At 44.3% G+C, this 144,179-nt stretch overlaps 1 protein-coding gene across 4 annotated transcripts; it reads right to left on the minus strand.

Moving 5' to 3' along the window:
• Positions 1-11,638: 11,638 nt before the first annotated feature.
• SEL1L3 (SEL1L family member 3) lies at positions 11,639-108,746 on the minus strand. 4 transcript variants are annotated; one of them, XM_030832220.3, is made up of 24 exons: positions 108,473-108,742; positions 96,050-96,620; positions 85,675-85,801; positions 83,915-84,036; positions 83,446-83,561; positions 80,253-80,311; positions 73,177-73,309; positions 71,137-71,269; positions 69,495-69,635; positions 59,242-59,453; positions 57,384-57,563; positions 49,187-49,306; positions 47,014-47,154; positions 43,279-43,341; positions 39,818-39,994; positions 37,316-37,443; positions 35,674-35,757; positions 27,935-28,025; positions 27,718-27,802; positions 26,494-26,603; positions 21,896-22,023; positions 20,956-21,058; positions 20,801-20,873; positions 11,639-12,632 (listed from the first exon to the last, which is right to left on the minus strand). In XM_030832220.3, the coding sequence occupies exons 1-24, from the start codon at positions 108,638-108,640 to the stop codon at positions 12,493-12,495; spliced, it is 3,405 nt and encodes a 1,134-aa protein (XP_030688080.1). In that variant the 5' UTR covers positions 108,641-108,742; the 3' UTR covers positions 11,639-12,492. The 4 variants fall into 4 exon arrangements, 1 of the variants encoding a protein (XP_030688080.1); XR_009563981.2 differs by lacking the exons at positions 11,639-12,632; positions 20,801-20,873; positions 20,956-21,058 and having other exon boundaries at positions 22,001-22,023; positions 27,273-27,802; positions 108,473-108,746; XR_009563983.2 differs by lacking the exons at positions 11,639-12,632; positions 20,801-20,873; positions 20,956-21,058; positions 27,935-28,025 and having other exon boundaries at positions 21,984-22,023; positions 108,473-108,746.
• Positions 108,747-144,179: the final 35,433 nt, after the last annotated feature.

Genomic DNA, 144,179 nt, shown 5'->3' on the forward strand with positions numbered 1-144,179 from the left:
CCACATGCCGCGGAGCGGCTGGGCCCGTGAGCCATGGCCGCTGAGCCTGCACATCCAGAGCCTGTGCTCCGCAATGGGAGTGGCCACAACAGTGAGAGGCCCACGTACCGCAAAAAAAAAAAAAAAAAAAAAAAAAGATAACTCATGATAACCTACGGTATAGCTCAGGGAAGTCTACTGAATGCTCTGTGGTGACCTTAATGGGAAGGAAATCCAAAAAAGAGGGGATATATGTATATGTATAGCTGATTCATCTTGCTGTACAGTAGAAACTAACACAACATTGTAAATCAAGTATATTCCAAAAAAAATTAATTAAAAAAAAAAAAGAAAAGAAAATACTCTCTCCCTCACTTAGTGTAAGTCCATTATTGACTCCACAGCCTGCTAGGGCCCCAGAGAGTCAGAACTGAAACAGCTCTTTCAAATGGGAAATATTTCCAGAATGGCAGAGTTGAGAAGAGATTATTTGTAAACCCAATCTAGTTCTCCCCAGTAGCCCTGAGGGCCTGTTGCTCAGTCTGGGTCCCTAGGGTCAATTTCCTCCCTGGCTTCTATAAGGACTTTCCAAGCCATGGCCCTCAATTCTGTTAGGCATGTCTGAGCCCCAGGCATGAACCGCAAATCAAGACATGATCCCAGAAGACATTCTAGGCTCCATGCAAATCTGAGTTTGCAAATGGTTTCTTGAGAGAGTGGGTATCCTTTGACTACTCCCAGTGGATAGATGGGATCCTACTTGGACCCCTGCTTATAGAAATAATGTCTGGAAAGTACTAGGTGAATGGTAGGTAGACAAGAAGTGTTGGTTCTCTTCTACTTCCTGGAAGAGAGGAAATGCGAGCTGGATTATGGAGCAGCTGGAATGAAAAAGAGAGGGGCCAGATCTCCAGGCCCACTGTGAGGAAAAAAGCCCAATCATTGTACATCAGACCCCGAAGATAGCTCAGAGATGACAGCTAGACCAGTAAAGTGGGCCCAATGGCCTGCTGTTTGCTCAGGGCTACATAGCAAGTAGTTCAGGCCAGGTGTCCCTGCTCTGGGCGATTGCAGACCCGTGGACCCAGAAGACATCCTTTTGGGAATGAAACTATTTTAAGGTCTCCCAGAATCCCCAAATTTCCTAAAGTCCTAATGAGTACTATTTTTCTTACATTTGTGACTCTTCTTCAAATGTTAACATTATTCATTTAAAACTATTACTGATCTCTGTTAGCTTTAAAAAAATTATTGAGACTATTTTTTTAGATCAGTTTCAGGTTCACAGCAAAATTGTAGGGAAGATACAGAGATTTCCCATAACTCCCAGCACCCCACACATGCACAGCTTTTCCTATCATCCACATCCCGCACCAGAGTGGTACATTTGTTATAATTGACGAACCTACGTTGACACATCATAATCACCCAAAGTCCGGAGTTTACATTACAGTTTAATCCTAGTGTTGTACATTTGACGAGTTTGGGCAAATGTATAATGACATGTGTCCATCATTATGGTATCATACAGAGGATTTTCACTGCCCTAAAAGCCTCTGTGCTCCCCCTAGTCATCCCTCCCCGCCCCTCTCTCATCTTTTTTACTATCTTCATAGTTTTGCCTTCTCCAGAATGCCATATAGTTGGAATCATACAATACAATCATACAATACGTAGCCTTTTCAGATTGGCTTCTTTCACTTAGTAATATCCACATCTGTTTATGGCTTTCAAGCTTGTTTGTTTTTAGCTCTGAATAATATTCCATTATCTGGATGGACCACAGTTTATACATTCACCTGCTGAGGGGCATCTTGGTTGTTTCCCAGTTTGGGCAGTTATGAAAAAAGTTGCTATAAATATCTGTATGCAAGTTTTTGTATGGACCAAAGTTTTCAGTTCATTTGGGTGAATACCAAGGAGTGGCATTGCTGGATTATAGGTTAAGAGCATGTTCAATTTTGTAAGAAACCACCACACTGTCTTCCAAAGTGGTGAACCCTTTTGCATTCCCACCAGCAATGAATGAGAGTGCCTGCTTCTCCCGTAGAACCGACACCCTTTCCTGTTCTGTGACCTCTCAGCAAGGAGTTCTGCCTGGCTGAGTGGCTCGGCCACAGGAGGTGGCAAGAAGGGTGAGCCAGACCAGTTAGCACAGATTGACCCAGTACATTTTCTTCCTGGAGTGAATAGAAACTAGAAAATAAGAGCTCTCCTTACGGTGTACCAGCTAGCCTTTGTTCCGAGTCCCCTGTTTCTTTAAGATGACCTACTAGGAGAACGACCCTTGGTGTTTCTAGTGCCTTAGACATACCCTCTAAAAAATCATCTCAGTCTGTCTCAGTGACATGTCAAAGTGTTTGCTACCCTGCAGCTTCTTGGCCTATTGAGGGACCAGCTAACATTCTCTGGCTTTCTTTTTGAAAAGTCTGTAGAAGGCATGTCCAGGTCCGTTCAGAGCCTGCCTTTTCTGAGCTTACTCATTGCTGAATTCCCAGGTTGCGCTCACCAACAGGGGCACCACAGCCCAGCAGGAGCTCTCTGTTCCATGTGCCCACCCTCACTTCCAGGCCCTTGCTCACAAGGTTCTCCTCATCTGACATGTCCCCTTCTATCTGCTTGGCCCCAATTCTGCCCATCCCACAAGAGTCAACCCCACCTCTGAGACTACCTGGCATTTACTGGTTACCACTATTGCCCTTGAGCATTGAATGCCTTGAAACATCCCTTGTCTTATCTTGGTAATGGTTTACAAATTTATTACACTCATGTGTGTTGGAAATATGTTTTTTTATTTTGTCTATAATCTAGCCTTCCTTCTGAGTGTGTGTCCTCTGGGTATTGGTGGGTGGCGGGGTAGAGGAGTAGAATCAGGAAACTGTTTATTCCAATGTAATAAACTAATGTTGTGCCATCAGGTAGTTTAGTTTCTTTAGGTAAAACGCCTGCTCTCTCAGAATCCCCCTCCCCCTACACATAGACACACTATTCCTCTGTAAGATGGTATCAATGTTGGAATTTGTGGTGTCAAAAAAATAACTCAGGAGACTGCAAATAAGAAGAGTTTATTTAGGGTCTTAAGAATTACATTTCAGGAGGCACAGATTTGGGTAACCTGAAACAGTGTTTTGAGGAAGAGAAAGAAGCACTTATAAAAACAAAAAGCCACAAAGTTTTTAAAAGTTGCCTGGTAAGAATCGTGACTGACTCTGACCCTGAATCAGAAAATATTTGTCCTTAAGGAATCACAAAATTGTTTTAGGGTAGAGGTATGAAACATATATAGACTGTCACGAGTTATTTTAGGGTAAAGATTCAATAAGCATCTTGAGTTTCTGGCAGTTTTTCTGGGTCACTTCATCAGGTCAAAAGGTCAGATTCCATCCAGGCTGATATGCGTAAGTCACACTTCCTTAATGACCTCCCAGCTCCATTTTAGAGAGCTCCTTAGCAATACCGACTCCGTTTTGATTTTCCTTTCACAGTGGGATGCTTGTGGTGATGTGTACAATGTCTTCATACTGTCTAGTCATTGCGCCAGCCTCTGAAGCTAATACCTGCTTCAGGAAACTTGTGGTCGCTTCCCTCATCTTGGGCATTGCTTCCAGACATCCTCTCCAGCTTCCTCTTACTGATGGGCTCCACTTCTGGCTCTCACTGGTATTTAAAGATTCCCATAGCTGCAGTCCCTGCTAGAGTTCTGACAGCCAGCACCCTCAGCGACTTTCCACATCTTCCCTCTGGGGCACGTAAAACTTTCTGGACACTTTTTTTTTTTTTTAATGTTACCTTTTATTTGACAATGCTTCCTGTGTAATATAATATACCAAATATGCATCATTAAGTGTCTCTCTTTGAGATGCTTCAGGACAATATCGCTTCATTTTCCCTTAATAAAATCCATTTCCTTTCTTCATAACTTTGTTTAGTAGAAACACAAATCTTAGTTTTCTTCTATACTGAAATGTTTCCCTTATTATTTCTAGTAGTTTAATTACATCCACATAATAATTTTTAACCCTTAGAAACCTTAATCTCTAGCAAAAGCCAAGAAGGAAGTAACGGTGAACTGTTTGTCATATTAGCATTTCCTGATTGGCAAGCTTATAAACATATTCCACAACCTCTACAAATGCACATTTTCTCATTGCATAATTTCTTTTCTCAATGTGGTATAAGGTGTTTGTCTGGACACCTTCTAACCACTCAGAAAGCTGGCAAGACTCAGGGAAGCCAAACTCAGGCTCTTCCCCTTGGCTACAGCAAACAGAGGCACTGGTTGAGCCCCAGGTATGGTCAGGGGTCATGGCGCCTTCCAATGGAAGCAGGACAGATCTCTCTATGCTCCAGGATTCCCCTGTGTTTAAGTTTGAGGGTCAGTCCTCCTGGGGACTTGAGAGGATATAAAAAAGGAGAACTATGGCATCTGTCTTCCTCCTCTAGACTCTGTTTTTCTCTTCTTTCTTTTCCCCACCACCCTTCAGGCTGGAAGGAGTGGATCTTTCTCTTACTTCCTTTATTATATTCTTTTAACCATAGTATCTACTTGTCACAAATGGAAGGGATACTGTCTCTACACTACTGATAGAAAAATCTATGAACTAGTCCTCCAAACCTATCCCTTGATATACTAAAGATTGTAGGAAACTGATCTCTAGCAGGCTTAGTTTGCTAGTCAATTATCCTGTTCATCTGAAATCAAACAACTGCTTTCTTCTACCCTCTGGTTGTAAGCTTCAGGGCTCTCTCTCAGGGAGAAGGCTGCAAAGGAACATGAGTTATAGGGGAAATTAAATATACTGGTTCAATATTTGCAAATATTAACTCAAATTTCATCTTGTTTAACACTTGTGCTTTTATTTAACTTTTTATGTTTGTTGGTCTTGTCTCTACAAGTAAGTAAAATGCTTGTTTTATTCACCAGAGTTTCACACACTGTTATATACAAAGTAAAAGAAAATTAGAAATAAAATTTTACAGCTTCGTTGAGATATAGTTGACATATAATATACTGCACACACTTAAAGAATACAACTTGATGAGTTTTGAAATATATATACACAAGTGAAACCATCAACACAATCAAGATAAGGAATATATCTATCACTCTGAGAAGTTCAAAAAGCATCCTTCCGCCTACTTTCATTCCAATCCTTACATGCCCTAGGCAGTCAGTGATCAGCTTTCCGTCACTATAGATTAGTTGGCGTTGTCTACAATTTTATTTAAATGGATAATTTTTAAATAATTTGATATGTACTCTTTTTTTTTTTTTTGGTCTGGCTTCTTTCACTAAGCATAATTACTATGATATTCATCCATGTTTTTCGTGTACCAATAGTTCATTCCTTTCTATTACTGGGTAGTAATCCATTTTATGGATATACCATAATTTGTTTACCTATTCTTTTGCTCATGGACATTTGGGTTGTTTCCAGTTTAGGGCTATTACAAAGAAAGCTATTATGAATGTTTGTGTACAAGTGGACATGTATTTTCATTTTATCTTGGGTAAATAACTAGGAATGGAATGGCTGGGTTGTATGGGAAGTGGAGTTGCCAGATTTAGTAAACAAAAATACACAACACCCAAATAAAATTGAATTTTAGATAAACAACAAGTGGGCTTCCCTGGTGATGCAGTGATTAAGAATCCACCTGCCAGTTCAGGGGACATGGGTTTGAGCCCTGCTCCAGGAAGATCCCACAAGCCGTGGAGCAACTAAGCCCATGTGTCACAACTACTGAGCTTGCGCACCACAACTACTGGAGCCCAAGTGCGTAGAGCCCATGCTCTGCAACAAGAGAAGCCACTGCAATGAGAAGCCCACACACTGCAAAGAAGAGTAGCCCCCACTCGCCTCAACTAGAGAAAGCCTGTGTGCAGCAATAAAGACCTAATACTGTCAAAAATAAAATAAAAAGTAAAAAAAAATTTTAAAGCCATATAAGTATATACTTAAAAAAAGATGAACAACAAGTAATTTTTTTAGTATACATATGTCCCATGTGATATTTAGGACATACCTATATTAAAATTTTTTCACCGTTTACGTGAAATTCAAATTTAACTTGGTGTCTTTTATTTTATCTGGCAACACTAAATTAGGAAATGTACTACTACTTTTTAAGGAACTCCCAAACTTTGTTTCTGAAGTGATTGTATCATTTTACATTCCCATGAGCAGTAAATGAGAGTTTCATTTGCTTCATGTCCTTGACAACACTTAGGATAATCAGTCTTTTGAATTTTAGCCATTCTAGTGAATATGCAGTCATATTACAATGTGGTTTTAATTTGCCTTTCTATAATGACTAATGATGTTGAGTATATTTTCAGTGTGCTTATTTACCATCCCTATAGCCAGCTTGATGAGGAGGTTATTTTGTTCAGTTTGTTTCCCCTTTTTTTGTATTGCGTTTCTGGTCTTCTCTTATTGAGTTACAAGAGTTCATTACATATGCTATATTCAAGTCCTCTGTCATTACATTTTTTGCAGATATAGTCTCCCAGTTTGTGGCTTGCCTTTTCATTTTTGTAACAGTGTCTTTTGAAGAGCAAGAGTTTCTCATTTTGATCAAGTCCAATTTACTGATATTTTTATTTATAATTCATGTTTTTTGTGTCCTACATAAAAAAATCTTTGCCAAATTCAAGGATATTGGTATTTTCTTCTACAAGTCTTATAATTTTAGTCTGTACATTTGGATCTAGGACCCATTTTGAGCTAATTTTTATATATGGTGTGAGGGAAGGATTAGGTTAATTTTTTATTTTTTTGCTTTTGGCTATCAAGTTGTTTTATGAAAAGATCTTTTTTTCTGTAAGGCAGATACATTTTTTGGCAAATTTGTTGAAAATCAATTGACCGTATATATGTGGGAATTTCTGGAATCTCTATTCTTTCCCATTTATTTGTCTATTTTTATGGCAATACCACACTCACTGTCTTAATAACTGTAGCTTTATAATAAGCCTAAAATCAAGTAGTGTAATTCCTCCAGTTTTGTTCCTTTTTTTAAAACACTGCTTTAGCTATTCTAGGTCCTTTGCATTTCCATATAAATTTTAGAATCAGCTTGACAATTTCTACCAAAACATCCTGCTGAGATTTTGATTGTTATTGCATTAAATCTGTAAGTCAATTTGAAGAGGATCAACATTTTGAAAATATTGTCTTTTGATCCATGAACATAGTATATATCTCCATTTTATTTAGGCTTTGCTTAATTTTTCTCAGTAATGCTCTTAGTTTTCAGAATACAGATCTCATAAATTTTTTGTTAAATTCACCCCTGGGTATTTTATATTATCTGAGACTGTGTGTTGTTTTTCACTCCATCCATCCACCATATCCATTCTCCAACTGATGGACATTCAGGCTGCTCCATCTCCTTGCTCTCTCAAATAATGCTGTGAGAAATATCCTCCCTCATATTGGACCTGTGCAGTTTGTGGAGCCCATACTCAGGAGGGCTTGCTGAGTCATAGATACTTAATTTCACCATTACTGCCATATTACTCACCAGTTCGCCCTGCCAGTGGCTAGTCATGGGAGTAACTATTTCCCCATATCCTCAGGGTATTACGTGTCTTTCTCATTTTTGCAAAAATGATGGATATGAAGTTATAACTTTTGATTTTAATTCATATTTCTTTGACTTCAAGCCAGGTTGAGCAGCTCTTTATCTATTTGTAAGTCATTAAATTTTCTCCATTCATGAATTACCTGATCACAGGTTTCGAATATTTTTACTACTGGGTTTTCTGTTTGTTGTCATGGTTGATTAGCATGCATTCCTAGTACATTTTGGATATTGATCCTTTGTGGTGTTGGATGTTGCAAATGCCTTCTTCCAGTCTGTCACCAATCCACCAAATTTGACTGTGGTAGATTTTTTTGAATAAAAATCCTTCATTTTTGAAGAGGGGAAATCTATATATTGTTTTAAAAAACCTTTTCTCATTCAAAATGTGTAAAATATTCTCCTACTATTTCCCCTACCAGCCTTGCAGTTCTACTTTTCACAGTTAAATCTTTAATTTCTTTGGGATTTTAAAAATAAAAGACATGAGGTACAGTTTCAGTCTTATTTTTCTGCATATGATTGGCCAATTTCCTAATTCTACTTATTTTTTTTTAATTTACGTATTTATTTTTGGCTGCATTGGGTCTTTGTTGCTGCACACGGGCTTTCTCTAGTTGAGGAGAATGGGGGCTAGTCCCCGTTGCAGTGCATGGGCTTCTCATTGTGGTGGCTTCTCTGGTTGTGGAGCGTGGGCTCTAAGTGCACGGGCTTCAGTAGTTGTGGCACGCAGGCTCAGTAGTTGTGGCTCACGGGCTCTAAAGTGCAGGCTCAGTAGTTGTGGCACATGGGCTTAGTTGCTCCGTGACATGTGGAATCTGCCAAGACCAGGGTTCGAACCCGTGTCCCCTGCATTGGCAGGCGGATTTTTAACCATTGCGCCACCAGGGAAGTCCTCTACATACTTCAAATTAAAAAATTTTCTTGGTAAAATCAAGTGAATTCATTGTTAGGTTAATTACTAGACTTTTTATAACTGTATTACTATTGTAAATGAAATAATTTAATTTACAAGATTTACTATTTTATTAAATATTTGTTTTTAACAAATATACTTCTTTAATATTTTATCTTTTAGTTACTTGTTGGTGTAGGAAAATACTATTTTTTTCCCTTTTTTTTTTGGCTGTGCCACGTGGCTTGCAGGATCCTAGTTCCCTGAACAGGGATCAATCCCGCGCCCTTGGCAGTGAAAGCACAGAGTCCTAACCGCTAAACCACCAGGGAATTCCTGAAAATACTATTTTTTAATTGACATTTTATCCTGCAACATTTTTGGGCACTTTATTGGGACTTCAAATGACTCACAACTTGGCATTTTCCTCTATCAGAGAGTGGAAAGAAAGACTACCATTTCCCCAGTTCCCGGGGGCTTTGCAGTGACTAAGCAGTAGATGAATTTGGGGGTCTCTCTCAAGCTTGCCAAAATAAAGTCATTATGAATGAAGAGAAGCAAGTCCAAAGCATGGATACTAAATTCAAATACCTACGTGGGCTAAGTTTAAACAGCAGGGAATAGTGGAGACTGGGGCAAAGCAGAAAGCACAAGTTCCGTCTAAAAGGAGCCGACCTACTCAGCTTCAGCTAATTCTTACCATGCAGCAATGAAAGCCCAGTTTTTTCACATCTGTAGATTTTTCTAGGAAAAGCCGCAAATCATTGATTTTAAGATAACAACTTAATCAAATTTTTAAAAATCTTGGCTGGACCAAAGAGATCACATCTGTGTCCTAGCTCGTTTCACATCTACAGGGCTGCACCCTCTGGTCTAAGAATGTCCCAAGGGGAGGGGACAATAGGGAAGTAACTGAATATCATCTCTGGACCCCATCCTCCCATTACTTTTTCCCTCCCCCACCCCTACCCCATTGTCTTCACTGTGCAGGGTTCTATTCCAGCTAGCTTGGACATCAGCCTTGTGGGAACTGAGTTTAGAACTTGAGGAGAGAAGATGGAGGTTGAGGCTGGGCCCACATCATACTGCCTGAGAACTCCCAAGAGAACGGGAGCCTAAGCTGGGACAGGACTCGATAGGTGACCTACCGGCTTCACCTGAAGTGGTTTGGCACTGGAACCACACAGCTCTTTCCAGCATCAGCTGGGGTGAGCTTGTTTGGGCAATTGTCTCAGATCAAAATGGCTCCCACAAGTCCACATTCTGGACCTGAACCAACCTTCCCTGGTGTTTTAGGTTGGTATTATGGGCTGAATTGTGTCCTCCCAAAATGCATATACTTAAGTCCTAACCCCCAGTACCACAGAAGGCAGAATGTGACTGTATTTGGAGGCAGGGCCTTTAAAGAGATCATTAAGGTAAAATGAGGTCACTAGGATGGGCCCTGATCCAACAGGACTGGTGTCATAAGAGGAGGAGATTAGGACCCAGACACACACACAAGGAAAGACTGTATAAAGATACTGAAAGAAGACAGCCATCTACAAGCCAAGGGAGAGGCCTCAGAAGAAACCAGCCTGCTGACACCTTGATCTTGGACTTCCATTCTCCATACTGCAGGAAATGAATTCTGTTGTTTAAGCCACCCGGTCTGTGCTATTTTGATATGGCAGCTCTAGGAGACTAATATAGTTGTGTTCTTGTAGACAGATTCTGAGGGCAGGGCTGTGTGTGAAGGTTTACAGGAGCAATGTCAGGAAATCCCGTGTGAGAACAAGGAAGGCGGAACTGGGCAGAGGGAGAAATTGAGCTATAATGAATGTGCCACCAAGGTGGTGCTCTGGAGCTGGGACGGCCCTTCAAGGACGGTTCCAAATCGAGGAAAGGGGCCTTTGTTCTCCTACATCAGTCATTGTCAAGGTGAAGGAGGGGTGGGTATTTTGCCCCCCAAAGAACATTGGGTAATGTCTGGAGACAGTTTTGGCTATCACACCAGGGGACTGGGTGTGTGCATGGACACTGGGGGAGCGGGTGCATGCACTACTGGCATCTAGTGGGTAGAGACCAGTGATGTTGCTGCCATACAGCCTAATGCCCAAGACAGCGCCCACCCCCCACCCCCCGTCACCCCGCAACAAAGAGCCACCTGGCCCTAAATGTCAATAGTGCTGAGATTGAAAAAGCCTCCTGACGTCAGCAAGTGCTGAGCTGCTCTGGCCAGGAGTTAACCTTGGGCAGACCCCTGCTGCTGACGGCAGTTCCCAGTGAGGGGTGCAGCTGTGAACTTTCAGCAGCCTCTGCTCCCAGCAGCTGGGGAATGGGTGTGTTTGCCATGAAGAGGATCTAGGCAGACCAAAGGGCACTTGATCTGGCCCCTCAGACTTCTCTCTCTAATAACGGTAACACCCAACCACGTTCAGGGCACTGTCCTGTGAGTTTTACCTATGTTATCCTCTTAAGCCTCACGAAAAGCCCAAGAGGTGGATCTTATGGCCCCTGTTTTGTAAAACAGTAATCCAAGACTCAGAGAGGTTAATCACTCACCCAAGATTACTGAGCTGGTAAGCTACCGAACCAGAATTTGAATCCAGGGCTGTCCGACTCCAAAGTCTGGCTCTTTCGCAAACAGGAAGGACAACCTTTCCTAAAACAAGAGCAGTACACATAGCATACAGAGGAGAGAGAGGATGGAGAGAAAGAGACTTAACCCAGAACTGATAGAAATCCAGCCTCACAACAGCCAGAACCCTGAAACAATGGCTGATACTGTGCAAACATTTCAGGGGCCAGACCCTGAGCTCGGGCTTCTGGGAGAGAGGCCTCCTGCCACCTCTCTATCCGGAAACGTTAATGGTTACCAGAATTAATCCCTCTGATGAGGGGACATTTTTTGCCTCCTTGAAGAAAATGCATGGACCTTAGGACTTTGTGTGATGACAACAGTAACGATGAAAAAGGAAACAGTAATTATGAAAAAGGAAATAAAGACACTTCCCAGGAGACAATGGTATAAAAATAATTTTTATTTGCTACTGTAACTAAAGTAGTGCAAAGAGTAGTTTGGACCCACAGTATTGCAATTTATTTACTACCTTAGCAGCATACAGCGTAGACAGTCTGCTCTTCCCCTTCCTCCCTCTCTATCCGTCCCCCCCAACCCACCCACCCACCCACCCACACACACACACACACACACACACACACACACATACACACACACGCCCCTATGCAGACGCAGGCAGGCATAAAGGGCAGGGAATGAGACTATGAGCTAAAGGCTTGTTTCCTGCGTATTCCACTGCTGCCAGTCTATTCTAATGGGCAATTCATGGAAAAGACTAGACCTAAATACTAAGAATTTTCTAAATGTTATTTCATGGATTGCAATTGAAAGGTAAACGATATCCAACAGTGTCATTAAATGATTCGGAAGCACTACAGCCCTAGAAAAATTCAAGAAGAAAAATGTAAACCCAATTTACAAAGCCATCGCCTTCCCTGTATTTCCAGCCTTAACCCATTATTTCAAGGTGCCTTAGAATTGCTGGGTCTTGGATGTCACATGGAAATCTGTCCATGGGACTGCGAGGGGTAGGGCAGTGGCAAACACACACACCAAATATTATCTAACTGGTAGAGAAGTCACAATCTTCTGTTTTTTAATAATAGGGAATGAACAAGGGGCTAAGATTCTTAAAATCCATCTCAGTGTATAAGGATTCGGATACGCCACAAGGCACACTCTGACTCCCCCATACACACAGTCATTAGAAATGGACATCCGCAGTGACCCGCTTAACCTCCCCGACATGTCCCTGTGATCAGGATGCTCCTTGTATTTGTTTGATAACCTTTGGTATAACCACTGTCTGCTCTGGGTATTTCTTTGATTTAAAAAAAAAAAGACACCAAGTGCAAAATTCACATCCAGTTGACAAGACATTTAAGGTGTATAATGCCCCAGCCCCAGCTATCCAATACCAGCTGTTGAAAGGATTCTCTCTCATCTGGAGAGACATGGAGTGCACAGTTCACCCACGTGGCTCCGGGTTGCTGGTGACAGTGGGCTGGTCCTGAGCAGAGGCGCCTGCAGCTGGAGTCACAGCTGGACTTGCAGCAGGGGCAGTAGGGTCTCGGGGAGCCCGGGCTGGTGTCGGATGGGAACCACTGGCTGCAGAGACACATGCACAAGTGCTGAATATTCAAAACAGTACGTGCAGGACACACAGCCACACCTAGACCCTTGCAAGCCAGGAGAGACGCTTCTAGACTAGTGGTCCTGGCACTAACTGGATGAGCAACTTTGGACCCATTATCTAGGTTCTTTGGACTTTGGTGTCCCCTCCTATAAAATGGTAGGTTGAAACAGATGTGCAAAGATTTCTGGGATTCTAAGTCCTGAATTTATTCTGTGACTTTACAGGGGTGTGTAAATATTAAGAAAGAGAGAGAGAAAAAGAAAGAAAGAAAGAAAGAAAGGAAGGAAGGAAGGAAGGAAGGAAGGAAGGAAGGAAGAAAGAAAAGAAAGGCGGGGAGAGGAAGGGAGGGAGGGAGGGAGGGAGGGAGGAAGGAAGGAAAGAAGGAACTCCTTGGTCTATGTTTCCTATGGTCATATCTCTTTTTTTCACTTAGTATTGATGCAATGCAAGCTCTGGATTACACCAATCAATCAGAAAGAGTGTTGGTTTTATTCACATTCTGATTCCATTTGGATGATATGCCAAATTTGATTTAAATTGAATTCTTTAAGTAAATGTGTATACATTTTGGAAAACATAATTACTAGGTTTAATTGTTTTTCAACCTACCTTCAGTAAGGAGGCTGAACCACAATAAAGGTTAGGGAAGCTTACAAAGTTTTATACTTTATGGCAATAGCTTTCAAGTGGGGGTAATTTCGACTCCCGGGGACAGTTGGCAATGTCGGTGGACATTTTTGTTGTCACAGCTGGAGGATGGGGTGCTACTGGCATTTAGTGGGTAGAAGCCAGGGGTGTTGCTAAGCGTCCTAAAATGCCTGGGCCAGCCCCCCTCCTGAACGAAGAATGACCCAGCTCCAAATATCACTAGTGCTGAGGCCCACACACCTGCTTTATGTACTAAGGCTGTGAAGTATCCTGTCCATAAGACTGTGGGCTCTGGGACCCGGCTGCTCTGCCCTTTATCAGTTATGTGACCTTGGACAAGTTACCTACTCTCCTTCTGCCTCTAACAAATGGAGAAAATAAGAATATCTGTACCTTATTTTGCTCTTATAAGGATTAGATTAGTTAACGTATATAGGGTTTTTAGAACAGTGTCTGGCTTGCCTAGGTACTCAACAGATGTTAGCTCTTACTACTAGTGACCTGGTTTACCATGGAAATGTGCTGATTTATCAATTTCTGGGGCCTCGCTTGCAGGACTGATGAAAAAGTTGGGGTGTTTGTTTCTGGGATGCTTTATAGTCCAGTTTTAGACCCCAGTAGCCTATGAAAATAGCCAAAACGTTGAAGCCAGAAAGCCCAGAGTCACATGGTCCTTACAGTTACCAGCTGAGTGATATTGAGCAAGTTACTTAACCTCTCTGAGCTTCAGTTTCTCTATCTGCAAAGCGGCGGTACCAGCCTGCAGGGGTGTGTGACATACAGCTAGCACAGTGGCCATGGTTTGTGCGAACAATTGCCTTTAAGCAGTGCTCTTAAGCTCAGCAGTCCTTGAGTCTCATACCATTTTCAGTAGGTGGGACTATTCTTAAAGGTTCCCAAATGTCCATCCTGAAATGTATCGACCTATAGAAGATGCCATCACTTGTTGACCATCTGACTTCTAGATAAGCTCTTCAAGATTTCCACCTGCAAGAGGCTATACTAGGAAATTCCGGAACGGGCTCCAAAGCCTCTGACCTTTTTGAATATGTAAAGGAATTCTCCAAGGAACCCCTTCCAATAGCTACAGAAAACCTCGTGAATCCAGAGACTGTTCTGAAAGAACAGGATAGTGGTGGCGGTGCGGAGGGGGCCCATGTGTTGCATAATGATGTGACGCTTCTAGGTCAAAGCCATCACTCTGGCAGGTGATCTAACCGCGGCAGGGACCATGAGACCCAGTGATGCGGCACAAAGACCATTTGCTGGAGTCAGGAGACCCGTTCTGGGCAAGTTTCATTTATCTATCACTAATAGGTGACTTAGGGGTAGATACAGAATGGCAGACATTTCAGTCCTAAAATGCTTGAATCTCACAGGCTTTGGTTTCCTCATCTGTGAATTGAGGGGCTTGGATTAAATGGTGTCCAAGACTTCTTGGGTCCTAACAGTTATCTTTCTGATGATTCTCTGAGGAAGTTAATGAAGTACTAAGGCACGTATTTTTCCTTTTCAAGCTCAGGGAAATGTTTAAATCACCATGGTAACAAGATAAATCAGCAATCAGTTTTCTGATTAAAACAAAAAAAGTGCCACTGTGTAAATGTAGAAGGAATGCATAATTAGCATCTCCACCACTGAAATCTTCTTGTCAGAGCATAACAAAAATGCTCGATGTTTCGGCAGTAAGTTTGTTATTATCCACGTGAGAACTCTCCCATTTCCAGCAGCAGTTTGCAATCACTGGACAAACCCCCCAACAGCCCGTCATAATTTTAAAGTGGCCTCTTTGTCTCTGATCACCTGGAATCTGTCCTAATGTGATTACCGGATTAGAATCAAGGTAATGAGGAAAATCTGTGTGCTGCTTCAAAAATTACAGTCTATTCCTGAGTCAAAAGCGATTTTTGGATTATTTGCTGCTTGAGGGACCATTTTCTGTACATTAGTGAGAATGATAAAGAGCCGGCCCTGAGCTGGCAGACTGCAGCCCATGGGCCTCAGGTGGCTCGCTGCCTGTTTCTGTATGGCTTGCAATCTAAGCATGGTTTTTGCATTTTGAAATGGTTGAATAAAAATCAAGAGAAGAGTACTATTTTGTGACATGTGAGAAACATGTGAGATTCAAATCTTCATGTCCACGATAACGTTTTATTGGAGACCAGCCATATCATTTGTTTTCCTGTATTGTCAATGGCTGCTTTTGCACTCTAATGAAAGTTGAGTAGTTGTGACAGAGATGGCCCTCAAAGCCCCAAATGTCTATTATCTGGCCCTTTACAGAAAAAAATTGGCCAACCTCTGTTGTGGACCACTGCAGGGGAAATATCTGCTTGCCAGTTGACCAGATGGGAGCATAAAAGAAAGACGAATAGGAGAGAATATATTGGGTGAATCCAGAGATAATAGACTATTTACAAAGATGAAGCGGTGGTGGGGGGGTAAGGAGGTGAGGGAGGGAAGCTCTGGAAATCATATACTATGAATAAGATCTAATCTACTTCATTTGGGCCTCTGGATCCAGCAGGGACCAGTCCACGTATAAGATCCATGTCATTTAAACATTTCTTGTGAGTAAAGATACTGGGAGGGCAGCAAGGGTAATGAGATAGGAGAAAAGAAACATCTCACCATTAAATCACTCTGACTTTAAGGCTGCTGCTTTTTGCATGAGTACCACTTTGTGACATTTTACTGTAATTTTAGTACCTCATTAACTGGAAATGTAGAGGACAGGAAAAGAGTAGGAAAAGGTTTAATTGATCTTGTTCATATCATCTTACTCTTTTTAAAAGACCACTTGGCTAACCACTTAGGCAAAAAGGATGAGTTGGCTTAAATTATGAATGTTTTGAATAGGCTGACATTGGTTTAAAAGGTGAGCACGTCATGCCCAGAGCTGGTAGTTCTGCAGATCTTGCTCTATACTGTGTATTCTATTTAGACACAAAGTTTACAATAACACGAGGAAGGCAGGACTCTCTCTGAAGCAGTCTTTTACATTTTCTCCCTCTATTCTTCCCTTTACCTTCCGCCAGGCAGCCAGCCACGCTCCATGTCTTTTCAGTCTCAGGGGAGATATGGTTCTAGACGTACTTTACTTTGGGATTTTTTGTTTTTCCCAAAGCCTGGGTCAATTAAAGCAATTATGCTTGGCATCCTTGACAGGGAGGGGGAGAGGGAAAGTGCTTAAGAGATGAAATGAGGCAGGGAAAGGAGGTTTCTGGAGTGTGGGAAAGTGGCTAAGTCTGGCTGTGGGTGTACCCCAGCAGAGCCCTCACCTTGCCCTTCAGCGACCTGAGAAAGGAAGACCTGGCAGAAAAAAAAAGGCTAAGGTGCTCAGCTTTGGCAAAGACAATGGGACTTGTAGGTGACCCAGAAGCTGCGAAGCCGACGGACCTGGAAGGATGGCGTAGGCCCAGGGCAATGTGTATTCTGCTATCAGACTGGTGACCATCTGAGTAGTTAGTGCTACCAAAAACCCAGGGACCTTTGCACGTCCCTGGGAGGCATCAGCTTCAAGAAAGACTGAGCTGCCTGGTAGTATGCAAGCTAGGAATCAAAATCAAGTTCCCTCAAAGGAAATAAAAGAGATTTTTTTGCATACGTAATACTTTTTGTGGACTTGTTTTGGTACGCTAGCTAGACTAGTCAGTATTTTTGTTTAGCTGTTTTTTAAAAAAGAGCTTTATGTTTTAGAAAGAGTCTAATAGCATAGAAAAGCATGCTAGTCTCTGGTAGTGGTGTCTGCTACTTACTGAGGTAAACCAAGCTCTTTAAGTGTAGGCGCTACCTGGTGTCAGCGTACTTTAATTGCAAGTAAAATGCCCTAGAGGGCATTACTCCTTAGGAGCTACTGGGCTAACATTTCTTGAGTTTTAAATACTTTACTCAGTGTTCCCTCATTGGGTTCTCTCAACTACAATACGACACAGGTGTACTACTAATTCTGCTGTTTTAGAGAACAGGAAACTAAGGCACAGAGAAGGTCCCTCCCTTGCCCAAGGTCACACAGCTAGTGACAGGCCAGCATCTTAGCGCTCTGTGCTGTTAGCTACTGTCCCACACCGCTAGCGTTCCGAACACAGGACAGTTTACTGTGGCAAGTGTGGTGACGTGTTGATTATATATCACAAAGCGTATAAACTCAGGAGGAAAATGAAGGTAGTTGGAGCTGAACGCAAAATGGATGGACAGCCCAATTTAAAGGTTTGGCCATAAATCATTAGTTTTTAGAAACAACTGACTGGAAAAAGTGCAAATCACAAAATGACAGAGATCCCTAACTTAGAGCCCACTCCTCCTACCCAGCACCTTAAGGGAGGCTCTTAACTCTCAAATCCTGTCCCTCTCCGCTCTGGCAGTCTCCGCTCTAGGCTGCATTCCTGTGCCGGCTTAACCACGGCCAGGGTTACCACCAACATCTACTACATCCGTCACCTTCCCACGGGGTGGCTCATGGACCTCGGGCACCAGCTCCTCGGAGAGACGCCCGCGATAGAAATTCTGCCCGCTGAGAGACCCCTGCAGTGCTTCTCTGCTGCTTTTCTATGCTTCCATCCCCCTTGCCCCATTGTCCAGTCACTGATGGAGTACCCTCTTACTTCAAAGTAATTGACAAATTTGCACTTATATGGAGGACTTTAAAAATAGGAAAATAATTTACTACATATTTTAATTCAACACTAGTCCTAACAGGGCTGGTATGTACCACTGTAGGGGCACATTTTGGAAATATGTGGAGACTCCTTTTTTTTTTTTAACTTCTATGCCCTTATGACTCTAAGTGTGTGGAACAGCATCGTGAATGTAACCTGAAACCTTGTGAGAAATGCAGGATCTCAGAGGCCACCCACAGACCGACTGACTTAGAATCTGCATTTAACCAGATCCCTGTGTGATTCCTGTGCACACTGAAATTAAGAAGTGCGGGGCTAGAATTTACATATTGAAATACATATCATTTTATTATAATTACTTTCTTTTTATTTCTCCTTTATATTGCTGTTTAGGGCATTATTTTTAAAACTAAGTGTGTAGGCAGATTACTTGTCATTCATTTCAAGGTACCAAAAAATGTGTTAAAAAATACATCTTATGTAAGGGGACAGTGGGTCAGAGGCAGATGGTAGCCACTGTTTTAGAGTATTATAAGTGTGAAAAAGTTCAGAAGTCTGCTGCCCTACATCCTTTCATGGACTCTATTTTGTGATTTTGGGCAGACCACGGCATTCCTTTAGCCCCATTTCTTCATCTGTAAGATGAAGGGCATAGAATTAAATTATTTTTAAGATCCTATCCAGACTTCTCCAATGCTCACCGAAGGGAAGAGGTATGTACAGGAAGAAGCAAGTGAAAGAGTTTGAAAAAAATGAAAAACAAATGAGTGAAAGAGCAAAGGATACACAGGAAGGGGAGAGTATATCAAAAGGCAGGAGGGACAGGGAGATGGGAATGTGGAAGGACTGATAAGCTATGGAAAAAGGAAAAAACGACGACTTCTGATAAAAGCCATTCCACCAGCCCATGAATTTTCATGGCTACCAGCTGGCATAAAATGAGAAAGACAATTTTCAGCTCCTCTAACGGAATTGCATTTGTAATAATCATAACAATATTTCTACAGAGTAAAAAAGACAAAGATAATTTGAAATGGAAAACACTGACAAGATGCAAAATAAATGCGCTATACCTGGGAACAAATTTAGGGATGGGACAGAATTTGCATCAGGAAAACTTACCAGCTGGCGTGCTACAGGGCATCAAACCTGGAAGGGCTTTTTAAATCTTATTTATTTATTTTGCAGTACGCGGGCCTCTCACTGTTGTGGCCTCTCCCATTGCGGAGCACAGGCTCCGGATGCGCAGGCTCAGTGGCCATGGCTTACGGGCCCAGCCGCTCCGCGGCATGTAGGATCTTCCCGGACCGGGGCACGAACCCGTGTCCCCTGCATCGGCAGGTGGACTCTCAACCACTGCGCCACCAGGGAAGCCCTGGAAGGGCTTTTGGTGGTTCCTTGTTAACCTCCTCAGATAAATGGGGGAAAATGACTCCGTATTAGCCTCTCCGAACAGTGGCTTCTGTCTCACCATCAAATCTGTGCTGAAACGCACTTCTTTTGCTTTTCATTATCTGCTACACAAATAATGGCTGTGCCGATGCTCAAATGCCATGTCCAGCCCTAATGTATCCATTTGTAAATGTCCCTGTTGGTCTTTGTGAGTGATTCTGTCCTTCTGTAGCTTCCAAGATGGTTGGGAATTGGAATTCTCCCCTGAGAGATGTTTGCAAATTTCAGTACCTACTAAGTGTGAGATCATAAATGATGGGACCAAGGCCTTCCTCTGACTCAGCTTATGATCTCATAGGGAAGATAAACATGACAGTTAACATTATTGAGAGGGTTTTATATGCCAAATAAATACAACCGCTAACATTTTGGTGTCATGTGTATTTTTTTCACTGAACTCTCCTAACAACCCTGAGAAGTAGCTACTATTATAACTTCATTTTATTGATGAGAAATTGGGGGATCAGGAGAGTGAAATAACTGGCCATAAGTCACACAGCTAATGAAGAGCTCAGCCTGGACTCTAAACCTAGCTAGAAAGGACTGGGGTGCCTATCTCCTTAACTACTGCCCTACACTAGCTCAGAAAAGAAATAGTGACTAGTAGAATCCACACTAGACTAACTGCTGGCTCTACTGTCCCCCTCGGCCCCTCCCTCTGAATCTCAGTGGCTGGGTATTTTTACTCATCACAAGTGCTTGTTTATTATCTTACACATTTGATTCCTCGACTGGGATAAACAGGAAGACTTCGTGCTAGAGGGGGCCTCAGAACTGGGTTTTAAGACACACAAGGTATCGTTTTGATAGCAGGTGTACTTTGAATTGGAGAAGACATTTTTGTTCAATTTCTTAAGCACCTTATTTTAAAAAATCCTTGCTTACTTTGAAAAATGTAACAACAATTGGAGCCTTCCATCAGCCAGAGATTACGAGACAGCCCTAGGGGTAACCACATGTGAACGATCCTCCTAACGAAAGGAAGCAGAATGGCTAAGGAGGGAGAGTGTCATTTTTCTAGTAAGGAAAAAGAATTCCTATATATTTTTTTTTAAGATTTTTTAGAATTAGTTAATTAATTTATTTAGTTTTGGCTGCATTGGGTGTTCGTTGCTGCGTGCGGGCTTTCTGTAGTTATGAAGAGCAGGGGCTACTCTTTTTTGCGGTGTGTGGGCTTCTCATTGTGGTGGCTTCTCTTGCTACAGAGCACGGGCTCTAGGCGCATGGGCTTCAGCAGTTGCAGCATGCGGGCTCAGTAGTTGTGGTGCACAGGCTTAGTTGCTCCGCAGCACGTAGGATCTTCCCGGACCAGGGCTCGAACCCGTATCCCCTGCATTGGCAGGAGGATTCTTAACCACTACGTCACCAGGGAAGTCCCTCCTACATTTTTTATATTGCCCTGGCTTTTTATAAATCTTTACCTGAGACAGACTGGCAATACTGCACGGTCCAGGCGATCAATGCAGACAGCAGGAAGGTTCCCAGAAAGTAGATCTGCAAACATCCAAAGCACATGTCAGATGACTGACCAAGGGTGGGGACCATGAGGACAGGGCTGAGGGGAGACAGTTCCTACCAGGGCAGAGTGCAGGGTGGCACCCCAGATAAGCCGGAGGTTAAGGTAAAGCCAGGCCAGGGAGCAGGGGCTGAAGGACTCCTCGCTGCTGTGGCTCCAGCACCTGCAGACAAAAAGCACAGTGTTGCCAAACGTTGGTAGCGTTACTTACGACCGATATTTGCAGATCCTCAAACCCACATCCTTCTGCTTTGGGTCAAATGAGCACATGTAAAATGAGAGAAAAAAGAAATAAAACCAGTTCTGAGGGGTGTGAGCCTGTGCTGAAATTCTAGGATCCTGGCAAACATCTCAGAAAAAGGCCAGTCTTGTCCTTCATAAAAAGACAGGTCCAGGAGGCCCTTGTAGCACAGGAGCTGCCAAGGAACACTTTTATGTGAGTGTCTGTGTCCAAAGTCCAGACACTGGGATGCCTCCCTATCTTGCAGAAAAGCATCATCTTATTGGACACTTTATTTTTTCCACTCTCGTGGAAAAACTTAGTCAGCATTTTAACTTCAAATCAAGCACATTCTATATCTTAATCCTCAGATACTAGAAAAGGGAATTAAGTTTGGGTCCAGCTGAGTGTTCTCTAATCAGAACAAATCCTGAGCCCTTTATAACCACTGACATTAGAAAATAAGACCAAGGAGCTTCCCTGGTGGCGCAGTGGTTGAGAGTCCGCCTGCCGATGCAGGGGACACGGGCTCGTGCCCCGGTCCGGGAGGATCCCACGTGCCGCGGAGCGGCTGGGCCTGTAAGCCATGGCCGCTGAGCCTGCGCGTCCGGAGCCTGTGCTCCGCAACGGGAGAGGCCACAACAGTGAGAGGCCCGCGTATCGGGGAAAAATAAGAAGAAGAAGAAGAAAATAAGACCAAGGCTAACTTTAACCAAGAAGCAAACACCACCCACTTGTGTTCCTCCAGCTGCTACAGTATTAAAGAGGCTCTGAACTCACCTTTCGTACAGTTCTTGGAGGATGGAGATGTTATTAGAATGGATAGTCGGGTCAATTTCCAAGAAATCCAAAATATGATGTGGGATTATAGCACCTTCCTCAATTAGCAGGGCCAGGTTAAAAAATCCCTGAAAAGAAGCCACAAACCAAACTCATTCACTCCTTATAATAAAGCCTAGACGGACACTTCATCAGAATGTAAACTTTTACAACCTCTAGATTTTTTTTTTTTCAGTCCCTAGAGCCAGATGGTTTTGTCATCTTCACTGATGAATTGTTTCCATAAATATATGCATCTGAGGAACTTATTTGCAGAAGAACCAGGAGGCTTTCAGAGGACGCTGTGTCCCATCTGCTCAGAAGCCAGCCACCGGGGGAATCTGTCCTTTCCTGTTCATTCTCTCGAAACAGAACTCGCTGGAAAACGTGCCCTTGTATCATCAACAAACCCAGAATATCGACTCAAAGGCGGTGTCCGTCACTCACAGACTATACCCTGGGTCACCATCGGTATGTCAGAATTCTAACAAATGTGGCTGTGTGTGTCCTCGGGGCTGACATTCTAAGAGGAGAGGACCTCTGATGCGCACAGTAACGTGCAAGTGTTTGTCCGATCTTTCCTAGGGCAGCGAGGAAAACCTCCTCACCTGATTCCTCTTGGTACAGACCCTCCACTCTGGTACGCTTCCCCACCTCCCTCTCATTATATATCTTGTTCTTGACCCACAGAGGTAGGACCTGCCTTACGGGGCTGTGCAGGTCCAGTAAAATAACACAGTTAAGAGCCTGATGGTTGAAGTGCTTCATAGAGGATGGACACTATTATAGGACCTGGAGGAGATGCACTGTCCATCATGAGCTGAGCACGTGGCCAGACCAAGAAATAAACAAAACATGATGTGTCACTTATTATTACGGCTTTACAAATTCCACTGAATTGTTGCCCTTCAAAGAATGCATAGTCACGCTTTAATGACTTATATCCTCCCCTTCCTTTCATTTAGTTGATTCTAAATAAAAATCACCATCCCCCAGGTTGTAAAACTGCAGGAGTCTCACAAGCAGGCTATGTGATGATCATGATAAAAATAACAGCAGCTGGCATTTTCTGAGTGATGCTATATATGAGGGTTTGTTCTGTTTTATATATATATTCACTTAATCCTCACAACAACGAATTGAGATAGATTCTGTTATCCTCTATACTATTATTACTAGGAAGCTGAGGCACAGAGAAGTTAAGGAATTTGCCCTAGGTCATACAGATGGAAAGGGGATTCAAATGTAAGCAGACGGGATTCAGAGCCTCAAATCTTAAGTTCCACCTTGCTGCTAAATAACCTCTAAATAGATACAAGTATTAGGTGTCTTAAAATTTCACACACACACAAGCAGAAAATAGACTGTTTCTCCACTTTTTGAAAGAAAGGCTCTCTTAAAACTCGAGGTATTAGAAGAAAAGAAGAAAATGACTTTATAAAATTTTAAAGTCTCTGAACAATGGAAAAATAACAAGATTAAAATAAATTGGAAAATGGACTGGGGGATATTTGTATGCATTGTAATAGCTTAAGGTTCATTATCTACTGGGCAAATGTATAAAGAACTAATTATAATTTAAATTAAAAATATCAAAACTCCAATAGATAAGCAGACAAAGAGTAAGAATAGAGAATTCACGTAAGAAAATATAAAGGGTAAATTATCATAGATGAGTATATGTAAAAGTGTCCATCCCCAGTAGTAGTCAAATACATACAATTTGAAACAATAAGCAAGGAGCAACTTATAATCATTCAATTACCAAATTAAGTCACGAAAACATCCAGTGCTGACAAGATTTCAGTGATCCTTTTATACTAAGCACTGCTTGGTGATACATTAACTGGGAAACAGTTTCAGAAAGTAAATCGGCAATATACTATTATTATGTAACCATGAAACCATTTAGACTGTTTGACTTAGCAACGCCATCCCTCAGATTATAAAGAGATTATTCAAACGGAGGTAAAAGATGGAAACATGAGAATGTTCATGGTAGCACTTGCTATAATTGCAACACAATAGGAAATGACCTTCACGTCTTCCTTAACGGACTATAAATCCCATGAAGGCAAAAATATTGTCTATCTTTTAATCTTGCGTCCCCACCACTAAGCGGTGTCTAAGACAGGGCAGGACTACATAAACATGTGTCAAATCCATCAATAAATTAGCAAACAAGACAATAAATGTCCATTAAAAGATAAAACAATAAATGACAGTCTATCCGCTCAGCAGGATATGGGGCAGCAGTTAAGAGTAATAATTACAGAGACCATGCAATAGAATGCACCCATTCCTACAATACGTGAGAAGAAGCAGATTTTTCAAGTGGCCCGTGTGCTCTAGTTACCATTAAAGAGACCCACTAGCCTGTGGCTGGGACTAGAAAGGGACATGAAGACTGAAGGAATTAAAAAAAAAGAAAGAAAATCCAAAGGAAGAAAGCCCCTGACATGGAACTGTGGGTGCATTCTTTGATTTGTTTTCTCTTTAAAAATTATTCTTGGGCTTCCCTGGTGGCGCAGTGGTTAAGAATCCGCCTGCCAATGCAGGGGACATGGGTTCGAGCCCTGGTCCGGGAGGATCCCACATGCCGCAGAGCAACTAAGCCTGTGCGTCACAACTACTGAGCCTGTGCTCTAGAGCCCGCGAGCCACAGCTACTGAGCCCGCGTGCTGCAACTATTGAAGCCTGCGTGCCTAGAGCCCGTGCTCCGCAACAAGAGAAGCCACCACAATGAGAAGCCCACACACCACAACGAAGAGTAGCCCCCGCTCGCCTCAGTTAGAGAAAGCTCGTGCACAGCAACAAAGACCCAACACAGTCAAAAATAAATAAATAAAATAAATAAGTTTATTTAAAAAAAACTATTCTTTAACGTTTTTATAACATCATCTTGTGAAAAAATTAAAAATCAGAACTGAAAAAAAAAAATTAGGTCCAGGCCTAATTTTGAGTAACAACATAAATCATCTAGCAGAGTTTGGCTCACCAGCAAATCCTTTTAGTACCAACTCCTATTTCATTCCAGAAGAAATAATAAAAGGATAGATCATATCCACTAAGCATACTCAGTGCTGGGCTTGGTGCTTTACGTCCAACATCTCATTTAATCCTTGTAACCTATGAGGTGGATGTTATTATTATCCCCAGTTCACACATGAGAAAACAAAGAGTCAGTGATTGAGTGGCTTGCCATATACAAATAGCTGTGAAGGCACAAAGATGTGGGGTAAAAGCAAAAGTAGTACCTCCTTTAAAAAAAAAGACTAAGATAAGGATGAGTTTCCAACTTTTGCTTTGTGATCAGATCACAAATCACACAGGAGGTCTGTGGCATAAGAGGGTAACAGCTATTCCAGCTTCCATCACGAAACAGCCCTGAGATCCTCACAAGAGAAGTCCAATTAGCAAATGTAGAAGGAAGGAGAGAAACAGAAAACCATCATTGGCACACTACAGTTAGTTGTTGCAGGCAAGATTTACTGAAGGATACTGAAATCAGTGGGCAGAAGTTGGAGGAGAAATCAAATATTTGCATCATTGCAAATTATCTCCCCAAGATATCTACAAATTAGAAAGAGAAAAATATTAACTTTACATGGGAGAAACCTAGTAGAAACCACCTTCACCAAGTGATTGAGATCAGCCTCACCAATAAAAAGACATAGTGACACTATGTACACCACATATGATACGCTGAGAAGGACATATAACATCTGGGCTATCCTTGCCCCAAATGCATAATCTCAGTCTATTCACGAGAAAACAGAAGACAGGGCCAAACCGAGGGCCATTCTACAAAATATCTGACCAGTATTCTTCAAAGGTATCAACGTCATGAAAGACAAGCAAAGACAGAAACCGTCCCAGATTGAAGAGGACTCAAGAAATATGACAACTAAATGCAATGTGGGATCCTGGAACAGAAAAATAATGTTAGTGGAAAAACTAGTGAAATACAAATAAAGTCTGAAATGTAGTTGATGGTACTGAACCAACACTGATTTCTCAGTTTGATAATGATACTGTGGCTATGCAACTTTTCTATAACTCTACAAATATTCCAAAATAAGAAGTCTCCCCCACCCAAAAAAAAAAGGTCACTGAGAGCAAAGTCCTATCACTAAACTATTGGCTCAGCTATGCAAGCAAACTACTTCCCATTTTGACCACTTCCAATTGCTTGAGTTCCTTCCTACCTGGTGAGCTAGTTTGATGGAATCTGGTAGAAAGACTCCTGGGTTTGGAGCCAGGAGACCTGGGTTTAGGCTCTGACTGCTTCACCTACTACCTGCTTGTCTGGCCTTGAGCAACTTATCACCTTGTCACAATCTTGATGTTCTTTACTATAAAATAGGTCTAATTATCCCCACTCCCACGAGGTTGCTGTGAGAATGGCAGGGGAAACATAGTAAGTGCTCAATAAAGGTTCGCCATTCTGGCTAGTGTTCTCAGAGAGGTTTTGTGAGGGGCTCGTGAACACGGATGAGAAGTGACTTTGCAACCTCACAAAGAAGCATCACCAGGGGCTCATTTCTGTTGCCGTTTACCTGTGAGTCTCCATCCAGCGCTGCTTGGGCATACATCTGCACAGACAACTCAAGGTCTTGTGATTGGTTTTGGTGACCATAGTAGTAAAGGTCTCCCATTTTCAAATACGCTGCAGGACAAAAAGGACAAGTGGTTTTATTTCAGACCGACCTTTTAAATGATTGGTCCATTTGCATGACTGCGAGTTTTTCCCACCCGAATCTGGATACAGGTACATCTTTAGGCTTCCTTGACGTGGGGAGGGAAAAAAAGATTATTGCACTGAGCACTCCCATTTCTAGACACATTTTCTTGCTTCGCTGGGTAGCTCTCCTAAATGGGTCTGTTTGTGAGAATCATAGTCTGCAACATCACAGCCCCAACAGCCAAGGTTGTTTGGGGCACCGAGATTTTGCTGCCTGGGTTTGATGACTGATGTGTATTTCTTTACTCTGTTTAAGCCATATATGTTATCTTTCCTCTGAGGAAAAAGTTTTGTTTGAGTGTATGTATCACTCAACGTCCAATCAGAATAGAATCTTCTTCAGGTAGTTCAAAAAAGGGATTTTAACACTGGGAACTGGTTACCAGGGTGTTGGAAGAGTTGAAAGGGCAAATGCGGAACAGTAGGCAACCCAGAGATTAGCAATGCAGGAAGCCACTACCTTCCTAGGCCTGGGGGCCAGCTGAGACCACAGAGGATGGACGGCCAGGCAGGAGTTGGAACCATGGAAATGCAGCCATTGCCAGAGACACAGCCCAAAGCAGAGAGAAGGGGAGAAATACTTGGGCTTCTCACCTCCTCCTACCCTGCAATCTCCTGCCAGCGCCTCCCATTGGCTGAAAATAATCAGATGTCACTGGGCAAAGGAGTCTGGGAACTGTAGTTACTGAAGGTCAGCCCTCTATCACACAGGGCAGAGCCAGGAAGACAGGGAATCCATCTGAGGGCAAAAAGGCAAAAGGCTGGCGCAGAGAATCTCTCCCGAATAGCTTTTTCTTTTGAATTCTCGCTGATTCCTTAGAAATGATGGGTCCAAGCATTCGATAGACAATGGATGAAGAGAAATGTATTGCTTGAGATTGAGAGCAGAGTTTAGGGAAGATCTTAATAGCCGAGATTTTTCACTCTGTTTCTTAATTGTTTAGAAATATTACACCACACAAAGCTGTTAGATGTTCCCTGTTACTAAAGATTAAAAGCCTCCAATTCTTCAAGTTAGCACCCATTTCTCTATACATACCAAATGAAGGAGCATCGATTTGAAAAACAGAGAAATTATAGTATCTCCAAACACAATTAACATCCAAGTACCTCTTGGCCAGGTCCTAAGGGGATGAAGGGGGAGAAAAAGTTAACTCATTAATATTTCTGCCAAGTGATTAATTTTGCCTCCATAAAACCCAATTCATTATCCTTAACCTTAGAGCTTCTAGTCTGAGGAGAATACATTTACTTACTGGCCTCTCCTCACAGATGTGAGCTAAATTTGTCTGTGACACTTCAATTCCAGTTTCTGCTGCTAAAACATAATACAGCAAAGCTTCGTGCCTAAAAATAGATGATTAATAATAAATTTCATAGAGTGGCTCTTACTAATACTCACAGAGAGCTTTATATTCACACGTAAGAGGGCACAAAATAAGCAGTTTTTTTAAAACCACAAAATCATGAGGTTTTTTTTTTTTTTTTTTAAATAAATACTGTTGTTAAAAATACTGCATGCACTGATTTATTTTCTCTCTTAAAAGGCTGAACTCACAGATAAGGTTGGGGAGCTAGTTGATACAACAGCTACCTCTACTGGCCGAATGGTACGTCGCGTGCTGGCTGGGGAGCTGTCTATTAGCTTTGGGTCCTTGAAATCCTTCCATCTTCCATCCTCGCTTAGAGGAGATAAGTGGTATTAAGAAATAGCTCTGCACTTTTGGGTCCTGTTTTGCGAAGGGCTTTATGGGGCTTACGACTCTGAACAAGCTTAATTAAAGCTGAGCTTCTGTGGTACATCAGAAGTTTGGCAAAGGAGAGGCAGTTTGCAAGGGGCTTGATACCAATGGCCAAAAACACATCTGAAAAAAGTAAATATTCGACACCACTGGTAATTGAATAATTGCGAGACAATGAGACCACTTTTCATTTGTTGAGACTGGCACCTGATTCATAATACAGATGACGGCAAGAGCTTGGGGGAAGATGGACCTATTCCTACAACCACTGTTAGTGGGAAGCCAATTAATGGGATAGTTAGAGGTGAGGACTCTTACGAATGTACATACCACCTGGCCCAACAGTTCTGCCTCATGAGGGTTTATTCTAAGAAAGAATCAGAAACATGTGCAAAGATTCTGGGGCAACAGAGGTCATGGCAGAGCTGTTTCTATGAATTGGGGGAAAAAAAGAAACAAATATCTGAAAATCAGTGACTAGTTCAATTAACCCATGGCTCAGCCACTTTCAGACGAGGCCCTTAAAAATGATGTTGAAGAAGAGTATTCAAAGATGTAGAAAAATGTCTATGCCAAAGTTTCCGCTGTGTAAAAAAACACAAAAAAACAAAAAAAAGGATAAAACACAGTGCAATTTCATTTTTGTAAAACAAAAATAAAACTGAATCCACACATGTACACACACACGCGAATACATATATGCAGGAAAAAAAAAATCTACCAAAATGCTAACGGTACTTATCTCTAGGTGGTGAGAAGGCAAGTGGTTTTTATTTTCTTTTTAATTCTCTGATTTCCTCCATTTTAACCATAAATTGTTGTTTCTAAAGCTTATTTTCATTTTCCGTAGCTAATATTAAGCGCTATTTCTTAATTTTAGCTCCATCTAGGAGACGGTTTAAGAAAGGGTGGGGGGAGGTTGGGTTGGGGGAATAAGTAAGCAGATCCAAACGTCATCTTTTCTACAAGGCTAAAGCATCTCCTGGCAGGCCATCCCGTGGGGACAGAGGGAGGTGACTGGGGGGTCAAATCAGGACAGGCAGACCTTCAATCAGACATACTGCAGGTCACGGCCATGTGGCTGCTGAGTGCGCTGTTTCCTGGCCTCCGAGATACCCAAGGCAGCCGACCAATTAGGCATGACTCATGCTAAAGAGACAAGGCTGGCTAAGCAGCTTCCCCTGCGAGGACAAGTCACATCAGAGAACCACAACTGCAAAGGCAACAACACAAAAGACCCCCAGACATTTTCTTACATAGCTTGCAAGTATCGTGTTTGGTGACAAGAAACCTCGGAGCAGACCCCAAATGGGGGAACTAAATTTGAGGGAAGTTCGGCAGAAAGACTCCATCCTTCTACAATTAGGTCCCGTTCCAAAGGTCTTATAATCTCAAACACTCAGGTTTGCCCCAGTGCCTCAGTTTCCCCCACTGGATGGATGAGGGAAGGAGATGGTGTAGACTTGCCGGCCCAAGGTCAGATATCAGGTCGGCTCTCTCTGCTGCCATAACTGGATGAAATGGGGTTCCTATAACTGCAATGTAATAAAATGAGGTTTTCTTAGATAGCAGTTGGGCAGACTGTTAGCATTTTGGAGTGGAGGACACAAGGTTGACACTTCCTGTAAGAACAGTCACTAGGATAAATTTTATAAAGACAATACCTTGCCTCTAAAGTTACTTGGAAGATGGGGGAGAGAAGGGAGGAACACATTTTATAGGAAGACTTCAATTGACCAATTATTGTATAAGCCGGGAGGAAATCTCACAGAATTCTCAAGTATTTCCTTTGAGGAAGCACTGAAATCACCAAAGAGATGTCTAAAAATATTGATGTCAATAGAAACACTGAACAGAAATCCACCTCTGCCTTCCGTCTTGCAGAAGCCGTCAGCAGAGGCCGTAGACTCCAAAACCACCACCATCTGTTTTCATATATTGAAGTGTGAACTCTAGGCAAGGGTCAGAACACTGAAGAACAGACTTTCTCACCTTAAGACTTCGGAGACATGACACTTCTGCAGAAACCCTATCTGCACTTAGCCTCCTAGCACTTTGCTCTTACTTGTGTCTCAACTGAGTCTGCCTGAAAATATTAATTACAGATATTTCTATCCTTATATTCATGGAATAAACATTTGCTCAGTATGGGCTCTGTGCAGGAGGACCAAAGCCACAAAACTGTACTGTTCTTCTGAGAATTTCCTCAAGGTTTAGGAAGCTACCAGAGGTCAGCTTTATTTCCGATGCACTGAAGTGAAATAGTCCCCAGTCAGTCATTCTGATGGGGGGTGGAGGGCTGGGCAGGGATGCAGAGAGGAGGGGATTTAGAGTAAAGGATGTGTGTAGGGGCACACTTGCTACCCTCCCACTTCAGACTCGGCACATCCATTTATAGAACTTTTATAACGATACTTCTTAATAATCAATCCTTTGGCTGCTTTCTGTGAATTGTGAATTTGAGTAACTCTGAGCAGTTTCTCAAACAATTCTATTGTTTTCTCTGGGTTCTTTTCTGCCAATGTCTAAAGCAGCCCAAACTGGAAGGATAAAAAAAGAATCCTGGGGTCTCAGTGGAATTTAGGACCCTGCTCTAAGGCAAAAAGATGAATCTCTTTCAAGTGGAATCTTGCATGCCTGCTTGTCTTGCCTCAAGCTTACTAGAATCTGGCTAACCTCCTGGGTTAATTAAGTATTTGGGGTATATTTAAGACCAAGGACAGTAAAACACTTAGCTCACAGATGAAACACAAAGAGGGGTAAGACAGAGAGAAATGAAACACGACAGGCGACCTCTCCTTATCGGACTTCTCCTGGTGTCCGAGGATAGCCTCGGGCATGATAACATTATCTTCAGTATTTTGCCTAAACAGCAAAATGCCCTTTTTTTTTCATTCACGCTCCTCTTTCAAACTATCCCACATAAATTTTGGAACAACACAGAAAAACACAAGCTCATCAAACTGACACATGTAATTTGAAAATAACGTCCAGAATAAATTCACTCACAGAAAATGAAAAAAGGGGATGGACTTGGGACATTGATGGATGACTTAGTTCTATTATAACAAAATAGATGGGACCCAAAAAATTCCACGTTGCGGTGTGAGGAAGCCAACGCTCATATATTTCCAATTTAACCCCTGAGGCATCTGGAGGCCCCGAGAGAAGGAAGAGAGAAAAGCACTTTTTCTCAAATATATTTTGACAAAGATAGTCCCACTATAATGGATACTAAGTGTTTCTTCCTGTTGATAGAAAATGGTCTCAAGTCCAGATTAAGACATATCTTTAACAATACTTAGCATCAGCATCAAAATTGGCAAGGATATGAAAAAACAGATATTTATATGCGGTTGATAGGACCATACATTGGTCAAATATTTTGGAAAACAGTTGGCATTATCTTGTAAAGTTGAACATATGGTTAGCCTGTGACCCCACTCCTAAGTTCATATTTTAGAGAAACTTTTCCTATTTGTGGCAGGATATGCATAAAAAATGTTCACGGCCACACTGTTCTTAAAAAAAGATGGGAAACAACCCAAATGCAAGTTATTATGAGAATTGGTAAATAAATTGTGGTATATGACAGCAGTGAAAAGGAATGACCTACAGGTACATGTATCAAAAGATATGAATCTCAGAAACATCAGGTGAAGTAAACAATAACAAAGAAAAGCAGTGAAGAATTATATGTAATAGGATTCTAATGATATGAAGCTCAGAAACAAGTCCAATCTATTGCTTAGATTTGCTATATCCATATATAGCAAAACTATAAAGAAAGCAAGGGGCGGAGCAACCATAAGATTCAGGACAATGGTTAGTTCTGGATATTGGCGCCACAGGTGGGTTTAATATGGGAGGAACATGCAGGGGGCTTCGACGGTTCATTTTCTTAAATAGGGTGGTAGGGCTATAGGTGTTCATTTTATTGTTCGTTTATGCTCTGGAACTTACATACATATCACCTACTATTTGGTATGTATCAATTACCGTGTGATAAAAGAAGGGAAAACAACTTACCTGGCTCAGGTCACAGCTCCAGCTCAAAAGCTCAGCTCCTTTAACCTGGATTCTGAACTAGCTCCCCCTTTCATGTTCTCCCTTCTCTTCACCATCATTCACAGAGGTTTGGTTAGGAATCTCGGAACCCAGCTCTGTCATGTCACTACCCTCTCCCAAAGCCATCAAGGGCTCCCCACTGCTCCAGAAGCTGAGTAAAAAGTATATGACCTGCTATTTAAAGTCCCATAATGCAGCACCTCTTTGGTCTTGTCATATCGCACTCCCTTTTACAAATTTTACCCTCAAGGTAAACTGGTGGCTTAAAAATTTCTAGACATACCCTGAATTTTCCTATTTCTTTGTTTTTGTTCCTGTGATTCCCTTCACTAGAAGTGTTGTTCTCTGCATGACTAAGTGGAAATTCCACCCATCCCCCAAGGCCATATCATCTGTTACCTCCGTTATAAAGGCTGACCTAAGTCCCCCAAACCAGGTAGCATCTTTCCTTCCTCCAAATCCCCGATGCTCTTTATATACTGCTCATGGCTCTGGAGTTACAGTTGTTCTGTCTATTTGCCTTAATTCATTCTCTCAGTAGTTTTTGAGTACTTTCCAGTTGCCATTAAGTGCTGGGCACTGGGATACACATCACAGGGCAATCAACAAGGAAACAGCCATCATGACCCATCCAAGGACAGAAGGGAGTAAGGAGTTAAGCAGGATTTCTGGGCAGAGGGAACAGCAAGTGCAAAGGCCCAGAGGTCAGAGAGAATATGAGGCATCTGAGAAACTGCAGGTAGTTTAGTACCAGGAAGAGATGAGGCAGCAGGCTTCCCCAGCCCTACTTGTGGCATCCCCTGCAGCTACGGCAAGGCACCCTGCCTTTAAATGTACCCACTAAAATCTGCTGAACTCAACCCAAACTCACCAACAGTGTAGACCACGTATAATCCTTAGCTCCCCCTCCCTCCAAATCAATCATGTGATGTGGCTGAATGTTCTAAGAAAGACAGCAGGCCATGAAATCTTAATTCCTCTTGACTTTCACAGCAAATTTTTAAATGCACTCCCTGAAGTGCTTTGTGATTTTAAATTCAAAAGTCGGCAAGAAGGATAAGCTATTAGCAGATACTCTCTTTGTGGGAAAGTGTCAGACATCTTGGGGTGTGTGTGTGTGTGTGTGTGTGTGTGTGTGTGTGTGTTGGGGGGTGTTTACAGATATGCTCTCCCTTTGGGAAAACCCCACATATAAACATTTTGATATCTGAATGCTTAGTTTCCCCTAAGAAGTTGTGGGGAGTAAAGGGTGGGAAATTTGGAGGATGAGAAGTAGAAACGGGCAAAAGTCAAATTTGGGAAAAGTTCAAATTTCATGAACTGAAGCTTACTTGGGAAACAAATAAAACAGCCCACAAACTGTAAGGTGTATCAATTGGAAAATGATCATTTCATTAAAAAATAGACCTACCATATGACCCAGCAATCCCACTACTGGGCATATACCCTGAGAAAACCAAAATTCAAAAAGAGTCATGTACCAAAATGTTCATTGCAGCTCTATTTACAATAGCACGGAGATGGAAACAACCTAAGTGCCCATCATCGGATGAATGGATAAAGAAGATGTGGCACATATATACAATGGAATATTACTCAGCCATAAAAAGAAACGAAATTGAGCTATTTGTAATGAGGTGGATAGACCTAGAGTCTGTCATACAGAGTGAAGTAAGTCAGAAAGAAAAAGACAAATACTGTATGCTAACACATATATATGGAATTTAAGAAGAAAAAAAAATGTCATGAAGAACCTAGGGGTAAGACAGGAATAAAGACACAGACCTACTGGAGAACGGACTTGAGGATATGGGGAGGGGGAAGGGTGAGCTGTGACAGGGCGAGAGAGAGTCATGGACATATACACACTAACAAACGTAAGGTAGATAGCTAGTGGGAAGCAGCCGCATAGCACAGGGAGATCAGCTCGGTGCTTTGTGACCGCCTGGAGGGGTGGGATAGGGAGGGTGGGAGGGAGGGAGACGCAAGCGGGAAGAGATATGGGAATATATGTATATATATAAGTGATTCATTTTGTTGTGAAGCTGAAACTAACATACCATTGTAAAGCAATTATACTCCAATAAAGATGTTAAAAAAAAAATTTCTTTCTGATTATGCAAAGTAAGGCCACAGATGATAAACTTTTAAAAGATGATAATAATAAACATTGTTATTCAGTGCTGTTTTCCCTGGGCTCATTTTCCCTGAATTTCCTAATTTGAGATTCTCATTCACTGAGGTGCTATCTGCTAATTACGTGGGCACCCATGGACCAGAGAAGAAAATGGCACTCTCTTGGACTTATATTTTAATTTTTGATTGAGGTTCGGATCCGAGTAGGATCAGTGATAGGTGTGCTCTAATGTCTTTGAAGCAGTGGACCGATGGGATATGTGCTGATTTGCATATCCTTTTTAGTTATTATGGAAATACCCAGATCATTTAGGCAATAAACGAGCCAAGAAAATATGGCCCAAGGAAAAGTAAGACAGAATTCGAGGGCTTACAGAAGAAAACAGAAAGACGGACTCAGGTAGAGCTTGGAGAAGTGTGCGCTTATTTGTAAAATCAAGTAACTGCAAATAGGGGGTATTTACAAGTCCTCATGTGCAGGGTCTCATCCCATTCAGCACAGGATGAAATTTGCTAACTCCATCAGAAGAAGCTTAGAAAGAGTGAGTCTGTTTGGCTGTGACACTGGAGGTCTGGTGAGTGACTTCCAGAAATCCTAGGGAAGATGCGATAAAATATCTACCGGAAGATGTAGCCTGAGCCCTAAACACACTGCTTTCGCTCCTTCCCACAAACAAGGTGGAAATCCTGGACTTTCTGTGGCCTGCCAGTGAGAGGCAGAGGGTCAGCTAGGATCCCCTGTGCTGTCTCCAGACTCTGAAAGCAAGAAGAGCAAGCTTGAAGGGAAGAGAAGTCAACGTATCCATGTGTCTCTCAATTTGATGAATACGGATGCTCCCTCTAGAGGACTAATTTTTGTGTATAATTAAACATGGAAATGCTGTGTTTTCTAATCAACAGCCAATCAGTCGGTGATACTCTGAATATCATTACCGGGAGGCTGTGATTTCCCTGCAAATTGCTTTTTCGGTTTCATTTTAAGACTCCATCTCATAAGACTACACTGACAGATTGAAAGGTAAGGACTGAGAAAGTTCAATCTAACTTACCACGAGCCCTCCAGGTAGGCGTTGAGGCCTTTGCGAATGACGTGGCCCAAGTAGCCATTTTTCTCGGCTACATGCTTTGTCCATCTGCAAAGGAAACAGAAGAGAACATATCCAAACTATGGCAAATTAAATAATTGCTTTTGACTTCGTATGATTTCAATAAATCCCACTTGGGGAATATTTTGCTTCTTAGAATTTTTATGGAGCAACAAACCAGAACTGAATGTTAAGAAGATAAAGAAAGATACATTTTGAGAGCCTTGCATTCAGTGCCGTTTCTAATGAATGCTTAGGAGTTATCATTTTGGGGAAAAAAAGATGTGAAAAGCACCTAATGAAAAATGTCTACTAACATGGAAAAACATAATCTTTATTAAGAGTTCTAAAAAAAAAAAAAAAAAGAGTTCTAGCAAGTTGATTTCAGAAGGACAGCTCTTCCTAAACAAAGACTCCAAAGAGAGACATTGCCAAAAAGATTAAATCAATAGAGTACCTGATGGGTGTAGACATACCGAGAGGAGATTTAGACATGGAAGGAGAATGTGGAGATCGAGTACATAGAAATGATAAATACACAGAGAGAGCTAAGCAGATAAATAACAATAAAAAATAATTATTATTCCATAGAAAACAAAAAGTTATGCAAGAAAGAAAGAGTAGTCATAGTATACTACATGGCTCAGCTATGAATAGTGTTAAATTGTCATAATAATGTAAACACCGATACCAATCCAACCAAACCAGTGATATATTTATGGGGAAGATGGGAGAGGGCAGGAAGCATGAGCATGCAGGGTAGCAATAGGTGGCAGAGTGAAAAAACTATATCTCTTTATCTTTCCCAGTGAGACATCATTAGACAAGGCCTATAAAGGGTATAACAAGAAATAGTGGTTTAAGCATGTTATTTAGACATAGAGGCAAATAAAAAAGAAATAATTAAAAGATGAAAAGTGATTTATTCCAGGGAGCAGGAAATGGAGTGTGTGGAAGGGAGGCAGAGATTTCCTGTTTTTTCTTGTCAAATTATTACCTTTTTTAATTAAATTTTTGTTTTTAATTTTTGTCTTTTCAAACGACTTGGCTTTTTATGCGCATGTGTAACTGATAAAAATAAAGATGAATTTTTTAAAATGCAAGAAAGGGCTTCCCTGGTGGCGCAGTGGTTAAGAATCCGCCTGCCAATGCAGGGGACACAGGTTCGAGAGCTGGTCAAGGAAGATCCCACATGCCGCGGAGCAACTAAGCCCGTGTGCCACAACTGCTGAGCCCACGTGCCACAACTACTGAAGCTCACCCGCTCTAGGGCCTGCATGCTGCAACTACTGAGCCCGCATGCCACAACTACGGAGCCCACGTGCCACAACTACTAAAGCCCGCACACCTAGAGCCCGTGCTCTGCAACAAGAGAAGCCACCGCAATGAGAAGCCCGCGCACCGCAACGAAGAGTAGCCCCCGCTTGCCGCAAATAGAGAAAGCCCGTGCGCAGCAATGAAAACACAGCGCAGCCTAAAATTAAAAAAAAAAAAATTTTTAATGTGGAAAAAAAGAATAAAAGAAAACTCTATTTTCTCAGGCATGGTGAATATAGTATTGAATATATGGCTTTCCCTTCATACGCAATATCTGGCAGGTTCTTACACAACAGCCTTCTCGGGATCTCGAGGGAATGTCTCCAGGTTGCCTGTGATATAGTAGAGAGAACACCACAAGGTTCCTTCTATGTGTCCGCCTTGTGCAGCCTTATGGAAATATTCACCAGCTAATGTCTGTAAAGAGATGAGCAAACGTCAGTCTCGTTAGTGAGAAGTCCTCCTGGGCTGGTTTCATCAGAACTAAGGTCCTGAGGCACTTAATGCCTGATATCATCACAGGTTTATAACTTCTAACATCTTTAAGAAAACCAAGTCAAGTTCCAGGAAGACAGCCAATCACAGAAGCTGGCCTCTCTACATGATAACCTTGACTGTAGCTATTCTGTTAAGTTTACCCAATAAATAAGATAACAAGACACTACGAATATCATTATCACCTTATCAGATCCTCACATAACCCCTGCCAGCCAGACAGAAGACAGCATCAAAAGTCGCACCAGGTGAAACTTCAGGCATTTGCTTCCCTAACCTTGCTTAATACCTTTTTTCAAACTCAGACACAAAAACTTCATTTCCAGTAGGAAGGTGAGAATTAGAATATGACAATAAAAAACCCATTCTGGCAGATGTGTGGGAGAACTAAAAGACATTTGCAATGCATAAAATACACAGCTTCCTAGGAGTCAGACAGAGGCGGAGGGAGAAACGAAAACGAACACTTAGACGGGTATACATTCCACTGATTACTATTATTATTCCCAGGCAGTTAACTGCCATTTTTAAGTATGGGCTTTGGAGTCAGACAGACCTGGGTTCAAATCCCAGCTCTGCTCCTTACTAGCTGCGTGACCTTGGGCATGTTAGTTAATCTCTCCAACTAAGAGAATAACTCAATTTCTGCAACTGAAAAATGTGGCTTCTGACAGTAGCTAGCATGAAAGTATGGTGTGAGGATTAAATGAGATAACGTGTGTTCGAGGCTTGGCATGGCGCGTCACAAAAAATAATTTTTTTCTGATGCCCGACCCCCAACTCTGATGCTGATGCTTGCCCATCCCATTAAATGCTACCTTTTCTTCCAATCTCAATAAATGCCAAACACTCAGGGGTCATCCTGACTCCTCTCCCTGCCTCACATCTCACGTCCAATCATCGTCAAGTCCTAATGCCTTGACCTTCAAAATATACCCAGAATCTAGTCACATCTCAGTGCCTCTTCTGATACTGCCCATCCTTTCTCACTTGGATTCAATGCATTAACCCCCTTGCTCTTGCTCTTGTCTCCTCCAAGCCCAGTCTCCACCAGGATCCAGGAGGAACCTGTTAAAACACAGCGTCTCCCCGCCCTGTTCAGAGCTGTCCCATCTTGCTCAGCGTAGCTGCCTCCTTGACGTGATTTTCCACCTCCTCGCACCTTCCTTGCTCTCTGGTCCTGCCAGTTCAGCCTCCCTGCTATTCGTCAAGCACACCAAACCTGCTTTCTTCTCTGGGCTTTTGCCCTGGCTGTTCCCTCTTTCTGGGATGTTCTCCCAGACATTCACAAGACTCCTTTAGGAGTTTGTACACTGTCACATTATCAGAGAGACCTTCTCTGATCTCCCTTATAAAATAGCATCCCCCAATCTCTAGCCTCTCGGTCCTCCTTATCCTACTTTATTTCTCCCTGTAACACTCACTTATCCCACCTGCCCTCATACTATATGTTTGTTTATTATCTTTCTGCTCCACTGCAATGTAAACTTCCCCAAAGCAGGGACTGTTTTGTCTGCTGCTGTATCCCCACTGCCTGGAAGAGTGCCTGGCATAGGGTGGGCATTCAATTAATTTGTTGAATGTACTGGTACTCAGATTATTATTACCATCATCAATATTATTATTAATAACAAGGGGTTTCCATTTCACATGGGGACCAGGTCTTGACGCCACTTAAGTGTATGACTCTAAGTTATGAAACCTTTCAGAGCCTCGGTTGCTAACTCTGTTAAATGGATGTAATAACAGTAACTATCCCAGAGGGTAGTTAGGATGACATGGGATGGCACACAGAAAGTGTCTGTGAGTGTCTGACCTAGAGGAAGTGTTCGGCAAACATTTAAGATTGTTACTGTTATTTACATTATTATTAAATCTGGTCTCATACCAGGCAACCCTATTTGGACCCAGCTTTCTTTGCTTCCAGTAAGATCAGTCATCAATCTCCGCACCATCTCTCTCTCATTGTCACCTTGCATCATCTCCCTCTCCTCTCCCCAGCTTAGGCTTCCTCCTCCATGAAGCCTTCCTGACTGCTTTGGCCTTCACTATTTCCCCTTTCCAGAACAGTTTGGGTCACAGCAATTAGCACACACTTGGCGTTGGGCTAATGCCAGCCTTTGCTCTTCACCATCTTGTCTTCCTAACTGGGCACTTGAGTTCCTCAAGATCACGGTCTGCGTCTTGGGTGGTGTCTGCACCACCCATGGGGCCTTGTCTGGGCTGGGCATACAGTACACCTGCTTCATGACTAAGTGACTGACCAGCTGCACAGCTGGTCTCAAGTCTTACTCACTTGATTCCTTCCAGGAACTCCTGGGAAAATGCCATCCAAGTACAGGACTCCAAGATTGTATGATGCATCTGGGTTCCCCATTTCTTCTGCTTTTAACCAGTACTTAGCCGCTTTGGCATAATTTTTCTTGAATTTGTGGTAATACCATCCCAGGCCATTGACTGCCTGATGCAATCCCTGGATTTTAGAACAACAAGAAAGGAATTCCTTTTTTTTTAAAACAAAAACAAAAAAACCCCAAACCCAGAGAGAATCAACTGTTATGAAAGCATTCTGCCTGAGTCTGAGAAAAACCTTTCCTGCCTCTTTTCTGGGGGCAGATGGCATTAAAGAAAAGCTAAGTGTTGGAAAACATGAGGCTGCCTCAGCGTCTTCCCAGGAGGATTTCACCCGGCTGCTGCTGGGATTTCTGCCTTCCAGCTCAGCAGTGATGCTGGCCCCCAAATCATCTCGCAGCCCCTATGGGCTCTTACGCAATGCCCTCGTCTACAGAAGGCCTCTTACTGTCCTGCAGTATCAACAACGCCCTTGAAATTCATGACCACTCAACTGTGACAGGAGGCCAGAAACCCGCCCTGGCTGGGATGATTTCTAGGTGACCTGCCTGCCTATCTTTTGATTACTCTGCCCTGAACACCAACAAACCCTCTGTGGGAAGCAGCCGCAATGGCCTACTTGTAAAGCACAGGTGCTGTGGGACTGCTTGGCATCCCAGCTCCGACAGGTAGGGTCTGGTTGTGGCTGAGGCAGAGGGGAGGGGGGTGGTCTCAGAACTGTGTCTAAATTGGGACGGTGCCACAGAAGGCCTGGTTCATGTGAGTCTAGTCTTAGGCCTCCTTGTTCTTGCTTATTCATGCTCTCAGGGGCCTGCCTCTGCTCTTCCCAGATGCTCCCACCTGCTCCAGCCTGGTTGTTAAAGGCTCAGGAGCCCTGCAGGGGTGTAAGTGTGCAAACCTGGGCATTCGGTGCTCCCATTCCTCCTTTCCTACCAGATCCACAAGACCATGGACAAGCAGGGGAGAAAAGGACTGGAGAAGCAAACAGTGAGTGCCCTTGCATCTGTGAGACAGGTTAAGTTAGGGTCCAAGTGTGGAACCAAATCTCTTTTGCCTGCCCTTTCAGAAGTGAAGGACAGGTATCCCTCAGTAATGGATGCCAAGATACCAGCCTGCAGCCTTTTCAGTCTGCAACGACTCCTGAAATGCTCTACCTCCTACTTTTCACGTTGGACTCCAGGTGCCAGGAAGACCAGAAGAAAGAAACTGACAAGGCCCATTAGAACAGATGCTCCATGAGGGCAGGGATCTTTGTTTTGTGTTCCAAGCACCTATGTTAGTACTTGGCGTAGAGTAAGTGCTCAATAAATACTTGACAAACGAATGAAAGCCATCCTTTGAACGCTGATGACACACAAAACAGAATCCAAATCCTACACCCTGAGGATCAAGAGTAGGGTTCAGGGCTTCCCTGGTGGCGCAGTGGTTGGGAGTCCGCCTGCCGATGCAGGGGATGCGGGTTCATGCCCCGGTCCCGGAGGATCCCACGTGCCGTGGAGCGGCTGGGCCCGTGAGCCATGGCCGCTGGGCCTGCGCGTCCGGAGCCTGTGCTCTGCAGCGGGAGAGGCCACAACAGTGAGAGGCCCGCGTACCGCAAAAAAAAAAAAAAAAAGAGTAGGGTTCAGATTCGTAGACCCTCAAGACAGTCAACACTTGGGATGGTGTCAGTGCCAAGGATCAGTTATAGAGGCATTCTTCTTGAGCTTTGCACGGTACCCGATGCAAGGCAGCCTCCTGAGAATTTGCAGGATGAGTGCATTTCCATGAAGTAATAGACCACGTCATGTATAGTGGCAAGAACCAGCTTTGGGATAAGCTTATGGAATACATATCAAAATGGCTTGTGCAATGCTCACCTCCAGACACACAGGTTTATTCAAAGGTACCTGTCATCACTCAAAACATTCCCAGAATGTCCTTTAGACATTGTATTTGGACCCAGATCAGGAGTCCTACAAGACATCTTGTTTTATTTCTTAATGCTCACACCTTATTCCGGACATTTCCAGCTGTATCCAAGTGACTTTTAGCTAATTCCAAAAATCAAACTCTGTGCTTCACCACAGTGCCTGACAAAGAGGAAGGGCTTAGTAACTCCCTGCAGAATGAATGGGTGAGAATCATGTAACACTTTTAAGAATGCGAGTACTCCAGACCGTAAAACTGCATTTCCTCCAATATTCATCTCAGCTCTGCCAAAACTACATTCAGAATGCAGCACCTTAGACAACAATTCACCAAGAGCATGCTAAAGAGATGCAAATTTCACACCTGCCAGGAAGCCCCATTACTTCCCCATTTTAGGATGCTCTGGGACCATGCCCTCAATGACCACCATTAAGCTGCTTTTCTATTTCTGCCCTATAGTCTGTGTCAGGGTCAGGAGCTGGCGTGCGCTTCAATGGTTCCCTTCTCCTGGGTCATGTGTCCTCTAGAAACCACACAGGTGGAGAAAAAGCCTCTTGGCATTCTTAACTCCATGCTCCAACTTCCTGTTCTACAGGAAGACACTACAAAAAAGACACTCTGAGCTCCCTAAAGAAAGGGAATTGAGGAAGAAACATCGGCATGGTTACTTCAGGAGTCTTTGTTGATAGGGCAAATATTATCAGCCTCGGGGAGGGAGGCACATTCAGGAACCTGAAGGGCTATAAAGGGCCCTGTCAAGGTTGTAAAATTACAAGGTTGTAAAATTACAACGGTTTCTACCAATCCGTTTATCTGCAAATCTGTATGCAAGCACATGTGAGTGTGCACGTGTGGATGTGCATGCATTGGGGGATTGCACGCAGGGATACGTATGCATGCATGCCTGTGTGCATGCGTGTGCGTGCGTGTGTATGTGTGTCCCCCTCACAGGTGATATCATAACCTCCACTCTGTAGTGCAATATTTAAACTAGTTGGCTTGAGGATAACTTTGAAGAGTAAATAGTGACAAAAGGAAAATAATTCCTAAACTCGGCAATAAACTTGGTAAACAGCCCCTTTGTTAAAGCACGGAGAAGCCAATGAGCATTGGACACAACAGGGTTAACCTTAGAGGATTCAGGCTTTAGGTTTTCCTAATTCAATGGCATTTATACCCATTCAATTTCAAAGAGCCCCCCTGCTGCTGCCTATTATTAGGGCAGCCCTTGATTATAATTTTAGCCTTCAAACAAAATCAGTCTGAATTCTATGACTGGAAAGTGAGTTCAGCTTTCGAATTTTGCCGTCCTCATTGTGCAGGTTTCTGTATATGTTGTAGCTCAAAAATGACTAATCACTGCAAGGTCAGCGACCCCTCCTTCCCCACTGCATTTCTACCTTCTTCAGAAGGCTGGCCATTCACTCTCCTCGACTTGTAAGAGCATGGGTGTGTGTGGCGGAAATGTTTCCCTCTGACAATAGGCACAAGTGTTACCTTGGAAGCTGCTTTCTTCATCAGCTCTAAGGCAAGCCGTCTGTTCTTTTTTACTCCTTGACCCTAAACAATGATAAACAGCAATGATCACGAAGAAAATAAACGCAGAGTTGCATGCAAAGCCATCACACCAATCTGTCAGTGTTCAATAGAAGATACTAAAGCCCAAGCCTTCTCAGTTAAAAGTCTAATCTTGAAGATTTCTATATACAGAGCTGTTACATCATCATCATCATCATTATTTTGCATATATGTGTAGAAGAGAGGCAATAAACCTCACCCTCCCAGCTTAGCATCCATAAAAATTCCCCACTGATGGTCCAGCGAATCACTTTCCCGTCAATCCGCAGGTGCTGTTGGGAGAAGCCATGAATAAGGTTAAATGAGTCTGGTCATCCTGGTTGTGTTTCTCTGGGGATTGCCTAATATGCGAGCAGACAGAGCACTTTATCTATGTCGGACAGTCAAGAGTTATTAGGCTGTCATTTGCAACCTTCCAGCGTCCTCGTGGGAGTCCCCAAGGTGAAGCACTGTGGCTTCAGAAACAGCTCGAGAGCCAGTGGTGAGGGAGACAGGACCCCTTAGAATCTGTTCCCTCAGACGCTGCCAAACTGACAAGCTTCCTCCAGCAAAATCAAGTTTTTCCAGCAGAGGTGGTTTGTGCATCACAGAGAGAGAGAGATGGGGCTTTGGAGTCCTTGTTACAAGAGCAGAACTCCGTGGGACCATGCTGGGGTGTGTCTGCAGGACCACGTGGGAAAATGGTGGGTCTGAGGGTGGAGCGGGGGCGGGGGGTGGGTCCCTGAGGGCTCTCTCAACATAGCCCTGACCATGCACATGGCAGGTGAGAGGAGCCGGATGAAAACCCTGATGCTTCCAAGCTCACTTAGAGTCTGTTATTGACCTACACAGCCCATGGAGTCCTCCTGGTCTCAGACTCAGCGCTTGACAGGGTCACATGTGATATAATGTTAGAGGGCTTTGCAATGAATACAGCTATTAACTCTATTTAAATTCTTAGCTCTACAGTAAATGAAGAGAGCGCTAGCAAATGTTCCTGTGTTAATTAACGTGGGCCAAGAACTCTCCTGCCATATCAAATCCTCCCAACCCCAGCCGGGGTGCTGCTATCATTCTCACCAGAGAAACTTGCCCAGAATCACACAGTGAGCAAGGAGTAGAGGCAGGATTTGAATCCAGGCTCCAGAGTCCAAGTTTATAACTGCCATGCTGTATTTTCTCCTATATATTTTAATTCCCATGCTGAGAAAGTATAATGATCCGTAACCTCCTTACAGGATACAGAAAACATGCTGCAGAATCTGTCTTTGTAGTTTTCCAGGACCCAAAATAAAACTGTGAACCCAAATAAAGGTTAAATTACATACAATGAGTTTCTACTCGATTTTAACGTACCTATTTCATAAAACCGATGAGCTGAAGCAAAGTGGAAGATGAAAATATTTTTCAGAAGTGCACCATTACTTCGTTTAATTAGAGAGGGAGAGGAAAGACAAAAGGACATGAAGGCTGTTTGTAGTAACTGGATGGAAGCAATGAGACAAGCTTTTTGAATCTCGGGGAAAGCAACAGAACGACCAGGATGACGAAATGTCCGAACCTGGTTGCACTCAAAGTTTTTCTCCAACTTCTTTGTTTTCAAGGAGTAAAACTGGGGCCCAGAGGGGTTGACTTACCCCAAACCTCACAGTTAGATCTGCAACCAGAACTCAGATACTCTGAGTTCTAGGCCAGGGATTTTCCAGTGTAATTATATGATGAGAAGTGGGGTGAGTTCTTGCACAAAGACTATATACTATGCACAAGTCTGAGTAGTACTGGAAGTTGTAAAGTGAGAGAAGTGTAAAGTCGTGATGCACAGCAAGTGCTCGATAACTTCATCCACTGAATGAATCCATGGAGGACAGATGCTGCAGTGAAAGCCCAAGCTCCATCCTCATGTGGGTGTGAAATGGGATGTAACTGACCGTCTTGGACAAGCTATAGCTGTCATCGTGGCGCCATCTTTGAATACAATGAGCCGGATGTCCACACGAGACAACAAGCCGAGAGCACAGTGCTGTTCTTCATGTTTGGAAAGTTCATTTTTTTGTATGGGTTTTTTTTACATTGAAAGTACTTAAAGACACCTTTGGCCAGAGGTAAAAATCTGCCTTGAGATGTAGATAAAGGGCTTCCTTCCTCCCACTCAGAGATAACTTAGAATGCAGGAAAACCAAAAAAGCTTTAAGGTTTGGGAAATCAGACCCTGAAGAAACATCCCGTCACCTCCCGTATCATTTATTTATGTCTTTCGCTTTCCCTCTAGATTTCAAGCTCCTGATGGGCAGAAGTAATGTCTGAGTCGTGCCTTTTCTTGTCTGTACTTTGGGCAGTGGCCAGCCCCAATTATGGTGGACTGGTGCCTCTCCTCTGTGCCTGTCTCAGTCTTCTGTCTTGCCCACGAGTATCTGAGACCCCTGAGGTCAGGGATGAGGTTCATGCAACCATATGTCCCTCCATCTAGCACAGAGTCTGGTATTTTGTCAGCCCAGAGTGGGTGTTTATTATATAAATATACGAATGCATTGGCATATAGCTAAGAGTCAAACCATTTCTATGTTGATTTAACGACTACAAAGAAAAAGTCTGGGCTCTAAACTTGGAAACCGTAACAACCAATAGGTTTTAAGACTTGCAGGGCCAGAAAGGTAGCAAGAGTCATGGTTGTGAATCGGCGAGCGGCCACAGCTGTGGTTCTGGAGATGAGCCCAGCCACGTGCATCCACGTCCTTGTTTGAAGACACTCGCTCTTTGTGGGCAGCTGCCTCCTTTGGGTCTGGACATAGGGACCAAGGGTTTCCTTACTAGAGTCAACAGCTCTTCCAAGATGGGTGAATTGATGTCTCTGCATTCAGGGGTGAAGAGCATCCCAGTCCCAGGTCTGAAACACACCAGTTGTTCAACCTTGGGCAAGTTACAAACCCTTTCTGAGCCTCTGTCACCACACATATAAACAGCTATCATAATACACCGTGATACCTACCTCGCAAAGTTGTCTCGAGGATTGAATGTGTTAATACATGTACATCAGGTAATAAGCACTGCATCAATCAATGTGAAATATTATTATTCCGTAAAGCATTTTACAGTTCTTGGAGCCCCTTCCTTAGGTTATTTCACTCCATCTGTGGTCATTACCAGTGTCTCATGAGATCGGATAAGTCCAAGGAGGCAGCTAATCGTTGCAGAGGAGAGATTTGAACTCCATCCTCTATCTCCTGGGCTAATGCTCTTCCCATCCGTCCCACTGCTCTCCTGTTGGCTTAAAACCAAGATCTTTGTATCGATCAACGGGACTGTTGGGATCCAGCCCAAACACGCACTTGGTCTTAGCTATAATTCAATGATAACTCTGCCTGATAGAGAACTTGCAGCACCTTTGGGGCTGCTGGCCGTGTACCAATCTGTAAAATATGGGTGCCTCCTCCAGAATGCCAGTTCTTGCAAAAGCAGAGAGAATCCAGGCGTCAAACCTGAGACAAATGATTAAAAACGAGACCAGGGAACTGCGTGTGACTTTGCCTTTTCAGCAAATACCCCTTTCCATCCAGACGGACAGAAGCATGTCCTAAGGTTCTTCAGTTACAGGCTCCCTGATTGCATGCCTACAGGAAACCACTTGGGAAGTCTATAGAAATTGTGCAATTGCAGCACAAATTGAGTGATTCTTACCTTAAATAACACGATGGCATAGTCGTATATTAACGCGGGGTCCTCAGTCTCCAGGGCGCCCTTGGCGTACCACTCAACAGCCGCTTCCGGGTTCTTGGCCACGCCTTGCTGGCCCCAGAACAGCATCTGGGCCAACCGTTGCTTCAAGACAATAGCAATTTAGAATAATGACTTTCCTGTGTTATGCTTAACAAACAAGACTTTAAAAGGGGGGGAAGGCAAACCTAGTTTAAAAGGTTTTTATATTGAGAAACAAGATTTAAGTAGACACATGTTATCTTCCTCCTGGGGACAAGAGCCCTGAAGATGAACTGGTGTAAATACAAGTCATTAACACAAGTTGGAAATTGTGCGTGTGTGTGTGGACAGGGGGTGTGTGTGTGTGGGGTGTGTGTGTGTGTATGTGGGTGGGGTGTGTGTGGGGGGGTGGCGGTGGGGGTGTGTGGGGTGTGTATGTATGTGCGTGTGGGGTGTGTGTGTTTATGTGGGTGGGATGTGTGTATTGTGTGTGTGTATATGTGTGTGGGGTGTACGTGTGTGTGTGCCTGTATATGTGGGTGGTGTGTGTGTGTGTGTGTGTGTGTGTATGTTTGTGGTGTGTGTGTGTGTGTGTGTGTGTTTGTCTGTGAAGGACTCTATTGGGCCCAGGCCAGAGCTGATGGATCAACCACACTGTTTCCTCTCGTGAAATGCCCTCTCCTTGGGAGGTACTGTGCGTCCTCTCGGCCCAGTGACCAGCATGGAGGCCCGTGCACATCCATATCAGGGCATCTCCCTACAGCACTATCCCAGCATCTGTCTACATGGCTGGCTCCACCATTAGACTCAGTCGAAGCTGGGGGTCTTTGGGGGTAGGGATCTCAAGACGTTATTTGTCTGCCCTTGTGCCCCCAGCTCCCACCCAGCAGAACTCAACAGAAACTCATAGAAGCAACGCAACAAAGATTTGCTGAATGAAGGAGGGAAGAAGGGTCTTTGTTAGGAATGTTCACGCAAGCTCTGGAGCACCCATGAAATCTGGCAGCCGCATTTCCTGAACTATGCACTGGAATTCCTTCCTGGACTAGAAAGACTGCAGGCTGGGACAGAGCCCAAGACAGAGCCACAGGCAACACTGTTATCATTCTGGCTCCTTGTGGGCCTTGATTTTCTTTCCTTCTTTCTACTTCTCCTCTCATCTCCTTCTCTTCCATCCTCCACCCCCCAAAAGAAAACCTTACAACTTCCAGGAGCGCATCTTCTGAGATGCTAGGAAGACCTCTAAGGAGGGGTGGGAGACCCGTTACTACAGGGTCTCTGAAGTGTTTGCTTGTCAATGCGTTCTTTGGTTTTCTTTCTCTTTCCCATCTCTGGTCTTCTGCCTGCTTAGCAGACCCAGAGCAGAGACTCTTCCTGACACTGTGCTCACTGGGAACACAAAGCAAAAGCTAAATCCATCCTTAGGGAAGGAGGTTTCCTTCCTCCAGTGCAATCAGCCTTAGCTGGCTCCCATAAGGACTTTTCTTCATAGTGAAATCAGGGCAAGAAGTAGATGGGGTGGGGGGGGGGTCCTCCCAGCCCTCTGCCCTTTCTTGTACCTCTTACAGGTCTATCCAAAAGACAAAACATGTTCAAGAGACAAGGTCGATCCTTTTGGTCTTACACGCAACACAAATTTTCTATTATTCGCCCAGCTGATTTTGTGGCCTTCTTCTTGACGCCCACCGAATCTCTCCTGCACTCCAAGATGCTTCTTTTTCTTTCTATCTGATGCACTAAAATGTCTGATGGTAACTGATCATAAATATTGTGGCTCTCTCTCCTCTGGGTCCGGTTGGACTACATTTCCGGCTCACTCAGGTCAAGAGTGACCAGCTGACTTCCTTTGGCTGATGAAATGTGAGAAATGACGCGTGCCCCTTCTGAGCAGAAGCGATAAGACTCGGCCTGTGACGTGTCGCGGCGTCATCCTGCGGCAATGGCTTTGGAAGCACGTTTTGGTGAAGCCTCTGTTAGCTTGGGCTCCTAGGGGACTATAAGAGCAGAGCCCACGCCACCCCCATTGGACATGTAGTGAGAACAACAATACACTGGTGTTGTGTTAAGCCACTAGGTTTGGGATAATTCATTATCATGGTGTAACCTGGTCTGTCGTGGCTGAGAGACTTTCCAAAACTGTGGGACGCATTTTTACCTGAGCTGCCGCATTGCCTCGAGTAGCTTCATGCTTCAGCCACATGAAGACGTCTCCGTCTTCTTTGGTTTGTACCTTGAGAATTTCATCATCTTTTAGTCTAATTGTCTCAACGTATGCCTAAAAGGGAAGGAAGGAAGAAAAGAAGGAGGGAAGGAAGGGAGGGAGGGAGGAAAGGAGGGGAGAAGAAGGGAGAATGAAAATATCCAGATGGTATGGGCATGCAAGACATGACATTATTCCTAACGCAGCAACTGCTCAAGTACAAACTGTATGACTAATTGAAATATGAGGTGTGTCCACAGAGCCCTGAGATCAAATTCTTTTTTAAATGAACGGATCACACGTCCTATATCTAGATGGGTATTTTTGTTCCTATCCAAGTGTTTTCCTTGGGAGGACAAAATTGATTCCACTTCCTCTTCCGTCGCTCAAGCTAGTTCAGAAGTCCACCTCTGTGCTGCTGATTGCAGAGCCAGAGTACACGGCATCCCAAAAAGTAAATCAATATTTTCTAAGTATAACCTTATTATTTTTTTATTCGAAAGCATCATTATCCTGCATGACTCAACCCTTTTCATTTAGCAGGCTCAGCCTCCGGTATCTTTCGGCTATTTCAAAATGAAATCTACACTGAAAAGAAGAGGGTATATTAACTCCGAGGATGTGAACGAGAACGTGCCAGAGGCTCTAAAGAGGAACCCAAGGGAAAGTCCACAAAACGCTTTGAATTTGCACACAGCCTCCCAGGTATCTGCCTCCTTTGAAGAAAATAAGACTCATTTTTATGTCTAAATTGTGGCTGTTTATCCAAAAACTGGCCTTGTTGTTTGACAGTCTCCCCTTCTATATGATGAACGCTATCTAACGGTACCAGGAGCGCCTGGGAAGGGCTTCAAGGCCACAAGCAGATGGTGAAAAAAATGGATCTGGATGTGTTGGGGAAGAAGCCTTAGAGGACAAGGAGCCAGGCCTGATTTCCCTTCTGACCCTTTCTGTTTGTCAGTGAAGAAAATGACTTAGATTCACAAGCACTAGCCTGTAGCCCATTCCTGAGAGGGTCACCCAGCCCATGTGGAGCCAAAGGTACCTCTCAGGGGCAGTAGCGGGCAGGCTTGGGGACAGAGCTAGGAACCCAGTGGTATCAATTCCTGCTGGAGGTCTAACCTTGAGACGCCTCCCAGCAAACAGCAACAATTGGAATAAGGATGCCCACCACCTTTGACTGAAACCAAGTATGTGCGGGGTGTTTAACAAATGTTTTTCTTACTTAATCCTCACAGCAGGGCTGTGGCCCAAATATCGGTGTCTTCAATTTATTTGTAAAGAAACTGAAGCTCAGAAGGTGAGACCATGAACTCAAGGTCACACTGTAGAGCTAGCCCTGGACGCCAGGTTAGTCTGACTCCAAAGACAGGCTCTGATGGGCTCCCCCATGATGTCGCCCTCTAGCGGGAAGGCCCTGGAATCCTGGGCTGAAGCTCAGGCTGCCAGAACAATAGAATTCTCAGCTAGAAGTTTTTCGTTCAACCGGAGAGTTTGGGTGTTTTGATTTGGGGTTAATTTCCTTCTTTTCCTTATTTTGTTTCTTCCTCCTTAACTTTGTCATGGGACTTGAATGAAACACAGAACACATGAAGCCAGAGTTTCTATCCTGCAAGGATTTATACTCTTTGGTGTTTCTCCTACTCTCTGGCCGTGGTAATATCATAATCACCAGCAAGAACTGCGTGTGGTGACCAATTGCTTGGCCCAGAATGACTCACTGAATCTTTGCAATCTTACAAGACAGTCACCATCAATATCCCCATTTCACAGATGTGGAAACTGAGGCCCAGAAAGGTTAAGTAACTTACCTACGTTCTTCAAACTTTGGAATCAAACCCAGGCTGGCTGGCTGTGGGGCCCATAGTCCTCACCTAGCTGCACCACCCTGTGAATGACTCATGCATCTGGGAGAAGCAGATGGGGGCTGTTTCATTGTCTCCCCTTATACATAAGGAACTCCATCTAACAGTGTCGTGAGAGGGGTCTTGGCAAAGGCCATGTTTGCAGGGGACCTGGGCAACCATGCATCACTCTGAAGAAGGAACTCTTTTGTCTTTTATATCATTGTCTCCTGACCTAGCCCCTTCCCGCTTCCCTGGGTAGTACCGCTGAGCTTTGCAGTAGAGCAGGGCCATTAAGAGCACAACTTTTCACATCAGACCCAGTGGACATGAATTTTAACTCACCACTAACTACCTGTGGGCCTTGGGCCACTGACTTTATTTATTTGAGCCTTAGTTTCTATATCCATAAAAATGAAGCTTAGAGTGGTATCTGCTACATCAAAAGCACTCCACCTATTAGCCATTATTTTTTATAGTGTGAAGAGTTAGTAACATCCAGGTTCAAATCTAGGCTCCACTACTCATTTGCTGTGTGACTTTGGGCAAGTTCTTTGGCTTCCCTGAGTCTCAGTTGCCCCATCTGTATAATGGGAACAATACTTGTACTGACCTCATAGAGTTGCATGAGAGTTAAATGAGATTGTTTGTGAAGATCTTAGCAGAGCATCTGGCATATGGGAAGCTCTCAGGAATGGTAACTCGTCATTTTTTAGGTCTTTAGTTCATTCTATCATGTAAAGAGCTGATAGCAGTTTAGAATGTTAGCCCTCCTATTGGTATTTGCAGTTTTGTACAGCTCAAAGCCTTACATTAGGGGGATGAAGATCTATCTAAGAGAATTCGGTGCTTTTGAAGATGGAAGGGATTTGAGGAGGGAGTTCTGGGGCTGGAAACATTTGAGAGCGTCCACATTGTGTGCTGAGGTCCACTCAACACACATCATATGATTAATTTATACATGCTATAAACTATGTGAGGTGCAGACAGTCATGGCAGTGTTTACAGGTGAAAAAGCTGTGCAGAGACAGACAAGTGAGTGGGATTATCCAAGATTTTATACCCGGTGAATGCAGACCTGGGACCTGAACCAGGCAAACTGGCCCTGGAGCCACACCACAGCTGCCTGCCACACCTGGGCCGGTGGTTGTGTCTTCACAGCTCTGGGGTCCCCTGAGTGGCATCCAGCACTGGTCAGCGCCACACGTCCCAGGCCTTCCGTGAAAGCCAACCATCTACAAAGACATCTGATGAAGGAACAACCCCTAAAAGGGAGCGGTGTTGGGTTGTTCATCATCAAACATTTTGAGACCAGGGAATGATGCCTCACATGGGAAAGTGACCAATCCCAGAAGAAGCTTTGGTGTGGAGAAGAGACGGTGGGGACCATGGTGGGGGGCAGAGCTGGGGAGAAGCTGACAGGACTCAGAGTCCCAGACTGACCAGTTCTGGAATCTTCTGTGCCTTCCCGGGGAGCTGGATTGTTTTTGTTGCTGTGTTGTAAAATCAACGTCTCTAGAATGAGCAGTTCATAGCCTATACGGTAGGGTTAAAACCGGCTGACCAGGTTAGAGGAGGTCCAATGTCCAGAGACTCTACAGTCCTCAGATGCCCCTGGATCCAGTGTCAGAGAAGGCATCACACTGTCCTACAGACACTGACTCTTCATACGCTTTACTTCCTTTCTCTCCGCTCAGCCTATAGGCTGCAAGGGCAGTGTTCACATCATATCAGCTGTCTGCAATCAATCACAGGAAAGGCAGGATGGAGCACAGAGCAGGGAGGGAGTAGGGAGGGTGAAGGATGTGGTGGAATTTGGACCTGGAGAGAAAAGGCTGTCAGCAACCCCCCATTTTCTGGAGCGCCTGCATTCTCTGAAGTCGTGAACTATAACACTCCAGCCAGTGTTCCTGGGAACTCAGGAGCAGGGCAGTTTCAGAGCCTACACTTAAACCACTCCTTCCTTCAGGGCCTGTAGACACCACCATGAGGAACCTGCCTCTTAGGGTGTTTAAAATCAGCTATAGGGCTTCCCTGGTGGCGCAGTGGTTGAGAGTCCGCCTGCCGATGCAGGGGACATGGGTTCGTGCCCCGGTCCGGGAAGATCCCACATGCCGCGGAGCGGCTAAGCCCGTGAGCCATGGCCGCTGAGCCTGTGCATCCGGAGCCTGTGCTCAGCAATGGGAGAGGCCACAACAGTGAGAGGCCCGTGTACCGCAAAAAAAAAAAAAAAAAAATCAGCTTGGCTCCCAGTGTGGGGGTGTAAGTTTTCTTTGTTGAAATTTAACATTTTAGGGATTTTAAAGTAAGAATGGAGGAATATCAGGTGTAATGATGGAGAGACAGGGAAGCAAGTACCCAAGATTCCCCAAACGGGGTGCTCCTCATACAAAGGCAGTGCTGAATGCAAGAGGGGCAGAGTTGAAAGCACCGGTTGCATCAAAAAGCACCAGAGAATCAACGGGACGTGATCGCTTCGTGTTCATCACTGGATACACGGCCCTCTCGTGCTGTCCACCATCCCATCAGTAAACGGTGAGTGCCAACTACATGTCAAGCACAGGGCTGGGCACTGGGGTCACCGACGTGAACAGACAAGGTGCCTGTCTCGGGGAGCTCACAGTCTACTGGGAGACCTGTTCACAGCACCCGTCATAGAGCAATGGCAGGGATGTGCCCGGGTGCCCGGGTGTGTAGCAAAGGGAAGATTCAAGCAGGTGGTGGTGTCTGAGCCCAGCATCCTAGTAGGAGTGGGGGGTCAGGAGGCAGGAAAAGCGGGGTGGGAGTGGAGAAAGCAAACCAGGCAGAGGAGATTGAGCAGGGCCAGGAATTGTGGACAGCATGGTGTGACCAAAAGCTTGGCATTGCCAGGGTGGGCAGGCCAAACATGGAATTGCTGAGAGCTGAGGTTGGGGAAGCAGAGAGAAACCAGATCAAGGAACATCTCCCATGCCAAGTGATGAGCTGGACTCAGGGCTTCCGGGTCAGTACTTCTCAACGCTGACTGCACGTTACGCCCATCTGAGGAGCTATTTAAATATACACATGCACATAGACATATATACGCCTATTATATGCCTGGACCCTCCCTCTGTCACTTCAATAAGACTGTGGGTGGAGCCTGTGCAGAGGTATTTTCTGAGTGCCCACGTGATTCTGATGTGCAGTCAGGTTGAGAACCTCCACTGCTGACAGCCGTCTTTGGCTTCCGTGGGAAGAAAATGGGAAGGGACAAGTCTGGCAACAGAAAGGCCAGTTAGGAGGTGAATTCATTTGCCAGGACTCTGCCGTAACAAAACGCCACGGACTGCAGGGCTTAAACCATACAAATTAATTTTCTCACACTTCTGGAGGCTGGAAGTCCAAGATCAAGATGCTGGCAGGTTTAGTTTCTTCTGAGGCCCCTCTCCTTAGCTTGTGTCCTCACGTGGCTGTCCCCCTGTTTCATCTACGTCCCAATCTCCTCTTCTTGTAAGAACACCAGTCATACTGGAGTAGGGCCACTAATGACCGCATTTAACTTAATCCTCTCTTCAAAGGTCCTAGCTCCAAATGCAGTGTCCCATTCTGAGGTACTGGGGGTGAGGGCTTCAACATATGAATGTAGGGATCAATTCATTCCATAACTCAGAGTAGAACAGGAGGCTGTCAGAGTCACTCAGGGGAGAGATGATGGAGAGCTGCATGTAACGCTGTTGGGGATTAGAGCTGGTAGGATGATGGGCAGATCAAAGGTGACTCCTCCGTTGCTGGCATGGACAACGGTGCCATTGGTTGAGGTGTCTGTGGGGAATAGAGAGGAGGAGGTGGTGTGTTCCCTTTGTGGTATGTTACGATTGCAGATGGGGGTTTTAAGAAAGACCTCAGCCTGAGAATAAGATGTGCATGTCATCCGTATGTGGAGGGCAGTTGAAACCAGGGATGCTGATGAGACCCCCTGCCCTCTAGAAGGTGTAGACAGAGAAGGCTGAGGACCAAACCTTTCAGAAGAGCAAACTCTGAGATGCGAAGAGAATGAAAGGAATCCATTTGTGATTCAGCCACAAAAACAAAACAAAAATAAAAAAAAAAACCCCTATCATCTTCTTTCTCTTGAACCTGAAGCAGAGTCCCCCTAAATCATAAAGAAGTGACATGAAGCAAGATTATGAATAAAGAAGATAAAGTTGATGGGAACCACGAGTTACATAAAAGAGAAAATGAAACAAGAATCAAGAAAGAAGTTACTGACGGATCCTTGGTTTGTTAATTAGGGGTCTGGCTTTCCACATCTCCTCATTTGTTATGTGCTGCTGGTGAATTAATAGATCTCTCAACAAAAGGACATTTCAATCAATGTATGACACCTGCTTAAATTCTCAAGAAACCATTAATTACACATTCTTAAGAAAATGAGCTATGACACAACTCTTCTAACTGTATAATTCCTATCTATGATTCTGGATCACACGACTTTCCAGCTGCAGGATGGATCTTCTCTATTCATCTGCTCTGGTTCTGACCAATTAAACATTTTCTTTCATAATCATAACACTTCATGGGCCAAATCTTCAAAAGAAAAGGAGCTTGTTAGCAACATACCATCTCCCCTTGCTAAGTTATGCTGAATTAGAATTCCTAAAAGTATAATATATACATACAGGGCTTTATGAACACATTCAGGCTTAGCAGAACAATGGCAATATTATTTTGTGGCTTGATTTTGTTTGAATGTGTTTTCAGAAGAATTCTTTAAAAAAAAAGCCTTTATCAATTAATAAATAAATTCCTGTCAAACTGAGGTCAGATTTTGCACACAGCCTATATATGCTGAGAGAATACAGATGACAATGATAAGAGTGTGTACGTTTATTCAGAAGAAATCATTATTTTCTAAAAGAATTAGAATGTCTACACAGACAGCCTTTGGGCATTTTATAGCTTGATTCGTGTTTAATGTTCACTGACAACATGTATCTTTGAGTCATTTATTTCATAACTGTACAGTGGCCACTGTAGATTTCTTTTCCAGAAACCATTCATTTCCAATGATCAAAGCACAAGTTTCCTCCACTGGGGGTTTCTGACTGCAATACAGGAGCAGCACAGGGAAGAGTGAACGGTCTGGTTCCCAGTTAGCTGCTCTGCCTAAAATTCCACAATCCTGCTATCCATCCAGACTCACCAAGCATAAGGGAGAAAATTAAGGGTTTATGGCCTAAACCAGGGCCAAATCTGACCATGCAGTAACCTCCTGTCTATGGCGGCACAAACCCAGGCACCCCATCGGTTTATATATTGTCTTCGGCAGAGTTGAGCGGTTGCAATAGTGACTGTGAAAGCAGAGCCTAAGATATTTACTGTCTGGTCTTTTGCAGAAAAACATCGCCACCTCCTGGTACCGACTACTTGCACTTAACTCAACTACCTCAACTGCTGTGACCATCAAAACATCTTAAAACCATTCCGAAGAAAGAGATACAGAAAAATACATGCCAAGAAGCCAACCACGTCATAGTCTACTCCTGCTGGATGCAAATTACATCATCTAAAGGCAGCTTTCTTTTTATTCTTACGCTGTCACCTTTATACACCCTTTTATTCATGGTCCCCCAAACAAACCATCAGTTGGTCCAATGTAACATGTTGTTTTCTGGGCAGATGTGAACCACTGATTTCTTTGCCTAGTGAGTCAATAAGACGTGGGAACCTGCAAAATTAGGGGCTGGAGTTAGTGCCCTTCTTCCAGTCCTTAATCCAGGATGGGGCAGAATCTTCAAACATCGCCTGCTGTCCATCACCTGTGAGCACTGAGGCTCATGTGATGGGCAGACGCTTCTCAAGGTGTCCGGCAGTGGGAACACAGCTAGGGATGGAGCGTCTTCGTTATGGAGACCTCGCTTGCTGGTGACGTATTGAGGAGCCCTTGGCTTACTGCCCTCGCTTAATTTGACTAACATCTCCAGACCCCACCACTTCCACGTGGTTTTGGAACAAAGACAAAATGCCTGTGTTTCTGGTACACATTTTTTTCAAAATCAAAATCTGTCCAGGGCCGTTATCTACCCTCCCCATACCGGTCCTCTCACTCATGAAAACCTTTTCACACTTTTCACGCATAGATATAGGATGGTCCTTGCATTCAGCCTGAGAACACACTGAGGAAATATGAATTGGAGAATGCAAGAAAGCTTTTCTCTCCATTGGATTATGCCTGTACTCTACAGGCCAGCGAATAAACCAGCCACAGGTGCAGACGCTTAATAAAACTGTTCAGGAAGCTCTAGTAAGCAGGGCCATAACCGTTTCCACCCACTTCTGCCTCGTACCTGATCTCCTTGTAGCGTGTGCTGGTCAAGGGGTGTCTTGGTGGCAATGTTGCTGTAGTAGGCGTAGGACAACTCCCAGTCCAGGGGGTAGTGATCAATACCCTGGTAGTGTTTGTACCCAAGGTTCATCGAAGACAGCCTCTCACTGCCCTGGCCTCCAACCAAACTATACAACATGCCCTGTTAAGAAGAAATGGACAGTGTTCACAAGATTATAGAAAAGGGTCATAAAATCCTCAACATAGAAAGGTCATCTGGCCTCACCTCTACATATGAGCCTAGTCATTCCAGAAACCAGTTAACATGCCTTTTTTTTTTTTTTGCAGTACACGGCCCTCTCGCTGTTGTGGCCTCTCCCATTTACAGGCTCCGGACGCACAGGCCCAGCGGCCATGGCTCACGGGCCCAGCCGCTCCGCGGCATGTGGGATCTTCCCGGACCAGGGCACGAACCTGTGTCCCCTGCTTCGGCAGGCGGACTCTTAACCACTGTGCCACCAGGGAAGCCCCTAACATGCCTTTTTTAAAAACGTTAGAAAAGAAGACCCAAGAGCTTTCTAATGGCTATCTGTCCTTCTCAATGTCTAACAGCTGAAAATTCCTTTGTCCTTTTCTCAGTAAAGATTGGGAGTCCTCCCCTGACTTATCTCACAGCATCTCTTTGTGTATCTGACAACTGTTCTAAGGACCTTGGTCCACTTCAGCTATGTCACCTTAGATCAGATGATCTGAATAGTGGGCCACGTCCCAACCTCACACTCTCAGAACGCTAGTGTTGGGAAGGGTCTTTAGAGATCGACTGGTCCAACCATCTCATTTCAGAGTTGAGGAAACAGAGGCTCAGCAAGTTGAAGTCATATGTCCTTGGTCAACCAGCTATTTTGTGCCAGAGATGGGGCCAGAACCTTCTACCCTCTTCCACCTCCGTGGGGACTGTCTCGGGGACTTGGGAAAGCATGCCATCAACCATGAGCTTCTACAGCCAGAGACACACACAAAGAAGGCAAGTGAAAGGAACACAGAGCCACCTGGGAAGGTCTGAACAGTCTGAGTCTCTTCAGATCCAGGATGAACAATCCCATGAGCACAAACAAAACACTAAAAGTGACCAGGGACCGTTTAGCAGCACTTCTAAAAATGCGATTCCAAATCTTAGGCAAGTTGCATAATAAATTTGGATTCAATACCACAAAACCGTCTAGTATGACATTTATTTTAATGACAGGAGGCTGGATGTGACAATACTTTGCTTAGAGGTCCAAATGATTTCACTTAGCTAAAACGTCGTACGGGATGCTGGACCCACAGCCAGGATAGTTACAAGAATTGGGTAAGAGGCACCTGTTCTTGAATGACTGGGATTCTGGTAAGCCTTGCCCAAACTATTCCTTAGACAGTATACCAATCATATCCCCTGCTGTGTCTAGAAATGGATAAAGTGCCCTTTTTCACTCACTGACGGCGGGAGATCCTGTATTTAACACAGCCTTAGGCTGTTTTTCTTGAGTGTAAAGTTTTTTTTTGTTTGTTTGTTTTTTTTGCAGTACGTGGGCCTCTCACTGTTGTGGCCTCTCCCGTTGCGGAGCACAGGCTCCGGACGTGCAGGCTCAGCGGCCATGGCTCACGGGCCCAGCCGCTCCGCGGCATGTGGGATCTTCCCGGACTGGGGCACGAACCCGTGTCCCCTGCATCAGCAGGCGGACTCTCAACAACTGCACCACCAGGGAAGCCCAGAGTGTAAAGTTTTTAAAGGACCCCAGGGAAAATGAACATGCCCAGTTCCACCCGGGGCATGAGAGCCTTACTCTGCAAATATAAGGCAGGTAACTGACATTCCTGGAGCCTGTGAAATACTCTACCTGCAGCTGATCCCGAGGTACATTTAATCCAGTTTCATAAAAGACTGCGAGGTAGTAGGATGCTTTATGGTATCCACAGCAGCTGGCATCCATCAGAAAGGGGACGACAGAGCTAATTTGGTGAAGACCATCAACAATGGAAAGTCTCTTTACAGCCTTCTCGAATATCCGCCCACCAATTTCTAATACGGATTCACTTTGGTTCCTCAGCACTGTAAATAACACAATTCACAGAACACACAATTAACTACCATGGGGTCGACAAAATAAGTGGGAACAGCCAACTAAATCACCTGAGTTATTAATCTGGTTGGTCCTGCAGTGACTTGATATATACCAGCTTCTGGGGAGGTAAATCAAACCCGTTGCGGGTGTCATTCTGTAAACAGCTTTTCCTTTGGCACTAAATGACAGCCTAGTATCCTGGAGGAAAGGATGTGCCTTCTATAGCTGAGAGAGCGCCTCAAGAGAGTAATTTACCCAGCGTAACTCACCACCAAGTCAGGACCACCATAACTGCCAGAGAGATTTTTTTTTTCCCTCTAAGACTCTGAAGGAGGGTGTGTTTTATCTCAGGAATAGTTCCTAGGTGCTGCTGTAAAAAGTTGAGCACAAGAACCTTTCTTATCATCTTTTGCTTCTGGTTTTCCTGGTGGGTTTCTAAATACAATAAAAAGAATGAGTCAACTTTTACTGAGGGCCTATAAAATGCCAAATACTGGGTTGAGTGTCTTATGCAAATTATGTCATGTAATCCAAACATAGTTTAAGAGGTAAGTACTATTATTGGTGTCCTCGTTTTTCAGATGAGGAGACTGAAGCCTGGATAAGTCGACTAACTTGTCCGAAGTTACCAAAGCTGGCAAACGGCTGAGCCAAGCTTAGAATCCAGCTTGGTAGGTCACAAAAGCAAGATCCCTACTCACTCTGCTCCACCTACCTCCTGATTGACCGGCAGCCAGTTGTCTTAATAGGTACCTTGCCACCATGGGTAGAGACCTCTTTTACGCAACTGCGTTAAGCTATGATACTTCCTTTTACCTAATTCTCCCATAAATTGTTAAACTCTTAAGTCCAAATGGGCAAGTTTTATGGTCCTATAATCTGTTACAGTCTTTTAAAGTCCGTCTACATTATTCATCTCTCGTTTTATTAATTCAGCCAATGAACGTTTACAATTTTATTCTGTGCATCTAGTAGGTCTATGTTACAAACAGCTATATAGGATTGCATAGGTACAATTTCCATTTAAAAGATGTGGTCCATTTATTTAAAACTAAAATTTTCTCCTCCCTAAGAATTATACTCAACATTTTTCTTTGATTTTCTTCATTCCATCCCAAATTAAAATGTTACTAACAACTTCCAGGAGGCAACAAGAGACTCACTCTATCAGCGCTCCATCAGGGAATGAACAGAGATGAGTTTCCAATGCGGGAAAACTCTCAGTGAGAGGATTTGAGATTGAATTTAAGGGCAGTTCCTCAGCAGAGGTTGATGCCTCTTCCGAGGCATCAACGCAGAAGCCAGTGGGATCCACGGATGAAATTGTGAAACCCAGACCATTGGTTATGAGCTAATGCCTATCCCTTTGGGCACACGGGCAGGCTGGCTGCCCCTGGTAGGGGGGCACATGCCTTCACTTGCTGAGCTGTGGCAAAGGAGCCCACCTACCCCCTCGCCCAGAGCTAAGGCAGTCCCATCTCCTGGCTCCTGGAAGCCCACACCTTCGCCCTCTCCAGGCTTCTGAGAGGCAGCAGCTTGGATCTACTGTTACTTACTCTCCATCCCAAGAGGTAGGTGCTAAAAACAACACCTTAACTAAACACATGGAGTTTGCTCCTCTGTTTTGTTTTTAAGCCCTAAAGAAATACCTGCTTGTTGTAAAAAAAAAAAAAACAAATCAAATAATATAGATTTGTATAAAACAAAAACAGAAGTCCTCTCTCTCCCAAACCTTCTTTAATAGTGAAGATAAACTGTTGAAAGCTTGGTGTATATAATTCCAGACTTTTCTTTGGCATAGACAATAATTCATTACACCTCTATCTGCCTATATACATATACATTTTCTTTCCAAAAAGCCCCTATAGGTTTGGACTCTCAACTTTTTTCCCTTATGAGTGCAATTTTTTATCAAACTATATTTTGATATATATATCAAAATATATATATATTGATATATTTGATTTACAATATTGTGTTAGTTTCAGGTGTAGAGCAAAATGACTCATATATACATATTCTTTTTCAGATTCTTTTCCTTTATAGGTTATTACAAGATATTGAGTATAGTTCCCTATTCTAGACAGTAAATCGTTGTTGTTTGTCAACTTTCTTTTTTAAATTAACCACATACCACGAATACCTGTCCACAGCAGTCAGAAGCTCATTCTTCCTAAAGTTTCAATAGCATTGCATTCTATAGCAGTGCCGTTCTTCCAACCGGTTCTCTATTTTTAGACTTGGGTTGCTTCCACTGCTTTTGCTATAACCAGCAACACAGCAATGAACATCCTCGAGCACTTCCCTCTGCTCATCTGTTGGGATGTATCTGAATAATCACCCTCTTTTCCACCAGGAGGCCGGGGATCTCCTTTTGGATTCTCCCTTTGCATAGCTGAGAGAAAAATTCCATCTTACCCAACCATTAGACAGGATAAGAACCTTCTCCGCTAGATTTGGTGTGTACTGCAGTACTCAGACGGAGTTGCAAAGTAAATCCTACTCCTACTTATTCATATATTTACTTTTAAATACATACTCATCTCCGATACCCCTCTGTGCACACTCTGAGCAAAGCAACATTAACAGTTTGTTAACGATTCATTCCAGCCTTACCTGCTCTGCCACATTCATCTTGCTGTGCAGTAGAAGCTAACACAACATTGTAAAGCAACTACACTACAATAAAAAATAATTTCAAAAAAAGAGCCATTTCACACGAAAAATAAAATAAAATAGGCATTAAAAATATCTAATATGATGAGCTTTGCCTGAGTACCCACAGACATGGGCTTTGGGGGCTCAGAGGAGAAAAGAGCCTCCAAGCCAAATGGAGGTCCAAATGAAACACTTGCCCTGCTGACCTCTGGCACAGAATCCCAGCAATCATTACTGTGATCGCCCAGGTAGGAGGGCGATCCTTTACAAAGTTCAAATCCTTAGCAAACACACAAAAACACTTTGCAGACTGAAACAGAGGCAGGTTGAAAAACCTTCATTATTTCTTTTACCTATTAAAATTCTTAACTCCCCCCAGACATTACCAATCAGTATTTTCTCTGCAAGAGAATCTAGACAATTTTCTGCACTAGTGAGTATAATAATAAAATAATAATGCTTCTAAAGGAAAACCACTCATTTTGCACATTCTTTAAAGTCTGAATTCCAAATGTGGCACAACATCAAAGCTCTGATGTCACTGGTGGTATTGTAAAACTGGCGATTTAAAAATCCATTTAATGAAACTGTTAATTTCACCCAACTGGTTTAGCATATGCATTTTTTCTAGTAGATCTATAACTAAAAAACATGCCTTATTTATGGAGATTAATGGAGTAATGAAAACCAAACCAACAAAATAGAAGTAGGAGCCATTTTCCCATTTTTCTTTCTTCCTACACCAGAAGCTAAGGAAACAAAGGCACCACCACCATTAACTCTTAATCTCCCCGAGTAGCACAGTGTTGTTTATTTTGCTCTTTTTTCCTTTTTCCAGCAATACCACAAGGTCACCATTTGTGCGCTCATCATTGGTTTTTGTTTGTTTGTTTTGTTTTTTTTTTTAATTTTTGGCTGCATTGGGTTTTCGTTGCTGAGAGCGGGCTTTCTCTAGTTGCGGCGAGCGGTGGCTACTCTTCGCTGTGGTGTGCGAGCTTCTCATTGTGGTGGCTTCTTTTGTTGTGGAGCACGGGCTCTAGGCGCACAGGCTTCAGTAGTTGTGGCACGCAGGCTCAGTAGTTGTGGTGCACAGGCTTAGTTGCTCCGCCGCATGTGGGATCTTCCCGGACCAGGGCTCGAACCTGTGTGCCCTGCATTGGCAGGCGGATTCTTAACCACTGCGCCACCAGGGAAGCCCACACTCATCATTAAAAGAGGCAAAAAGCAGAAAATGAGAAGGTAGTCACCTACTGAAGGAACCAGAGCTGCCTCTGATGGAGAATTTGGGAGAAGAAAGGCAGACTTATTCCTTATGAGGGGAATGAGACAACAACAGGAAAGTTATTTTTAGTTTCAAGCTTCCAAAAGGTGTAATGCATCCAGGGAAGAAGTTTGAAAAGGGAAAAAAATGTGAAAGGAGAAAATATCATTTACCCAGAAAAGGAAAGATCTTCACCAAGTTTACTGATTTAAAAAAACAGCACATCCTTCATTTGCATTCTCATTTGATGAGCTCCACTGGGTTCCCGAGACTCAAAGAAGTGGCTTATTTCTCTCTCAAAAGTAAACTACTTGTACTTTTCTGTCCTGTGCACATTGTCTGGTTTTATACATGTAACTTCCCTCCCTCCCTCCCCCTCACCCCCTCCCTCCTTCCCTCTCCCTCTTTCTCTCTCTCTGTGGATTTTTTTAAAAAACTATAAAGATGCTTTCTTGAATTAAAAAAAAAAAGATAAAGGTCCTTTAATGAACAACAGTGAACATAGCTCTTAAAGGACACAGGATCCTGGCGTTACTAAATAACCCCATTGTGTTTCTACCATTTCCATGCTCTGCGTTTTAGTCTCCAAATAAACATGGCAATTGTTGGCAGAAATAAGAAGAGTTAGAAATGTGGTATAGACACACAATGGAATATTATTCAACCTTAAAGAGGAAGGAGATTCTGACAGATGCTATAACATGGATGAACCTTGAAGACCTTACACTAAGTGAGATAAGCCAGTCGTGCAAAGACAAATACTGTATGATTGCAGTCATATCAGGTATCTAGAAGAGTCAAGTTCATAGACACAGAAAGTAGAATGGTGGTCACTAGGGACTGGGGGTGGGGGCAGGGTGGGGAGTTGTGGTTTAATGAGTACAGAGTTTCAGTTTTGCAAGATAAGAAAGTTCTAGAATCTGTTGTGCAACAATGTGAACGTACTTAATGCTACTGAAGGGTACACCTAAAAATGGTGATGATGGAGAATTTTAAATTATATGCATTTTACCACAAATTTTTTTTTAAAATTACAGTCCTTAAAGAGGGAGGGTGTAAATATCTGGGGATTCTCTTTTGCAGTAGAAAAATAGAGCTCAGTCTTTTGGGAACAACTAGAAGGTGGTGAGCACTCCTGAACTCACTGGGCAGAATGCAGAGGACACTCCTACTGGTTGTAAGCTTCCGACTCTGCACTCCCTGCACCGTTCTCATGGCTCCTTTGAAGTACGTCGTTGGCTCAGAGGGAGAGCAGATGATCCATCTAAAATCACACAGTGTCAGGGGAAAACGCTGCCGTCTGAAGCGTGCACGTGCAGCAGCCTGGCAGTAGAGTTGGCTGTACATGTGAGGAGAGGCTGCCAAGAAAGGGGTGAGTCTGTCGCAAAGAACCAGAAATTACAGGCCATTGTCTCATGCTGTCATATATATATTTTTTAATGCCAGGAAAAAATAATTCCACCAATTAATTCCCTTTGTGGGAGCTGACGTTTTTCTTTGCATTTAACCTAAGTCACTCTCATTCAAAACATGGCCCCATCTTTGTCCTATCCTGGGCCACTTGGTCAATACTTGTCTAGTGAATGAATGAATGGAAGGTTGTGATACGAGTGACTTAAGTTACTCACACGGTTTCATTCCTTATCTCTGTTACTGCACCTACTCGGTTCCTACAGCAAGAATTCTAAGCAGCCAACATCTGATCCTTGAGTCCGTTCTTGTAGCTTATCTCAGATACAAGAAATGTAACATGATGAGGATGTTCTAGTAAAGTCTACTGGTCAACAGGACCAAACAGCTCAGGCCAGCAGCAGAAAACATGATGCAAACATAGTTCCTATTGACTAGAGTTGCCCAAAGCACTCCAAAGCCAGCTAGACACTCACAGCAGGATAAACTTGGATCAAAAGTTATGTGAGGAACCAGGAATAGATATATAGTCACACCAGTCTGACTACTCTTCTTTTTATAGGAGACCAGAGTAAAGATATGTAAATAATGTAATTTTTTTTTGTCCCTCAATTTACAAAATCAAATTTTCTGCACTTCTCTCAGGATTGTTAGAAACTGGGCACAATGTCTGACACCAATCTCTCTCCAGGGTTAACCACAGAGATTATCTAGTTAACTATGATGGCCCCAAGCAAGGGCAGTGTGCCAGGTAGAGATGAATTTTAATGGGTGTAAGCCCTACCCCTGCAGGAGGCCCCCAGTCCCTATGGATGGGACAACGTGAACTAGAAAAATAGGGGGTGAAGGTAGAATGGGAGCCTGAGGTTTGCCTACCCTGCCTACCCTCCCTCCCCACCTGCTTCTGGGCCCCAGGAAATGGCAGGGAGAGGCGGAATGCAGGTGGCTGCATGCCCAGGGAGATAGGGGCCCCTCCGGGTATGCTCCCTGGCGCTGATCTAAGCTGACTTGGCACCAGAAGGACCTGACCGGCTGCTTGGGCACGAGCAGTGGGCCCTAAAGTGGCAAATCCGGCTCTGTGCCCCCTCTCCCCCCAGGCATGGGCCCCGGAAGCCTGACCAAGGGCAGCTGGACGCGTGTCTGTGCTGCAGTGTGACGATTCCCCAGCACTGCGGCCCATCAAGTGTCAAGGTTTGGGGGCTCATGATCTGGGTTAATTAGCTCCCTTTCTAGGCCTCCACAGATAATAATATCATTCTGCCTTCTTTAAAAGAAACTTCTGAGCAGTAAAGATAACACAAAAACATTCTTTACTGAGAGTATTTGCTTGAAAAAGAATGTTTTGTGAAAATGATTCACTCCTTTTCCTAATCAGTAAAACTATATTTAAATACATCTGAAATCTCATAAAGTCAGTTTTGGGGTGATGTGGTCTTCGCCCGTTTAGCCTACACTTTCCAACATGCATCGCCTGTCTCGGGGCAGTTCCACCACCTCCCAGAAGACCCACGAAAACCCAGCAATTGTAGTAACACTGGTAGTAATAGTGTAATACTATTGCCTGGTAGTAATAGTGTAACACTTACACAGCAGTGATTCTCCACCGGGGGCGATTTGACCTCCCTGGCGACACTTGGCAATATCTGGAGACAATTTTTTTTTTTTTTTTTTTTGAGGTACGCGGGCCTCTCACTGTTGTGGCCTGTCCTGTTGCGGAGCACAGGCTCCGGACGCGCAAGGCTCAGCGGCCACGGCTCACGGGCCCAGCCACTCTGCAGCATGTGGGATCTTCCCGGACCGGGGCACAAACCCGTGTCCCCTGCATCGGCAGGCGGACTCTTAACCACTGTACCACCAGGGAAGCCCTGGAGACATTTTTAGTTGTCACCCTTGGGTGGAGGTTTATGGGAGGGGACAGAGTGCTGCTGGTATCTAGTGGGTAGAGAGCAGAAATGCAGCTAAACATCCTACAATACACAGGACAGATCCTCCACAACAACGAATTATCCAAAATGTCAGTAGTGCCAAGATTGAGAAACGCTGTTTACATAGAGTTTACTAAGTGCCCATACTCTTCTAAGTGTCAATTCCTTAACCCAACACTACAAGAGAGGGACTATTGTCATCCCCGTTTTGCGGATGAGGAAACTGAGGCTCAGTGAAATGAAGTGGCTTGCCCAAGATCACACAGCTAGTAAGTGCTAAGTTAATATCAGAATCAGGTCACTTCGCTGCAGAGGCCATGCTGACACCTGACTCCACATGGCCTCCCTTTCCCAGATCCAGGCAGTGATGAAGTCCCTCAGAGTCAGCCCCTTATATCCTTTGGCTCCGTCTACATCACTCTGTCCCATTCAGGCCTCCATCCTCTCCTCCCTGGGCCATGCATTGGCCCCCCTGCTTCCAGCTCCACAGCACTCTAGTCTACCTCCCTCAGTCTCCCACTGCTGACAAGAGTGACCTCAAAAACCCAGATCTGATCACACCTCTAGCCTCTGCTTGAAACCCTTCAACAGGTCCCTGTCACCTACAAGGTAAAGCTCAAACTTGTCAGGATGGAGTCTGAGCTCTAGTAAGGAGCTCTCTCATGTTGTTGGTGGGAATGTAAATTGGTGCAGCCACTATGAGAACAGTATGGAGGGTCCTTAAAAACTAAAAGTAGAACTACCATATGGTCCTGCAACCCCACTCCTGGACATATATCTGGAGAAAACCATAATTCAAAAAGATACATGCACCCCAGTGTTCACTGCAGCACTACTTACAATAGCCAAGACATGGAAGCAACCTAAATGTCCATCGACAGATGAATGGATAAAGAAGATGTGGTATCTATACACGCTGGAATACTACTCAGCTATAAAAAAAGAACAAAATAATGCCGTTTGCAGCAACATGGATGGACCTAGAGATTATCATACTAAGTGAAGTAAGCCAGACAGAGAAAAACAAATATATGATATCACTTATATGTGGAATCTTAAAAAAAAGATACAAATGAACTTATTTACAAAACAGAAATAGACCCACAGACATAGAAAATAAACCTAGGGTTACCAAAGGGGAAAGGAAGGGGGTGGGATAAATTAGGAGTTTGGGATTAACATATACACACTACTATAAGTAAAATAGATAACCAACAAGGACCTACTATATAGCACAGGGAACTATATTCAATATCTTGTAATGAACTATAACAGAAAAGAATCTGAAAATATATATACATATATATAACTGAATCACTGTGCTGTATACCTGAAACTAACACAACATTGTAGATCAATTTTACTTCAATAAACAAATAATTTAAAAAAAAGAATAATCACTCTCCAGGCCTTCTCCAGCTTCCCAAATTCCTTGCACGTCATTAAAAATGACATGCTCTTCCCATCTCTCTGCCTCTACTCTGCCTGCAATACCTACCCCCACCTTGCTTATCTGGCAAACATCAATTGACCCTTCAAGAATCAATCCCAGTGTCACCTTCTCCAGGAAGCCTTCCTGGAGCCCCCTAGACTTCCAAGTAGAACTGACCACTCCCTTCTTTGTGCCTTTGCCAGTTACTCCCATAGCTTTTATTTTTAAAAATGCATTACCATTTTTCTTTGCTTTCAAGTCGGTCCCTCAAGGGCAGAGACCTTGTACTATTTTACTTACCTCTGAAGTCCAGCCAAGTAACTGAGCAGTCACTCAGCAAATATAAAATGAACCAAAGATGAAATATCTTGTATGGTTTGAATTCTTTCAAGATGGGGTGAGGGTGAATCACTATCTGCAAAGAGAGTCTATTCCACTGGACACTGCCATTTTTAGGAAGTTCTTATATGCAGCAGCAGTCAGTTTCTGCATTGCCTTGGTCCAAGGGTTTGGTCATATGCCCAGGAATACCGTGGGCTGCTGCTGACCGTTGAGATAGTTCTCATTACCCTCCTTCTCATTCCCTTCCCCAGGCTGAACACCTCCAGCTTCTCTTCTCTTCCTAACAGACACTGTTTCAAGATTCCTTGTAGTCTTACAGTATGTACTTAATTACTATGCAAACCTAAATCACAATGGACTTAAGCTGGACACATTTGCAAAATATACCCAGATTCCTGAGACGCTGCTTAAAATGTACTTCAAATCAAAGGTCTCAAGCTCAAGGGCCTGAGGGCCCGGGCAGGTAAGATCCATGACTGAAGTTGGCAGGAAGTGCTCAACCAGAGGCAGGAAGGGTTGTGGATGGACAGAGCCTGCCTGTCCCAACCACACACCTCTGGGATTGCTGCCACTCAGGAAAGGAGGCCCGGCGTCGCCAGATCTTTGGATCTTCTGAGAAACGCTAGAAATTTGCATTTTCATAGAAGTTTTTAGATCCCTGTAACTAATTTTTTTTAAATTGAAAACAGTGCGTATGCCAAAGTAGCCACACTTGGGGGCCAGCTCTGGCTGTCAGCTGCCTGTTTGTGGCCTCGGTTTTAAATAAAGAATTGCTCAAGTGATTCCTAAATTTAAGTTTTTGTATTTAGGGTTGAAAAGGTGCACAGATACATTGAGTGGTGGACACATTAAGGGCAGAATTTAAATTTGAAATTAAGCTAGAACACTAGGGTTAAAAATAACTTCAAGGCATAAATCACTAAAGAGGGTGAGGGAAAGCAGAAAAACAGGGACCCTCCTAACCAGCGTCCAAAGGCGAGCGAGGCACAGACTCAATTACCTGTCACCAAACCCATCTCCAGCAAGGCCTGGAACAAGCTTCGGTGCTTGGCTTTCAGCTCCTTCTCCCAGAGGAGGGCTCTGCATGTCGAGGGCCGCCCGTACCTGAGCTTCAGGTCCAGGTAGGAATTCCGGAGGTCGCCTACAGGAAAGGGAAGCACGGGATACCATTAGAGGGAAGCCTTGCCTCTCTAACTCCCTTCCTCTATGGGGAACTAGAAATAAGAGGTCAGACTTAGCATCACTGGATGTTGGTTTGGGTGCATCAGGGATTTGAAACTGGCTACGATGCCTCTGCCTCGAGGCCACAGATTCAAAGCCAAGTCCAAGGGAAATGTGCCAAAGTTGCTGATGGCTGTTGAATAATTCTACAGAATGAGCAGATGGCCTCGGACTGGTCCCCAGGAAGGCAATATCTAGGCCATTTTGTTGGCAGTGTGAGTCAACAAAGCACAGGGACCCCCCAGGGAGGAAAGGCAGTAGAAGATATTAGGAGAATCTTCCCAATGCCACCAAACAGATCAGCATGTAAGACCGGCCTTCTGACTCTGGGTATCTCTCCTGAAATTACATCAGCTATCAAAATCAGTTTCTTTCCTGTTTGGGATATTACTATTCCTATATATCTTCCCCTCTTCTGACTGCATCATATTTTCTGGGTGATTCAGCGGTGAGAGCAGCAGCTGGGAGACTAGTATAGCCTATTCTTAAATTAAATTGCAGAAGTGCTGCCTTTCTACACTTACCTATCACCATCTCTAATCACTTCCTGTGACCATTTTATGTGAACCCTATCAGAATGGGGTATGTTCAACATGTATCCATTCCTCCATGGTCTGAAATGGGAAGCTCGGCTCTGGAGATGTCGAGATTATTTAGGCAGGACTGAAATACTCAATATACTTTTGCTGATGGCAAAGGCCCCACAGGAATTTCTCTTCCAGAAAGAACATATGTGACTAACTCTAGTGCCACCATATCATGCAAGAAGATCTATAGCCAGAGAAATTTATAAATGCTGGAACATTGGAAGACAAGACGGGATGAGTTTTATAACAGATACAAACTCCGTATGAATGAAAGGATGTCTGCAAATACGGGCAGGCACGGAAGCAGTCTATTTGAAATTCACTCCTTCTGTTGAAAAGTTACCAATGTCTCCCAGAATGAGTCAATTTCAAAGATTTAAAAAATAAAACCCAGCCCCAAACAACAAAGCCATTGTTCAACATTTCTGAAGGCTTATATTCAGATATTAATGGTCCAAGACAAAAGTGCACCGATGGGGAAACATTTCTAATGATTAATTTATTTTCCAATTCATTTTTATTTTCTTAGACTGGCCTAAGATCCCATTATGGATGGGAATAATGCAATTTGAGGCTCAAAACACTCTCATTTATATTCTTAAACTAAATTACATCTAGTTGAAGCCACGAGGCAGGTTTGGGTTCTTGCTGGCTGTTGGTCTTGGTGGGATCTAGGTGGAAGGCACACTGTCATTTGCATCCATCTGGGGAGGTCATACTTGCCCCCATTGGTCAAGTCACATATGTTCTATTTCAACCCCCTTACGAAAGAAGCCAAGTGTGTTGCTACAAATGCCTGGAGCTAAAAATCGCTCTCCTGAAGTCAATACTTACATGCTTCTTGTCTCCTGTCCCCCTGCTGTACTGTGGATGTGTACACAGATACTATTTCTTGAACCTCTGCACACCTTTCATAATATAACTTGATATGTTCAGCAAGTTGCTTCTCAAGTAGGGGATTGAATATCTACAAGAAGGCAAGAAAACAGAATGAACAACAATTGTTATCAAACACCCATGGGTACCCATGAGGCTACGTTCAGGTGGATTTCCTTCTCCCATTGATAGCACCAGGTGGCTTGTTTGTACACAGATCATCTGCTTTGGATTCTCAAAGGAAGGGTGTTACTAGTAATTCAAGGACACGCCAGCTCTGACTGCTTCCCTCTAGCTTCTTTTCGTGGCATCTTCTCCTCTGCAGAGCTTCTTAAGTGTGAGGATTTCCCAGAGACCAGGCCTTCATCCTCTTCCCTTCCCCGCCGCTATGTGCTATCCCCAGAAAATGACATTCATCTCCCCTGAGTTCCCAAAGGACCTCAAGTCTACCAGTACTGCACCTGCTGCCTGGAAGCCTCCTCTCCTTGTCTTCTGTTTAGAAGGCTCCTACTCAACCTCCAAGAGCCAGATCTAAGGTCATCCCTTCAGGGCAGCCTCCCTAACAGCCTACCCCACCCTCATACATGTACCGATGCAGAGGACCGCACCTCGGCACTGCCAAACACAGTGCTCACACCTTTATTAAAGCATGTACCCCATTCTTTCATGACTTATCTGTTTAAGACCCAGGCAAGGAGCTCCTCAAGGTCAGAGACCTTATCTCAACTCAGTGGTTTTCAAAATACGGGTTATGACCCATTGGAGGGTTGTGAAATTAGTTCAGTGGTTTGTAACCAGCAGTGATTTTGTTTTTTATAGAGCAGAACACAAAATACCAGAGTACACTGAACATAGCAAGAAGCTGTACCGTTAGTAAAATTCTTATTTCAGCTTTGTGTTTTATATATATATATATATATATATATATGTATATATTATGTGTGTATGTATGTATATGTGCATTATATATGCTTACGTATGTACTGCTCATGCTATTAAATAGAGTTCTTATTGTGGACCACCTTCAAAAAAAAGTTTGAAAGCCACCACCTTAATTCATCTTGGATGCCTCAGCATCTTGCACAGAGCCTGGCACATAGTAGGTAGTTAATAAGTATTGGCTGCACATAGTAGGTGCTTAATAAGTATTGGCTGCACGTATGAATAAAAGAATTTCATTTTTTTCCTCTCATACAGGTATCTCAACAGGGGCTCTAAGATGACCTACGGGTGATAAGGTGCCCCATTTTTCCGAATTGACTTTGCCTAGTGACTCCTGCTTTTCCCAGAACAAATCCCACAAGGTCACAGGAATGAAAGAACGTTCCTTTTTTAGGTATCCGGTGATCTCCTTACCAAGGCACAAAAAGCAACCAGGGTGAAGCTTCCCTCATGGGGCAGCCCCCCTCTAATAGCCGCCAGCCCTGCTGGAGCTGGCCTGGAGACTCTGACAATTCCATTCCATTTGTGGGTGGGTTTTGGACTTGAGAATTCAGTGGTGACTACAGAGCCCTCTATGATCTCCACCACCGCAGCCCACCCACCCAGTGTGAGCCAAAGGCCCACGTTTCTGGAGAGGGCAGTAAGCAGAACCAAGAGTCCTATTTGCTGGACTGTCTCCTCTTTGATACTTTAAATAATAGCATATAAAAGAAGCTTTACCAAATAGCTAAGACTCTCTCCTTTCATTAGCTTAATCGCTGGATAAGCAACAGCCGGATAAAAATCGACTCTATAATTAAGCTACTAGTTATTAAAACAGAGGAAGTAAATGGTTTCCATTTTATGAGTACTAAATGAACCAAACGTTAACAAAAATCTATTATCACGTTTGCAGGGTGGAGGGGGAAGCCTCAATATTAATGATGTTTGGTGACAGAGCCGATGCGAGGCCCGGCTTAGATAAATCTTTTGTTTACACTGGACTGGTTCCACAGCCCTGAGCCACACGCCCATTACCCATAAGCATTCGAAAACTCCTTGGTCCCCTGGGCTCACCTGTGCAGGGTGCAGAGCATGGAGGCGATAGTACTTCAGGGGTCCAAAAAACCCTTCAATGCCGGCCACATACCTGCTCCCTCCAATAATGAAGTACCCAGCAGTGTCATTATAATGGAAATCCTCTCGGAAGCTAGAGAAGAACAAAGGGTTAAAAGAGTTCTGGGTTTGAACAGATTTTTTTTTTTTTAAAGACTCTTTCTCCTTGACTTAAAACTCCAAATTTCTGCAAACCCTTCACTCTAGTTCTAGAAGATGAGACCATGGTGGGGTCAGGCAGACTTGGGCTTGGATCCCAACCCTGCTATTTACCAGCTGTGTGACTTTGGACCAGTTGCTTAACCTCTCTGAGACTGAGTCTTCTCATTAGTAAAATGATAATTCCTTTCTTACTGGATTGATAAGAGGTTTAAGTAAAGACGTACAGCACCTAGCAGCACCTGGCCCACCATAAGTACCTTTTTTTCCTTTTCATTTATTTTTTATTTGACTTTTTATTTTATATTGGAGTATAGTTGACTAACAATGTGGTGTTAGTTTCAGGTGTACAACAAAGTGATTCAGTTATACATATACATGTATCTATTCTTTTTCAAATTCTTCTCCCGGTTGTTACAGAATATTGAGCAGAGGTCCCTGTGTTATATAGTAAGTCCTTGTTGTTATCCATTTTAAAGATAGCAGTGTGTGCACGTCAATCTCAAACTCCCTAGCTACCTCCCTACCCTTCCCCTCTGGTAATCCTAAATTCCACCATAAGTACTTAATATGCACCACCTATTGATATTGGTGAAATTGTTTAGCATCATTGGAATTATTTGGAATTGCTGATTTTAATTGGAAGTATTTTGCTCTAAAAGGAAAAAAAGAAAACTTGTTGCATAGATAGAAGGTGGATGCGGAGGAAAATAAAAACATACCCTATTAGATAAGAACTGAGGTCAAATTCAGAGTTAGGAGAAGGAGGCCACAGCAAGGTCAAAGGGCTTGGCCAAAGATAAGCGGTCAGCACAGGTGATTTGTTGGAAGTCCACTTTGTCCTGAAAGACTTAAAGGATCAGGAAGGAAAATGGAGGGAAAAAATGGGTCAGCATGAATAAAATGCACAAGTTGTTCCTGGCAGCATTATTTACATCCACCAAAGACTGAAAAAGTTTAGGTGTCTGTCAGTGAGGACTGGTACCCACATCCATCCAATGGGCCCTGGACATCTATACAGCTTAAAAAAGGACAAAGGGCTCTGTGTACTGACCTGGAATAATCTCTAAAATACATTGTTCAGTGAAAAAATAAAAATGAAAGAGCAGAACAATAAATATATTTTTATCCAAGAAAGAGGAGAATGGATTTTTTTTTTTTTGTATTTGCATTAAAAAAAACTCTGGAGGTATATATAAGAAACTAATAAAAGTCTTTCCACATGGCATGGGGGTTAGGGGATGGAGTGGATGGAGGCAGAGCTGGAAGCAAGACATCTAACTGTAGACCTTTTCACATTGTTTTGGTTTTTTATACGATGCATTTATTACCTATTCAGAAAGTAAAATAGGAATGCGTGGACAAGGTGCCATCAGAGCATATGTGAACAGCAAGGGCAGATCAAGATAGGCATCAAGTGAGAAGCCAGGCAAAGACAAAAAGAGCCAGGGAGGGCAGAGGGCAGCAGAAGGGAAGAACACAGCATGTCAGGCAGGCCGCCAGGAGCCCGGCAGCCTCAAGAGCGATGGACCAGGGTGACACGGATGGGACAGAGCAGCCAGTGGTTGGGTCGGAGAAACCAGGCAACCGGGGGTCATCCCAGGAGAGAGGATGGGCTGTTAGGCAGAAACCCAACCCTGGGCAGGTGCTCCCGGCTGGAAGGAAGACAAAAAGGTGAAGAAATGGACACTCTGACAACAACAACCGATGGCGGCAAGAGGGAACACTTAGAAATCAGCTTTCTACAAAGGTAACTAACATGGAAAAGAAATGCTTTATTTCTTGCTATTTCTTTTTCTGGAATCTCAGGCTTGAAGGGCACTAAGGTGACGGTCTCTTCTCTTTTTTTTTTTTACGTGGGACCACAAAGTAATTATCTCTGAGAGCTGTGAATTGATTAAATTTTTCAAGACCTTCGAAAGATTTGAACATTCCAACTACCCTCATGAAGTATTACCCAGCACTCAGGGGACACAAAGCAATGCTTCTGCAGTAGAAGCTCTCATAATAGAACTCTGCTCAATCAACTCACCAGCTCACCTCACGGCTCATCCCTACAACACGCTGGATGCTTGCCAGCTGGAGGTTCCTCTCTGGAGGCTTCTTCTCATTTTTTTTTTTTTTTATTTGAAAAAAATGTTTTTTTAATTTTTGGCTGCACCGTCTGGCTTGTGGGATCTTAGTTCCTCGACCAGGGATCGAACCCGGGCCCCTTGCAGTGGCAGCACGGAGTCTTAACCACTGGACCGACAGGGAATTCCCTGTCTTCTCATTTTTAAATGGAGATAAAAATAGTACCTATCTACAGGGTTGTTGGGAAAATTTATTTAATATTTAAACAAAGCATTTAGAACAGTGCCTGGCACATAGCAGGCACCATAGCTGTTAACTACAGTTATTACTATTAACCTAGTCCAACTTGGACATTTGCTGCCATTTTTTAAAATTAAATTTATTTATTTATTTTTGGCTGCATTGGGTATTCGTTGTAGCATGCGGGCTTCTCATCGTGGTGGCTTCTCTTGTTGCTGAGCATGGGCTCTAGGCACGTGGGCTTCAGTAGTTGTGGCGCATGGGCTTAGTTGCTGTGTGGCATGTGGACCAGGGATCGAACCTGTGTCCCCTGTGTTGGCAGGCGGATTCTTAACCACTGTGCCACCAGAGAAGTCCCTGCTGCCATTTTTTGAGTTGCATGCTTACGGAGGATGTGTTTGCTCCCAAACCTGTCAATTGCCAACTGTATGGTCATTGTAACCATACAATGTAATTCAATCTTATGTGATCCAATAAAATAGGGATGGAGAAGAGATGTTCATTCTTTAAAAATTAAGTTGAATATTTTCGGTAGACTCAGTAAAGAATGGTTACTAAAAAAATTATTGTGGAATTAGGACAGCTGGAAAAAGAAACTGAAGAAATCTAGATGGATTTGGGGCTCTGATAGTTTCACCGGTGTCTTTGTTTTCTTTTCATTTGGGAGAAACAGAAATTGGGTACCGTTTATGCAAGAAAGATCACAGGGAACTCCAATCAGTAGACCCATACTCAAAGGCAAGGCTCTAGCTAGCTAGATTGGCAAATTAATGTACATTTCCATATTTTAAATTAAAATAAAATATTTACACACTTTGCTTTAACTGAATTCTCAACTAATCAATAAATTACTTGGTCCCTATGGTACTAGATTGCAATTGTTTATCGTCATTATAATACAACTAACATCTCTCCAGCTCGGTCTCCCTCCACATCAGCGCCTCCACATTTTTCTCCTCTAAAATTCTCAGTGGCTGCACCAAGACTGCAAGGGATTCCTTGCACTGTGCGTTGTCTGATGGTCATCAATTTTGCTGACATGAGAGCTGAGCTAGACAGTTCAAAAGCCCAAGCCGGTCCCTTCCGCAAGCCTCAGACAAGCTGGCAAACTATCTTTACTCTTATCTGGATGTGGGAGAGTGCCCCGGTTTATTACTGTGGAGGACCCAGCAGCGGGGAAGGATTGCCTGCCTCTGTCTTTAACTAGGCCTCACTCAGAATTAGGGAACAGTTTTGGCTCATGGGTTCTTTTTTTTTTGGCCACACCACATGGCAGGGACATGTGGGATCTTAGTTCCCTGACCAGGAACCAAACCCGGGCCCCCTGCAGTGGAAGCACGGAGTCTTAACCCCTGGACCGCCAGGGAAGTCCCTGCTCCTGGGTTCTTCAGCAGGGGAATTTAAAGCCTCAAAACAGCGGTCCCTCCCACCCCTTAAAGTAATCTCATCTTAAGCGTCACTTCCTCAGGGCCTGGTCTAAATTCTGGTTCCTTTGGGATCCCCTCAAGCCAACCTATTTATTTCCTTCCCTGCATTCATCACAATCTGTAATTTTAAATTTATTTGTGAATGTATTTGTTTAAGATCTTTCTTCCCCCCACTAGATTTTTTAGTTCCATGAAGGCAGGGATGGACTGTATTCTTGTTTTTCATCGTTTTATTCCCAGAGTCCAGCACTGTGTCAGGCATGTGGTAAATGTGTTGGGTGAATGAATATATACTGGATGGATGGACGGATGGACAGATGAATGAATTCGACACTAGACAAGTCTGCAGTTGTTACTGCAGCCTTTCATGCGGTGCAGCACTGAACTTCTGAGCGCTTAATTACTGATCTTCGTACACCACTTTTGCGGGATAACAGCTATCATTATGTTTATTTTACAAGAACAAATAAAAAGGAAGATTAAGAGGCTTTCCTTGGAACACCTATAACCATCTACAATATTTGACGTTTAGTTTACTACCTTGGCCCATTCTGAAATCTCTCTGGTGATTGAGATTCCTAATAGCTAACCACTGGAATCCCAGGTGGGCCCAACATTAATTCTTTAGTTGTTCTATTGATGGAGGGGGTCCCAGGAAGGGCAGCTGAGACAGTGGTAAGAGGAAGTCTTGCGCCTGGGGACTGCTCGTATTACCAGGTAAGGAATCATTTCAAAGCCTTCGCCAGGTTGTTGAATTGGTATGTGCCTGAAAATCAGTCCTGAATTCTGGAATCTTAAGGATCATACTGACTCCATCTTTACTTAAAATTTTGCAATTTTGTTCATCATGGATACTTTACATTAATCTTGATTTTTAAAAATACTGTATTAAATGTTATTTATCATGACTATCGTTATGAGCTGAACTGTGTCCTCCCCCAAATTCATATGTGTAAGTCTGAACCCCCAGTACCTCAGAATGTGACCTTATTTGGATATAGGGTCATTGCTGATATAATTAGTTACGATGAGATCATACTGGAATAGGGTGGGCCCTTAATCCAATATGACTGGTATCCTTATAAAAAGGGGAAATTTGGACAAAGACAGACACTCACACAGGGAAAATGCCACGTGAAGTTTGGCATTATGCTGCCACAAGCCAACTATTAGAAGCTGGAGAGAAGCTTAGAACAGATCTTTCCCTAGAGCCTCCAGAGGGAGCATAGCTCTGCTGACACCTTGCTCTTGGACCTCTAGCCTCTAGAACTGCGAGGCAATACATTTCTGTTGTTTAAGTCACTCAGTTTGCGGTACTGTGTTCCAGCAGCCTTGGCAAACTAACAGAATGACTAAGTTGTGTTGGTGTCTCCTTACATTTTATGCAGAAGGTGCCTCCCTTGCCTCACCCATTCCCAGCCCTGGATCTTACGTGATTCACGCCGCTCATGTCAGCATCTACACTTCTGGGATCTAAGAGGAAAGGAAGCCCTTACATAGAAAATGAAAAAAAAGCTTATGAAATTCAATTGGTTGTCCAAAGTGTCTGAGGTTGCATGTGGGTGTCAGGGGAGAAAGGGCAGGTATTATTTTAGACCTCACATCCTGAAATGCAAACCCTTAATTTCTGGGGCAGAACAGGGCACTCGAAGAGATTTCTAAAGGGGCCACACATCCGCTGTTTCTCCAAAGCAAACTCCCAGGCCTTTCCTATCCTCAAACTCCTCATAGAAGATCCCATGGCCGCTGGTTATATAACAAAACGCGTATCTGTTGAATTCTTCCTCACTGGTCTAAATCCACCTGGTGCGCTTAAGACTTCTAAGGCCTCAGCCTCTGTGCTTCAATATAGCTATCAAGTCACCCCCTGACTTTCTCTTTGCAGGCTAAGGAACAACACTGCTTTCGCCTTTCGCTATAACTCTAATCCTTTAATCCAGTCATGAAAATAAGAATTGTTCTATGTGCCCAGAGCCTAAAAGAAATTGTTTGACTTCAATGTAAACAGAAATGGTGGGGAAAAAAAAAAAGTAGGGCGTATGTCCCCTACTCTGCTGTCATCACCCCTCTTTGCTTTCCTTTCTTTAATAATTGGTTTCCAAGAAAATCGGGACTGTGTGGAGACTGAGTGAACGGAGCCTGCTTGGAGAGACGGTGTTTGGCTAAGCGTAGTGAAATGACTAAAGGATGAAGGAATGAACCTCCCCCCCATCCCCCAGCCAAAGTGCCCAACAGTCCTGATACATTTTTTTTTTATACTTTTTTGTTTGGGGCCGCACCGTGCAGCATGCGGGGTCTTAGTTCCCCGACCAGGAATTGATCCCGTGCCCCCTGCACTGGATGTGTGGAGTCCTAACCACTGGACTGCCAGGGAAGTTCCCTGATATATTTTTTTAAATTATACATAGGAAGCTGCTAATTTTTGTTTCTGTTCTTTACTTATTCTTAAGCATTTGAATTTGCACATAGACATAGACATTATATATATTGAGATATATATAAAATCTAGCTATGGTGAGATATCCCGAGTTCCTAAAGGAGAGCTCATGCCCCATGGTTCTGACACTATGTGACCCACTCTTAAACAGGGATGTAGAAGCAAATTAAAAATATAGGACAAATGAGGAAAAAGACCCAATTCTCAGTCTCTGTAACTCTTGTAGGGAATCGTTATATAAGATTGAAAAGTTATACCAATATCAATAGTTGCATACATTTCAAATTTACGTTATACACATAAATATGAAGGCTGTCTCCTTTTATGTTTTATACTAGGCCAAACTTACCAAACCCTCTCAATAAGCAACATTAATACTTTTGTTTTTCCAAATCCTTTGTAGAAGATAATTTTCAAAGAAAACAAATTATAAAGTGTCATGAAAGGAAGAATTTACAGTGAGATCTGGAGAGAGAACTAGTTTCTCTTGCTTGGAAAAAAAAAAAAAGGGTTGTGGGGAACACATGGAGAGTTTTTGTACACTTAAAAAGGAAAAAAATAGTACAAAGATTAGCCACAGTCCATGCTTGAAAAAACTGAATCAGACAGGGTGGGAATAACTTCAGGGTTGAGGGCTAACATATGAAGGTTCCTTAACCCTCATCCAGCAAATTTTGAATCAAAAGAAAAATCACACTTACCTAATGGTCTGATTATGGTAGTCTTTCAAATCCTGTCCAGTGCTGGTGGTTACTACTATCTATGTTGGGAGAGATACACAAGGATCAGTTATGCCTCAAGACCCCACATCATAAATACAGTCCTGGATATGAGTTACTCGTAAAATAGGCTTCATAGTCTTTCACCTGATCAGTTTCTGCAAAAAATAAAAGGAGCAGTTTACTAGCCCTGTGTATATTTCGAGACTTAAGACACTTAATTTCTCCAAATGACTTTTTAAAAAATAAATTTATTTATTTATTTTGGGCTGAGTTGGGTCTTCATTGCTGAGTGGGCTTTATCTAGTTGCGGCGAACAGTGGTTTCTCTTGTTGTGGAGCATGGGCTCTAGGCGTGCGGGCTTCAGTAGTTGTGGCACGGGGGCTCAGTAGTTGTAGCACGTGGGCTCTAGAGTGCAGGCTCAGTAGTTGTGGAGCACGGGCTTAGTTGCTCCGTGGCATGTGGGATCTTCCTGGACCAGGGCTCGAACCCGTGTCCCTGGCATTGGCAGGAGGATTCTTAACCACTGCATCACAAGGGAAGTCCTGACTTTTTTTTAAAGAAGTATTTCGGTCATTTTATTTTTATTTATTTATTTAAAAGAATTTTTTTGGCCACACTGTACGGCATGCGGAATCTTAGTTCCCGACCAGGGATCGAACCCATGCCCCCTGCAGTGGAAGCTCCGAGTCTTAACCACTGGTCCACCAGGAAAGTCCCTCCAAATGACTTAATGTGATAAAAATATCTATAATGCAGTTTTCCCCAGTGGGCTGTAGACACTTCCACACTACCAGCCAAAGGTTCATTTGGTGTATTCGTGCTTGAAAGCTTGTTGCATAAAAAGACAAGGAAATGCGTAAGATACTACAAGGAGTTCTTGGAATTTGTCTCTGATTCCAGGAGAGCCTTAGGGGGAAAAACAAGACAGGAGATGAATGTTCTTCATGCACTGTGGCTTTCCAACCTCTCTCCCTCAGCACTGAGAACTGTCGCTGTCATTTCAATGGTGACAATGTTTTCGTCGCAAATGTTGTTAGCTGCCGTGTATTCTTCTCGTGTCTGGGACTACAACATAAGCCCCTGGGGTTAAGGGGCTCCCTTTATTCCCCCCAGTGCTAGCGCAGAGCAAGTGTTCAGAAAACACATTCTGACTTAATTAGATTGTCAAAGATGTGGCTCTAACACCATGTCTATGAAAGAAAAGGTAACCCATAAAATCCAACCCAATTCAGCCATATAGAGCATGTTGGTTCAGCGAAGAAAATGACTCAGACCAGTTGTTTCTGTAAACCAACCATTTACTTTAAGCCAATGTGTCCATTTAGTCAAAGCAATGAATATAGTAGTCTCACCACAGAGCTGGATTTTGTGTAGAAAAACAATAAGTACTATTCTGGAACCTATGTGATCAGAGAGACCAGATGGGATGGAAAGACGAAAGGGCAAATGGCAAAAGCTTACTAAAAAAAATCTACTTCTTTTTTCTTTCCACTGCATCTGGTCTTCCTAATTCTTCTCTCCTGTTTTACCCGATCATGTACTCTGCCATTAAATTCATCTCTTTAATTAAAGAACTACTTTGATTTACTCTTCTGCTCCGAAAGCTTCGATGATGCTGTGCTGCCTTGCAACTAGAAATTTAAATTCCATGATATTCAAGATTCTCCACATTCTTGCCCTAAAGACATTTTTTTCTTCTATTAGCGTTCTATAGGCAGCGAATTTCTACTCCAAACTGGTTTATCTGCCAACCTCCAGTGATGTGCTAAAGTACCCCCTCCTTGCTTCTCCATTTAAACTCTGCCCATTCGTAGGAACCTTCTTTATGAAACCTCCCCTGAGCACCCCAGGGTGAAGTGCGGTCTCTCTTCCGTGAATCAATACGAACCATTTGGCAATTAAGCTCGCCTTATGACACCCCTCACCTGCTTAATACGACTTCCATAAATAGTCTGTAAGCTCCTTGAGCACAGTGCCTTGTATACAGCTGGTGCAAAATAAGATCTGTGATTTGCTCTCATGATTTGATACCTAAGTGACACGTGGTACTGAGCTGACCTTAAGAGAAAGCTATGCCACCATAACCCTCATGCAAATGAGAAGCTAAAACATGGACCACAGCGATGTCACCTAACAGCATTAAGGAAACAAACATACAAAAACTTCCAGCTAACATCTTACAGCCTCTCCTCAGGAAAGCTACAAGGACTGACTTGATTTCTTTTCTCTTCAGAAAAAGGAAATGTGATAGACCTGACCGCCAAGGGAAGTCTGTGTATTATCTAATACACAAGACAAGCAAAAAGTCTTTTCCAGTTTTGTTATCGGAAGTTACACATCAATAAGAAAAGCTGATGAGAAAATAAAGTAACCAGAAGAAAGTAGCATCCTGATATCGTATATATGAAGAAATGGAATTATCTCCAATTATGGCAATGTCACTATGTCACTAATTAACAGTGATCACAGAACATGTGTCATGCCAGAGAGTTTTTCTATCATACACAATGCATTAGTGGCTGCAGGAATCTTCCTCCAAGAGTTACCGCCAGAAGCCAAGCTCTCAAACATCCACATTGCTGGTGCCATAATCCATAAAATCTGCGTTATGAAAGCTTGAAGCTATTATGTGCAATGTCTTATAGTACAAAGTAGTTAAAGGACCTCCATCTCACCGGAATCATCACTTAAGTTTGTTGGTTCTCATTTGTCGGTTTAATGCCAAGCATAAGCAATTGTTTTAACTGCCCAAAACAGTCAAACCATTTCTTGGCTGAACTAACCAATCCATTTCCTGTAAAAAAGTTGTAGATCTGATAACACTATATAAATATGGCCAAGACTGTCTTAACATTTATCTCCCCAAAGTCTATCTCGCTAGGAGAAAAGGCTTCAATTGCTCAGATAATTGTGGTTATGTAGCTGGCTATATTCTTTACTCATTCACAATAGAGTCGAAAGAAGCACTTTAAAAGTTAATTAAATGGGATAGAATTCTTATGATTTAAATTTCCAACGATAAAAATTTGATTTAGAAAGTGTTATGGTTGTAAAAGTTTATCAGATACCACAAATTTGTTTTTGCAAGTTTCCTAGCTCCCTGACTTTACAGCAATGCTTAAAGTTAAGTGATGATGTTGATATGAATCACGGTGGAGCGAGCTTTCAGTACCTGGCCACCATTAAAAGAGATATCCAGGCGAAACCACTCCTTCAAGGGTATGGTGAATTTCGTTTTTACAGCAAGGTCTTCTCCTTTGACAAGATGCATTTGAATATGCAAGTGGCCTAAAAGGAAAATGAAAGCTTGTGAAAACGACAGAAAATACTTAGGAGTGAATGAAGTGGCTATATCTTTTCGACGACTGTCCTAAAAAGCTATAAGACTAGATCACATTCCTTCTTCCTTTAAATAAAAGCAAAGCAAAGCAAAACAAACAAAACACATATGTGCATTCATCTGTATATGTTTGTTTTAATCTTCCAGAAAACAAGTTTAACTTGAATCCCATATTTGGAAACCATCATTCTCATTGAATTGCCACGTTGACAACATTCCTTATTCTAGACAGACGTATCTGCCAGTAGACAGAGCATAAGAAAGCTACACTATCGTTCTAAAGGTTCTGTTTCATACTTACCCTCTTCAGTAAGAAATACAGAAGGCGTGCCGTACATCTCGTTAGAATCAACAAAATACAGAATCCCACAGAGATTGGCCTTGCAATAATGGAGTAAATAAAGCCACAGTGAAACAGTAAACCTATAAGAGTGAGGAGAAAAAAAATTCTGCAGACTGATATCATGCAAGAGCAGGTAATTACAGTTAACAATGACGGAGTAAATTGCTTTCTTTCCAATGAAGGGATGAATTTGCCTTCGTGTTCATCATGGGAGATCAGCTTGCAAAGCTTGATTTTTGAGACAAAGGAGGTAGTTACAGTAACTGCAAAAGACAGGAGTTAAGCGTCGTTGCGCAAAACTAGCAGACATTGTACCTTGCACCAAAAACCCTTCCTGTGTCTTTCTGAGCTTCGCACAGGCCCACCATTTGAATCCTTGATTAAGGCTTATAAAGCCAGACACAGAATAAAAATCTGGATTTTAATAAGAGGTGACTTGATAAGAAGCTGTTCTAATTTCAATGATTTAAAAAAAAACATAATTAGGGCCTTTTGAGCAATTTTGTTTCTTTCAAAGATAAAAGCTCTAAGGCAGAAAAATGCCATAATTTGCAAATGGCATCACTATATGCTAATCAGGACACACAGATACAATTTTAATGTCCATATTAGGTTATTCAGTATCACAGTTCTGGCTGACCAATGTGGAACAACTACTCTCATTGTTCCATTTCTGGACTAGGGCTATTTTAGTTGAAAAAATATTGTCCATCTGTGATTTGTGGAGTGAGGATAAAATAACAGTGGTCAACTTAACTAGGACACATTTAGCCAAGCTATGTGATCCACCAATCATTCAGCAAATATTTGCTGTCAGAACATTTGCTAGATGCCACACGTTGTGCTAGTGACCAGCAGTTCAAAGATAAGCTGGGAGTAATGCATTTTGCATGTGAAACATGAATCAAGGTCAAAACCTGTACAGAGAATGCTCTCCATTACCCCAGTAACCAATTCACAGTTCGGGTTAAAGTGGCAGCGGCCCCAGGTTCTTTGGGGACTCATCCCAACAAGACCTTTAGAATATTCTGGGCTTTATAAACGGGCCTTCAAATCGGTGGTAAGATATACAAACAGATGGTACCACACAGCTCCCTCCTGACCCACCCAGCTGAGCAAAAGCTCATGAAGATAAGTTATTACAAGGAAGCGTAGCAAGAACATACGCTTAGTAAAGTGACTCAAGATCTTTCTACAGCCAGCAGCATGGGAAGAATTAAATCACTCTGCTGAATCCATCCAGTCTGAGGTAAACCACGAACAATTTTCAGCATCTTCAATTCAGCAGAAGGAAAAAAATATATCTGGGTTTTGCTGAAATCAGTGGAGGAGATCAGAAGTTGTGAGATTTCAAGCAGCTCATCCAATCTTCCAAGACAGAAAAGGCAACGTGAAGGCTGCAATCTGCCAGGGCTGTGGCTGGCTGCACCTGACACCTTGCAAAGCCTCAGGCTCCAACATCTGACTCACCTACTTGGGTCATTCCCAGGGCCAACGTACAAGGTCAAGCGAGGATTGATTGCCAAGTGCAAGAATAATTTCAGAATGCTTTGAGGTTCTCAGGTCCACAAATTCTACCTAAGCTATGTAGATCTCATCATTTTTCCAAAGCATATTACAAAGGTAGATCTTCCTAACTGGCTCCGCTAGCCTGCTCTGGTCCTCAGATAAAAAGAGTACTACCGCCCCACCGGCCCCCATCACCGGCCTCTTCTTACACTGGGTAATCTATCCGCTGGCGTCGGGTGGCCTCTAGCTCTCGATTCCGAAATCTCGGGAACTTCTTCACAATGCCTGTGTTTTCTCCACTGGAGGCAAAGAGAAAGCCCAGGAGGGTGACCACATCTGTAAACAGCAAGATGGCTACCTTTTAATTATTTCCAGAAAAACACTGCTTCCAACATCACATTCTTCCTGGAACCCACTGCCTAGCTCCCATCAAACATTTAAATGAAGAGTCTGAAAATATTAGCAAACATTTATTGCACACTGAATATACGCCAGCCACCTGAGAAGCACTTTACAGAGCTATCTCAATTTGTGTTCATAACAACCCTATAAAGGAGATTCTTTCTTAGTCCCATTCTACAGATGAAAAGCCCGAGGTATAGAGAGGTAAAATTACTTGCCTAAGGTAACAGAGCTAATAAGTAGTAGAGCGAAATTTCAAGTTTCCAGCTCAGGGTCTGTGTGCTTAACCATCTTACATCCTGCACTTCTAATGCTAAGAAAAGTGTTTTGAATTTATGTAATAATAACAACAGTTAACACTTCAGTAGCATTCACTATGGTCCACACTACTGTATAAAAATATATGCATATATATTTATATATAAATTCATTTAATCCTCATTATTATCCCCCGTCTATAGATGAGGAAATAGATGCACAGCTGCTAAAATACTAACATTTATTTAACACTTAGAATATGCCAGGCAACATGCTAAGCACATTTCAGGAATAATCTTGCTTAATTTCACAATTTATGAGATGGATTCTTTTATTGTCCCTCTTTAAACTGAGCCTTAGAGAAGGTTGAATAATAAGAGGTGGAGCTGGGATTCAAACTCGAGCAGTCTGGTTTCAGAATCTATGCACTTAAAATTGCACAGTTTTTTTTTTTTTCATCCGTGCAGACTTTCCACGTAACCTCAACATGTTACCCTATGCAAATATTACTAACCATACACCTTAAAACTAGGGAGGCTTCCACTTTATTTTGCAAATGTGTGAGAATTCTGTGGTTCTAGAGAAGAGGAGCGTCCGTAACAAATCTGAAAGGGAAAACTGAGTTATTTCATCTATATTTAATACCTACAACGCTAATACGGAGTTTTTAATTTCCAATACCCCACCCCCCTTCAAAGAAAAAAATTCACCAATACAACCTAGAAATAAAGATCAGTTTTCTCTTTCTTAAAATGTTCCTTGGTTTAAATATCCATAATTAAATGGTGGAAATAATCTATTTTCCTGGGCTTCCTAGAGTTGACTTCTGCGCAAGTTACCGAATGCCAATATTGGAAGAAATTACAGGAGCCTCAGCCTGGGATATTGGGCACCCCAGCTCTCATTCCTCAACGGGGAAAAATGTTTTATTACATAAAGAGGTACCTCTGGTTCATTACAACTTGGAAATCATAAGAGCAATGTTTTCAAAGTCTCAGAGATGCATTTGGAAATCCAAAAGGGTGGAGTTATCAATTCCAACAAAAATACTTCAAAGCTTATTTCTTTGCAACTTGAGCTCAATTTGCGCACACCGGACTTGCTGGTTAGTTATGGGAGTGGAGAGAGGGGATTAGAAATGGAAATACTGCAAGGGTGTCTTCAGAATCCAAGGAAAAAATTCACCAAAAGGTTGATATCAGCCAACCTTGGTTGGCTTCCACCATGTTGAGTGGAACGTAAGAGACCAGACGGTCATGTTAGCCCCCTGGGAAGCCTTCTGCTAGTGATTGCTGTTGAGTTATCTAGTGTATAGTAGAAACATTTATCAAAATGAACAGGATTTGATTCTGCCCAACCTGACTCCAGTAAAAGGAGGCTTCATAATGGAGGTTTCTAAAGTGAAGGAAGTTAAAAGTGAATGTTGATGAGCCATTCCTTTAACCAGTGATCAAAGAAAAGCTGGCTGAATAGGAGAACTTGCAGCAAAAGACTATGGAGGGAAAATCTAAGACGCAAAGATCTAAAATAATTTTTATAAACACATATCTTTTGTATTCAACTAAACCAAAGTGATGGTGGTTCTCTTGTAAAATCAGTAGCTTTAATAGTTCTTTGATTTGGAGTTCTATTACAATTTTCCCTCAGTATAATATTGTCTTTCCATTTCATTAGAAATAACTAATATGAATGAAATTCTGGTGCAGGGAAGGACTTTAGAATTCATCTAGCCCAGGATAACATTTTCTAGTAACTGATTGGCTGCTTGGAGTGCTATAACTGATTAGTGATGGCTGTCATAGGCACAAGAATGGGGAGTAACAGTACCAGTGCCATGCCCCATTAAAGAATTTACAGGTAGGAACACTTAAGTCCAGAACTTGGGCCCAAACAGGTTAAATGGCTCACTTACATAGAATGTAAGCTCCAAGAGAGCATGCACTTTACTTCATTCATTATTCCATCCTCAGAGCCAGAATAGTGGCCAACACTTGATAGAGACTCCATAAATATTCAGGGAGTGAATGAATGAATGGATGAATGATCAAATGAACATAGTTGTGGCCAAGTCAGAATTTGAACCTGTCTTTCACCCAACACGTTCCATAATTTTATAATGTGCCCCATGCTGCCCAAGCCAAAAATTAAGTCTCTCTTTTTTCAGGTCCTTCCCCCAGATCCATTTCTTTAGCTAATCTTGAACGAGGAAGTTAGGTACGGAAAAGGCATCATTATGACGTAAACACAGAATGCCAGGAAAACAGTTCAGGTTTGGAACCTATCCCCTTGGTCATTTTGCTTGTTTTATTTCCTCAGATTCAAAGCAAAAAGAGGCATTAGATATAACGTGGTGCAAACTCCTTCATTTGGCGACAAGAAAAGGGTTAGTGTCTTGTTGAAGGTTGTATAACTAATAAGGTTGTATGACTCAAACCTGGTCTGCCACTGCAAAACAATGAGCTTTTTATTAAACCACATCACATCTCACAAGTCCTCACAGAGAGAGCTAGGACTGGTGTTCAGCTGGCATGCCCCTGAGAGGTTGTACTAGTTGTTAAAGTACTGAAACATGTCAGTGTATTGGTTAGATGACTGGTGTTGCCTTGAACATCCAAAGCCCAAAGCTGTGTAAGCCCCCCACCCACTACCCACCCACCCTGGCTTCTCCTTCAGAGTAGAACCTGGCTCAGCAAGGATCTCCAGCACCACCCTGTTTCAGCACCAGGGCCAGCGCCCGGGGGAGCTTGACTGGGGCCCCCAGCTCATACTGTTTGTTAAGTATTTTGAGTATCATCCTGAGTGGAGTGGCTGGGGGGCTTACACAGCCCATTCTCCAGTTCAGCATAGTGATCAGAGCCCCGACAGGACACCTGCTCTGGGGAAGGGCCCGTTTCTACATAACAAAGCCCTATTCAGGATGAGCTTCAAATACATCACAATGATGCAGCTGAGACCCTCAGTCCCTTAGTGGGGAAGTTAGAGATAGTCTTGAGGCAAGGAATAACTGTGGCTAAAAGTTTGTAAGGGGAACCTGGAGGAAAAGAAGCTAAGATATTCCCACCCAGAGAAGTAAAGTTAGAATGTCGATAACTCAATCTGCTTTCCAAATGCAGGATACTAAACAGGCAGCAGCGATCAGGAGTTTTATTTTCCTCAAAGCCAAAGCCTGAGAGCAAAAACTCTACCTTCTAGCAAGTATGATTTAGGTCAGAACTACCACCCCAAAGGATACTAGGCAGTGAAGTGAGTGCCTAAGGAAGTCTGTAACATACTCAATACTAGGAGTCTTAAGAGTAAATAAATTCCACTCCCAGTAATTTATCCTCCAAAAATATTTATTTGTGTGTACAAAGATACATGTACAAGGATGCTTGGAGAAACCTTGTTAATGTTAAAAGACTAGAAATGACCTGCATGACCATCAGCAGGGGACAGGGTAAATCAATTATGGAGTGTCAGGCAACGCAATGCTAAGGAGCTATTGAAAAGAATGGGGTCGTGTAGCAAGTACTGACATAGAAAAATCTCTGCCGTATTGTTAATGAGCGCAGGGCCGAGTCTATAGTATCCTCCAACGTGTGTATGAAGAGAAGGGGTTATCAATCTAATGCTTATATGGGCAGAGAACATTTCTGGAAGCAGACACAGAAACTAGTGTTATTGAGTTTGCTTCTAGAAATAGGACCAAAAGAATAGGGTGGGTGGGAATTTACTCTTCCCCCAAACCCTTTTATGCTCTCTGAACTTTCCACCAGGTACCTGTATTACTCTTTTGGCTACAAGGGAAGAGAACAACATCTCTGAGCATCTCCATGCAAGCGGGGAGGAGCCAGCCTCATGCAGAGGTCTCCCCGCGCTGGGCGCTGTGGTGGTTCAATCCACTTCAAAGAGGCAAAGTCCAGTGGGTGAGGAAAACAGGGTGATCCATGTCAGTGAAAATTCGACTTATAAAAAAGTGTATTCCTTCTAATTTAGAACCTGGGTTAGGACTGTATTAGCATATTTCAGAGAGGTGGCTTAGCAAAGTTGAAAAAATAGAGAACTGGGAGTCCATTAACAAATTCCCTGAGCCTCAGTGTTCCCCTCTGTAAGGAGAGAATGAGAATACTGTCCTTCCCTGGGGCTACTAAGGGTTAAATGAGACATTCTGCATCGGAAAAGTGGTTCAGAAATCATAAAGGGCAATGCAGATGCTAGGTACTCATTAGCACTATTCCTGAAAAATCCAGTCTACAGTGATTAACTGGGGGAAAGAAAGAACTGTGTCTTTTTTTTCCAGAAGTATCAAATATGTAGTTCTTATAGTTACAGAAAGTATTATCATGTCATTAACTTGAATTGTCTCACTGAATAAGCTGATATTTTCACAGAGACACGTAAAGTCTGTCTCCAAAATGTGACTCAGTCTATGATTTTGTTGTAAAGGAATTTTGTTATAAGAAATTCCACTTCCAATCTATTGGACCTGAAAATGAGAATGAATTGTTAGTGAAAAGAGAGTGGAGAAGAAGGAAACTTCCAGGTTCCCCAGTTTCTGACTTAAGAGGGAAGGTCAGAAAAATGTTCATATAGGTAGAATTAGGACAGAATGCTTACTGCACCTGACCCCGGCATTTAAGAACCTCCAAAGTGCGGCCCCAACCTGCCTTCCCAGTCTTATATCCTGAATTGCCTATCTCACACTTGAGACTCTACCTGAACAAATAATAGCTCCAGGGCTGCTACTCCAGGCTTCACCTGTGGCAGACATTGGTAATCAATCCACATGACACCCTTTCTCACTAAGCACAGGCTCGGCCTCAGAATCCCTCTCAGCACTGTGCTCTAGGTAGCCACTCCCATCGCTCTGAGCTGGCGTGCAAGATGAAACTCATTTGCCATCCCTCACACCAAGGGATGTAGGCTCGTCCCCACTCCCCCATCAGTCTGCGTTGCCTCCTCTTTTTTTCCCTTCTGCCTGGATGCCTTTCTTTTATTCCTTTTCTGACAGTGAAAACTCTACTCATCCTTCAAGTTTCTGTTCAAACGGCACTTCCTCTGTGAAGAACCCTAGCAAAGGGCCTAACACGTAGACTGCTCGGTAACTTTTTTCAATGAATAAGTGACTTAAATAAGTGAATAGCTTCATGATGTCATCTGGCAGTATAGCTTAATGGTTAAGCATGGTGTTTGGGAACCAAACGACCTGGGTTCAAGTCCTAGCTCCATTATTAGCTGTGTGACCTTAGACAAATTACTCTACCTCTCTGAGTCAGTTTCCTCCTCTGTAAATAACGACAGTAGAGCACTGGGCGGGTTAAATTAGATACTCGCACAAAGCACTTAGCCCAGTTCCTGGCACATAGCGAGTGCTCAGTAAGGGAAAGTAGCTGTTACGATTGGTAGTTGTGTTTACTTCCTGTAAAACCACCTTAAAGAGAGGGACCGTGTCTGCATCTTTGAGCTTCCAGACTTAGTAAAGAAATTGGTACGTGATAGGTGTTCAATCAATCTTTATTGAATTGAACATGATACACATCCTAAGGGGGTGATGTGTACCAACAGAGAACAAGGGGAGGCTGGAGGGTAGAAAGTTAATTTCTGATGTGGGAATCAATAGAAAAGAAAAGTGCTTTGGGGGAAGGAGGGAAAATTTGAGCTGGCTACTGAAATATGAGTATGATTTTGCCAGGAAGACATGAAAGACGGCACTGGGGGTGGGGGAGTGTTGGGGGGCAGCCAGGGAAGGCAGCTGCCTGTAAAAGAAGCTTCTTTAGCCGAGGTATAGGGGTGGGAGAGGACAGACTCAAACTAGAGGGCATGTGCAGGGTGCAGGTGAGCTCATGTGTGGTTGCAAAGGAGAATCACTGCAGCTTTTTTTTTTTTTTTTTTTTTTTCACTGCAGCTTTAACCAGCTCAGCCCAAATGGGCTCCACCGGAGAAGCCTCAGAGTGTGCTGGCCCTAGGGGAGGCTCGGGGCTGCCGCCCAGCCCCACATGCTCCCTACGTAGCCGTGTGAGGGTGCTGTCACAGTGTGACGGTCACACATCAGCTAAGAGAGAAAGGGTCCTTGCCCCTTGGCTGACAGCATTCATCACTCAATCAACAAACAGTCACCGCGAGCCTGCTGTGTGCAGGGCGTCGCACTGGAACCAGACAAAGCGGGACTTATGGAGCCTGTGTTCTAGTATGGAGACACTCAACAGGCAAATAAGCCATTACATATATTTAATTACAAGGTCCAGCGGTGCCAAGGCTGTGAAGGAAATAAAAGGTGGATATCGATGGGACGGGAGTAGCAGGTGTGGGGCTGCCGCCTTAGATAAGGTGGTCAAGGAAGCTGTCCCGGATGAGATGACATTTGTGTAGAGGTAGGAATGAGATAAGAAAGCAAGCCACGTAGTGATCCGGGGGAGCAGCATCTTAGGCGGAGGGGACAGTAATGCAGATGTCCGAAAATGGGAGCGAACTTGGTACATCAAGGGAGAAGCAAGCAGGTCTGCGTGGCTGGGACAGGTGGGCAAGGGTGAGCATGGCAGGAGATGAGGCCAGCTAGGGGACAGGGACAGATTCCACAGGCCACGCTAAGGGACATGGCTGACTTTTCCTGGTGTGATGGGAGGAGCCGCCTGCAGGGGATGCGGTGAGCTGCTTGCACCGGCTGCCGTGTGAGGAACCAGGGCAAGTGGGGAGGCCATTTGCAGCCTACGGACGGAGTCCAGACAGGGACAATGGTGGCTTAGACTAGGATGACAGCAAACACTGGTGAGAAGCAACTGAATATGCAGTGACGGGCCGAAGACAGAGGCAGCAGGGCTAGCTGACCTGTCAAAATAGGACGTCAAGTCCAGGTGCGCCCCTAGAGCTACCGGCCTGTGTGGTTGATTTCTTTCTCTGGGTGAGTCAGGCACACGTGTGGCTGGTGAGGGGCAGCAGCTGATGGCCGGTGCCCTCCCCCAAGGGAATGGACAATAAGTGGCCTCAGGCAGGGTGGACCTAGCCGCCAATGGCCCACACGCCCAGGATGCAGCAGGAACAGGTGCATCAGAAGGGCACGTGGCCGAGCCTTGGCACACACGTGTCCTGAAAGGCTGCCGGCTTCTGATCTGAGGTAGGTTTACTCAGCGGGGCGGGACAGAAGCCGGCTGCACCTCCACCAACAATCAGCCCACCGGCCCGGCCTGGCACAGTCCCAGCCCAGGAGGTAAGCTGCAGAGTGTCTGGGCGCGCACAGCTCAGGCCCTGGGAGCCGAAGCTAAGGCTTTGATGGAGGGGCACTGCGACCACACTCACAGAACATCGGTGCGTGGGGACTGGGCTCTCTCTTTATAAAGAAAAAAAGAAAAGGCAAGCGAGTCGGGGGGTACTTAGTTCAGACGCAGACCTCCTGTATGACATCAGGCACCTGACACAGAAAACGTCTCCCTCCACCCCACACCAGGGCTGGCTGCAGACTGTGACAAGGCCAGGCCTGAAAGCTCCCCCGTGGCGCCCTGATGCCACCTTGTTATTTCCACTAGACTCTTGTTCTTCAAGAGCCGAAAAAAGAAGCCCCTGCTGGGAACAAGCCAGAGGCCTGGCCCCCTTCCATCGTGCAGACAATAACAAGAACAAAGGTCGTGGACACTTTGACAGGGCTGCTGCAGACACTCTTTTGATTTGTCTTTTTAAGAGAGGGAGAGGAAGTGCTCGCCTTTTCTTAGCCATACAAACAGTTGGTTTTGAGGGTGGAGGAAGCTCCCCACACCTATTTCCAGTGACTTTGACTCTTAGAAAAGGTTTTCCTCTGCGTTATTAGACTGGTTCTCACCCCAAAAGTAATGGTCTGAAGGAGGCTGGGAGAAAAAAATCCCTCTGTGCTGTTCCTGAGCCCTGTGACTAGGGGAAGGAACAACAAAAGAAAAGAAAAGCCGTTTCACAGTTTAAGGGTACGTTCAGGAGCCCTAAGTACTCAACCGGTTCGTAAATGACTTCATTTGAAAACTTCCAGCTTGCGATTCCGTCATTCTTCAATGAGAAATATGTGATTTGCCAAACATGAAATGGAATCATTAAGCCCTGACAAAATCAATCGGAGGCAAAGCAAAACTGTGGCTGCGTGTGCCCCATGCTTCCTTCTCCTTAACGAATCAGATACCCCTGTGGAAGGCATTCCAGACGGATACTAGCATAGGGTTCTGCCTGGAAGAGGGAGGCACACGGATCATCAAAACGCACGCAGCTCGACGATTTCAGAGGCTTAACTGCCCACCCCACCCTACCCCCAATGTGCAGACACACACACAGAAAGGGAATTTGTCTACTTCTTCTAGATATTTCTGTATTTAAAGCACTGCACAAACATAAGCCAGACACAGAAGAGGGCTATTAAGATAAAATGTAGGATGAAATTGTCTAGAACTACGCACACACAAAAATGCACGTAAAAACCGGGGTAAGCTGAATAAGGTCTGCAGTCTAGTTAAGAGTATTAGATCAACGTCAGTTTCCTGGTTTTGACATTGTACTGTAGTTATGGAAGATGTCACAATTAGGGGAAGCTGGGGGAAGGATACAGGGGACTCTCTCCCATTTTTACAACTTCTTACAAATCTCTAATTATTTCAAAATAAAGAGGTTTTGTTCTGTTTTGTTTTGTTTTTAATGCCAAATGTGTTGGCTCTACAGCAAGTGGGCTCTGGCCCTTTCGGTTTTCATTATATGCAGGGGTGTTTGGGGGTAGCCCCAGGAAATACTCACTGCCAGTGTTCTCACTGTGTCCTGAAGTCACCTTGCTCCAAACCATTCCTCTTGGAGACTAAGAGGTGTCAGGCACGTCCCTGGGTCTGCTGTCACAGGCCTGTGGATTTCCTCCACCCACCAAGCCTGCCTGGGGGTCCAGCCTCTGCAACTCAAAGTCCCACCAGCTCTATCCCTGCTCTAGAGGTTCTCAAGCTTTAAGGTGCATCAGAGTCATGGGAATGTATTTAAAATGTGGATTCTAGGGCCCTTCGCCTCACAGATCCTGGCTTAGCAGGAAATAGATGAGGACCAGAAATCTGCATTTGCAACAAGAGCCCTGGTGATTGTGTTGCAGGCGGTCTTAGGCTCCCACTTTAGGAAACACTGCCCGACTCCAGGCGGGTGCCTGGGAGCATGGCTGCATAAGCTTCCCGTTGCAGGATATGGAGAGGAGCTGGCAGGCGCTCAGCTTCCATACAGCAAGGTGCCTGTGCAACAATGGAGAGAACTTCAGCCCCTTCTTCTAAATGCACGCAGCCAGAGAGCTCCAACCCCAGTGCTTCAGAGAGGCCGAGAAAGGGCACGGGAGCCTCCTCTATTGATCCTTCGGTGGCTGTGACCCTGTGACGTTTAGGATAAAATACAGAGTTTGCATTCTATCATCACTATGGCTACTAATTTTTACTGAGTGCTGATTACTGTGCTGAGCACATTTCATTGAATTCTCACAATACTGCCCTGAGGGAATTGTTATTTATTACCCCCATTTTACAGATGAGAAAACTGAGACTCTGCAAGTTACACTGGCAGAAAGCGGCAGAGCCAGGAGTTGAACCCGGGTAGGCTTGGCTGAAAAGCCAACGCTGCACAAAAACTGACACATGTGGGATTTGTGAGGGAGACGGGGAGGAAGATTCTCCTCATCCTCGTTTCAGTGGCACTAAAGCTCCTTTCCAACGTAAAGCAGATCCAAGCCTCTCAAGGTACCCATTCCATGGCTCTTTGTCCCTCTCTCAACTCCCTGTTCAATCCTATTCTCCGCTCCTCTGTCTCTTCTCAACACCTTTTCACTTTTCCTCTTTTGTCCCCAAAGTCCAAAATTACAGATTCCATTTGCTTTGTCCCCCACCACTAATACAAGAATTTTCCCCTGCCCTCCTCTTATGAGCCAAGCTGTCTGGAAAAAAAATGAGAATTAGGTTCCTAGCAAGGCAAACGACCTACCATTCTCGAGAGGACACTGGGGAATCTTGTTTGCTCGAAGGTTCCAAATATAACCCATGTTCCACTCAAGGCACACCTGATGATCTTTGAAAGGGCGTTCAAAAGGTGGGATGGTCTTCAGCAGGGTATAATTCTTCGCTACAGCATGTAGCAAGTTTTCCTCCCATTTAACATTCAAGTCTCCACCGCTATATCGGTGAGTAATCCAGGCGCGTAGTATCACCACAGATACCGAAATGGAGTGTCTGATGAAATAATCATCTCTATAAACCATGATGCTTGGAAATTTCACATGTACTATTTGTGTCCTGCTGGTGTGAAGATGTTTCTCATTCTTCCACCTTTTTTTGTACACGGGAATGCTACTTCTGAACTCAGATGAAACCACTGCTTCCAAATTGACAACGCAAGGCTGAGAGCATAAATACTCCACCGAGACTTCAGAAACGTTGCGAACATTTCCTTCAAAGACAGTGAAATAAATAAAGTCTTCGTAAGCCACGCTCTGCTCAGCTCTGGGTATCACCGACGTCGTCAGGGAAGTCTGCCTACCCAAAGATGGTACAAAATTCTGAAAAGAAAAAAAAAGGTAGAGAAAGCTTAAAAATGATCATATTAACAGATACGTGAATCATTGTTTTCCTGGAAGAAAAAAATATCCATTTACATAATGCAATGAAAGTGGAAGATAAAAGATGTCGAAAGCACTACCGAATAATTGGAGAAAAACCAACATACACACAAATGAAGATTAGGCCACATTAAACTCTCTCTCCAGACTCAGTAGCATCTGCTCATCAAGATGGGACTTTCAAATCTACGTGGCAAACATTCCAGAGTTGGTTTCCAAATGATGGAGCTAGTTCACGACAAATCCAGGAGCAGTGAACGTGCCTTAAAGTGAAAAAGAGGCAATCCAGCTCCAGACATTTCCAAACTATTGTCCTGACTTCAAACGGTGGTCAAATGCACCCAAATCAAAGGAGGGGAGAAGAGTTCAAAGTGCACCGGAGAGAACACATATCAGGGATGCCAGCTGGGGCGCTTTTTCTCCATAAGTTCTGAGCTAGGACAAGCATGCATGATGAATGGGCCAGCAAGAGGTTTCTATTGCTCCAAATCACACACAGGCAGGCTTGGACCACAAACTGTGTTGTCTGATTCTCTCACCATGGATGGCGCCGCAGGTGCCAAGAGAGATTTCAGCTGCAGGTTTATTTATGTAGTTCTTCATTTTTTAATTTTTATTTTATATTGAAGTATAGTTGATTTACAATGTTGTGTTAGTTATCTAGCTCTTTAGATGATGAAGGCCTCTCAGTGTGGACTTTCCTTCCAGAAGAAATCTGGAAAGTTTGGTGCTGAAATTAAGGCAATGTTTTGATCATGAGGCACGGATGGATGGATGCTAAGAGCTGCTCTAAATGTGACTTTGAGATTTAGACATCCATAACACAATAGCAAAAAGGTTACTTTGCACCAATTTACACCCATTAGAATGGCTACTATTTTTTTAAAAAAAGAAAACCACAAGTGTTAGAGAGGATGCAGAGAAATTTGGAACCCTTGTGTATCGCTGCTGGGAATGTAAAATGGTGCAGCCACTGTGGAAGGCAGTACTGCAGTTCCTAAAAAATTAAGCACAGAATTGTCATATGACCCAGCAATTCCACTTCTGGGTCTATATCTAAGTTGAAAGCAGGGCTTGGAAGAGATATGTTCACAGACTTACACCAGGTTCACAGCAGCATTATTTATAATAGTTAAAAGGTGGAGGGCTTCCCTGGTGGCGCAGTGGTCGAGAGTCCGCCTGCCAATGCAGGGAACACGGGTTCGTGCCCCGGTCCAGGAAGATCCCACATGCCGTGGAGCGGCTGGGCCCGTGAGCCATGGCCGCTGAGCCTGCGCGTCCGGAGCCTGTGCTCCGCAACGGGAGAGGCCACAACAGTGAGAGGCCCGCGTACCGCAAAAAAAAAAAAAAAAAAAAAAAAAATGGCTAAAGTGATAAATGTTATGCTATGAATATTTTAACCACAAGTTTAAAGAAAAAGGTCACTGTGGTCTTCTCCAAAGAAGGAAGAAATAGGGACCTCTTTCTTCAATTCTGGCTTAGGGCTGTAGGAGGGGCAAAGGTGAGTAACATTCGAAGTCTGGAATCAGAGAATCATATTTACAAACAGCAGACACTTGGCAGAACATGGCCTGCACTCCAGTCAAACTAAATGCAAACCCTAAGGGAACACAGCACCAAATGACAGTAATTCTGACGGGGGCTCTGGGAAAGGCTTTATGGAGGAAATGGCATTTCAATTGGGCTTCGATGGATGAAGAGAAGTTCTTTAGGTAGAGAGGCAAAGGGAGGACACTGCAAGTGGTGTGAACAGCTTAAGTAGAGACATGAAAGGAGGGACAGGCGGCTGTCCTGGGGGTCTAGCAAGCAGCCGGGTTTGGCCAGAGGACAGAAGGTTTGTAAATAAAGACACAAAAGGACATGGGAATATGAGGGTCACAAGCCCTTGGTGATAAGCCAGCCCACCCCGGTTTTCAGACAAGGACATGGCAACCCCGAGGGGATGTTCTCCGACATCCCGCAGCTGCGGGCTTAGCAGAGGCCGGCCCGGAAGCCTGGCTCCTTTTCCTCATGCCCACTCCGACATTCTCCACCCCACAGCACACACCATGAAACCAAAGATTTGCCGTTCCATGGCTGCCTGGGAACTCCAGGCTGATTCTGCTTTCATATGAAGAGAGATACAGCCAGCATTTGTCCACAAGCGATGGTTTACTCATTTGGCCAGATGTGCCGAGACGTGGCCGCCTCCTCAAGATTCAAATCGAGCTATTAAGCCCATAGCAGCATTTAGCCGAAGCCAGAGACTGCTGGTGCTGATGGGAGCTGGACCAGAGTGGTGCCCATGGGTGACCTGCGCGCCTCAGTCCAAAAGCCCCCAAGGCTTCCCTTTCTCAGCTCCCCGGAAGGAGACATTTGCTTATTTAGTGAGACAATAGGGAACAGAGTCCAGAATATGCTGTGGTATATTAAATATCACATTGTGTCCCTTCTCAAAGAATGACTTAAAACCTCTTCCTTGTTCTTTTCATGTATACCTTAATACCCCACCCAGGCCCCGTTCTCCCACTTCAATTTTTTTTAATCACATTTTTATTGCTGATGCTAGGAACTCCAGTGAAAACCTCTTTCAAACAGAGCTGTCTGGTTTCCTTAAATTTCATTGGAAAGTGCAGTTAATTCATTTACATCTTATTGCTAAAAATGCCCCAGCCCACTTTTCCACGTTAATAAGCACAGCATCATGCTAAATATAGTTTCACTTTTGCTTGGTGACCCACAGATTTCCAGACCCCAGGCTCATCATTGTGGAGATGGGTGATGACAGATGAGAATGAAGAAGGTACGGGACACCTGACAGTGTAGGCTCTCCAGCACCTTCTCCTGAAATTCTGTTTTTTTTTTGTTTTTTTTTTGCGGTACGTGGGCCTCTCACTGTTGCGGCCTCTACCGTTGCGGAGCACAGGCTCCGGACGCGCAGGCCCAGCGGCCATGGCTCACGGGCCCAGCCGCTCCGCGGCATGTGGGATCCTCCCGGACCGGGGCACGAACCTGTGTCCCCTGCATCGGCAGGCGGACTCTCAACCACTGCGCCACCAGGGAGGCCCCTGAAATTCTGTTTTTAAGGAAATCTCCATATACTCATATGAAGATCATTTTGTTTTCACTGGCTTCAGAGTCTCAACTAAAAGTAAATTCCAGGTTGACGGGTCCTAGATGTATGCTATCCGATATGGTGGCCACAAGTCATGCTAAGCACTTAACCCGAGATGTGCTGTAAGTGTAAAAGGTACAATGGATTTCAAAGACTGAACACAAAAAAGGATTAAAAAAATCTCATTAATAATTTTTATACTGATTACATGTTGAAATGATAAGATTAAGATACAGTGAGTTCAATAAAATGCATTACTAAAATTAATTTTACCCGTTTCTGTTTACTTGTTTAGGGTGGCTACTAGAAAATGTGAAATTACATATGTGGCTCGAATTCGTGGCTCACATATTTCTATCCAATGGCGCTATTCTAGATCTGAGGTCAGAGACTTTTCCTGTAAAAAAGGGCCAGATGGTAATTATTTGGGGTTTTTCAGCTGCTGATGTCCATCTAGTGTGGTATCAAGAAAGCAGACATTGACAACACATAAGCCAGTGAGCATGGCTGTGGTCCAGTGCAACCTTGTTTACAGAAAAATGTAGTTGGCCGGATTGGCCCGGGGGCCGTAGTTTGCAGATCACTGTTACAGACTATCGAGCTTTTATTCTAGATAGAGTTTTTGTATCATTAGATATTAGTTATTTTGTCATTTTTATGAAAATGTGTTCTCGTCATTATTTTGAATTATAGCCATTTGGAAAGATGACGAGATCATATAATAATCAGCTGAATTAGAAGACCACTTAAAGTGCTACAGTTTTAAAGAACACGGAGTGACAAAAGATATACTTTTTAAAGGAATGATCACATAGGAGAAATAAGATGAATAACCCAATCAGGCATCATTTCCTATACATGTGGTTGATGGGGCTTGATTTGCTATTTTGCCAAGGGTCCCTCATGGGTATGTTGACACCTTGCTAATGTTTCTTTCAATAAAGATCTAAGTAGGATGAGAAGTTGGAGCTAGGCTAGGAAAAGAGGTCGAATTTCATGGTCTGACGGGTCTTCCCTGGCGGTCCAGTGGTTAAGACTCCGCGCTTCCACTGCAGGGAGCACAGATTCTATCCCTGGTGGGGGAACTAAGATCCTGCAAGCCACTTGGTGCAGCCAAAAAACAACAACAACAACAACGAGAATTTCATGGACTGAAATAGATGTTTAAAGAAGTGAGAGAAACATTAGTGACAGCTGGGGAACAAGAGAAGAGCAACTTCAGGGATAGGGCAATGTTCTTAATATGATGGGGGTATGCCAGCCCCAAAGAGGACCTCAGAGTTACTGTATGTGATTTGAGGAGCATGGTCTAAATCCCTCAGGAAGGTTTTGCAATCTTCCTTCTCGTGGGCACCTATGTAACATAGGAAGCTGGCATCTCGTGGGCTGGAGCAGACCCAGCGGGCAGCTGCTACGCCATGAGTCGTGGCTACCTCTGTTATGTACAAAACCAACACCGATTAGAGACACATCACATTCTAAATATTGATTAAGCTGAAGCTGATTTCCTGGCTCAAGTTATGTGTGTGTTATGAGCTATTTCCTGTCAGGAAAATAAAGCAATTAACTTGAAGAGTTTCAGCTACGGGCATAACACGTGTCCAACCTTCATAGGTATTTTCACATGCCAGGTTGCATTAACATAAGCTAAAAATCACCCAAACGTTCCTTTGTTTAGAAATTATAAAGTCAGAGTCCACGTCTTGTTCATTGTTACGTCCCCGGCTTGTAAGATAGAGCTCGGCACATTGTAGAGTTTGGCTAAGGGTTTTTTGCTGAAATAAGTACCAGGCGTGGGCATTTCTGCCAGGTGCCTCGGTGGCCCAACTCAGATCAATCGCCCCACAGCGCTGGGGGCACCTGCATATAAACCAAAGCACTCGATCCAATCTTGAGTCGCCACCAAACTTTCCTGACATTCACAAGTTCTTTGGGGCGGGTGGGGGGATGGGGGTTGGCACTCCTCTGTTTTTCAACCAGCCTCATTAATCTCCTTCCAAAGAACATTTTACTGGGCCCCTGGGGGTCAGAGTCGACCCGGGGGGACTGTGAGGTCAGAGAAGGTGGCACTCGCACCCACCTTGTCCCTTTAGGGTGGACTTCTCCCTTTCAGGCAACTGCCCTACATTCTAGAACTTTTCCATTTCCCCACACCAAAAAATATAAATTAAAACTTTTAAATTTCCTGCCCCTCCACCCCCTGTTGGACTCGTGCTCATCTGGCGAGTTCACCCATGTTAATGTGATAATGAAAAACACGGTGGTAATGTCACATATGTACATTTCCAGGCCAGCCTGGTGGAGATAATGCCTTAAAAACAAAGGCCAGATGTACTGCAGCTGTAAGCGAGCTAGTTGCGGTGTAAAGGGCACCTCTGTGCCCCTCCAATTATGCCATTTAGGCAACCACATAGATGTTTCACCTCGGAAGCTGCTGATCTGCTCCGCACACAATGGAGCTGGGCTCTGAAAGATGCCTGAGCCCTCAAACATCTGTTTATACCAGAATGAAGCCCTAATCAAAGTCAAATTTGACAACATCCCACACAGTCACAAAACATAGAGTCCTTTGTCTTTGTGTAATTGTGTATATTTTGTCATTTTTTAAAAAAAAAGACAGAGATGGGTCATTTCATGTGTGTTCCTGATACAAGACCCCAAATTGGAACTCTAAATGCATTCCGTTCAGCCTGGGAATCAAGAAACAGATGAACTTAATGTATCTTCTGGATGGAAAAAATAATCTATCAAAACCACCTGAACTTTTTTTTAGGATGAGTCCATCTCATTCCTTTAAAAATCAGTAAGAGGAAACGCTCTTCAAATAACCTTCCCTTGTTCCAAAGACGTGAGAAAACTTGGCTCTTTTCTCTATATGATCCACTTATTATTTAAGGAAACAGAGACATTAGAAAATCTTAACTCATGTCACTTGTCTCTCTACGGGAGGTCCATTTACACTTACATGTGCGTGTGGGTATGTCTGATTGCAAACAATAATTGGCTATTTTTCTCATCCTTGTCCATTCTGCCCCACAGTCACCTAAGAAAACCTTGCCTTTTGAGCACCCTCTCTCCGAACCGGATCAAACTTTCCACAGGTCAAAAGGTAATTGTCTTGGCTTAAGACGCCTACGTTTCCGATTTCTGCCAACTAGAAATAAGCAAAAATTCTGTTTATGTCAACAAAGCATGCAATTAAGCAGAATGAGCGATGACATCAATATGGACTTCGAGGTCAAGATGAGCCTTGGGAAACATTTCCCAGCCAACCCGTGTGCCTTCCCAAACCTGAGAGCTGGCTAGAGAAAAGCCATTGCAATAATGATCAACACTCCCTGCTGTGTTGGATCCTCTCTCCCTTTTAATACTGTTTGATATGCTATTTCTTGCTGACACAAATTATGAGAGGGTAACCAAGTTTGGTGCCGTTTAATTTCATTGAGTACCTACTATGTGCTAGGCATGGGGACAAACGCAGTAAGTCTTCTCATTCACTTCTAACCTCATCCTCTCACAATGAATTTCATAGAACTTCTCCCCTCTAACCTCACGACAGCTCTCTGAGGGACACAGCATTCCAGTTAACGGCTGAGGAAACGAAATGGATTCAGAGAGGGTGAGTAACTTGCGCAAGATCACCCAGCTACTAAAAAGCAGAACCAAAATTCAAACCCATAGCTGCTGACTCCAAAGCTGGCGATGGTGTGCCTGCTGCCTTCCAGAAACACCCAAAATGATGCCCTCAACTCATCCACTTCTACACCCGTCACCACCTTCTGGTTACAGGTGGGGGAATCTTGGGATTTTGCTCACTCCCGTCTTGAAAGTGTGGGGTGAGGGGCTAAAATCACATCAGATCACCATGCATTACGTCTGGGGAGGGTAGATGTTCTCTTACAAACACACACGCTGCACCGAACCGACTCCCCAGCTTGGTTCAGCCCTTCTTCGGGTGAGGCTGGGAGGCAAACGACAAGCCACCAAAGCAGAAGCTCCTCGGCAGTTCCTCACATGCCGCACGCCCTCGTGCCCCCTCGTGCCCCCTCCGTTCCTTCCTCCGGGGAATGGGATGAGCCAATAAACAGGGTCACTGGATTCCCTTCAGGCTATTTATGGTCTACTCCAGTCTACCGACTTCTCCGTGAATTGCCTGGCCTCTTTACGCCTTCTCTTCTACCTGCCCTCCAGCTGCTCCGTTCAGCCAGTTGGTGGCTCCCACACTTTTGCCAACAGGCAGCTGGAAAGAAGAGAAGGCAAGAGGCAAACACCACCAGTTGGGAGATTTTAGGGACTCTGGTTGGAATGAATGTGGAAGCTATTGGCTGATGTGAAGTTAGAGGATGGGTCTCTGTATTTCAAATATCCATAATCATTCTTGCACAAACTGGATAATTGAAGGTCTCTATACCTCGTTTTGAAGTTCCTAGGTCCTGTGTTACACAAAGCAAGGAGTTAATGAACACTTCTGGAGGGATAACTGATGGTCTGTGGTCGCTTACAGAGAATTCTGTACAAGACTCTGTCACAGCCACTGCCTGCCAATGAGCCCCACATACATCTGTGCCGCTAACGCCCTCTCGTTTCTTTGTCTTCTGGTTGTCTCACAAGTGCAAATGTCCACTCGGAATATTTCAGCTCTACAGCTGACACCAATACCAGCCATTGTGAGATTTGTTTTCTCATTTTAGGAAAAAACTATACTTCGAGACCAGAGTTCCAAAGAGACAGAATTGCCTTCTCCAAGTGCCATTGTCACAAATGGGGCTGGGCAGTCTCAGGCTGTTCTAGCCAAGTCTGGTGGAAGGTAAGAGTTAATGATGGACGAGAATGGCTAGGGGGTCTCTGAGGCAAAGAAAGACCATCATGGACCCCACCAGTCAGCACCCATAACCTCAGTGGAAGCGGTTTCCGTGACCTTTTGCTTTCAAGGCGCCATCCTCTCTGAGGAGGCTCTCTGCATCTTGACCTTTGGTGACCTCAGAATTTGGGGGGCAGCTGCCGGAACCAGGGATCATCTTTTCAGAAATCTGCTTGGCATCGTTCCGTGACTTATCTTTCAGGCCTCATCACAATTATTCATGCTTTGGCAGTATCCTAGCTACAGTCACAGTACTGTTCTTGGGCTGCTACTGAAGGTTATTCTGTCCCAGCCAATGGAGAAGGAATGTGCTCATCACCTCAGGACCCTGTTCTCCATCAGGGTGGCAGGGGCTTGAAGGCATCTGTCTAGAAGGCCTCTCTCAACCTCCAGCCCTTGTGAACCAGCAAATAGGTAGGGATGACACAAAACAGGAGTCAGTCCCCAAATCACAGACAATTTGTCTTTGTAATACATTCCAAGGCACACTTGGCTATACTCTTGGACACATGTTCATAGAAACTCAAGTGCTAAACTCTGCCAGCTGCCTCTGGATTATACAAGGCCCCCATCCTTTGCCTCTCCATTGTGATGGCAAATATCTTCTGGCTTTACTTTTGTTTTTTTTTCCCCTCTTTAACATCCTGCTTCTACTCTGTGGCCTCGGCTTCCTGCTTTGTATATTTTAGGCTACGTTAGACATGACCTCACATCCTGGTCAATTTCACAGAAGCTGCTAATTTTGAGAACTTTGCTAATGGCCCATACATCTATGCATAAGGGGAATGGGTTACAAACCGCAAAATCCAGAAGGCAATGAATGGCTAGAACTGGGGTTCTGGAAGGAGATAGACTTGGGTTTCAAACCTGGACTACCTGTGTGGCCTAGTACAACTAACTTAACCTCTCTGAGCCTCAGTTAACTCATCTGAATGGGGATCATACTAGCTCCTACCTCACAAGGTTATTGTTAAGATTAATATTGGATAATGCATATAAATAACCTAGCACAATGCAAACTATTATTACTACTACTACTATTATTATTTAGGTTTCCAAATTATGGGATAGCTTTCTTCCTCTAGTGTCTACCTATTCCTGAGGTCCTGCTTAGCTATTCTGCTCAACTTCCACCCTCCATCTGTCCACCCCCTGCCCTGACCAAGCACTTTCTCTAGGAAGTATTCCTTGATGTACAAGACACACACTCATGCATTTTTCTCAGTAGTTTATGTTTTTCATGTGTTCATGCAGCTGTTTTACATCTTCCCCAATTTGCAGCTGAATTTCTCCAAGGTCAAGAAGGCTTACCTTTCAGCAGTTTCTCTGGTAGCACATACCTCTCAAGCAAAATCCCTACCAATGGCTAGACCTTTAGAACAAAGGGTGAAGCCCACCTTCCAAGTCACACTTTTGCTTCCCTGGGTTTTGCAAAACTTTCTCATTCAGTTGAAAAATGGTTTTCTTGTTTATTCAAGTTTTTTTTTTTTTAACAGTAGCATATCCGAAGCCCAACTGAAGGAAACACACATACTCAGGAAGCACTGACATTTCCCTCTCCATGGTAGTTCTAAAATCCATCCCTTCCTTGTCTGCCAAGACATTCATCCATGCTCTAGTTATTTTCCACATTACAGTATTTTCTATAATCTCTCTTTTTGGAGCCCTACCTCACCACTTCACTAACTCACCATAGTCTGTCCATAGCATCATTTTTCTCCTCTCTGTGATCTGTTGTCTCAAATCCCCCTTGGTCCATACAGAAATATTATAAATTTTTTTTAAATTTTATTTAGTTTACTTTTGACTGCGTTGGGTCCTCATTGCTGCGCGCAGGCTCTCTCCAGTTGCGGTGAGCGGGAGCTACTTTTCGCTGTGGTGTGCGGGCTTCTCATTGCGGTGGCTTCTCTTGTTGCGGAGCATGGGCTCTAGGCGCGCGGGCTTCAGTAGTTGTGGCACGTGGGCTCTAGAGCGCAGGCTCAGCAGCTGTGGCTCACCGGCCCAGTTGCTCCGCGGCATGTGGGATCCTCCCGGACTAGGGCTCAAATCCGCGTTCCCTGCATTGGCAGGCGGATTTTTAACCACTGCGCCACCAGGGAAACCCCATACAGCACTTTTATACTTGCTCCATCATCTGTCTTTGCTCCTGTGGACGACTTCGGCCTTTATTGCTCTTGTTTCTCTGATTTCTTGTAACAGTCAAGAAGCAGGCTCTGCTTGCCAGGTCTTGGTATTTCCACATGGAACTTTCCTGACCACTTGTACATTGTTTCACACACTGCTCTACTACCTCATTTCTGCCTCTGTGGGTAACCAGTGCATTGTGGATGGGAATCATCTGTTTAAACTGCAACCCTGTCATCTGTTATGGCAGTTTTATTTATGAGCCTGTGTGCTGTAACCCTGTGGCATAAATGTTAAATAATAATATCTCCTGGGTGAAAAAAACGATTCATGTTAACTGACAACTTCTTATAAAAATATGAACTAAAGCCAACCACAAAATATGGTACTGGCTTATTTTACAATATGAGGAAAAGCATGGATTGCTCAACAGGTAGATGAAGAGGCAGAATTACAATTTGCATTTTTACATCCTCTTGCTTCAAGAAATGAAACATTCAACAAGTAAAGGGTATCAAAAGAAACTTGGGCTGAGCGGCAACTTTCTTTGGAATCAAATTCTAAATCCTGCCAATGTCTCCTAAGCAGTTTTTTGCCTCCAAGAAGAAAGTCTCCAAATAATGGCAATGCCACATAAATGAAAAGAATTCTGGACAATGACACTACTCAATTTTTTTTCTTTTCTTTTTCAGCATTCTGTGAATTTCCTATTACATCAGTTTCATGATTCAGCATTTTCCATTTCATTTATTTACAGTAATATATGGCGAGATAACCCAAGGTTTCTGCAGGATCCTGGAACATAAGGTAGGCTGGACAGAAATGGTGTCACCTCCTGTAAATTTACTGTTGTTTAGGAGAATTCAAAGCAGAAGAGAGCAAGCCAGCAAAGGAATTGGGGAATATTCCCCCACCTTGTTCCGAGGGTCTAAATTACTCTGGTATTTTAAATGAGTTGGTTTTGAAAAACAGATTACTGCCATTTAGTTGATGACTAAAACAAAAGCCAGGAAGTGTGCAAATTGTAAACGGACACGCATGAGCCAAACGTGTTCTCTGAAATGACAATGTTCAAGACGCAGCTAAAGTCCCCACTCTGGCGGTAAGCGTGTTACAAAGAACTAGATTTCTTGCTGGCAGCCGCAACTTGGCTGGAGTGACCATGGAGGAGTTGAAGAGCGCTGGAAATACGAGGTTCATCGCCGGGTGCGTCCGCACAAAACGGTCCGGGCCATGAGGACCGGGTGGAAACTAAGAGGAGGGGCGAGGCGGGTGGCATTCGCAGAGAGAAAGAGGCGAAGTTGGGCAAGGGAAGGAAAGGAACCTCGAGAAGATTGTGAGGGACGCCCAGGACCGGCAGGGAGGGAGCTGGAGAGCCGTGCGCAGCGGGGAGGGAGGAAACGCGGGGTGGCGAGGCTCCCAGGTGGAGTGGGGAACAGGACTGGGTGTCCAAGGGAACCTGACCCGGGTCTGGAACGGGTCTCGGAGGGAGACCCGGTCCACGCACCGCTCTCCGCGCCCCGGGTCCACGCACCGCTCTCCGCGCCCCGGGTACCCGTCCCAGGTGCCGGGAGCGCCAAGGGTGCGGCGGCGAGGAAGAGACAAAACTAGCCGTGCCGCACCCGCCCGCGAGGTAGAGGTCCCCGGCCGCCCCCACCCGCGTCCCCGGGGCCCCGCGCAGAGGGGAGGACCCGGGCAGGGTCCGGCGCTCACCAGGTAGCAGAGCAGAAGCAGCGCGCAGGCAGGGCGCCCGCCGAGGCCCGGGGGGACGCCGCCACTCGGGGGGGCCATGGCTGCGGCCCGGGGGCCGGCCGCGAGCGGCAGGGGTTGTTGCTGCTGCTGCCGCCGTGGCCACTCGAGCCCCGCGCCGCGCCGCTGCATGGCGAGGCCGCCCGGATCCGGGCCGGAATAGGTCACCTGGTGCAGGGACCGGCCCCCGCCCGAGGCGCCACCTTCCCGCCCGCCCCCGGCCGGGCCGGCCGCTGCGCGCGGGGCCACCTGCCGCCGCCGCCGCCGCCGCCGCCGCCGCCGCCGCCGCCGGACCCGCCGCCGCCTCCACTACCGCTCCCGCCGTCGCCGCCCCCGCAGCCCCAGCCGAGCGCCAGCTCCTCCCAGCCTCCCAGTCCCCGTCCCCTCCCTCCCCTCCCTCCCCTCCGCTCCCGGCCCAGCCCGCCTCCCGGCCGCTCCCTCCGGCCCCCAGGCTTCCACCCCGGCCGGCAACAGGCGCCCACGCAGGTGGGGACTGACCCGGGCCCCGCCCCCTGGCCACCGACCCCCCCCCCCCCGCTCCCGGCCAGACCCCCTTTCCCTTTCTTTCCTTTCCTTCTCCTTCCCCACCCCCCTTCCGCGCTCTTTCTCTCCGCGATCCCTCTCCCCGCCCTCCGCTTCCCTTTTTTCCTTCTCTACAATTCTCTCTCACCTCTCTTCCTAACCCCTTTTTTCTTTTTTCACTTGCTTCCTTCACTCTCAATCCGTTTCCTCTCTCCACTCCCTCCTCTTCTCATTCTATTCCTCTCTTGCGCATCCTCTCTCTCCCACCCACTCCTTTGGCGGGTCCTGCAGCCTAGTTCCCGCCCGTGCAATGGGTTTTTGTTTGGTTGCTTTTTTGGCAAGGGCGCCATTCCCGTCGGGCACAGTGCGAGTGTGCCCCCTTGGAGTTGCGCCACGCAGTGGCCCAGCTTCCAGTCTTTAAGGGTGGATTTTGACCCCTACCAACCTCCACCTGTCCACCTGCAGGCGCGGGGCCTCCTCCCTGCGGGCACCGTTTTAGCCCGAGGTGCGCCGCACCCTGCCGGCTGGTTCGCGGCACGTTCTGGATGCTTCCCGAGGGTTTTGTGCCGGGCCGGCGCCACTGCCGCCGAGCTCTTTGTTTTAATTGTCCAGAGTATCGGCGCCCAAATCGCGTTTGTATTTGATTTGCATCCCTGTGCCCCGGCTTCCACTTTGGACCGAAAAGAAAATGAATTAATTAGGCCAATTCAGTTGTGCTCAAGCCCCAAGTGAAAGGGGTGAGGCTCTTGAAGAGTACAAACAGCTTTTAAAAAAAAAAAAACAACTCAGGCACATCCTCGGCCTTGGGGACACAGGTTGGAACTGGCTGCTCGGCGACCCAAATTCTGCTGCCAGGCCGAGGGGCCCGGCTGGACAGAGGGATCCCCAGCTCGCGCCAGCCCTGGCGCTCTAGAAAGAGAGTGGCTGTGTCTAGCGACTCTGGTAATTGCTTGGGCCCGCGGCTGCTCTGAACCAGTTAACCCACCTTCGAAAGTTCTCAGAAGCTTCCCTTTGGCAATGGTGGATTTGTGCGGATTGGGACTAATAAAAGATTGGGAGTCTGAGAGGATACAGCCCTTTCCCAGTGGAGGTGTCACCATAGCAGGTCAAGTCCCGACAGGCGTCAGGAGAGGCTGGTGGTGAAGATAGGATGCCCAGGGTGGGGTTAGAACAGCTTTGGAATCGCCCGTGCCTGGATATGCCCTCAGCCATCTCAGTACAGCCCTGGCCACACTCAGCACCTCAGCTGAGTCATCCCTTACTTTTTCTAGGTCACCTAAGGACTGTGGCCCTGGGTCAGGCTCCTGGCTCCAAGTCACTTACTGCAAAGTCATGACTTATGTCAACTGTTCTCAAACTTCAGCGTGCATCCCCGTCACCAGGAGGGCATGTTAAAACACACGTTGCTGGGCTAGAATTGCAGCTTCAGTTGGTCCTGGGTGGGGCTCGAGAAGCTGCCTTGCTAACAAGCTGGGAGGTGATGCTGCTGCCAAGCCAGAGACCCCATTTCCAGAGCCACTGGCTGATAAGAAAGGGTCACTCTGCTCCTCTCTCATCCACAGGCCACCACATTAAAGAATTTGAGGGTTTCTTTGACAATGCCTTGTCCCACTTCCACAGACCCGACGCTCTTAAAATTCTCCTGTGTGATATAGAAAACCATTCCATTTATTCTACTGAGTGTCCAAGGGGATAAAAGATCTGGTGGCTTTGCCCTAGATCGTGTCCATATTTTTTCTATCAGTATGGTAGACTATACTTTTTAACGTGTGTGAAAAGAAAACTGTTCCAGTTCAGGAGAACAGGACTTCACAGTGTTTCTGGGGTTTCCACCTGTCTTCCTGGGCCTTCTTCTGGATTTTCTCTCCTCCTTCACTGCACCCGGTTTGGGCTGGTCTTCAGAGAACTGAGTCCCTCAGGTTGTTGGTATTCAGGATTTATGGAATTGGAGTTTTCAAGCCTGTGAGCTTTAAGGGTTTGAATGTACCTAACTATAGTCAATGTGGAGGCACCACTAGGGGCCTGGGCTGTTTTTAACCTGGTATAGCCAACGTCTCACTTATTCATCTTCTACTGTGTTCCTACTGTGTGTCTGACACCACCCCAGGCCCTGGGAATCCTAAGGAGCATCGGTCATGCAGAAAACTCACCAAAACACAATTCCATCCTTTAAAAGTGACTTTCACCTTGCTCTGTGGCCCAGGGCAGGGGGTGATGGGATTGACTAATTCTGTATTGCAGAGGGGTAGAGGAAGAGAAGGTCAGAATTTCTACTCACAGTGGAGTGTGAAATTTTTATCCAAAAGACAGAATCCGTTATTGCCCTTGCCTTCTCTCTAGATGTTTGTGTCGGTAATTTGAAGGTTGTGGTCTGATTTCAGAGGACCTTTTTTATTTCAAAACAGCCCCCTTTTCCATTGTCCTGTGGAAGGGCTTAAAATTCCACTATTACAATTCATCGGTTTGAATTAAGTTTTAATACTCCACTGAAATGTGAAGGCCCCTGGGGAGAGTGTATTAATCTGGTATTGCTCGTTACTGCTGAAGTATGTCAGTTCATCACGTGCCTTCTAAAGAGACGGTGGGAGGTAAATGACGCCACACCTGAACACGGGAAAGGACAAAGGCAACGGAGTCTGGAAGGAGGATGGCAGCCTCGCTTATCCCAGCTCCGTGGATGAGCATCCAGGACCTGGAGGGAAAGGGGCTGGGGAGAGTCTGCTTGCCTGGCTGGGCGCTGAATAACATCCAGTAGTTCTCAGACTCTGCAATGGTTAGAGATCAGAAAAATCTCAGGGACCAATGCAGTTGGCCAACTATTAACTTGCCAAGTAAAAATATTGAAGCCAAACCAACCAACGAAAAACAACCCCCCGATACACGATCTTCTATCAACATTATTTCATTAAAAAGACAGGGCATTTTTACCAGCAAAAAGTTAGGAAAGACCTAATATCATAATAAAAGACAGTCCTTTAAATTGAATATCATTTGCTTGTGAAAAACTCCTAACTTGTCTTGGTCTTATTTTGCTGTGGACAAGTAGCAACTTACCTTCAGATCAGTGTGGCCCTTTGCTGGGTGCTTGGAGACCACATTTCTAAATATTAAGGATGTGTAGGGTCAAGAGATCTGCTCTTACAGAGAGAGCTGACCTAGGGGTTACAGAGGTGGTGGAGAGGCCCTGCAGGAGGCCCTGCACAAACCTAGGGCCCCCAGCTCCAGGGAGCTCCCCTCATGACCTCAATTACAAACTTCAGTATCTTGTGATAATCTTTAATGGAAAATAATCTGAAAAAATATATATATATATATATAACTGAATCACTTTGCTGTATACCTGAAACGAACACAATACTGTAAATCAACTATACTTCAATTTTAAAAAGCCACTAAATAGAATTATATCCATATGAAAAAGAAAAACTCAATTGGTCGTTTCTCTCTGTCCCACCAAGCATTGCCTGTAGCCATTTAATCCTGCTTTATTTATTTTGTAGCTGGTTTGCTGGCCAGTTCTACTCCTCAGATAGACTATAAGCTCCTTGCAAACGCGTTGTTTCTTAATCAGCTCTGTGTAATGCCTTCATGCCTTGTATAGAAAGTTCCTAGACAAATTCACTAAATAAAATTGAACCCCTCATCTTCCTCTTTCAATTTTTCTTCCATCCTCCCTTTCCTGTCCCTTTTTATCTTCCTTCCTCCTTTTCCTTTCTTATTCGTTACTCTTCCCCCATCTTCTTCCAAAAGAACACAGTTTTTCCCCACAATCAGGGGTCTCTGGAACCCTGCAGCCTCTCCTCTCTTCCATCCCCAACTTCCTTCCTGCAATTTCTGATATTCAGAATATAGACTGAACTGCAACATTTGCCTTTTACATCAAAATAGAAGAGAAGAAAACAAAAATAGAAGGCAACATACTCCCATTCTGATTGGAAGACCATGGCTTTTTTTTCTGCCAAGGGTGACCTTCAAGATTCAGCTAAATCCTGCACACCGTTTTGGTTTTGTTGTTGTTGTTGTTGCTGTTTTTTAAATTTATGGCCACACCGCGAGACACGTGGGATCTTAATTCCTCGACCAGGGGTTGAACCCGCGCCCCCTGCATTGGAAGGTGGAGTCTTAACCACTGGACTGCCGGGGAAGTCCACTGCACACTGTTCTTAATGTTCAGTACTTCTGTTTTTCTCATAACACCTATTCTTTACCTTCCCTACATCCCTTTTCTATCTCTGTTCTTCCTGTTGTTGTTTTTGTGTGTGTGTGTGTGTGGTATGCGGGCCTCTTACTGCTGTGGCCTCTCCCGTTGCGGAGCACAGGCTCCGGACGCGCAGGCTCAGCGGCCATGGCTCATGGGCCCAGTTGCTCTGCGGCATGTGGGATCTTCCCGGACCGGGGCACGAACCCGTGTCCCCTGCATCGGCAGGCGGACTCTCAACCACTGCGCCACCAGGGAAGCCCATGTTCTTCCTGTTCTGCAATCTCCATATTGATCAATTACTTCCTACTTCTTCCTTCCTTAGAACATTCCACCAGATAGCATCCTCATGTCCCGGTCCCCAGACCTTGTCTTTCGAACCTCAGGTCTTTGACTCTGCAGACTCTCTTCCTATGGACCCCAGAGCCCTCACTCTGAGAAGCTGTAGTGAAGAGGGGATGGTAGTTCGTGTGTCACCTCAGAATTTTTCTGTGGGAATTTGAAGGTGTATTTCTATGGGGATGGTGAAGGTCTTGGAATCGCTCGGTCTGTAGCTCTGAAATGAGCTCTATTTCTGGGCCTGTCAGATGAAATGCTGTTGCTCCTAGTTATTTTTGGCTCTTTGCCCTTCTGAATAGGTGCATATTCAGCTCAATATTCCCCCAACCCTGAGCTAGGAAAAACAGGCAGCTTCCCTTAGCCAAGCCTCCTCCCTCCTGGGTCGGGAACACTTATCCCCTTAAGCAGCAGCTGTCGTCTACTCTCTGGACTGCGCCCAGGATGTCTGTGCAGTGTCCAGGTGGGCAGTAGGGAAATCCACTCTCTCGCCACTGATGAAGAGCTGTGTGAGCCAAACATCCCTGGGCAGGTGCAGCCAGGTGTCCAGAGCCTCCCCACTCATACATAGGTCTGCATCCCGCCCTGTGTGGTATGGCTGCAAATCTTCTCCAGCATGTCCCTGGGGGAACCTGGGACGGAGGGGACATTTCAGGCTCAGTGAGCACAGAAGTATTTGTACACTGGGGGTCTGAGGAAGGAAGGCGCCCTGGGATGCAGAAGGTCCATAGGTACAAGGATGTCTTCGGCTGAGTGTGTTGAGAAGAACGTGTGTGTGGAAAGCAGCAGAGTGGAGAGAAGCTGGATGTGCATGTGCAGATCTGCTTGGGATGGAGAGTGAAAGGAGAGAGCCACTGGGCACCAAAGGAGAGAATGTCAGTGTAAATAACTGCAGAGGGAAGGTGAGTGCACACTAAAGCTTGGGGAAAACAGCTTGTGTCGACAAGTCCTGACAATATTTTATAACTACATCTTGCAGCTGAAATCGTGATAGTCAGGCAATAACACTGACTTAGGGCTTTTAGTCTATCCGATAATATGCAATATCCAGCAAAGTAAAATGTCAATATCAGCTGGGGCGCTTAGTATGGTCCATATAAAATCAAGAAAAGCATAAAGAAGAGAAAACTAGACCAGAGTCCTCTTAATAGCTACTTATCTCTACAGCTTTTCACTGAGAGATTTCTTTTTAAAGTTCTTATCAAGTATGACTTTGATGCATTAATTCATTTAATCCTCATGACAACCCTGAGAGGGAATAAGCACCAGTGTCATCAACAACCTCATTTTACAGATGAAGAAGCTGAGGCATCTGAAAGATCCCAGCTCCACAGCTAGGAAGCAGCAGAGCCAGTTTGGATTCAGTTTTGCTCAAGGACTCATGCTCGCACCACTGCACTAAATTCCTGCTGGGAATGGGTGACGGAGAGGCAAGCAGGTGTTGTGCAGCGTGTTGGGGAGTCACACCTGAGTTTTAGGCTTAGGGCTCTGTCTGGGCTTCACCCAGTGCTTGAGGACATAGATTGACATCTCAGACACCACTGTCCAGCGGTGCTGTCCCACCACTTCCAGCTGTGTGATGTTGGGCAAATCACTAATCCTTTTTGAAACCATCTCCACATCTGTAAAAATAAGGATAAAGTCACTGGATCTGCCCATTTACATGGTGTCGTGAAGGCCAGGTAATATAGCACAGGTGGGTGCATTGTCAATTATCAAGCCCTAGACTAGAGTAAAGCATCATATAGATATTATTCATGCTCGCCTACTTCAAAAAAAAAAAAAAAAGAAGGCTCGCAAAGAAAGATACATCCCTGATAAGACCATGAAAAATAATAAAAGGTTAATAAATAGCTGTGGTAACATGTCTCCAAAGATGACCCTACCCAGGGACCACATCTCCCGCTATAACCTTGCAGGGGAGGAATAAATCCCCCCAGTATGACCTCTGGAGGAAGCCAGTGGCCACGTGTGAACTACGACCACTGGCATGATGTGAGAAAGCCCAAGCTAGCCATCTGGAGGGAGACAGCCAGCCTCCAGCCATTCCGGCCCTCTCAGCCCAAGTGACACACCTGTGAATGAGCAAACCATCTTGCATGCTTACCCCAGTTGAGCTTTTAGATTACCCCAACTCCGGCCACCATCAGGCTGAAACTGCATAAGCATCTCCAAGCAAGAGCTGCCCAGCTGAGTCCTGTCAACTCACTGAACCAGGAAAGATAAAAATAGTTTTGAGTCACTAAGTTTGGGGGTTGTTTGTTCACAGCAATAGATAACTAAAGCAGTGCCCTAGGCTAATTCTAATGTTTTAACGGAACAGTAGAGTTGGCTTTGAGCTTCCTGGCATTCAAAGCAAAAAGGGAGCAGGGTGGATTATACGCACTTCTAATTGTCTTGAGGTACTATGATTTACTGGAATGGATAGTTCATCCGACCCATCTCCTTGCAGTCAAATCATAATGAAAATTAAACTATCTTCCTTACATGAGAATCTCTCCTACCTGTACCAAAATTACAGTTGTGCAAATCTATGATCTGCCTTGCTAGAGCAGACAGAAGAATTGCAATTGTCATTAACGAAAAAATGTCCCTTGCATCTGGCCCCAATCTTTCCGAATGGAACTCAAGCCCATTTTCTCCTGGTTGATTCTCAGCGCATCTTCTGCCTCCTGCCTCATTCCCATCCCAAATTAAGTCACAAACGGGATCGGTGACTCCGGGGTCCTAAGTGGCTACAATTAATGATGAAAATAGAAATGCTGAAAATAGTTGAAACTGAAGAAGATTCTATGATTTATTCAAACCTTCAGGAAAAATTACTATTCAGCCCAGAATTGAAATTTAGATTTGTGGTTCCTAATCAGCTAGAATGCAGTGCTTCCCTGGTGCTAACCCTCCAAAAAGGGAAGGAAAAAAAAAAAAAGAAAAGTAAAATATATACATGTGCTTGTGCCTTGTGTCCTTTAGAACCTGTGCTCTGAATAGTGCAATGTTTAATGCCTTACTGGTGCTTATTAAAGCTTTTCTTCATTGAGTGACCTTCCAAGTCTATGATAATAAAAGACCTGAGATGAGTGTGAATCAGTGATTTCCATTCTCTCCAGTGTGGACTTGACAAATGGGACCAGCAGGCAATCAATGCCCGGAACATTCTGGGAAGTCTGGGTTAGCAGGTGGGGTATTTGAAGTGACCTCACTCACTTGGGACCTGAACTAGGCCCAGGCAGCCCTGTAAGGTAGTGAATCTTGTCTTTTGGGCCCTTGACCTCGTTTTCTATACTCTTCCCCTTCATTTGTCTTCACAGTTGATTTCAGCGTCCTTATGTTGAAACTCTTTGTGGATAGCCTAATGGTTGGGAGAAGGGGCCAGACTCAAATACATCTGAGGTCCTTATCCTACATTTGCATATGCACTTTCTAATCATTAAGACATTTCATACATGTGTTTCAGTTCATTGCGTCAACAATCCTGTGGAGTAAGTGGTTATGGGTTGAACTGTGTCCTCTGAAAACATAGGCTGGAATCCTAATCCCTGGTACTTGCCGATATGAGTTTATTTGAAAAGATCTTTGCAGATATAATCAAGTTAAGGTGAGATCATAGGATGGGCCCTAATCCAACATGACAGCTGTCTTTACAAGAAGATGGAAATTTGGACATAGCCATGCACAGAGGGATGACAACGTGAAGACACAGAGGGAAGATGGCCATGTGAAGACAGAGGCAGAGATTGGAGTTTTTCTGCCATGAGCAAAGGAAGGGCTGGGACTACCAGAAACCGGAAGAGGCAAGGAAAGACCCTTGTCTAGAGGCTTCAGAGGGAGCAGGGCTTTGCCAGTACCCCGATTTTGGACTTCTACCTTCCGGAACAGTAAGACAATAAATGTCTGTTGTTTCAAGCCACCCAGTTTGTGACATGTTCCGGCAGCCCTAGAAAACTAACATACAGGTGTTATCATTTTCCTTATTTTTTTAATCCAATGTCATTGGGTCCCTACTGTGAACCAGGCTCTGTGCTGAGCTCTGGAACCCAGACACAAGGCTATAGGTTAATACAGAGCAAATCAGAGCCCTCGAGACGTCTGATGAATCCCCACGCGCATTCCCGTGTGTCTCAGGCTCTCTCAGCCACCCCCCACCCACAGGGTGTGTGCCTGTTCCCACAGCTGGCTGAGAGGTAGACAGTGCTGGCATTGGAAGTGACTTGGGAGATCTCCTGATCCATCTTCCTGGTTTTCCAGGTGTGCCCGCTAAGGTTCAGAGGGGTCTTGCCACCGGCAGAAAGGCAGCCTTGGACTCCACCACATCTTTGCATTCCCCGACTCTGATTAATTCATGTTGTGAATAACTTCAACAAACAACTAATGTTTGTCGAATGAACACTAAATTATTAATGACTGGTAAAGAGAATGCATTATACTTCCCAGAGGTATTTGAATGTGGAACAATGCCTTCACCCAGAGAAGGTAATTTCTGAGCGTGAAATGTGGGATGGGGGCTGTGTAGGCCAAGCAGGGCGGGGAGACTTGAGGGCAAGGGCAGAGTCCAAGGACAGAGTCTTTTGCCGATCCTTTATCTTATATCCCTAAAGCAACTTCTGTGTCTGCTCAGGATAAGGCTGGCTGCCTTGGAGAGTTCTGGAAGTGGGCTGAGGAACAGCTGGGTCTCCTCCGTACTTTGAGAGGCCGTGCAGTGCTATGACCAGTGCCCTCCTGGATGCAGAAGGAAGCACCGGCCTCATTACACGCATGTACCACGACTGCTGTTTTAAACTCCAATACTGCTGAACAATTCAGAAATAGATCCATTATAGGTCTGTTTTAGCCCCAGGGCTTTAACACAGGTCACTAGAAAATCCAAGATTGCACAGTAATTCAAACTGTCGAGAGGGATAGAAAAAAACTCTCTTCAGCACTTCCTCTCCCACCACCCCGCAGCATAACAGAGAGCACCTCTTCATTTCTGTAGTGCTTTGGAATAAATAGCTCTTACATTGAACTTGAAATCTAAATTTTTCTTCATCTATTAATTGATAAGAGAGCTCATTTTACCTCTCGTGCTCTGAAGTAAGATTACACTGTAAATAAACTGGGTCAGGTTTAGCAGGATGGATGTGAACTGTTCCCTAATCCCTTTTAATCTCTGGCAAAAGAATAACTAGGATTTGGACATCAACATTCAATAAGCAATTATGTCGCCCCTTCAGACCCCATCTAAATTAGTCCATTGTTCCCTCAAAGAGAATCCAACGAACCGCCAAACTGTGCTCCTCGTTTTGTTCTAGTCCCTGAGAGGAGCAGAGGCTGTAGGAGGGATATGATTTGATTTATATTAATTTTTAGAGTATCAGGGATCTCTTGTTTTACTTGAAACGGATCAGGGAAAGGGGATCAGTAAACAAGGTTTTCTCGAGTACTGATCGCCGCGCCGTGCACAGCACTTCAGGAGGCTGGTTTCTGATTTTCACAGTGCCTTAGAATCATTACCTAATTATTAATCTCACCCTAGAATTCTGAGGAGCTTATGACTCCCACTGAAGTTAACGAAGGCTTTTACCTATAGATCAGGCGCTAAATCATTGTGATTGACTTGAGTGCCCGCAAAATCTGGTAGGCACTGATAGAACTGGCAGAAGGGAAAAAGAATTAAACAGAAGGAAATTAAGAAGAGGAGAAAGAAGGTGCCGGGAAGGAGGAGGGTCAAGAAACCAAACCCAGACTGGAAATTCAAAATACCTCATTAGAAAAATGGGGCAGTTAAGGAAGAACTCACCAAGTAATCTGCTTAAACTTTAATTATTCATTTATATATATTTATGTGGCACACTTTCTCTAGGGAACCCAATGTGCTTTGCAAACACATTAAATAATTAACTCTGTCAAATCTGAGTGAAGTGGGGAGACAGCAAAATTACTCCAGGAAAGGCCAAACGGGTTGGTGAGTGATGGCCAGATGTCTCGCTTTGAAAAGGCAAATCCACGTGGTACTCAGCAGAGGCCACAGAACACAAGACTTCTTCTGGGGGCTGTTACTCTGGTGGTCTGTCCTAGCACCTTCCAGATTAAGCAGCTTTTGTTTATGTAGATAAATGATGCTAGAAGGACAGACAGACAGGCAGACACATAAATAGACATAAATTACTATAGAAATCCAGTATATTTGGGGAGAGGCTGTTATTAGAAGAAAGTCAAATGGAGAACATTAAAAAAAATACTGCTTTCAAAACGAAAATAAAAGGAAGTATTTCAAATCAAGAACATCGAATATGGCATTAAATAAAATGAAACTGCAAAGGCCAAACACCAAATGATGAGCCATAACATTTACTAGGTTGTGTTTAAACATATTTTGAGTTCCTAAAATTGCATCCTTACTGTACTGTTGACAGGACACACATTAAAAAATATACCTCTAGGGCTTCCCTGGTAGCGCAGTGGTTTAGAGTCCGCCTGCCGATGCAGGGGACACGGGTTCATGCCCTGGGCCGGGAAGATCCCACATGCCACGGAGCGGCTGGGCCCGTGAGCCATGGCCGCTGAGCCTGCGTGGGCAGAGAAGTAAAAATGTATTCGCCAAATCAGTGGAGGGCAAAAACAAACAAAAAACTTAGGAAATTAAAAAAAAACAAAGAAAACTGAGAAGTGAAAGTGGCAGCTGGGTGGATGCAATGAACATGACTGCAGAGTGAATAGGGCAGAGACATGCCTTCGTGGGCTAACACCTCTTGGTCAATTACAGGAACAGATTCTGTTCACGGCATCTTAAAACTGGTAAATTGGAATCCACACACATAGGAGGACAGGCATGGTCTTTGGAGAGATCATGGTGATTAAAATCACAACATGTAATCATTCACTTAACTACCGCTGGGCAACACAGTGCCTAACAGCTAATGTTGAGATTTGGCCGGCTAACCTACAGGAAGTTTCAGTGTGGAGGAGATAGATGGTGATGAACAAGACAGGTTTTTATACCTTCTTTTTTTTTTTTTTTTTAATTAATTTATTTATTTTTGGCTGCGTTGGGTCTTCGTTGCTGCATGTGGGCTTTCTCTAGTTGCGGCGAGCAGGGGCTACTCTTTGTTGCGGTGCGCAGGTTTCTCATTGTGGTGGTTTCTCTTGTTGCAGAGCACGGGCTCTAGGTGCGCGGGCTCAGTAGTTGTGGCGCATGGGCTTAGTTTCTCTGCAGCATGTGGGATCTTCCTGGACCAGGGCTCGAACCTGTGTCCCCTGCATTGGCAGGCGGATTCTTAACCCCTGTGCCACCAGGGAAGTCCCTTCATACCTTCTTAAAATGAAAGATGACCTTACCCCAAGCCCACTAGCAGGAATTTAAAATAAAAAACAGTAGCGTGGTGAGTTGGAAGGGAAGAAACGTTTTAAAAAACAAAGACAACCATCCTCTTGATCCCCAACTCCACCTGGAATCCTGACTGCTTTCAATTTTTATTTTATTTTACCTTTTTTAAAAAGGGGATTTATTTTCCTTGGTGTGTGGGATAGAATTTGTTCTCCCCCAATTCCCAGTCAAGGACCTTTGAGCAAGTCCCTTCACCCTTCTGAACAGGCTTTATTCATTGAAAATGATGCCAGGCGCTCTCAGGATTGTTCTGAGGGGTAAATGAAATGGTGGCTGAGAAGTGCTTTGCAAACTACACAGATATGGGGTTATTTGTATCATTTTGGACAGAGATGAAGTCTACTGTTCAGGGCACACACTTCTGAGCGTCAGGAATAAAAACCTCCCAGGTCTCTCCCTCCCACCCTCTTCCTTAGACCAACATCCCATGCTGCTGCCCCTGGCATGTTCCAACATCATGGTCCGGTTTCAAAGATGTTGGTCTCACTTTTTTCGTTTTTAAGAATTTTATTTTATTATTTATTTACGGCTGCGTTGGGTCTTCGTTGCTGCGCACGGGCTTTCTCTAGTTGCGGCGAGCAGGGGCTACTCATTGTTGCGGTGCACGGCCTTCTCACTGCGGTGGCTTCTCTTGTTGCGGAGCACCAGCTCTAGGCACACGGGCTTCAGTAGTTGTGGCACACGGGCTCAATAGTTGTGGCTCGCGGGCTTTAGAGCGCAGGCTCAGTAGCTGTGGAGGACGGGCTTAGTTGCTCCGCGGCATGTGGGATCTTCCCCGACCAGGGCTCGAACCCGTGTGCCCTGCATTGGCAGGCGGATTCATAACCACTGTGCCACCAGAGAAGTCCCAATGTTGGTCTCATTTTTAGGACTTGCTTTCCCCCTGGACTCACCCTAGTTTATGTGGTGAATTTCAACCTCAGGGAGCAGTTTTCAGCCTTTACATAAATGGACCAACATCTTCCTGCCTAACCCTCCTCCTTCCAGCAGCACAGACCACAGAACCAAATCAAACAAGCCCTGTCTCCGTATTCTTTCAGGGGCTGTAGATAAATTCTTCTTCCCCAAGATAAACGCGAAGCCTGCCTGGGGTGACTTTTGTCTAGGGCTTTCTGATATTCAGACCAACTAAGTTTTACTAACTCTAGTCACATTTTCCGTAGATATACCTTATAACTTCTAATCTAAAGCACCAAAAGCCTTTTCAAATCATGTAAGCCATTAAGGTATAATTAAGATGTATTATTAAGGCATTATTAATATTTTAGGTAATATTTTATTATCATTTACACTAGGAATCTATTCAAGGATATTTGCTATATACATAATACAGTTTGAATCTATTTTGTATATTACATATAGAAAACAAACCACTATATATTAGAGACAAATTTAAACTTCTTTCGTATATATGTTTATATAATCTATGTATTTTATAAATACATGAAATAAGTTTATATTTGTCTATATCTAATCTCAACTCACCAGATTTAAATTTCGGGTGGTTGACAGGTACTTCCATGACATTTCTAAATCCTGCATCTCCAGCTATATAAAAGAAACATCTGCCTACATAACCGATTTAAAAAAATTGGCAAAACAAGGGGAAAGCCCGGGCAGCATCAAGGTGGGAAGTAACATTCCTTAAATGATAATGCCAGATCCCCCAACTGTGATCTCATTACAGCTCACAACACTGGGATGAGGAATTCAGTCACTGCTTTTATTTTTATTCTCGGAAAAAGGACAGTGGAGATCCAAGGAGATTTAGCCAATTTTCAAGGTCACTCACGTACAGCGCGGTAAAGAGGCTGAAAGCCAAACATCTTCAGTCTTCCTGGTTGCAGCAGTCCCAGCTGGACCGTGATGTCTGTTCCAGCAAAGGACGGGGAGCGCTGCACCCCTGTCAGGGCACTTCACTCTCTTGGGAAATTTTACAAAGCTTTTCCAGTTCCTCCAGACTATGGGTAAACATCCAAATGATGGTATCACAGCTTTTAATATTCTTCCATCTCCCACCAAAACTGAGATGGGGAGAAATATTTAAAGTTTCAAGAGCACAGAAAGTGAACAACTGGTTCTTTTTTGTTGTTGTTGTTCCTCTACAAAGGAAGAAATGGCGCAGGTGTTTTTGTACTCCCGGCTTAAAATTAAAAAGTGGACTTGCAGAATCAAAAGCTTGACTTCCCTCAATGAATGGAAAGGCGTTTGCCCCTTAGCTGGGAGTTTCAAGTACAGTCATTTTCACATACGTGCTATGTGTCTAAATTGTTTGAGAAGTAAAAGGGATTTCACGTTGAAAATCTTCTGGCCACAGTCTATAGAAAAGTGTAAACATTGTTATATGAAAAAATCTTCAGATTATTGGCAATGAATATTCTTATCTCACAAAAGCCTCTATACCAGTGTATTAATTATGGGTCCTCTAGTTCAAAAAGTGGGGACGGTGGGTGGACTTTACCTCCCAGGGGACATATGGCAGTGTCTGGAGACAGCTTAGCTTATCACAACCCGGGACTGGGGGATGTTTTGCTGTTGACATCTAGCGGGTGGAGGCCAGGGATGCTAGCAAACATGTGACAGTGCACAGGACAGCCCCACAGCAAAGTGTGATCCAGCCCCAAATGTCAACGGCGCCGAGGTTGAGACACTCTACTTTTTGACAATCACATTCAACATTCAGGAAGTAGGTGCCCCTCCCCTTTCTTCCCCCGCCCAGAATTCTGCCTGAATTCTTATTGTTATTATTGTGTCTTAGCGTGCTCTGCTTTAGAATACTTTTCCAGATCTTTTGCTTCTCCAAATGTCGAATACTGGAGTCTGAAAATGCCATTTATGGTGTAAATTATGACTAGCAATTATAAACGGGGTCAAGAACGGTTATATTTTGAATTTGTCTGCATTTAATCTCAGTTGTAAATGGAAGCTTCAGCACACAAAGGCCACACATTACCTTTCAGGGGAGAGATTATATCAGTTGGTTGGGTGCCTCGTGTTCTATTCAAGTTGAAACTGGGCTTCCCTGTCAGACTGTTACAGCTCAACAGGTTCCGATCTTCCAGCAGTAAGCACAGACTTCCTGCCCAAATGGTTCCTTGTGCGTAGAGGGAGCAGATCCGGACCACTGGAGCATGGCCCTCCACCACCCCTGAGCATCCTCCCTATTACCACTCAGACCTGGGAGACCAGCCTGCCCGACAGCTAACAGCTGTCAGGGGACACCTGCAATTGAGTCAGGTTAATGCCCAGGGACTGTGTAAGGCAAGAACAAGAAGTTCAAAAACCCTCTTCCTCGCACGCCTCTGAGTCCCACAACTCACACTGTGAAATCGAATCTCTTCCTGTCCTCCGCCTATTCTTCTCCATGTGTCAACTTTGCTCTTAAGATAAGGACAAAGGGGACTTCCCTGGTGGCGCAGTGGTTAAGAATCCGCCTGCCAATGCAGGGGACATGGGTTCGAGCCCTGGTCTGGGAAGATCCCACATGCTGCGGAGCAACAAAGCCCGTGAGCCACAACTACTGAGCCTGCGTTCTAGAGCCCACGAGCCACAACTACTGAAGTCTGCGTGCCACAACTACTGAAGCCCGTGCGCCTAGAGCCGCTGCTCTGCAACAAGAGAAACCACCGCCATGAGAAGTCTGTGCACCGCAACAAAGAGTAGCCCCTGCTTGCCGCAACTAGAGAAAGCCCACACGCAGCAACGAAGACCCAACGCAGACAAAAATTAATTAATTAATTAACTAATTTTTTAAAAAAGATAAGGACAAAACTCCTTTAGAGCCCACAAGGTCCTACCCACACCCTTTGCTCTCTCCACTCCTGCCACACTGGCCTGCATTCTAATCCTCATATAAGGCGTACTGTCCCACCACAGGGCCTTTGCACAAGGTGTTCTCATTTCCTCAAGCTCCCCTCCACTCCTCCCCTTTACTTAGTTAATTTACTTGCTCCTTTAACCGACATCAGCTCAGCCTATCACTCTGTAAGAACTCTTCCCAGACCTCCGTAAGTCAAATCCCTCTAACACGCATTTCCACCGTACCTTGCTCTTCCTTCAGAGTACTCACCGTTGCAGTTTTACAACTCTTTGTGTAATTATTTGAATAATGTCTGGCTAGGACACATCATTGTACTCTGAGCACCAAGCACAACACTTGGCATATCATAGATGCTGGGGAAGTATTTGTTGCCTGACTATTTAATTAAACAAATGGACAAATGAATGAAACAACAAATGAATGAATGAATGAGACTATCCTAAAATGTACAATCAGCAGCAAAGCCACAGGTGTGAAACTGTGTGTGTGCTTAGGTCCAGGTAACCATCTGGATTGTCAGTATTTGGTATTTAGGTTATTGCAAGAAGCAGAAGAGAAAACTTGCCTACAAAACAACTGAGAAAAAATTGTATACCTCACTTAGAGCGTCATTGAGTTAGAGAACAACTCCCACACTGTGCTTTAAAATGAAGCCAACATCCAGATTCTCATTGCAAAGTTGGCTCCCCTAGAATTCTCCTCTTCTCTTCCCTGATCCTGCTGCTTCCTAAAAGTGAAATATCCGTAGCTGCACCATTACTTTACTTTTTTCTTTTTTTTTTTTTTTGCTTTGTTAACCTTCCTTCTTCAGCTGTATGTTGTGCAATACCCAAGAGGCCAACAGTACCATGTGAGATATTTAAATACAACTTTGAGAAATGAGTCTGTCTTAGATATAAAAGCCTACAGTCACCATGATGAATATGACTGCAATGTTTAAAATCCCTAAATAAAGAGATGCAGAACTTTCTGCATATTCATTGCTGAAATGAATATTATATATGATTCCTGATTTTGTAAGCATTCAAACAAGGCAGGAGAAGGGAATGTGGATTTACTTATTTTTATCAATGAAAAGAAACGGCACTTGACCAAAGAAAGAATTGTTTCCTCTAGGATAAAGAGTGAGGTGTACGTGGAAGGCAGTTCTGTGTATTAGTCTCTGAGCAAAGCTTTATTTTTAAATTATTGTGTCATTTTATGCACAGTCCCCAAATGCCTTGTCAGTGACAGCCACTCATTAAATCACTTAAACTATCATATAAAAATAAAGATGGAATTTAAGCTACACTGAGCCAGGCAGTCCATTAGCAAATCCTGACTGCTCCCCATGGGGTCCCAAGAATTCTTGCAGGTAACAGAGGTATATATTAAGGAAGTATATGGTCCGTTTCCTTGAAAGGACTTAGAGGCGAATCGAAGTGACAAACAGATGAACATGTGATCAAAATAAGATTATTCAGATAAGTACTGTCTTGGAAAAATAAACTAAAGGTCAGCAGTGGATCCTCTTCACTGACAGAGGAGGGAAGCTGGTCCCTGAATATGAAACAGTTTGGTGAAAGGCTAGAAGGTCATGACTCTGGGCAAAGAATCTCCAAGAGGTCAGCTTGGTTGAGCTCCTCCACTTTGGGACAGGTGAAGCCACAGAATTAACTTGGTACATCTTCCGGAAGGGTCATTTTCCCTTTTTGGCAAAAAAGGTATACCATTTTTCAACATGGAAACAAACATGGCTATATCATGAGGAATAATTTTTTTTAAAAAACCTATGAAAATGTGGAGTCGCAAGAACTCTCACAGACTGAAGGTGGGCGTACAGATGGGTTCAGTCACTCTGGAAAACTGTTTGGGAGTATTGACTAAGTTGAAATATGCAAAACTCACCAACCAGAAGTCCATTTCCAGATACATACAATCCCAAATTCGTGCTCAGGTGCACCAACAGATATTTACAAGAATGTTCATGGAAGTATTAGTCATAATAACCAACCTATCAACGATGACATATATAGATACATTGTGGAATATTCACATAACGCACACATGGCAATGAAAGTGCGTGAACTAGAACCACACAGAGCATCGTAGATGAATCTCACGTTGAGTGAAAAAGCCACATACAAAGGAATAAAGAGCGTTCGATTCCATTTACATAAAATCCCCAAATAGGCAAAACCAACAACAGTAGTTGGTTTCCTTTGGGGTGAAGATAGTGAGGCACAAAGGGGTAGCGGGGCTTCTGGGGGCATTTGTTTACCTGGTGGTCATACACCTTGTGATACCTCATTAAGCTGTCTATGTTTTGTGTACTTTCTGGAATGCATGTTATACATATTTAACTTAATCACATTCCAATGATTAAAACTTTTTTCTTAAAGCATGTGACCCTTTGAAAATAAAAACACTACCTTTCAGAGAAATATATTGCTTGTGGGTGGGACAACCTCCCACCCCCAGGGCCTCCAATTTGCTGAAGTATGTGTTCATCCTTTGTGATTAAGTTCAAGAGGTATTGGCAAGGGAGAGGGGTTATCGTAGAAGACCTGGGAGCTGGAAGGTAGGTGGGAGTTGGCCAGATTCTGTTTCCTAGCCTTAGGGGGAAGTCCATCAGGGACACTGTCACCTGGGGACTGCCAAATGTAAGCACTAGACCAGGGTTACCTGAAGAGAGTGGAAACAGATTAATCCACAATGCAAGAAGAATTGGGTTTAAGTATAGAAGTCAGAGGGTAGAGCCAGATAAATGGCACCGAATGACAGATATAACAAATGAGACAGTAAAGAGGAAACAACTGGAGAGAAGTTGCTGAGGAGTTTAGGTGAGATCAGAAAATAGAAAGGTGGGTTAACAGCTGGGACCTGGGGGACTAGGGCTGGCTCTCCCATGCTGCCATGTTCCAGCATTAAGACTCTGAGGACTCAGAGAATCTGAATTTGAATCTAGGCTTCTAGGTGGTGTTAAGGTAGGAAGATAGAACGTATTTTGTCTAGAAGCTTGTTAGACTGATTTATAACTTCTAAATATTTGGATATATGGTAAGCTGGTCTTCATTTGTACTCTCACCCCAGGGCCCTGGAATGCTAGGGGTGACCCTTAGGAGCCTCACGTTTCTCCCTTAGGAAAGCACATTTTGGTCACTGCTCTAGCTTATGAAGAATTTTTTGGAACAGTGATGCCAACATATCAATGCCAGTTATTAGCTGTTCCCCATCCCCCAGCTGTGGGCAAGCTTCACATTGATAACATGGCTTCTGATTTATTTGTGCCAGTAAAAATGCTGAGCAGGACAGGAGTTGGGTCCGAAGTCTTGCGTGTACTTGTTAGAGATCTCCACGACTGACGTCAGCCTTTTCATCTGTGTGTTTTGGGGGCCATTGTTTGACCATCAACATAACCACCTAATCAGTTCTGCCCTATCTATAAGGACACGGTGGGAGGTTTTTGAACTCTGATTCAATCAATATACTTAGCAGGCTGCTGATCTCATACTCGGGGACTCCTGATGAGAAGACATGGAGTTGTTTGACCAGACTTGCCTGGTTCCTGGTGCTCAGTGTTTGGCTGCCTCTTTTGTATGTGACTCTCCACTCTGTTTCCTGCTACTGACTTGAAGAGCACAGTCAAACTTGGCCACTTGATAAAGGCGGAGGTAAGCAGTACACAAGGTAATGAGGCAAACCTTCATGGTGATCTCTGAAGTTCCTGGTCTGATGGGAAATTTGGCAAAGTCTTTGGAGAACCAAAGGCAGGGGTCAGCACACTTTTTCTGTAAAGCACCAAATCATGAATATTTTAGACCTTGCAAATCATACAGTCTCTGTTGCAACTACTCAACTCTGCTTTGAAATCAACCATAGTGGGAAAACAGCCATAGAGAGCACTGAATGAAATGACGAGGCTGTGTTCTAATAAAACTTTATTTACAAAAGCAGGTGGCGGGCCAGATATGGCCGCTGGGCCACAGTTTGTAGACCCCTGTTCTAGGGTATAAACACCCCTCTGGAAATAAAAAAGGACTTTAGGAAGTGGATTAATTTTCTGAATCAGTGAAAAAAACAACACTGTGTATCACCTTAAGGCAGATCTCATTGAGAGGCTCTGCAGATCAAAGGCCATCAGAAGAAACCATCTAAAACACCAATCTGGGGCTTCCCTGGTGGCGCCGTGGTTGAGAGTCCGCCTGCCGATGCCGGGGACACGGGTTCGTGCCCCGGTCCGGGAAGATCCCACATGCCGAGGAGCGGCTGGTCCCGTGAGCCATGGCCGCTGAGCCTGCGCGTCCGGAGCCTGTGCTCCGCGACGGGAGAGGCCGCAGCGGTGAGAGGCACGCGTACCGCAAAACAAAACAAAACAAAACAAAAAAACACCAATCTGTTTGTGCCTTTCTCAGCCTGAAAATCTTCAGGGCTCATATTCACACAGAGCCTGGCCCAGCCGCCCTGCCTTCTTTTCCAGCTTCATCCTTCATCATTTTCACATACACCACGCCGTCCAGCCATGGAGACCTCTTTCCTGATCCCTCATTAGCTGGGCAGAGTCACATCACCCAACCTTTGCCCATGCTGTTACTCTGTGGAGAAGACTTCCCGTGCCATTTGCAAACTCTTATTCATCCTTCAAGACACAGTTCAAATGTCTCTGTCTTGACATTTCCCCAGCCCCACTAGGTTGGGTTAATTTCCACCTCTTCTATGTTCCCGGCACACTCTATACATAATCTATTCTTCAGTGCAACTTCAGAGTGATCCCTTCTAATTGATTTCTAATGGCTTAACCTTGTCCTGTATAGTATTTTTAAAATCTGTTTGCTTCTTCCCCACTAAGTTGTGAACACTTTCAGACACGGTGTTGCCTTGTGAAACTTCCTTCACCTGGAGTTAGGAGTGGATCTGCCATGCAAAGGAAGGTGAGTTCGTGTTTGCACAACTGTTTAACTCAGTGCGGAATCCAGTCTGGGCCACCAGCTGTTTGTGAAATGATTCACAGTTTAGATTGTCTGTATTTTTATACTTTCAGTGGCTTAAAAAGCAACTCTTTTTGACAAGGCACTTGGGAACTGTTCATAAATGACAGAATGACATGAAAATCAAGTCAGGTTCAGAGGTAAATATACGAATCTCTCCTCCACCTACATTATACGCTCCCTTCAAATCAGGAAAGATGATTGTTTGAGTTTATACAGCTGTTGTGTGTTTCTGCACATGCATTTTTCTCTTTGCAAGACATCTCATGAAAATCTCATTCTCGTATTAGATATGGGACCATGTTGCATTTTTTCTTCTTTTAATGGATTTCCTAGATCTTGTTGATTTGCTCTCCAGTTCCATTTAGAACACTAAAATGAGCATTTATTCAGGGGAATCCTAGCAGCTCAAAGTGTGGCTGCAATTTCTCAAAGTGCCTCCTGGATGATCCCTCATAGGGTTAAATCCAGGGGAGAAGAGAGCCCATAAAATGCCAGGTGTCCCCAGGCCTACTGTTACATTATTTGTCCAAGGGAAAGACAAATCGGTATTTGAAATGGACACGCATTAAGTACTTAGTTGAACCCTGCCACGTCATCAGGTTTTCTGCAGCACCCACTTTCCAGATGCTGCTTTTTCTGCAAATTAATGAATAGGGCACACAGGACTGGGGGTGGAGGTAGGGCAGTTGTACAGGTGTGTTCTGCCCCCAGGCTCATCCAAGAGGGCAAGTGGGTGGCTATTCACGCTGCCCTGACATTAGTCCTAGCTTTGGGCTGCCCAGGGTGGGGGGCCAGGGGCAGGGGGTCATCTTTTCATAACTTACACACAGGCACCTTATGGACCAGGACTGGCCCCAAGGAAAACCAAGGCAAAAATTCCAAAGACTGAGCACACCCCAAACTTCAATAAACCCTCACTTCCCATAAAACTTCAGACAGCCTCACATTTTCCCCCTTATCTGCCCCAAGAATTCTTAGGGAAACAGTAGGTCTATGAGAATCCCCGCAGCTGACAAGGTTGACTTTGTCCTGCCCCCGGTTAGGTGGTGGCATCCTCACCTCTCTCCCTTCATCCCAGTCTCTCCCTCACCAGCCGCTCTGGCTGCAGTGAAGAATCCACCCTGCCCGGAGCTCCACGGCAGCCTGAAGCCCGCGCAGCCCAGCTCTGCAAGGTTACAGAGGCCACGAAACGGAGAGAGGAAAAGGAAAAGTGGTGGAAATCAGTTTCTTTTCGGCTTGCCTGATTTCCTCTGGGCTCTGAGTTTGGCAGAGCATAAATAGATGATCAAAGATTTTTACTTTCCCAAGTTGGAATTATGTAATCAGAGGCTGCTACTCCTTTTGTTTTCCTGAAACTTCACTGGAAGGAAATTCCCCTTGCGTTCTCGATCACACTGAGCATTTCTCCTCTGCTTTTACTTGGACATCTTCAAGTCAACAGCCTCTGAAGCTAATCAGATAATTCTGGGTAAATTAATGCACACACTGGAGTTTTAAAAATATATCATTTATAATCCTTTGGAGTGTGTGTGTGTGTGTGTGTGTGTGAGAGAGAGAGAGAGAGAGAGAGAGAGAGAGAGAGAGAAGAGATATCATATACCGACATGGATAACCCATTTCAAAAATAGCCTTGATTCCCTTTCCCAGATCCACTGAACCTAGGAACTTGGCCACACTCCCCTCCAGCCCAGAGCTTCAAAGATGCATAAGTGCTCTGTCCCCGCTCCCATTCTGAGAACCTTTTAACTCCTTTTGACAGAAGAAATAATTTCTTCCCTTAATGCATGGATTCTGACTCTCTGAGGCTTCAGCCTCCATTGCTAGTGACTCCCAACTCTACCTTTGGCTCCTGAGACCCACCCTTCTCCTGGACATCCCCACATATTTATCCCCAGCCATCTCCAGCTCCACCTGTGTGTCCCACCATCAGCCCACCAGACATGCACTTCCTCTGGCATTTCCTGCAGCGCTGGGAGTATGCCCAGTCATCCAAGCAGGAAATGCCATGCCTCTGGCCAGGAATTCTTTTCTAGTAAACAAGCCTTATTCCTACTGTGTCCCAGCCCTGAGCCCAGGTCCACACGCATCAGGATAGCCAGGGGAGTCTCCTCCTTCCTGCTTGTCTCCGCATCCAGGCAGTTTTAGCCTCTCCATTCCTTCTCCCCTGGCTCTGGCTCAGGTCCTTTGCTTCTTCCCCAGGCCTCCTTAAATTAGAGTGATGCCCCGTGGGCATTTGGAAAGACAGGGGTTGGCAGGCTTTTCCCATAAAGGGCTCAGGTAGTATTTCCGGTTTTGTTGGTGAAGATGCAAAATTAAGGCTACCATATAGGTACTTATATAACTAGAGAGAGAATAAATTTCCACAACATATTCTACTGGCAAAATTCAAAATATAATAATAATTGAGGACTTTTTAAAAATAATATAGATCTGCTATTTTAATAATACGGAGAACAATGGAATTCTATTGGGGGGGAAAGATAGTATTTTGCTTAATTAGGTTCAGAGTTAGGGTTCCCTATCATCAAAATCTTTTGCAAATATTCATCTGTGAAAACTCATGCTTAGCTCGTGGGCTAAACAAAAAACAGGTGGTGGACAAGATTTGGCCCATAGTTCTTCTAAATACTTCAGGGAAAGAATAAGAGATAGTGCAAAGTACTTAACACACTACAAGTATTCAAAGGATGTCGGTTACTGTAATTATTTCTTATCTTCCTATTCACATTCACCCTTGGCTTTAGTCATGTAAATACTTGGGGTTCCTTGAGCTGTTTCATCCCTCTGAGCCTTTGCTCATAAGCCTTCACCTCCTTAGGAATCCTTTCCTGTTCCTCTCCCTTCTTCCATGTCTTTCCATCCCTCTCCCCCGTCAAGGTCCTGCTCAGAGGCACCCTTTACAGATCCCCCTCCTTGCCGTTGTAGCATTTAATGGTGTACTTCCTCCCCTTTAAACTGTGAATAGAAACCATGCGTTACTCAAGAGATCCCCAGCTCTGGGCCCAGTCATATTATGTGTTCAACAAATATTGGCTGAATAAATAAATGAACCTCCTCCATGCAAATGCGAGACTCAGCAGAAACCTTCCTTGACTGCCCCAGTTCCCAGGGAGCTCTTCCTTCTCTGCATACCTAAAGCCCTCATGGATTTTCTTATAGGGACCCTTGGCTCTGGGTACAAATTCCACCTCCATCACTTCCTCGCTTTGTAGCTTTGTACAAGTCACTTAACTTCTCTGAACCTCCACTTCCTTGTTGGTAAAACGGGGATGACAGTGGTACTCATCTCACATGCTGTTTGCAGATTAGATGAGATAGATAGAGCATATAAAGCTCAGCACACTGAATACTCTACAAATGTCTGTTGCTTTGTTCACATTTATTGAGTAATGTTCATGGTTTAAGTCCTTTTGTTAATATGTTTATTCCTCACAATGACCCTACAAGGTAGGTACTATTGTTATCCCCATCTTACAGATGAGAAAACTGAGGCTTTAGAGGTTGTATAACTTGCCTAAGGTCACACAGCCCATGTGGCAGAGCCAGGATTCAAAACCAAGTTGTCTGCCTCCCAAGCTGTGCTGCTAACCCTGGCTGGTAGAGATGTACCCCTTCTGCAAGACTGTAGGCTCTTCGAGGGTCAGGATCGTGTTCCAGAATTCTTTGTATCTTTCCTAGCTACCAGCACAGCACCCTGCATGAAGTGAAGCTCCGTAGACACTTGCTCATTCATTTACCCATCCCTCCTCCACCCTGATCCAGAGGAGTGTTCTAGAGACATTTCCTCTTATCCAGGCTTGACCACCAATGAGGACCTTTGTGTCTCAGAGATGGCGATAGGAAGGGAAACAGAAAATAATAAACTAAGGAAGGAGTGCAGATGGGGTCTGGGGAGAATTTTGCCTGCTCAGAAGGTGACGGTGGGCTCTCAGCTTATCTCGCAGAACTCATATTCCCCTTGGGAGCACCAACCCCACCATCAGTAAGTGGCTCTAAGGACACTGACCAACACAGGCTGACTCCACTGATTGTCTGTAACGTGACTGTTCCTCTTAATCAAAGTGATGTCCTCCTTTGATTTCAGAAAGTGAAGGAGAGCAAAATTAATGATGGTTCCAGTGGGCTTCTGATGGCCACAGCCGGCGAGGGGTCATAGGGCTTCAGAGCCTACTGCATTTCAATGACGCGCACAGGGATTTCATCACTAACAAGGGTGTTGTAAGTCTTAATTACCCAGAACTGAAGCCTCACCTTGCTGCCTGTTCCCCTGGGAGCTCCCTGTGAAGTCAACGGGAGCTTTGCCTTCAGTTCAGCCTGGTGAAAACTTGCCTGTAAATGTTTGCAAATTACCTTGAGCACCTCGGATAGAAACAGGAGAGAATTATTTGTTTTTAGAATGTTGGCATAGCCCCGTCACTGCCTTGCCTGACACGTACCACAATGCTACTCAAATCCCACTCCCCTTACCTCTGATTAATTCTGGACTGTGGGTCTCTTTTCTTCCTGGTTGATGGTACACTTCTTTGGTCTTGCTCTTAGACAAACCACTGGTAATCTCTCACTGTTCTCACCCCTCGCTTAGCAGCTCCTTCTAGAAAGCCTAATGCATTTTCCATTAGAGGAACCAATTTGCCCTTTCCTTTCCAGCAACAACAAGCCGAAATCTACCCCCTTGGAAGAAGTCAAGACCCCCTCTCTGGCTCTTCCTTCCCTCTGGGAGTAGATGCTCTTGGTACCCGACCCATGTCCCCCTGACCGGGAGCTGCTAATAGCTCACAGCTGCTCCCTTCTCCTGAAACTTGCCCTGGGAGAAAAGCACCAGGCATTTTCCCCTGGAAATGCCTGGGAGGTTTTGTCTCCCCTCTGGGGACAGCCCACGGCCAGGATGGCCTGATAACGGGGCACAAGGCCCTCACGTCCCAGAGCTCCCCGTGGGATCAGGCTGGGGCTAGACCACGTCTCCGCCTGCCCTATTCGTGCTTCCCGCACATCTTGTCGGGTTTCACCTGAAAGCAATCCCCCCAAGAAACTGCTGGCCCAGAAAGCCAGTCTCAGGCTCAGCTCTTTGGCATCCCAACCTAGGACGCCTCTCTATGCCACCCTCCCCACTGCAAGCAGAATAGTATTCAGAACCTCAGCTTGATCTTGTCACTTCTTTTCTTAAAACTGTCCATGCCTCCCATTGGCCAAACTCCGTCGCATGGGTCTAAATCCCACAGACCTGGTGCTGTTTATCCCTCCTGCCTCACTTCTCATCACACCTTCTGCCTCACCGGAGAGGTCACTTCCTCCAGATGGGCCCACCCAGACCCGCCTCTGTTGGGCCTGAGACATCTGTGTGTGTCTACACAGCCCTCTGGGCTGACGCCTCCCGTAAATCCCCTCATATTGGAACTGCCTGCCTGCTGTCTTTCTCCTCCTCTAGAACGCAAACCCCTCCAGTATTCCCAAAGCCCACCATGCATCTGGCCCACATGAGACTTTCAATAACTGTTTGTTGATTGACTAAATGAACCAATGCATGATTGAACTAGATAGTTCATAAAAGTTTACTAGTGAGAGCCAAACTCCCATTTCAAGTTGATATGTCAACATTGCCTACTTGTGGTTTATCTAAAGTTTTCCTAGATAGAAGAATTCACTGGAAATGTATTAAAAGGATGCAATGTCTTCAATACACACACACACACATATGCAGTCTGGTTAGGGGATCTAATATAATCAAGGGATGACTAGGCCCAGATATTTCAGAAGGTTTCCATTTCTTTTGGACCCTGAGCTTGACAATCAAAGATTTCCCAGTCCCACCAGTCTCTAACTCGCAGTGGTCCTCTGCTGAATTTTAAATCCCCTTGCCTTGCCTGTCTGCTCCCAACAACAACAAAAACAAACAAATAAGAAAAAAAAGCCCAAAAAGTGCACAATTCCAAGCGCCAGAATAGCTCTGCTCATCTGAGGAAGAAACCCTTGAACATCAATGAACCATGATTTTAAACTGCCATTTCACGGCCGACTTTTCAGAAAAGCATCACCCTGCGAAGAAGTTGCTCTTGAATGCAAACCTTGTGACTGCTGGGATCGTCCAAGGTTCTGACTTGCCTCATTCTCTCTTTGGCACTGGGTGTATTAGTCAGTAGAGGTGCATTAATTCTCAGCATGACCTCAGACGAAACACAAGCAGCATTAACAAATTACCAGTGATGGAGAGGCAAATGGAGAAAGGAAGAATATTCAAACAGCCCTATTGCTCTGTGCTGCTACCTCGTCTTGTCCAAAATTCACAGAAATATTAATCCTCCTGGAATGCTTAGCAATGCATATACACTAACATTCCTGAGGAAGCTAATAATTATCTCTTGTTAGCAAGATCAACTTACTGCAGTCTTTCACTGCAGGGACAGAAAAATATTGTGACTTGCTATGCTAAGTGAAAACATGGCGACAGGATAAATTAGGACATTTAAGCTAACAGTAATAAAGACACACAGCTCTGGTTCCCCTCTACATAGAACTGATAAAATTAACAGAAAATAAACACTATGGTAATGGAAGAATGCATTGTGAATGGTTGGTTGAAACACAAAGGGACAAACTTTTTCCATTACTTACGCTGTTATAGCTAATATTTATTAGGTACTCACTGTGCATGGCACGACTCTTATCAGGGACAAGGATAATAATAAATTACTACCTGTCAGCCATGTGCACCGTAACTTCATTATGTGACTAGGCAGCAGTCTTATTAAGTCTTTGGAATCTATTAAAAGTCTCATTTTGAAACAATGAACCACGAGGAACAAATTTATGAATTGTGGATCCCTGGTATTAACCCGAAGACTCAGCCTTAGAGAAAGAAAAAAAAATTCTTAAGAAAAAAAATTAATTTCTGCAAAGGAAAATCTAAGAACATACGTTAGCTGACCCAACCAGATGCCTCTGGCTGTGCTGTAACAGAGATGAGGCAAATATCTAATTTCACAGGAAAAAAATTTATAGACTAGACTTTGAACCAGGCAGAGTCCAGAAACCTTCCGTGCCGCATTCTCAATCAAATGGCATAATAAACAGCCGTGCCCTCGCATGTCCGAGATGGCCCTCTGATCCCTGGCTCTGATCGGTATCACACTGTTACCTCCAGAAAGAACTTGCCCTTTACATTCACTAGCTTAATTTGCTCAGTGAACATTGTAGATTGTTTGCAAAATTGGTTGCAATAAATCCTCACATCAGTGCATGCACATTCCTTTGCAATGTCACTTTGAACCATCTCCTGTTGAATGGTGGGGTCTATTCCTCCTTGCCCTGAACATAGGAAGGTTTTGTAACTTGCTTTGACCAAAGGAATACAATGGAAATGACGTTTTGGTGACTCCTGAGCCTAGGCCTTAAAGGGCTTTGCAGCTTCTGCTCTCACCTTCTTAGAACCCAGGACCACCATGTAAGGAAGACCCAGCTAGCCATCTTGAAGATGAGAACTTCGATTGTATAGCCAACAGCCAATACCAATTGTCAGATGTGTGAATGAGGTCATCTTGGACCATCTATTCCCAGTGCTATGGAGTTGTGTCCCTCCAAATTCACATGTTGAAGCCATAATCCCCAATGCGATGGTATTTGAAGGTGTGACCTTTGGAAGGTATTTAGGTCATGAGGGTGGAGCCCTCATGAATGGGATTAGTAACCATATAAGAAGAGACATGAGAGGGATGGTCTCTGTCTCTATCATGAGAGGACACAGGGAGATAACATCCCCTGCAAACCAGTTAGAGAGTCCTCACCAGGAACTGAATCATCTGGTACCTTAATATTGGACTTCCTAGACTTCAGAATGGTGAGGAACAGATTTCTGTTGTTTAAGCCACAAAGTCTATGACATTTTTGTTACAGCAGCCTGAACGCAGTCATGCTGCCGGGTGATGGAAGCTGCCTCAGGGACTCCAGAAGACCTCCTCATTGAGCCCAGCACAAACTGCTGACCCTCAGAGTCCTGAACAAATAAAAGAGGTACAATTTTAAGCCCCTCAATGGTTTGTTATACAGCAATAGGTCACCAGACCATGAACCATGTAACAGACTTGAAAATTCCATGCATTGTTTTAAAAGAGTGACTCTGCTCTAACTCCTTGTACAGAACAGCAGCTTCTAGAACTGTATCAACTTGTGAAGTGAAGGAATTTCTTCTCGCTTCTTCCCCATCATCTCTTACAGCAATTCACACTGAGACTGAACGGTTCAACCTTCCTTTGTCAAGGGAATAATAAAAATTAAAGGCTCAGAAATGCTTGTTCAGTGGGTGACCGATAGTTTGTTTACAGTGAAGTGGGTTGAAAGGCAGCCTCAGGTGTTCAGCTCGGTCTAGGTGAGGCATTGCCAGCCCTGCCAAGATCCTGAGGCCTAAGGAGGAAGGGGTCTGGGGACGGGGACCCTTGGACGGTGCATTAGTCAGGGCTCTTTGAAGAAAGAGACCATGTATAAATATGTTTCTATCTATGTCTATATCTATATGGACTGGGTGTGCAAGAGAGAGAGAGAGAGAGAGAGAGAGAATTTGTTTTAAGAAATTCATTCACATGATTGTGGAGGCTCAGCTAGTCCAAAATCTGCAGGGTAGGCTGGAAGGCTGGAGATCCAGGGAAGGATTTCAGTTGGAGTCCAGAGGTGGTCTGCTGGCAGAATACCCTCTTCTTCCAGGGAGATCAGTCTGTTTCTATTAAGGCTTCAGCTGATCAGATGGACGGTAATCTGCTTTACTCAAAATCTCCTGATTTAAGTGTTCATCTCGTCTGGAAAAATAACTTCACAGAAACATCTAGAATAATGTTGGATCAGATATCTGGGTACTGTGGCCTAACCAAGTTGACACACACAATTAACCATCACAGATGGTGTTATGAGTTGAATTGAATCGCCCAAAAAAAAAGATATGCTGAAGTCCTAACCTCCAGTATCACAGGATGTGACCTTATTTGGAAACAGGGGCTTTACAGAGGTAATTCAGTTAAAATGGGTCTTTGGGGTGGGCCCTGATCCAATAGCACTGATGTCCTTGTAAAAATGGGAAATTTGGACACATGGCCAGATATGCACAGAGGAAAGACCACATGAGGACACCCAGGGAGGAGACATCATGTGACTGAAGTGGTGCATTTACAAGGCAAAGGAGGCCAGGGAGTGTTGGCAAACGGCAGGAGCTCGAAGAGGCAGGAAAGGGTTCTCCCCTGGAGTCATCACCATGGCTCTGCCAGCACCTCAGTGCTGGACTCTAGCCTCCAGAACTGTGAGACAGTAAATTTCTCCTTTAAGCCATCTAGCTTTGGGTACCACGTTAGAGCAGTCCTAGGGGATTAATACTGATGGATAACTGGCAACCTTGTTTCCGCATCCGAGAGACCATGGGCACCTGCCCATCTGGGGAGGCAGAGAGCTAAGCAGAACCTTAAAGTGGTCTTCTCTCCTTGAGCTCCTGTCCTTACACCATGGGCCTTTGACAAGCCCTGGGAGAGAGAGAGACCTAAAGGAGCCTGGAAAGCTACTATTTTCCCCCAAAGAGGCAAGGACATTCCCTAGATTTCTGGATCACCAAATGGGGTGGGAGGATGGGGGTTCTCGGTCATGAGTTGGTGGGGGACATAAGTGCCCAGCCATCTGTGGAAGGGATCTAGCAACGACCAGCGACCAGCGTGGCTCTTACAGCAAGAGGCTGCTTGTCCTCCATCGTTATGTGGTGGAGAGCAATCCAGTAGAAGTCATGCTGAGTCCCCAAAATGGGCAACAGCAGGGACTCTGGAGCCAGACAAGCCTGGGTAAGTCCTGGCTCTGTCAGTCACTAGTTAATAATAGTAATAATGGCTGTCATTTTCTTGAATGCTAAGCACTTCAGGTACATATCTCATTGACTCATTCTAACAGTTTATTTAACAGATGAGAGGCTGAAGCTCAGAGAGGTTAACAAACTTTCCCAAAGTTGCACAGCCAGCTAGCATTCTAATACAGGCAGTCTGACTGCCAAGCCCAAATCCCAAATTCTTAACCACCATACCCGAAAAAAACATACTGGGGATACCATGGCCCAAATTAAATCTCTGTACTTAATCAGGCCTACCAGCAGGCCAGAAGCACCCACTCTGTTAGATGTTCTTAAAGATACCAGAAAAAAAGCAAGATGGGGCCTTGGCCTTGAGGTGTTGATGATCTAGTGACAGAACACCCATTTGGGAGTAATTATGACTGCCATCGCCCCCTTCTTCTGGAGTATGGAAAGTTTAAGTTCACCCACAGGGAAAGCTTTAGTTACTAGAAGCATCACTATTTTTAATGAGTTGGCATTTTGCCCTCCAAACACATCAGCAGTTGAATGCTTTTTATTAGAAGAGTTCCGTGGGCACTGCAAGACATTTGGCAACTCGAGGAAGTTGGGCCATTGCTTAAAATGCTAGGCAGAAGGTCCAAATTGTTGCTCATCACTACCCTAGGCAAATCGTTGATTAATTCAGACTTCATTTCCCCTCATCTTGCATCTTCTTCCACATCTGTGCTGCTTACCTGACTTGCAGGAATGGGCGGGGGTGAGGGCTGGTCAGATAAAAGCGCTGCCACGTTTGCCAACCAAAGGCTGTGTGCCTTCACCAAGTTATTAAGACAGTACATCAAGACATGGCTTCAACATTCATCACAAAGGAGGAATCATGAGACCGTATCCTGGAAACGGAACAGTCTTGGAATATAAAGGAAGGGCAACACCCTGGTATTAGCTGTCCGCTGCCTCCAGGCACTTGCCCATCCAGAGCAAACAGTGGGGCCCCAGGCAGCCACTGGGGACAGAGTGCGTTCAGAGGACAGGGGAGGGAAGAGCTGCCACACAGGTTGGGTCCTGGAGATGGGCACTCCACGACCTGGTGGCTTCACACACCTGTGGCAGAGAGGGCAGGGAGCTGTGGCTAAGAGGAGCCCACCTGCAAGGTGTGATGGAAGAACCAGGTGGGTCTCCCTGGCTGCAGAGACCTGTCCCTGGTGGTGGTGGGATCTGGGGGGCCACAGGCAGAGCAACCTTAGGTGAGATTCAAATAAACGTAGGTTGCTGGGGACAGGACCCTGGGTGACTGTATGTGTTTCCTGGGGCCGCTGTAACAAAGTACCAAAAACTTAAAAACTGAGTGGCTCGAAACGATGGAAAATTCTTGTCTCACAGTTCTGGAGGCTAGAAGTCCTAAATCGAGGTGTTGGCAAGGTTGGTTCCCTCTGAGAGCTCATAGGGAGAATCTGTTCCACGCCTCTCTCGCAACTTCCGGTGACAGCAGGCAACCTTTATTGTTCCTCCGCTTGGAGATGCATCACTCCAAGATGGAGGCCTTGAAGAAGGCCTCCATCTTCACAGGGTCTTCTCCCTGTGTGGCTCTGAGTCTAAATTTCCCTCTCTCAAGGACACCAGCCATACCAGATGAGGGCCTGCCCTACTAGTGAGCTCATTTTAACTTGATTACATCTGCACAGACCCTATTCCCAAAGAAGGTCACATTCACAGACACTGGGGGTTAGGGCTTCAAGATCATCTTTTGTGGGGAGACAGTTCAAACCAATGAAGACCCTAATGAAGGTCCCCCAACAGACTGTAAGCAGCTGAAGGATGTGCACTATTTTATTTATTTCATATCCCCAGTGCCTAGGACCACCCAGCAAATACCTATTATCTGATTAGTGCTAAATGAATGAATGAGCGATAATCTTAGACGGATCTGTGTGATATGGCGTATCTGGCCCCGATTCTGAGTGTAAAATCCTGGCTCCATTACCTTCTACCTGAATGGTCTTTGGCAAGTCTCTTAGTTCCCCTGAGCCTCGATTTTCTCCTTTCTAGAATGAGTATAACATGCAGGATGGTGGTGAGAAGCCAAAAGAGAGAGTATATAAAACAGCTGGCACGTAGTAAGTGTTCAGTAAATGGGAGACACTATTTTTAAAGGAAATTCCAAACTTAACCCTACAGGCTACCCTCTAGTTCACATTTCTTTCCACTACATTCATTCCATTGTATCAATTCTTCAAGATTTTCAAAAAGCCTACTCTACAGGCTAATCTAACTGTATTTTTCAGGATGCTTTCAGTGGGAACTGGCAGAAACTCATTCAAACTCCATTCAAAAAGCAGCACGGAAGGTATTTATTAGCTCACATAATGCCCTACTGTTTGACTTCAGGCAAGGCTTGATCCAGAGAGCAAACAATGCAATCAGGGATCTCCTGTTTCTCCAAGAGGCCCTTGTTCTGTGGCTAGCGGAACCTCAGACTGAAATCCTCCCAGCCTAACAACCCCAGGGGAAAGACATGGCCTCTCCTGATTGCAGCATCAGAGAAGATCCAGAAAAGATCCCAATTTGCTTGATTTAGATCATGTGCCTGTCGGAACCAGTCTAATGACTGGTTAGTTAGCCAAGAGCATAGGATACGTGAACTGGGCAGTTCCAGACTCCTTTGAAATGGAGTCCCTACAGAAACAATGGTTCTGTTACAGAAAGAGATGCTGAAAAGATTTAAATATGAAATGCTCCTGATCCTTAAAATTGCCCATAGAACAGAAAATTTTAAATGAGGCTAAAAACCATCAGGCTTCTGGAAAAGTATCCGGTGTAGTTTTTGAAAAAAATAAAAACAGAAACCATAGCTTAGATATAATAACTTGCTGCTTCAATATAAAACTACTGCCTTTGTGGTCCTCATAGCACATCAGTTACTGCTGGGGTAAGGAGGGCTGCTGGGAGTGACATAGGGTGAGAGGGCCTATCAACGTATCAGCTGTTAACATTAGGATGTCCCTGCTAGGGAGACTGGACCACAGCCAGGTGAGGCAACTCCTTATGGATACACCGACGTCTCCCCAGGCTGAGGACGTGGGGTGGGGTGAGAATAAGAGGAGGTTCTGTGGCAGGAGTGCCGGTGTGCTTGGGAAAGCCCTGCCTGAATCCACTTAGGTTTACCTCACAGTGTTTTTTTAACTTGTTAGTTTTATACTAGACTTTGCTTTATGCAAAATACCCCATAACTCAGGTTTAATTTCCCTGGGGGAGACAGATTTTGAAATAACAATCAAATCGTTTTTTTTCTCCTCTTTTTGCTGCTCTAAGCAAACTGGGAAATATTTCCCCCTGAGGGACGATAGTCTGGTCACTCATGCAATAATCATTTAAATGCTATTTTCTTTTTCTTTTTCTTTTTTTAAATTTTTCAGCAGTGTTTGCATACAGCCCTCCCCATTTTATATTTCTACATTTTAAAAAACTGAGTAAGAGAGACAGCATGTCCATGTTTAGGGTTTCATGAGAAAGTCAACTTAACTTAATGGCCAGGGGTAGATGCAGATGACTCATTGATGAAATTAGCTAGGATTTGCACAGTGCTTTTGACTATTTATCTTGCATTCTTATTTCATCGTCACACAATCACATTATCCCCATTTTATAGATGAGGAAACTGAGGTCCAGAGACGTGAATTAGCTTGTTAAGGTGCCATACACAGACTTGAACCCAAATAATATCAGCTGACCTTTACTATTCTAAACAATTGCATGCAGTGTCTCATTTAACCCTCTTTAAAAAATCGTGTGGTACGTTATAGTTATCATCCTCATTTGACAGATGAAGGAATTGAAGCTTATGAGTTTAAATAAAATTGGTAAGTTGCAAACCCAGATCTATCTCACTGCAAAGCTCATCCAGATACAGAACAGGCCAGAGTGGGGAGTGGTCAGATTTACCCCATGCTCCACTGAGAAGCCTTCACCTGCAGAGCCGGGTCTGTGGATGAACTATTTCCAGACATTGCTCATTCAGAAGTGCTGAGGCAGCCTAGATGGAGGTCCAAACACTGAGACGAAGGTGCCCAAATGACAAAGCGTCAGAGTGAGCTGCTTCCTGCTGGTCTCACTGGCCGAAAACTTGGGGACCCCCACGTCCACAAAGATGCTGTAGACAGAAAGAAATGTCTGATCAGCAGAGAGGTCCCGGCAAGTCCAACCACCCACTGCAGCCAACAATCGTGTGCGTGTCCATCCTCCCACATGGGGTGTGGACCACGTGGATACGGGGTGGAAGCAGCTAGAACACGCCAATTCCTTCACCAGCAGCTAAGGGCAGCCCTGGCATCTCTCATCAGCCCTAAGCACCCACCTCCAGACACCTCTAAATGAAAAGCTCCCACTTACAAGGTAATCAAAATCCTGACCATGAATGAGAAAGAAAAAAAAATACTCCATTAATTAAAATCTCAAAAGATGCCAATGGTAACAGTCTGCAGACGCTTTCTTGCTGTACTAATCCTTTCAGGAAACCGGACACCACCAAGCAGTATAGAGTCACAGTATAATCAAAATCCTGACCATGAATGAGAAAGAAAAAAAAATACTCCATTAATTAAAATCTCAAAAGGTGCCAATGGTAACAGTCTGCAGACGCTTTCTTGCTGTACTAATC

The sequence above is a fragment of the Globicephala melas genome, chromosome 5, assembly GCF_963455315.2.
Source record: "Globicephala melas chromosome 5, mGloMel1.2, whole genome shotgun sequence".
Taxonomy (NCBI): domain Eukaryota; kingdom Metazoa; phylum Chordata; class Mammalia; order Artiodactyla; family Delphinidae; genus Globicephala; species Globicephala melas.

Excerpts from the sequence above, each read along its gene's own strand:
- SEL1L3 (XM_030832220.3), bottom strand. The coding sequence starts at position 108,640 with ATGCAGCGGCGCGGCGCGGGGCTCGAGTGGCCACGGCGGCAGCAGCAG. Across the intron at positions 69,636-71,136 it reads GGACAGGAGACAAGAAGCAT|GCGACCTCCGGAATTCCTAC; the intron begins GTAAGTATTGAC and ends CCTTTCCTGTAG. Across the intron at positions 22,024-26,493 it reads CGCTGGATGGAGACTCACAG|GGATTTTTTAACCTGGCCCT; the intron begins GTAAACGGCAAC and ends GCTTCTTTTCAG.